At 40.7% G+C, this 121,645-nt stretch overlaps 3 protein-coding genes and 3 long non-coding RNA genes across 7 annotated transcripts; 4 read left to right on the top strand and 2 right to left on the bottom strand.

Moving 5' to 3' along the window:
• The first annotated feature begins 25,634 nt into the window (after positions 1–25,634).
• On the top strand, positions 25,635–37,095 carry nelfb (negative elongation factor complex member B). The gene is made up of 13 exons (XM_044026782.1): positions 25,635–25,894; positions 26,182–26,342; positions 26,421–26,520; positions 27,104–27,334; positions 27,421–27,606; positions 28,293–28,405; positions 28,492–28,594; positions 28,756–28,851; positions 30,600–30,742; positions 32,590–32,696; positions 32,943–33,084; positions 34,712–34,820; positions 36,660–37,095. Exons 1-13 carry the CDS (start codon positions 25,793–25,795, stop codon positions 36,822–36,824), a joined length of 1,758 nt encoding a protein of 585 aa, XP_043882717.1. The 5' UTR covers positions 25,635–25,792; the 3' UTR covers positions 36,825–37,095.
• Positions 37,096–39,164: 2,069 nt separating this feature from the next.
• On the bottom strand, positions 39,165–40,653 carry LOC122769892. Its single transcript, XR_006360473.1, has 3 exons — positions 40,598–40,653; positions 39,643–40,032; positions 39,165–39,514 (listed from the first exon to the last, which is right to left on the bottom strand). It is a non-coding gene; the product is annotated as an uncharacterized LOC122769892 (long non-coding RNA).
• A 1,191-nt stretch (positions 40,654–41,844) lies between these two features.
• Positions 41,845–54,958, top strand: arrdc1a (arrestin domain containing 1a). Its single transcript, XM_044027048.1, has 8 exons — positions 41,845–42,036; positions 46,016–46,126; positions 46,460–46,510; positions 48,225–48,379; positions 49,489–49,671; positions 49,893–50,069; positions 51,950–52,466; positions 53,824–54,958. The coding sequence occupies exons 1-8, from the start codon at positions 41,919–41,921 to the stop codon at positions 53,859–53,861; spliced, it is 1,350 nt and encodes a 449-aa protein (XP_043882983.1). The 5' UTR covers positions 41,845–41,918; the 3' UTR covers positions 53,862–54,958.
• Positions 54,959–56,114: 1,156 nt separating this feature from the next.
• LOC122769342 (protein Niban 2-like) lies at positions 56,115–96,877 on the bottom strand. Of its 2 annotated transcripts, none has more exons than XM_044025807.1 (14): positions 96,628–96,877; positions 87,503–87,633; positions 86,106–86,234; positions 85,904–86,009; positions 84,254–84,421; positions 82,334–82,449; positions 77,584–77,688; positions 77,081–77,243; positions 70,841–71,028; positions 67,352–67,507; positions 66,846–66,959; positions 63,257–63,364; positions 61,864–61,975; positions 56,115–57,584 (listed from the first exon to the last, which is right to left on the bottom strand). In XM_044025807.1, exons 1-14 carry the CDS (start codon positions 96,680–96,682, stop codon positions 56,794–56,796), a joined length of 2,442 nt encoding a protein of 813 aa, XP_043881742.1. In that variant the 5' UTR covers positions 96,683–96,877; the 3' UTR covers positions 56,115–56,793. The 2 variants fall into 2 exon arrangements, with proteins under 2 accessions (XP_043881742.1, XP_043881743.1); XM_044025808.1 differs by lacking the exon at positions 96,628–96,877 and adding an exon at positions 94,532–94,556.
• A 5,242-nt stretch (positions 96,878–102,119) lies between these two features.
• Positions 102,120–102,583, top strand: LOC122769002. Its single transcript, XR_006360400.1, has 3 exons — positions 102,120–102,245; positions 102,390–102,419; positions 102,562–102,583. It is a non-coding gene; the product is annotated as an uncharacterized LOC122769002 (long non-coding RNA).
• Positions 102,584–103,702: 1,119 nt separating this feature from the next.
• On the top strand, positions 103,703–104,469 carry LOC122769003. Its single transcript, XR_006360401.1, has 3 exons — positions 103,703–103,767; positions 103,850–103,933; positions 104,274–104,469. It is a non-coding gene; the product is annotated as an uncharacterized LOC122769003 (long non-coding RNA).
• Positions 104,470–121,645: the final 17,176 nt, after the last annotated feature.

Raw genomic sequence — 121,645 nt, 5'->3', positions numbered from 1 at the left:
GATTAGGCCTAATGTTAAGTCAACGCAACGGTGATATGCAGATGTTATTGATTAAGTCAATGATCCCATTTATTCAACTTCACTGATAAAGCAGTGCTGTTGTTAAATACACCAGACTCCTCTGTTAAAATATTGCGTTTTTAGACATTTACCTGGTAATTGTTTGAGATTAACCCATATTTTTAGGCTTATTAATTATTTTTAACTGAGCTTCTGTTCGGCTTGATTTCTGTGTCGGTAGTCTCTTCCTGTGACAGACAGTCTTGACTTGTAGGCAACTGACTGCCTAACCCGAGCTCAAGACCATACCAAGACAAGAGGGTATCGAGACCAAGACCGGTCTCGAGATATACAACTCTACCTGCAACCCATCTGTGGGTCCTGACCCAGACTTTGGTAATTAATAAACATTGTAAAATGATGACTTTCCTACAGCAGACCACAAAGCTGGGGCAGCCTGTGGCCAAGTGGAAAGGGAACTTGGCTTGTAACTGGAAAGTCGCCAGTTCAAGTCCCCACCAGTTTGAAAAGGCTGGGGTACCCCTGAGCAAGGTACCCAGCCCCCATTGCTCCCCGGGCGCTACTCAATGTGGCAGCCCACTGTTCCTAATTCTAGGATGGGTCAAAATGCAGAGAATAATTTCCCTAAGAGGATTAATAAAGTATCTAAAATTACAAAAAAAAAAAGCTGTGATATGAGAGGCTTCACTTGTGCCTATTGAACCTGTAATTCCTGTTGTCATTAGTTCTCGATCCCTGAATTAATCCTCAGCTTCTCATTTTGGCTCTCAAATGGTCAATCTCTCAATCTTACTTTTCAAATAAAATTGTAAAATTTCAATAAGATCAACTGAACAGTTGACTGGGAGGGAACAGAAGAACAATATGCTAAATATTAACCACCGTAACATTGTCACTCAGTACGGCCATAGTCGGATTAAGACAGGCAACCGGACAACTTGCTAAGTCCAAGTATACATGCGGAGGAGTAAATCGATTTTGGATGTGTACATCTGACTCCGCCTCTGTAGGTGGTGCTGTATCTCCCTATAACTTAGTGTGTATTGAGTCAGTTTCCTGTTGACCTTTACATCACAGAACAAAAACAAACAGAGAACCGTGAAACGGACAGTGAGATGGATTGGGCTGTGGTTCTGTCTGTTCATACCTGCTGTACATGTTAATTGTGATAGGTCGAGCATGGCTCTCGCAGTTGCTGTGTTGTCCGACAAAAGACGCCGCCGCATTATCCAGGTATGTTAGTCCGACCAAGACTAGCTCAATTATAATTGGACTTACATGTTTACATGATATTAAGATAATTATTTACTTTTAAGACGCATGTAGACACACTGACTGAACTTGATGGCGGTGGTGTTTTTTTTAGATTGATGGACCATGGGGGTTCCCTCAGAAGTCTAGGTTTGGTTTCACCTGAGCCAGCCCTAACTATTAGCTTTAAATTCTCTCTCATTTTCGGGGCTGAAGTGTTCCTGCTGGCATTTGCTAAAATGTCCAATGTAAAATAAATGTGTATCATACAGTGGCCCTGAAGGTCAACACACAACAACATTTCACAAAAACACAACAACATTACAGAAAACACGACATTTCACAAAACACAACAACATTTCACGAAACACAACATTTCAGAAATTACGACATTACAGAAAACATAACTACATTTCAGAAAACATAACGACATTACAGAAAACATAACTACATTACAGAAAACATAACGACATTTCAGAGTCAGTTCATAGTTTATTCAATGGATGCAGCCAGAGAAACGTGCTAAAATATAAGCTGATGTGGCAAATTTCTGCATGTCTTGGCATTATTTAAAGAGGCCATGGGGACGCACAAAGTCAACATTATTTTGCGGGAGAACCCATCTATACAGCCAGATACCCCAAAACCAATGGAATACCCATCTCAGTGCCGCACATAGTTTGGACCCATGGAATAATATGTGCATCTAACAAACCTATGACACTTCCTGCACATAGTTGGGTTGAGATGAGGGAGCATCCTCATGACTGTCTCCCTTTTAACTATGTGTTTCTTTACATTACATTACATTACATGTCATTTAGCAGACGCTTTTATCCAAAGCGACTTACAAAAGTGCATTTAAACATTTGGGTACAAATAAGAGCTAGAAGTAAGTAAGAGCTTCAAGTAGAACAAACTATGAAGTGCTAGTCATAAGTGCGAAGTTTTTTTTTGTTTTGTTTTTTTTTTTGTCGTCTTAGTCGAGGTAGAGTCGGAAGAGATGTGTTTTTAGTCGGCGTCGGAAGATGTGGAGGCTTTCAGCTGTCCGGCTATCGATGGGGAGATAGTTCCACCATTTGGGAGCGAGGACAGTGAACAGTCTCGAGTTCTGCAAGTGCCTCTGCGATCCTCTCAGTGAGGGGGCAGCAAGCCGGTTTGTCGATGCAGAGCGGAGTGGGCGGGCTGGGGTGTAGGTTTTGATCATGTCCTGGATGTAGGCTGGACCGGATCCGTTTGTAGCATGGAACGCAAGCACTAGAGTCTTGAAGCGGATGCGAGCAGCTACAGGAAGCCAGTGAAGGGAGCGGAGGAGGGGTGTAGTGTGGGAGAATTTTGGTAATGTGGTTTAATGTCAGCCATATAGTTGTGTATCCTGTGTCCAGGTCCACGCAGCTCTGATATTATAGCCCTTCTAACTTAATTTGTTGAGGAGAAGTTGCCACATCTTCTCAGTCCTAACTCCTTCAACCGTGCTTTCAGGGTTCCGAGGGACATGTTAATGTCATGATGTTGAGAGCATATCAAGAATGACATATGTATGTCATGATTAAAACTAGTAGAAACAGGGAATGACGTTACACTGTTGGGTTCTGTCCAGAAATGTTTTCTGAAATGTTGTTGTGTTGTGTGTGTGTGTGCATGGCCCAGGAGGCCAAAAGAAAAGGTACAAGGACAACAACAAAGCAAACCTCAAGAAGTGCCACATTGGCCTTAAGACCTGGGAGGCCACAGCAACAAACAGGGCTGATGATGGTGATGGTGTGTGTGTGAGAATTACCTTTATAGCCTTTGTTTTCAAATAATGCTATGAGTAGACTTGGTGTCCAACTTACAGTGCAGTGTTATTTTAGCTTGCCATAAAGTTATAGTTTGCAGGTGTTCCAGCTGACAGTTATGATTATCATGTAATATTGAAACATTGCTTTGCCAAAAAGGATTATTAATCATTGGTATGTAACCAGTAGGGCTGCAACGATTATTCACTAAATCTATTTTGATGGTCAATTAATCGGTTTTAGAGGTTGTTGTTTTTTTTATATTATTATTATTATTATTATTATTCTTATTAATTAATATAAGCTTTATTATTTTTTCCGCTACTTAAATGTGAATATTTTCTGGTTTCTTTCTGGTTTCTTTACTCCACTGGACAAAAAATCATTATAACTGAATAGACATTTGAGAACATCATGATTTCCATGTTTGTTAAACACTGATCAACATGTTAACAGCATTTTATGGGCAAAAGAATACTCTCTAATCGAGAAAATAACAGATTAATAGATTCTAAAAATAAACAGTATATTTCGTTAAACACTGAAAATACATTATAAATACATTTGAAGATGGGGATTGTGGCTCTGTGGACATCTCTCCCAAGATGAAAGTCTCTGTGAGTACTGAAAGAGCGTATCAATTTTTGAACATGGTTACTCTCTTCCATGTAGGCTACTGTGCTTTATTTTAATTTTTGAAACAACACAATGTGCACATACATCCTCTGGTATGTCATGTGCCTCCACATATCGTATAAATAATCATGGACCAGGGCCATTTTCTGGTCCCAGTCCATCCCTGCTACCAATCCACAGCCACGCTTTACCAGACTACATCATTCCACTCTCTGAAAGTGAAGTCTTGATGATGGCAGAAAACAGCAAACATTGCTTTGTCTGGCATCTGATGGGAGGAAAAGTGGATGAATATCCAGCACTTATATTCTGTGCCTGAGTGAGAGAAAGTCACTTTCTCCTTACCAGTGGATGGCAGAATACTATATTCTGTGTTTTGTTATATAGTCAGTATTCCTTCTGTATTCTGTATTGGCTGGAGTAAAAAAACAGCCTATAACCGTGAGCTCACTCTCAGTGACGGATGGTGTCACTGATTCAACATACTTCACAAGGCATTGCCCTGACCAGGGATAGTCATCGATGATCGAGTTGCCTTACATTTCCACATCCACTGGTAAACTGAGGTATTAACGTAACTGCATTTTTTCTGCAAGGTGAATATAAAGGTAAGTATAAATTACTTACATACAAAGAGAAGATGGTGTAGCACTGGCCAACCCGATACTTTAATTCAAAACAGAATATCTGCTAGCCAGTACTGGACAGAAGAGAGTGAAACATTGTGAAGGCACATACAATAGGTCCCATTGCATGAACTCTGTCACTGCTGTCTGACAGTAAGCAGCTGTCTACACAAAATGGAGTCGAAATCTGAATTATTTATTTAATATTTTATAATTATCTTATGTATGTGTGTATACATATGTATATATATATATATATATATATATAAACATATATATATATATATATATACACATATAACTTATATTGGCATTTTATCCACAGAGAAACAGCATTTTGGGAGCCCCTGATATTGTTTTAAGAACAGGTCCCAGAGTGGGAAAACAACTAATAAGCTACTTTGAGGAAAGTAATGTCATAATCCCACTTTTCTCTTTCATTGGTGTCTTCTTCCTCTTGTGACTGAAGATTGTTTGGTCTGTTCAGTTTATTTTCTTAACTTAGTCAGTTTTGTATTATATGGAATTTAATTCACAGACTGTCAGAATATTTAGCACTAAGAATCCTATCAGTACATTATAAAGCCCCTTTTCTAGAAGCTGTCTAAAGCCTAGCTCACACTGCACACACAATTTTCTGCCTTGTATGTGGTCAACAAGTTGTGCACGTTACAACAACATTTAAATGGCCTGTCAGCAGTAGTGATTAATTGTGTAATATTCAAAGACACTTCACACAGAAACCATCTGTCATCTCTCCAACGAGTCACAGAGGGGCTGCATCAACTCCAGCCAATCACACAGGACATCAGGACAAGGTGACAGCAGCTGAAATCAGAACAGCAGTTCGTCTGAGAGCAGAAGAGGAAGAAGAAAAAAAGGGTCAAAATATGACAGATTACATAAAACTGAGCTAAATTAAGCCTGTTGTCATGCATCATTCCCTGGTGCTGGATTTAACCTGTCAGAGTGCATTATGCACTCCACAGAGATGACTGAATATATCTGGTCCTTGTAATGCCCCTGACATGCTTTTTACGAGTTTGGAAACATGTGGAGAAGACTGCCGTATACTTCTTCAACTTCCAATAACTTCAACTTAAAGATCCTGGTGTTGCGTTGTGTAATATGGATGAGAACCAAAAGAGGGTGCTGCCGAACTGTGTTTCATGAGTTATGGGTTGGAATATGTGCCCAGCCATGGAAAAACTAGGAACAAGTAGGCTGAGGGGCATTTTGAGTTATTTGCAGATTCCGAAAGTGTGATTTTTAAGCTTTCCATCAATGTCTAACACATGGAAATCTGAAAATATTTTAAGAAGATGATGGCCATTTCAATGTATGTACTCCTCAAACATTTAGGGAGAATTTTAGCCTCAAAGACCTTCTGGGAGCCAAGAGACAGTATCATTCATTTACATAGTCCAACCCCCTCCTGGTCTAACCTGTCAGTGACATCTGATATCTGTTTGCCCACAAGACAGAAAGTATTGTAGTAGTTGGAACAATGGTTATCAATTACAGGTCTAGGGATCCCAAGGGTTCTATGAAGAGGTCCCGGGGGGTTCCCAGAAAAAAATAAAATGAAATATGAATATAAAAACAAGAAAGGTTATATACTTAAGGATTAGAAGGATAAAATATAGATACATATTTCTAATTAAATGGCTCTGTGTTAATGTAGTGTAGTGTTAATGGATCAGTCTGTTCCTGAATGAGCTGAATGACCTCATGGCTGATATGCTAACAGTTATTTGCTAGATCATTAGCATCACAGTCAGTACTTTATACTACAGCTGTTCAGATCAGAGCTGCCTATGATGTGCTCCCATCTCCAAAAAACCTTCACAAGTGGTATGGAGAGGACCCAACCTGTCGCTTCTGCCCATCTCCAGCAACTCTCAAACACATCCTGACTGGCTGTAAGACCATTACATTACATTATATTACATTAATTGACCAGCCTCACACAGGGCTGTTACACCTGGAGGCACAACCAGGTCCTCAAGAGTCTGACTGCGGCTCTTGAGAGCAAGAGGACTGCTACCAACTCCTTGCCCCTGAGAGCAACCAACTCCACCACAGCACCGACATTCATCCGTGAGGGACAAACAAAGCCCAATCATCCCCCAACCAAGCCAGAAGCCGGAAAACTAGCCATGGCCCGGGACTGGAAGATGCTAGTTGATATTGGCCAGCAAATAGTCTTTCCATCCGAGATAGCAGTTACCACCCTGAGATCAGACTTAGTACTCTGGTCCCCCTCAATCAAATCGGTCAACATCATAGAGCTCACAGTCCCATGGGAGAGTTCAACTGAAGAGGCCAATGAACGTAAGAAACTCCGCTACACTGAACTGGCTGCAGACGCACAACAGCGAGGATGGAATGCCAAAGTCTATCCAGTTGAAGTGGGGTGCACAGGTTTTATGGCTTTTTCCACCATCAGGCTGTTAAAAGACCACGGTATCCAAGGACAGGCTCTGCAACAGACAATTAAATCAGTCTCTGAAGCAACCGAAAGAAGCAGCCAGTGGATGTGGATAAAGCGGAAGGACCCTTGTTGGGCGCAAAGAACATCAGGAGCCGCCCAGAAAGAAAAGAAATGTCAACACAACCACTGAAAACACTCAAATAATTAAAATGTAAACAAGTCTAAAATCACAATGAACACTTTTCACTTAATAGTAAGGTGCAAAAATAAAAAAATGAGTAACACATGCTTAATAAAGTGTAATAAAATAGTGCTATGTGTTAGTGCAGGGTTAGTACTAGGAATTCACAGTGTTTTGTAAACATAGGAGAAACTAAAATAAAACTGAGGTAGACTTTATATATTTAACATAAAAACAAACCTGATACTGATTCAATGAATGAATGAATGGTGGCGCGCGTAGACGCAACGGCTTTGTGCTCTCTGACTCAGAATTTGTCTTTCCCATCCTACCTGGTCAAAAACACTTATAACCGGCTGGATATTTTATCTATTGGACAACGGGCCGAGGGAAGTTTATCATACGAGTTTCTCCGCGTCCACAATAGTCCGGATGACATCGCATGGACACCATGGATTACAATCCCAGCATCAAGGAGCTGACGGCGGCGCAAACAAAAACAAAAGAGGGGATGCCAGGGTGGGTACGGAAGCAGCCACACAAGCCACAAGCCACCGCTCCCAAGCTCCCAAGCATTTTCCTCTCTAATGTACGGTCTCTTGCAAATAAACTGAACAAGTGGAAGCTGCGGATTGCAACCGATAAGTCTATCTGGAACTGCTGCATTCTGCTGCTCACTGAGACGTGGTTAAACCCACGTATACCGGACACGGCCATCAAGCTAGCAGGCTATACAGCATACCGGCAAGACAGGTCGGAAACCCCCGGAAAGAAAAGAGGAGGGGGGCTGTGCATTTATGTTAACAACAGCTGGTGCACGAATTCCACAGTAGTCGCTAGATACTGCTCTCCGGACGTGGAGTTCTTGACGATTAAATGTAGACCCTTTTACCTCCCCCCCGCATATTCAATGCTATTCTGCTTACTGCCATGTACAGTATATAGCACCAGATGCTAATGCTAACTCGGCTCTGGGGCTTTTGCACAACAACATTAGCTACAAACAAAGCAGAAATCCCGAGACTGCTCACATAATTTCCGGGGATTTTAATCTCAATTTAGCTCTCAAAGCAGCTCTCCCCAAATTCCACCAGCACATCAAGTGTACAACCAGAGGAGAAAAAACACTGGATAAACTGTATTCAAACATTAGACAGTCTGCATACACCCCCCTACGGAAACGAGCTCGGATCAAGACTCGGATTATTACCACTTCGCTCGAGGATGCTTCCCACCAGCTGCAGGACTGCTTCCAGAGAACCGACTGGGAGGTTTTTGATCACCAGGACCTGGAGAATCACACTACAGCAGTTCTGGATAACATCAGGTTCTGGACGGACAATGTCACCAGGGACAGATGTATAAGGATTTATCCCAACAGAAAGTCATGGATGACAAAGGAGGTGCAGAGCCTGTTGACAGCTAGGAACACTGCTTTCAGGTCTGGGGACAAGGCACTCTATAGTGCTGCCAGAGCCAACCTGAAAAGAGGCATCCACGAGGCCAAGGTAGCATATAGAAGGAAGATAGAGGACCACATCAGGAGTAACGACACCAGACAGGTGTGGCAGGGTCAATGAAATGAATGGTCAAGTTCATGTATGGCTCAGAAGTACGGCTTGACCAGGCCAGAGGTTGTTGCAAAATACTTGGCTGGCAATATTTCTTGGAGCACAGATTCTTTGCACATCAGATACAGCTCGGGAATGGCAGTCTAAAGTGTTTTCGGCCTGGAAGAACATAGCATGGGTCAAGCATCTGTATGAGCTTTTTATAACTAGGCTTCTCAACAGTGCTTAGCAGAAGAATGTCTTTAGCTATATGATATGACACTGCGTCTGTTATTTCTTTGTACCGTTTAGATGCTTTGTCATAAGGCACAAACTTCTAAAATCCAAAAAACTGTCTTACTGGTGAGCTGACTTTTCCTGTTTTATCAACAATTTCCTCGCTTGCTGCAGCACTCATTTTCTACTTCTCAGTCTCTTATTGAAACACAAGACAACAAGATAGAGCTTGTAGAAGATAGATTGACTCTTAGCGTGTCACTCCCTGCGTTGCTATCGATCGTTATCATTTTATCCCCCAGCCTTAAAACAACACTAAGTGCATACATTTTTAACGCATTAAATTGTTTAAATTAATTGCCAAAGTTAACATGTTAACGCTGACAGCATCACTTTATACCCAAAGCACATCAGGTTGGTTTGTTATTCATATTAATAGCAGATGCTCACAGGCTCCTGTTACATCTTATAATATGATCATCTAATCAAACAGAAGTTTCGATGAGCATATCATTTGTATTTTAAAACGACAACACTGAGCTAGCTAATAACAATCTAGCCACATAACGTTCTGAAATACACAGTGGATTATTAAAAGACAGCTGTATGTGACTTCAAATGAACACTAACGTACCGTAGATTAACAGCGTTAATGAAAACTCATTAAGATAGATAGCAGGAAGCATCTGTCTTCGTTGTACTGCCAAAGATTTGTGCTGTAAAAGCCACGATTTAGTTTTTCTGCAATGCGTTTTTCCTTTTCCATCTTCATTCAACAGTGAAAACACACGCAGCTTCTCGAAGCAGCAGTAACAGTGAGGAGCCTCCGCAGCTCTGAGGTACCACACATGGTTGCTGCTATCTTTCAGGAGACTTTGTATGCTGTGTCTTTACCAGAATTCACTGCAGCCTGTGACACATGCCCTGAACTGACACAGCTGAAATATCAGATTCAGACAGGCTGGCCAAAATGCAGAAAAAAATTTGACATCTGAACTTGCATCATCTGTACTTCTATTACTCGGGATCTATAAAACAGCTGACCTCCGACATTCTGTGAGGTAGGATACTGTCTGTCAGGAAAACACACCCACCATGCAACTGAACCATTAAAAAAAGTTGAAAATGAAGTCTGCTTTGGGATATTAAAAAGCTTGTGGCTTAGCTCCTCAGTGGAATGATGTCCTCCCCAAACTGACATGCAAGGAGGCAGGGGAGCTACCTTGAATGGGGAAGAACAATGTCCTGTACAAAGACCTGCTGTTAACAGTTTGTCCTGAGCACTAGGGATTTTGGGTGACCATCTAATTGCTGCTTCAGAATTGAGAGCATGAGGTGGGTGTGTGTCATGCTCTGCTGTCAATGTAATTTTGTGATATCGTGAAAAGTCCCACTCTTACTATGAAATGTTCTCGTCCTTTGCCTGCGTGCGCTGTATCTCCCCTCCTTGATTATCCCAACCTGTTTCACATGTGTCTAGTTTGTCGCAGGTGTTCGTCCTTACCCTCATCCCCTCTGTGTATTTAACCACACCCCCTTCCTTTGTCTTGTCGTGAGTTCGTCTTCGTCTGTCACCTCGTAAACACGCCTTTTTTGAGCTCTCCTCTCCATTGTGAGTGCTTCGGAGCCCCTGTTAAACTCTTCTTACCTGTTCCAGTCAGTGTCCACTTCCACGTGTTTCACGCTCATTTGAGGATCCTCGTTCATGTCTACGTGCTTTATCTGTTCTAAATAAAGACTGTTACTTACCAATAATCCTGCGTCTGGGTCCAGTTCTGTGCGTTACAGTGTGAGGGCCATCAGGGAGAGCCACTGTCACACAACAGCTGCACATTCAGCTTCCACAAAGTGGGTGTGCTTAAAAGGTTTAATCCCACATTCAGACCTGAAAAGTAATTCACATTGAAAAGGTGGGTACAACACTGTTTCAAGTATCTCCTGTCTGCCTCCCAAAGAGAAAGAAGAACAAACACTTCTCTGGTGTATTGTGATATTGTTTCCCCTCTACATATGAACAAGGTGAGAGGGAACCAGGATCACCTTTGAATCCTTCATTGGCGCTTTCTTTTTCTCAAACGCCCGATTGACCAGGATACCATTCCTGACCTAACAGAGGGAACGCCTGGTCCTAAAGAGGCAGAACCTCATTTCTGAGGAACTGGTGAAGTTCTTCTGGGATAATGCTTTGTTTAGGTGGTCCTAAAGTATGGAAGTCAATGCAATGTCCTTAGACTAGTAGCAAGGTAAACCTTTGTGTGTGTGTGTGTGTGTGTGTGTGTGTGAGAGAGAGAGAGATAAGTAACTGACACAAAAATAGCAGGCCATGCATGTAAAAGGATGACAGTGGTACAGGTCACAGCAGCCTCATACCTTTACCTCCTGACGAATCCTCCTAAGGAATCCACCAGCACCCCACCCCTGACTCCCCCACCTCTGTCTGCTTCAACAAGTCCATTTTCACATACTTTACTCTCTTGCTCCTATAGGTCACTTGCTTTCTGCTCCTTGAATCTTCTCATTCCTTCACGCAGATTACAGCACACTGCAGTGCACAGGTCAAAGCAAGGTGAAGCAATTTTTGCGAGCACTAACTGCAACCATGTTCCATGAACACGACAGACTTTTATGCTGTGATGACTAAGACGTATTTGAAGACTCAGTTCATTAGGAATGGAAAAGTAACCAACTCACTGATTCCTATCACTAATCGCATGACCCAATGTGTGTACTGAATTTATCATACATTTTATATATACATTCATTCTGTAGTATCTGGGCTGGTAACAATAATTCCCTTAGTTACACAAAGAGTTTTTGGAAACAGAAAAAGGGCTGAAAATAACTACCCAAAGGGTATTACTGCTGATGATCTGATACACTCTTGTGTACACAAATTAGATCTGAATATCAGTTCAAATGAAAATGTAGTGTGGGTGTAGCCAACCCAAAACCAATTCTAATGTAAAACTAATATGGCTATGTCAGTGAAGATTATAGAAAGTACATTATTTTTTTCTTGATTATGATGTCAAATTATAGTTGCATTCCTGAACAATATTTATACTAGTGGATGAACGTTATGCTTGATTAATTCTCAGACCAGCCCAGTAAACTGGCTTAAATTTGGATGTAAAAAGGTGAATTCAGATTGTTATTTGCAAAATAAATAACACTAACATTTTTTGTTTTAAACAGGTTTTTGAAAGGTTTCTAAAATATTTATGTTTTCTCGTTTTTATGACAGCTGGTGTAATACATTTATAAAACACTGTACATAATGGTTATAAGGCCAATTGTGATGAGTGGGTCATTGCCTGAGCTCATAATCAGTGTCTCAACATCAGAAACAGCATTTCTCACTTCATAATGACATCAAGCCCAGATACAGGTAAAAATTTTCTGCCCCTAATATTTAACATTTTATTATCAAAGGAAGCATACAACACGCATAATGTTAACTCCTTAGAGTAATGAACCTATCACTTCTTATTTTAGACTACTGTTAAGAGTTGTGATTGAGATTTGATAAAATTATTTCTTAAACCAATTTAATTTGCAGCATTGGCTGTAATTGCATTATGTCACATTGACCCTTAATTGTCTTTAATGATAATCTCATCCCTGTTTATACTCAGGCCATATGCATCCCATGCAATGTGTGCTGCATTCACATTCGTTAGAGACAACCCTAAATTTCTCTCTCACCTTAGTCACAGGAGCTGCTCACTTCAAAGCAGGGAAGGGGTAATAGACGCCTGAGACCGACAAATGCACAAGTTGTAAAACTTAACAAGGTGTGAATGCCCTCTGTGTGCCCTGGCTCTCCAATATGCAGGGGCAGCCTGTGGAAGTTTTTAGAGTCTGTAGTACACTGCAAAAAATGTAGATTCTGACAACATGTTGACTGGTGGTTAGTACTACCACTGACAATAATGCAGGGAGGGTGTGTTCATCCAGCTCGGACAAACAAGCCAGAGAGAGAGAGGGAGAGCCCAATTCACGATTCACACAATTTACACATGAATGCAAATGTTTGATCTATATGATGGGTGCTCTGATTGAGGTCTTGTTTAGTGAAAGCTTAGCTGAAGGAATGTTAAGTGGAAGGACGCTAAACATAACACAGCACTGAAAAGGGGAGCTGCAATCAATTCCATCCTTATCAATGGTCAAGAGTCAATCACATTTCTTTGTGTAGTTCAATCTGCAAAGTGCAATGTGAATGAGTTGAATGGAGTTGGCCACCACATATGCTCTCAGTTAGATAATAATCAATGATATTAATATTACATTAAATATTTTTACATATTGTCCAGTAAAAACTATTGATGATGTCATAATCCCACCTCTTTCTTGTGCTTGCATTCACTGTCCCTTATTTCCATCATCTTCCTCTTCTCGTCCTTTGGAATTTTTCTTAGTTGTCCTGGCTCCTTCATTCTCTCTCTGTTTCTGTGCTTATATAGACTGTAATGTATGCTTGTTTTGAAAAGTTAAAAGTATAATAGTCATGTTGGAGTTTTTGTGTGGATGACAGAAAACTTTTTCAAAACGACAAAGAAAGAGATGGTTTACATTTTGTTCCATTTCTGTGTGGATAGGGCCAAAATTTAGGATAAGCCAATACGTCCATCAGCACTATGAAATACAAAGTTAAGACAATATTTTTGTTGTAATCAACCAAATAACTGAACGACAGTGTTATCCATGGAGTTGTAATGCTAACATAGCTAATCCACAGTGTGTTACACATATAATGAAAGATTATATTTGTCCATAGTAACTTTGTAACATCAGACAGCATGTTACACTAATGCTAAAACAAATTTTAAATAGGTGGTGCAAATTTTTAATCAAGTCAATGTAAAGTTGCAGCCACTATGGTTATCAATGCAAATCTGCTAAATAATAGTTTGTGATGAAATCTCATTTAACTTTTCAAATAAGATAATTGATTTAGATTAGATTAGATTGTACTTTATTAATCCCACAATGGGGAAATTCACTTGTGCAGTTGCATACATGTTACAAAGAACAGAACAGAACAGAGTGGCATAGATTACCTAAAGAAACAAATATTAGAATAAGATTTAAAAAAAAAAATGAAATGACGTATGCAATTTACATCAACACTATGTATTTAGATGTGTAGAGAAACTGAATACTGTACAGAAAATATTTACAAAAGTGGCTTATGCTGCTAATTATTGCACAGGGTTAAATTGCACTTTAGGTATAGGATTTACTGTGAAAATAAGTTTGCTATAACATTAGCAACTATTAACCAAATGTGGGTTAATAGTTTCTAAATAATGTGTTGGCAGCTATTCAATGTAATATCAAGCAGGCCATGTATTCATACATGATCACACATTCTATTTATATACGTATTCTTACCTGGAACATTTGCAGACAAGTAAGGTCACAAACCTTTGGGCTGCACATAAACATTCACACAGACCTCAGTGGACTCTGACATTTTATTTTTTTACTTTGTTGATCATTGAAAATGTGCAAAGACGTCCTCTAGACATGGACATTAGAGTGGTTTTGAGCTGGACTTTTTCTTTTTACAGTGTAGCAGCTTTTGGGGGTAGGAGTGAGTGTTTGGAGAGGAAACATCAGGTGGGTGTTTGAACCACTGGGCATGGACACTTCTAATTTATCTGTGCATTTAAGAATTATGTTGCCGACCTCTTCACCCCACTGCCATTTGTGTCACCCCCAAGGTTCTGTTCAGGCAATCACCCCATCCCCCCCACTCCACTCCACACTACCCCCAGACAATACCCCCCACTTCAAGCAGCAGTATCATCTGCCATTCAGTACACACATACACACACACTTGGTCAAACATAAATACAAGTTGCACAGATAGGCGTGGGAATCATTGGGTGCCTTACGATTTGATTACGATTCGATTACAAAATGATTGTCGATGCATCGCGATGCATCTTGATGCACTTTCAGTCTTTTGAAAGTCTTTGTCTCACTGTGTAATCACTTACCACTTACCCAATGCTATTTCTGACAACAGTGCATTTGTATTGAGAAATAAGATTTTAACTCATTTCCATTATCATTATAGTCGCCTTTCGTCAACCAAAAAATATGTTCAAAGTGAATCTTAATAAACTTTATTTCAAATCAAACAACTACAATCACACCCTGGACAGGAGAGAAAGAAAGAGTCAGGCTACGTTGTTAAACTTCTGCTTCTAGAAGCAAACAGAGCTTCGTCACAGGCCTCTCCAGAATGCTGGTCTTTGTTTGGATGCACAGAGTGCACAGTCTTTCCCCATTGACCAAGATCCTTGTGGAGCTGAAGCATCTGCCACAAGAACAACATCTCCAGGAATGAGGCTTCTTCTTGGCGTCGCCCATTTTTTCTCTCTTGCGTCAATGGCAGGTACTCAGAAATCCACCACTTCCTGAAGATTTCAGCCATGTACTGTATCTGTTTCCATCTTTTCCTGAGGATGTTTCTATCAAACAGTCCTGGTGGCATGACTGGTTCACCATTGTAATCGGCCTGTTGTTTAACATTGACTTAAACTCACAGAAAATCGTTTGGAGTCCTTCATCATCAAGAAACTGCTGTCTAACAAATGAGGTTCTTCACTAAACGAATAAGGCTCTCCCAAACACCACCTTAATGAGAAGCTGACGGTGTGTTGAATCTCAATTCTATGCCATCCTGTGCAATATCTGCCTTCTCAAAAATTCAATGGGTCCTTCATGGGCTTTATCAGGCAACACTCTCTCCACAGGTAAGTCGGCTATCTTTTGTTGGCTCTAAAGCAACACAATCAGATATGACCTTTCTGGCTGCTGATTGATAATCCAGTATTTCCTCCGTAAATTGGACAACATATGATTTATTCCTGCATGTCCCAGCTGATGATGAATAAGCCACAGAATTAATGTGGACACATGCAAGTCTTTGCACGAAATGGTTGGACGTTTGGATTCTACCGGGAGTGAAGACTTGCTCAACCAACCTCCCACTCTAAGGATCTCACCATCCATGACTGGGTCCAACCTGTACAGCAGACTCTCTCTAGATATGGACTCATTGTAGTGTAGCTATAAAGCTCTTAATTTTTTGATGAGTTTTACTTTCTGTTGTTGACTTTTTGGATTGTCCTAACTGAGGTCAGCAAAAGTGTGAAGCTCATTTGTCTTTCGTCCCAATAACATAAAATCACCTTGACCTTCAGAAACCAAGCCACTGATATTCTTAGTCTCATCTAAGATGAAAAATAATGGATCAGATGTCTCGTAGCATTTACCATGTCCCTTGACAATGACATTCACACTCACATCCTTTTTGACCTCAGGGTCACTGGCAGGGATCACATGAAGATCTAACCTAAGCCACTCCTCTTTTGACTTGTATAGGAAATCTCTTGATGTGTCATCTGCTGGATTCACCCCAACTATCTCCATTGGTGAACCTCTGTTGCCTCTCTGATGACTGAGATTCTGTTATCCATTTTTACTGACAGTGCAGTCAGTGAGTGCTGTTAAATCCCTCACCATGTTCACAGCTTTCTCTTCTGAGGACATGGACTTTAGGCAATCATCCACATAAAAAAACATTGGTGAGTACAACTGGTGGGAAGTGATCTATGTTATCCTCTGCAGGTTTCATGAGTTTATTTTTTAAAATAATTCTGTCGAAGCATGGTTGAAAAGCAATGTCTGACTCTCATTGGTTAAATTTCATTTTTTATTTATTATTTTATTTATTATTACTTTTGTCAGATTCAAGTTATTTCTGTGACCATTGTGAGTTTTTCTTTTATTAACCGAAGGGTACCAACAATTTTGTCCACGTGTGTACATCTTCTCTGGACATTACAATTTGCTCTTTTAATGATTTCTCGTTAAAATCAAGATTATACTGTTTGACAAGCATTTCATGGAGGTGTTCGACAGAAATGCGGTTAGTGGTTCCAGCAGAATAGCCCGAACAACTCTTAATCCTGCTGTTCCTGTCATGAAGTGGGCCATTAATTACCTAGTCGATTCTCGTTCTGACGGCATAAGGTCCTTTATCCTAGCTGTTTATCAGTTCCCATGGCTCTAAGAGTTTGTGGGCATCAGTTCCAATAAGCAGGTCAATGCCTGCATGAATGTTGTGTAGTTTAACATTCTTCAAATATGACGATTGGTTAATATCTGCTTGTTGTTGGATATTTACTGTGGAAACAGGCATGGTCCTTTGAGTCAGAACATCAGGTAGTTAGATGAAAATCATCAACATACACACAAAGCAATCCAAGCGACCCCTACAGTCTTTACTTGTGTTGCCTATTTTCAGGCAACCAAAACAAATTCCCTTCTTATAATATGTGTCTTGTCCCAATGTAGGCAACAGCGAATAGAGTGATTCTTTTTATCTGCTGTATGCTGTGTTGTGGCTTCTTCTCTCACTAAAGTGGCATGTGTGACTTCCTTTTCTTCTTTGCTGTAAGTGGTTATCACTGGAGGCCTGGGATTTGGTTTGTTGTGTGTCTTGAATGTTTCCAAAGACTGGATCTGAAGCAATTTTTTTTTTTTTTTAAATGTGGCTCTCTGACCCCTTCGTTCTTGCAGATCACATGCAATGTTCCTCCATTTTTCCCTTAATTTATAAGGAGGTTTCAAGCCGATGCTCCTCATGTTAGATGTAAATCCAGTTCCCTCATATGCATCACTGTTAAATTTGACCATCCTCATAGAAACAGGGAGAATGACTGGAATCCTTTAATATCTTCACTCTTAACAGGTGTCCAGTTGAGTATCCCTTCCATACAAGCAGGTGCAATTTTGTGTTCTTCTCCAAAATGTTGTGCTAGAAGACCTTTGGCTCTATTGTACCCTTGTTCTGAAGGGAGAGGATGGCAACTGTGTGCCAGGTCCTGTGGCTGCCCTCTAGTGTATTGATTGAGGAAGTACAAGCAGTAAATCCAGTTATTTGTTTTCTCCTCCACTCCATTTTCAAAAGCTCTGATGAAATATTTATATTGAAGGGGATTTGCATCAAAAACAGTTATATTTCTTATGGGAAGGACATAAAATAAATTTGCTGAAACAGCAGTGTAGTGATATTATTGTGTTTTTGCATTATTTTCTCAATGTCATTGTGAGTGTTTGGGGGTGCAGCGTTTGTCCTGCTCAATGTTCTCTGAAAACTGGTGTATGATCAGGGACATTTTTTGTGGGGCAAAAACCTTTTCATGTGGATTTAAGTTGATTTAAGAGCTTTGTTCTCCTTCTAAATAAGATTTCATTCAATCTGATCATTTTGAGCCACACTGTGATGAGTTTTCCAACACCTGAAGCCTTTTTTTTTTTATCTAGGCCAGGCCTCATGCCGGCAAGCAATCCAGGAATGACGAATAAAGCGATCCATTCCAATTATCCATCGGCTATCCAAATAATATCCAATAAATCCAGTGGCGAGTAGAGTTCTTTTTAATCCATATTTAATCAATTTACTTTTCCCCTCTATGATTACCCCAATTTGTTTCACGTGTGTCTTATTCGTCACAGCTGTTCGTCGTCTCCCTGATTCCTCTGTATTTAAGCACAGCCCTTTCCTTTGTCTTCGTCTGTCACCAATTCTACACATACTTTTTGAGCTCTCTAGTATTTTGACAAGTTCTTCAGTGGATTTGTTTATGTGCTTCTGTGCCGCTTATCTGTTCCAGTCAAGTGACTCTCACGCGCCAGCATTGAATACATTATTTGAGGATCTTCGTTCTTGTTTTTTCTTGTTTAAATAAAGACTGTTACTCACCACCGTCCTGCATCTGGGTCCAGTCCTGTTTGTTACACAAATATCATACATCATCATACATCAATACATTCAAAATGATTAAAAAAAATCCAGATATATAACTAATGCAATACAAAATCTTACTACACTATCTATCTACACTACACAGGACAAAGGATGTTCAGAATGGGGTCCTCACAATCAAACACCTGCTCAAACTGCAACGAAAACACAGCAGATAGCTACACGCATGCTGCCTATGCACACCTGTGTATACATTGTGGTGTAGGGTATGTGAGGCCCTCACAGCATGTTTTTCGGATGCACCATACCACCTTCCCCCGCACTATGCATACTGGGAGATTAAAATCAAATACATATACACATGAAAAAATCACACATACCAATCATTAGCCTAAGCATCGCCAAGAAAACTATCCTCCTGAATTGTGGGTCTGCCACTCTCCCCCTAATTTTATCACATTTGATGAGACACTGTGCTGGGGGCACCGCGGGGTCAGGCGTGGTGATTACCTATTCTTGGGGAACCTGCCCTGGACTGGCTTGGGGGTCTGCCCATCTCCCGTCTCCAGGGGCCCCTCTGGCTTGGGGTCCTGCATGGGTCTCTGCCTGTCCCTCCTTGGTGGGGATGGCTGTTGCTGTGGCGGGCTCTGGCCTGCCTCCTCAGTTGGCGGTCTGGGGGGACTCCGCTTCTGCCGGTGATGGGCTGGCCCCGCCATGGGGCACTAGCGGGCTGAATCTGGATGACTTTGTAGCTCAGCTGGGCATTGATACGTTCCTTTGTTGCACTAAAGAACATTGGATTATTTCCGATTATGACACTGTTGTGCCTAAAACTTCACATAAGAAAGTGATTAAATCCGAGTTGGGGTCTGCATTTTTGTAACTCATGAGATGGTTCTTGTTTTGAGAGTCTCTTGGTTTCAGTCTAGCAGAGTTGGTAGTACACTGCACACAAAATGGCTGGGTGATAATAACCAACAAAAAGAAGAGGAAGACCAACAAAAATGTTGCTGTATAAATAATTCGAGTCAAGGCATTCAGGATGGTTTGAAAAAGTTAATAGGCCCTGCCCCTTTGTAACGTCATGCAACTTGCCTGATTGTCAAAAACAATGTCTTGTTGTCTCAGGATAAATTGTATAGTTAAGAAAAATGAAAGGCCATGGGTGCATGGGTGCGGGTGGCGCTGTAGCCCTCTTGTGGACGTTGTAATAAAGGCCATGGTTCGCAAACACTTAACACTGAAGGCAACATGGTTTGCTTGACCTGACAAAGTACAATAAATAAAATGCCACAAGCAATTCAAACTATATGAAAACCTAGGAAAGCAAATACACACCACAATAAAGTGACTTGTGTCCTGTATCCTCCCTGCCATTGTTGTTTAACAGCATGACGGTGACTAGGTAGCTGTCACATGACAAATGAACGAGGACCTGAGGACAGTTGAGTGAGTCGTGAACTAATCATTTCTGTTTCCTGTCCTGCTGACTGAGCTTATGCAGCTGCCTGCCATGTGGCGAAGGAAGGTACTGCATGAAAATGAACGAATCACTCACTCAGACGACTCATTACTCCCAAGTATACAAAAGATTAGTTCACAAACGACACATCACTAAATCAAGGAAGCTAACAAAACAAAGGTTTAAGTATTGACAGGAAAGTAAAAGTGCTTTAAACATCATACCAAAGAGGCTTATCAATTAATTTGAAAGCCAGATCAAACAACTCTCCTGGAGGGAGATCCTTTCCACAGATTGGAATTATGGTGCTTCTAAGAGCTTAATGACCATGATAGATTAAAAGTTAAAAGTGAATTCAGTAAAAATATCACTCACTCCAGAAAAAAAGCTAAACTTGCCCTGGCTTAATGAACAAGTATGGGCCTTAATTAAGCAGAGGGATTTTGCATTAAAAATTGCAGTTAAATATGGTTCAGCCCATCATAGGAGAACAATTTCGTAATAAAGTTGAATTGAGAAAGTCTAAAGCAATATCGTCAATGATTCCAAAGGTCACAGCAGACAAATTTGGAAAAACATTAACAGGGTCTTAAAAAAGGATAATAATAATAGAGGTAAAGGGTTTGAAATACACATGAAGGGGACCTTAACTCAGGATATAGTTAAGATCTCTTCTGTGTTTAATACTTATTTTACTGATCGTGTTCAAGACTTGGCAAAAGCTTTGGTCCTCGAGAGAAGAGCATTACAGACACCAAATGATAATCTTCCACTTTTTAACATCTCTGAGGTGACAAAACCATCTAGTTAAAACCATAAGCCAGTTTAAGAACACTAAGGCTAAAGATACATTTGACTATGACAGGGCCTTTGTGAGGAAGTATAAAAACATCATCTCTACTCCAATTACACATGTGGTTAATCTGTCGATTAAACATAGTTTTTTCGCTATTGCCTGGAAGTCAGCAGTGATAACTCCAGTTTTTAAAGCTGCTGATGTAACTGACATTACTAACTACAGACCCATCAGTATACTTCCTATATTCTCCAAAGTAACTGAAAGGATTGTGTGTGACATTTCCCACTGCAATTCTATGCAATTTGGATTCAAGAAAAGTAATTCAACAGAGACAGCAAACTGCTATTTTACTGAACAAATTAAATCCACACTTGATAATTTAGGTTGGTGCTGTTTTCCTTGATTTTAAAAAAGCTTTTGACACTGTAAATCATAATGTTCTGTTGTCTAAGTTGTCCAAGTTTAACTTTTCATCTAAAGCTCTAACATGGATGGAATCTTATTATAATTCAAGAAAGCAGCAGAATTAATGATACATGCTGTTCTTTTGCTAATAGCACCATTGGAGTCCCACAGGAATCAATTTTAGGACCAATTTTATTTAGCTTGACCTGCCTCTGATTTGCCCAGAAGTGCAGATACAAATGTATGCTGACGACACAGGTATCTACACACATGCTAAGGATAGAGATCAGGCTGCATCAAAACTCACTGCAGTATACTACATAAAGTCTCAGACTGGCTAATTAGCAGCTGTCTGACTCTCAATGTCAGGAAAAACAGTTGGCATGTATTTCTCCAACAAAAGAAATGCACAGCAACAACCTGATATTTTTGTCAAAGGAGAGGGGATTAAAATTGTTGACAACTTCAAATACCTGGGCACAATCACTGACTATAATTCAACTTTTAAAAAGCATATTAAAATGATAACCAGAAATTTTAGAGCTAGTTTAATTAATTTTAGACATATTATTCATCAATTACCTATGCATGCTGCTAAATTGTTTATGCATTCAATGATCTTCTCACATCTGTTATATTGCGCTACAAGCTGGTCCCAGGCAGGTGTTACTACACTGAAACCCTTGTACACCATTTACAGGCTGTGAAAGTTCTTGATCAAAAACCAAGACACTACCATCACTGAACCATTATAAAAAAGCATAACCTGTTGACCTTAAACAGTTTTCTGTTCTTTGCTGGCATGTGCTTGATTCATGACCTTGCACCACCACCACTCAAGCAAGTGTGTCACTCTGCAGGGACAATGTAAGGGTATCCAGGGCCTCAATGTGAGGTGATTGTTGCACCAAATTTAGGAAGACCTCTTTTGGGCAATCAGGTTTTTTTTCTGTAATGTTGTTGTTGCTGTTTTCTTGTTACTGATGTTGTCTGTTTAGTATGTCTTTTACTGTCCTTTAACTCCCTGCCACAGATGCAAAATTAGCAATTCAATTAACTCTGGTATATGCCTGGTTCTGTACATGGTCCCTGTCAAATATACTAATAAACTAAACTAAACAACCCTGTTTTAGCTGATTTATAATTATATAAATCAGCAATTATAACTTAGATCCATTGCGCCTTCAATAACCAAACATCAAACAGTATTCCTGGTTCAAACCAAATAATACAGCAAAATCCTGAAATGATTTCTGGTTGATATCTTTTTCTATGTTGCAGTTTGTCTCAGATTGCTGTATGTCAGCAGCCCCTCTCACTGGGTTTTTAAGTTGTGTTGTTTAAAACACAACTTACCCGCAAAAACAAAGGATACTGGAAATTTAATTCAAGCTTTCTAAGGTGTCTAAATGTTTGATGAATCTATAACATCATATGTTTCTAAATGGGAATTCTTAAAGTTTAATAGAAAGAACACATTGTTTATATGTAATATAATTAAAAAAATAAACACTTAATAATTATACAATAAGACCACCCTACCCACAATGATAAGCGGACATTACAGTTTCTGCAAACTAAACTTGATGAACTCTATATGAAGGGGTATATATAAGACCTAGGGATAAATGGATATGCAGCATGTTTCTGTCCATTAGAAAAGACAAGGCAGGAGAGAAATTCAATCAAAGTCTTATGGATCCATGACCAATCTTAGTACGAATCCAGACTTCACCAGGCTGTTACATTCAACTTATACAGACATTTTTGGGACTTACAAAAATTGTTGAAAGCAGAAGCGACTGACAATTTGACATTTCCTACTACCACGAAAAGGGTATAATTACTTTAATTCCAAAACCTGGTAAAGACCCAAAAATTATAGATAATCTAGGACCAATCACTTTACTAAACAATTATTACAAATTATTACCATTATTTACCCTAGATTAAAGACTAATTTACACAAAATTAGTACTCCCAATCTGGCTTTAGGAGATTCATTCATAACAGTGTACGGCTAGTGATGAATCTTTCAGATTATAGTCATTTGATTGATGATGTTTTTATCCTATTCCTTGACTTTTATAAAGCTTTAGACCCTATTGAAGACACTTTTATTTTCCAGTGTTTAAAACGATTCAGCAGTGGACCTATGTTTTGTGACACTATTAAATCCCTTTATACTAATGCAAATAGCTTAGTTTAATTATTAATGGGTACAACACAGTATTTCGCTATTAAACGTGGTGTTAAACAGGGCCGCCCCATTTACCTATTTCTTATGAGTATTGCCACAGAATGCTTTCTGTCATTATTAAAAATTCCTATATTGCTCCTCTCAACGTGCTTGGCATTCCAGTGACCATTAGCAAGCTTGCTGACTACATGACCATCTTTATGAAACAGCTGACAGAGGTCCAAAGCCTCTGGTCTGAATTGGATTAAGTGCAAGTTAATGCCAATTCATCAATGTGATTTTACTGTGGTGTATAATATTCCCATTTAATCTACTGTCAAATACTTGGGCATAATATCTCTAAGGGCTCTTTTGAAATAGATAATAAAAATGTGTGGAAGACTATAGGCCAGACCTAGGCATGATACTGACTTTTCTGACTGGAAAGCACATGGAATGTAGTGCTGAGCGCAGTGTTTTTTGTGATTGACAGGTAAGTGGCAGGTTCGACTCAGAACTCCATGGGAGACGTGCTTGATTCCTCCCAGTTCCATATCGAATTTTTGTGAAATGAAAATCCCTCACAAAACAATCAGGAGAATGTATAATGACATCTCATACCCCATAGAAATTCAATTACCCAAGTTTTTTCCAAGGATACTATCCATTCATTACAATCTAAATATTTGAAATTTCTCTTAAATCCCAAAGCCAAAGAAGTTCGCTTTAAAATTTCAAATGGGATATATCTATCCAGTGATTTGTTACAATTGCGATTTGGTTTTAAAACCATTAAATGTGCAATTTGTGAGGATATTCTCTGATGCTCTATGGATTGATGTACTTGACTGGCTCCACACAAAGATTCAACTTAAACTGTTCTCTCATCAAGACATGGTCTTGTTACGAACAATAACTAAGTATACTTTTTAACTAACAACATTCTCATCCTTGGAAAATTCTATATACACAAATGCAAATTTATGAAAATAAGTCCCAGGTTGTTGTGTGTTTCACAATGAGTTCATTTCATTCAAAAAGCCCTTACCTCATGAAAAACAAAAATGCACTGAAACTATTTAGTGTAATTTGTTAATTAATGAATTAATAAAATTAATTTGTCTTGCTTGTTGTTCTATGCCGTGAATGCACCTGATCCCTTCTGGATCCTTTGTTAAGATGCCATGAATGTCTGTACATGACAATGTATTCCAATAATTATAATAATAATAATAAAATTATACTATCATTATTATGATTATTATTATTCATAATAATCATAACAATAATTTGCATCCCAAAGGAACAGGAAATATGTCACTTCACCGTTCACTTGCTGTAAACGAGTGAAACTACAGTTAAGGTCCCAAGAGTCAAAACTGAACTGGGCAAAAAGGCTTTTAAATTTTCGTCTACCTGGAACGATGTGCAGGACTTGATATTGACAAATCTCTTAGCTCTGGGGGAATTCAAGACAATTTAAAAAATAAGCTCAATTGGTTCTTGTGATTGCACATGTAATCCCACTCTTGTTGTCCTGTAGTGTGTGATTGTATTTTACTTGTGTACCATTGTACCATTCTGTGTACTGCTGTCTTGGCCAGGTCACTCTTGGAAAATCTCAACGAGATTTTTACCTGGATAAATAAAGGAAAAATAATAAATGCAGATTACACACTGAACTCATTTCATTACGTCATGTGATTTCTAGAAAGAGAAAATATTGGTCTAGAAATACTTTTTAAAAAAATCTCTAAGCGGACTCCAGTGAAAATCCATTCCTTCCTGATTTTTTAGTTGTGTTCAAGAAAAGGTTAGAATATTCTACCGAATATGATGAGCTGTACACATTTTGAAAGAATACACTTACTTCATTTACAGTCATTAATTTCATAAGTCATTCGGAGTTTCCATAAGGTTACATTAAGACATATTGTTGTTACCAGGAGTGTGAGAGATGTAATGCTGCCTTTCACAGTTTGAAGATCTGTTTGAAGATAAATCCTCTTTGGATAAATTCTTCAGCACAGTAGCTCAAAGCCCTCTACCGCAGACCAACATCATTCTAAAAGCGTTTCTGTCGCTTCAAATAGACCAGTTGAATAGAGAAATGTCAATAATGGCTGCTGATTAAATATTGGAGGAATGTTTCTTCACTTAACCCGTCTTTTTGAAGAATGTTGCCTAGACTGGACAACCATTTTTGGCCTGCAGAGGGGAGCATTAGTCTTCCGACGAGGAAATACGGCACTCTTTTCGTGGCTGCTATTGTTTCCGACGGACTGTTTACAAAGTAGCAACACCGGAAGTTTGTTTTGACAGTGAAAAGTGTAATGTGTTGCTATGTGTTGTAGCTAGCTGCTGTTTATTACCAACACATCCATACATTAGAAATACCTATTCATTCTTAAGCGCTCACATTGATGATTAAACCGACACGACAATGTTCGCGGGGCTACCTGAGCTCGGAATATCTAACGGAGAAGATCTTAAAGAAACTCTCACCAACTGCACTGAGCCTCTGAAAGCCATTGACCAGTTTCAGGTAACGCTACAGAGAACATTACACGATAGCTGCTAGTTAGAAATGTTTGTATTTTTAAGCACACTCGTCAAGGCGACAGTTGGTGCCTTTAGCCGCCCGCCTCTGCTGTGTGTTCTGTGTCATTTTAGCGTTGTTGTATCAAAAACAAAGTGAATGGTTTGTGTTCTCTTGATGTTACACATTTACCGCAGTCTGTTAATAATAGTGGTGCTATTGTGGAGGTTATGAAGTTATGCTTGGTGGACTTTAAACCAAATGTGTGTTAAATGATCTTAATCTGACTGCAGATGGAAAATGGCATCCTGCTGCCTACGCTTCAGTCGGCGCTTCCATTCCTAGACCTCCACGGAACACCCCGTCTTGAGTTCCATCAGTCTGTCTTTGACGAGCTTCGAGATAAGCTGATGGAGCGAGTTGCCCTCATTGCAGAGGGCAAAGAGGAGGACAGGTGTGACATTATTTGTTTTTGGCCTTGAGTTATGTCCCTTGTAACAACTAAGTTGAATATTATTGTGTCTAATTTCAGATATGGGAAGCTTGAAGAGCTGCTGGAGAAGAGTTTTCCTCTTGTCAAAATGCCATCCATCCAGCCAGTGGTAATGCAGGTGTTGAAGCATCTTCCTAAGGCAAGTGTTTTTAGGGCTGTTTTTTTGGGTCCTTTTATACCCACAGTAGCTTGCTGTTCTGAAACCAGGGTTGTTTCTCCCCTGGAATGGCTTGCAGATGTTGGAAGCAGTTGTTTCAGAAAATACTACTTATAAATAAAATATTTCTCAGACGTGTAACGAAAATGTAGTAGTGTGGATGTTTTAGGGGCCATTCACTTCTTATACATGTGCTAATACATTATTTAAAATGGAGAAACATCTGTTCTCTGTCCACTCTAAAATATGCTTTAAACCTCCATTATGTTTCTGCATGTCATAAACTCCAGGGCAGAGGCATCTGAAACATACATGTATAGATTTGTGATATTTCAATAAAGTATAGTAAAGTATTTATATACAATTATTCTTTTCCTGAGATGGGTGTGATACGAACATTTTATGACTCACACATGAATGTTGTCATACAATGATGTCTGTGTCCAGATCGGCTCTATTACATTTTTATAAATGAGAGCAAATGCTGATCATATTATTTAATCAGTCATTTCCAAAGACTTTTGAAGAACTTTTCATAATATTTAGCACATTCTCCCTCATCCAGGTGCCAGAGAAGAAACTGAAAATGGTCATGGCTGACAAGGAGCTGTACAAAGTGTGTGCTGTAGAGGTGAAAAGGCAGATCTGGCAGGACAACCAAGCTCTCTTTGGAGATGAAGTCTCCCCCCTCCTAAAGCAGTACATTGTGGAAAAGGAAGCAGCTCTGTTCAGCAGTGACCTCTCAATCCTTCACAATTTCTTCAGCCCTTCACCCAAAACACGGCGCCAAGGCGAGGTATGTGGCCCCCATCTTTTTTCTTTTAGCAGCCAAAGTGATTGATTCCCATTGTGCTGTAGTCAACTGTTCTGTGTGCACTGTAGGTGGTCCTCAAGCTGACCCAGATGATCGGAAAGAATGTGAAATTGTATGACATGGTGCTGCAGTTTTTGCGAACATTATTCCTGCGAACACGCAACGTCCATTACTGCACACTGAGAGCAGAGCTGCTGATGTCTCTGCATGAACTGGACATCAGTGAGATCTGTTCTGTGGACCCCTGCCATAAGGTATGAACAGCCCCAAACTCGTAAAGGCCCCATGTTTATAAATGGTGTTTACATGAATAGTACTTACAAAAAGTTTCATAATTGGTCCAGTAGATCACCTTGGATGGCAGCTGTGACAGATAGCAATAGCTTCAGTGTAATCTTATGGGGCAATAGCACCATTCTGAGTTATATGAATAAAAGGTGCTTATTTTGGCCAATAAATGGCTCAGATTGTTATTGTAAGAGTCTGGCAACATTACCACGTCGAAAGATACCGGAATTCCCCTTAAAGCTCTGTGTTACATCACAAGTCTCAAACTCTCAGCCCTCCAACCGATTTCATGCGGCCTGCCACTTAAAGTCAAGTTATAATGACTTATTTCTGTATGTTTTTATTTTTTTATTTACAGATTAATTTTCCTTATAAACACTTGTTTATTGTGAACTACATATCATTCCATAGTAAACTGTATCCTGAAATTCTATAAAATATCACAAATATTGTAACTGTGATATCATGATGGAATATCTTGATATACTATAATTCTGAGCACATAAAACCTCCAGTGAATTTTATGTTGCTTTTTCTTCAAACAGTTGGACTTTTTTTATTGACACTCAGTGGCCCCCAGGTCATTTTTTCATTTTGTAATCCCTGTGTTACAGGATTATCTAATTTGTGTTTCTGTTGTGTGCTGCCACAGTTCACTTGGTGTTTGGATGCCTGCATCCGTGAGAAGTTTGTGGATGGCAAACGAGCTAGAGAGCTGCAAGGTTTCCTGGACGGAGTGAAGAAGGGACAAGAGCAAGTCCTCGGGTAACAGGAATGGGAGGGCTTGCATTTTTTGAAATGGAGCAGCTGTGTCTATGTTGATTGGTTGATTTAATCTGTATGTGTTTTAGTGACCTGTCCATGATCCTATGTGACCCATTTGCCTGTAACACCCTGGTTCTGAGTATCATGAGGAACCTGCAGGAGCTGCTGAGCCAGGAAGGTTTACCCAGGGTGAGTGCAGTATACTGAGCTCTAGGACACAGACAGGGGTTTTGTAGTGCTAATTGACAACTAGGAGGTAGTGATGTGTGAGAAATGCTGCCAGCAAAGAGGAGGAGGAAGACTACTAGCAAGCAAGATAAAATATTTGTGTGCGTGTGTGTGTTGAACAGGAAAGTTCGGACCTGATGTTGCTGTTGAGGATGCTGTCACTGGGTCAGGGAGCATGGGACATGATTGACAGCCAGGTCTTTAAGGAGCCTCGTTTGGTATGTACCACCACCTCACATACATCTGTACATGACCTCATTAAATCAATACATTTGTGTTTGTCGCAAAGAGGGAGACAGGAATGAAAGTGAGCTGTGCCACATGATTTTGTGCATGTTGTCTTATATGTATTGATTTTCCTCTAGTGTTGGTTAAGGTTACTCCTGCACTTGCTTATTATTTATTCATTTATTTATTTAGATTAGGTAGATTTTTATTCTTGCCGCATTTATTTTTATTCTAGTATTGGTCAGGTGGTTCTGTTATTATTCATCATACAGTATATTTTAAGTTTTGTTGAGTGGAGTCTGGAGCCATTTAATCTTACCTATTTGTGCTATGTTTTAGAATTTTTGTAATGTCTGTAAGGTATTTGTCAAAGGATGACAAATGTCTTAAAACCTCAAAACAAATCTACTTATGGGTGCATGAAAAGGAACTTTATTGATTTTCAGATTTAGGACTGAACCACAAATTGATCCACATTCATAGTAATTCATAGAATCTATGAAATATAAATAATACGGGGTGAGTTACTCCCAGATATGTTGACTGTGTCTGCAACCATTAATTTAAATTAGGCTAGTAAAGCAAAACTGGAATTTAAGGGCAAACTGGAGCATTATTTGACAACAACCACAGACACTAAACAAGCAAACCTTATAGGTTGTGGATGGACCCTTTTCACCACTAAATTGTTCACTGTTGTGTGATGCAACCCCATTTATAATACCACCCAGGACTTTCAAGTTTGGAACTTATCATTGAGTGAGATGGGGATAATATAATAAAGGACAAATTCCACGAAACAAAATAAATATTTTTATTTTTGCCTCTCACAACAAAAAAGACAATTTTTGCAGTGGACAAACCTAAATACTCTGGTTTTGGAACTGTTGCGTTGCGTCTCCAATCGAAGCGATACACACCCATTCTCGTCAATGTGTCAAAGTTCACTGGTTGCGAATGTCTGCTTAAAGGCTGCGTGTCGGGTCCACTCAGTTGCACAAGGTGAGAGTGGATACGCAGCACTTCTATTTCTGGTGGATGCCGCATAAAAACGGAATTCAGCTCAAACAGGAGAGGAATTAGGAAAATAAAATATCCAGTTTTCTTTTCATTATAAAAGATCTCGTGTCATCGTATTTGACTTAACTACATCACAGAAAGAATCATTGCAAGCCTAGCATGCTCCTGTTTGTTTGGTCTGTAGAAATACTTCTCCGTTTTGTTGTGTTTACAACATTTACAGTGTATTTCCGTACACTGTCTCTCTCCGCGATTGTGGTGAGATTCCATGCAGAACGATGAGTGAGTAACGTTAAGCAAGTGAGAGCAAATTACGTGATGCAAATTCCAAGATCTCTGGCTCAAAGAAGAAAATTACAAAGACTGGCTTGCCCAAGATCCAAAGGACAATCACTTGGCAAGATGCAGGGCATGTTGCAAATCAATAAAAGTGGACACCATGGGCTTACAGGTTGCCCTACCAAGCTCTATCAGCTCTTTCAGTTTTTTTTAGGGAAATTTAGGGAAATGGTCCTGCAAAGTCCTTGAAAAGACCTTGAATTTGATGACAACCTGGTGTGGGATCCCTGCATTTACCATAAATAGTTAAAAACTGAGTCTGTTTTTTCACTCCGTACAAGTACAAGCCAGATGATGATCATTGCATGAAATCATAATTTAAGAAAACAGAGATGGTAATTTGGTAAAATTCTTTTGGTTTATGTACACCTGCCTTTAGGATTCAGAGGTGGTCACTCGCTTTCTGCCTGCCATGATGTCAGTGGTTGTTGATGATCACATATTTGCCATCGACCAGAAGCTTCCCAGTGAGGAGAAGACCGCATTGTCATACCCTGCTACCCTGCCAGACAACTTCAACAGGTAAAACATGGCAGGAGACAAGGTGATTCACCATGAGCTCTGTTTCCCTCCCCAAACTCATCACCAGCAACATCTGAGAGTCAGTGCCAGCACCAGTAAATATGAAAGTCAGTGCCAGCACCAGTAAATATGAAGAGTGGTTAACCAGAGGCATTGGGGCAGGCTTCTTATTTTATATATATATATATATATATATATATATATATATATATATATATATATATATATATATATATATATATATATATATATATATTTTGCAAGAACAAATAAGTTAAATTATACAATTTTCTTCATTTGTTTGAATTTGAAAAACAAAATCAATAATACAATGTTGCAGATGTGGAATATTCAGGTGTGTAAAACCATTCATAATGAAGAAGAAAAAGTCTGTTAGGTCAGCTTCCAGATTTAAAGATACAGTATATTTGTAGCTGGGAAAATTACCACTCCATCCTATGGCCTCTTTTATGGGTAGTTATCATGATGATGCCCTCCGATAGTATTGGAACAGTGAGGCCAATTCCTTTATTTTTGCCACAGACTGAAAACATTTGGGTTTGACATCAAAAGATGAATACGAGACAAAAGATAAACATTTCAGCTTTTACCTCCAGGTATTTACATCTGGATCTGATACAAAACTTAGAACGATAGAACCTTTTGTTTGAAGCCACCCATTTTTTATGTGAGCAAAAATATTGGAACATGTCACTGATAGGTGTGTTGTGTTGCCCAGGTATGTCCTATTACATTGTTATTCAAACAATAAATAGCACTGAATGTCTACACTCAGTTTCAGATTGGGTAGGATAGGTTTTGCATGTGTAGACTTCAGAAGTGGAACCATGAAAACCAGAGAGCTGTCTATGAGTGAAAAACAAAATCATCAGCAACAACCTCCAGAGGGCAGGAGTTAAGGTATCACAATCTACTGTTCACAAAAGACTTCATGAACAAACATGAGGCTACACCAGAAGATGCAAACCACTCATTAGCAAGAAGAATAGGGAGGCCAATCTGGAATTTACCAGAGTACAGAGACAAGTCTCAAAAATTCTGGCACAAAGTTTAATGGACAAGTGAGACAAAGATGAAGTTTTACCAAAGTGATGGAAAGGCTGAAGTTTGAACAAAGAAACGATCTGCTCATGATCCCAAACATACAAGCTCATCTGTGAAACGCAGTGGAGGTCATGTCATGGCTTGGTCTTGCGTGGCTTCTTCTGGGATGGGCTCATTCATCTTCACTGATGATGTAACACATGATTGCAGCAGCAAAATGAACTCAGAAGTCTACAGAAACATTTTGTCTGCCAATTTAAAGAAACATGCAACCAAACTGATTGGGAGATCCTTCATCATGCAGCAAGATAACAAGCCCGAACACACAAAGGAGTTCATCAGAGGCAAGAAGTGGAAGCTTTTAGACTGGCCAAGTCAATCTCCTCACTTAAACCCTATAGAGCATGTACTGTATTTTACCTGCTAAAGAGGAGACTGAAGGAATCTAAAAAGTGCTGTGTACAGAAGATGTATTGGCAACCTCACAGTTTTGTAATGTTTGTGCAAAGAAGAGTGGTCAAATATTGCCAAGGCAAAATGTGCCATGCTGATTGACCCCCACCTAAAAAGATTGAGTGCTGAAATAAAATCAAAAGATGCCTTGACAAAGTATTGGTTTATGGGTGTGCACCATCAACGAGTTATACAGGGTATCGGTCACATTTAAGGTGGAAAGGGTCTGAAATTATTTATCTTGGTCTCTTTTCAACATCATAAAAACCTGGGTTTTTAACAGGGGTGTGTAAACTTTTTATATCCACTGTTTGTGTATTTCTCCTCAGGTACCTTCAGGAGAACAGAGTAGCCTGTGAGATGGGTCTGTATTATGTTCTCCACATTGCCAAACTGAGGAACAAGAATGCCTTACAGAGGTTACTGCCTGCCCTGGGTGAGTGTTGCTTTCTCTCTCTGACTTACTGTGTGTGTTAAATAAAACAAATATTTTAGTTAAGTTTGACTTTGACTTTGACTTTATTTGTTTGTGCTGCAATGTATTTTTATGTATGAAACTAACTTTACATCCACATGAGTGTGGATGTTATTTATTTTATTTAAGTTTTGCTTCTATGGGTTAAAGTATTTAGTGTGACCTCCTTACTCCATAATATCTCATATCTGTGCTGTTAACCCACAGTGGATACCTACAATGACATGGCCTTCAGTGACATCTTCCTCCACTTGCTAACAGCACACCTCACCCTGCTCTCTGATGAGTTTGGTTCAGAGGAGTTCTGTTCAGTCATCTTCGATGGCTTCCTCCTCACTTCTTTCTCCAGGTGGGTAGATGGTTGCAGATGCTGTTGTATCATTGCTAAAAGCATTGCTAGTTTCACTCGTTTTCAGTACAGCCTGATGGCCTCTCCCTCAGGGTGCGGTGTACACGGTCTAGCACAGGTGTCCTCTCCAGTCCCAGTGACTCCTTCAGTAGCTGCGCCACATATTCCGTGATACTTTTTCCCTCCTCCCGTCTCTCATTAACACCAATTATCGGCAGATTGCATGTTTGGGATCCAAATTTCTGCTCTGAGATAGCAACCTCCCGTTTCAGCTGGGCCATTTCTTGCTGTAGGGTGTAGTGGTGACATCAGCTTGGCTGCTCTCCGCCTCCTCCAGGGAGCCCACCCGGGCCTCCAAAGCCTTGACCGTGGTGCCTGCTTGCTCCATTGCTTTTTTAAATTCTTCCCTCAGCTGTTCCCCTTGCTTTCTGATTTCACTGGCATGGGTCTCCGCTTTCTCATCAATTTTCAGCAGCCCCTTCGCCTCTGCTAACTAAGCCCCGCGGCCATGCTACCTGTTGCTCTTACGTGTATCAGGCATATTAGAGTTACTGCGTGGCAGGCTTGTTCCTGAAAGTGTTGCTGATGTCCAAACTTGGACGAGGTTGTGAGATAAGTGACTGTACACGTCTTCACATGGTGTTGTCTCATCCGGAAGAGTTTATTAAAAACTCTTAATAAAGCTGACTCTGTGCTTTGGACATCATCAGGACATCATGCTCATCGAGAAATGACCTAAACTGAGCATGAACAACTTTTTCCAGGATTTTTGTGATAAAAGGCTAGCACACCATGATCAAGTCCAGGTTTCTTAAGCAGGGGTTGCACCACAGCATGGTTTTAAAAACTTTGGGGGACAACACCAGAAGACAGATTGCTGTTAATAATGGCCATAACTGACTGCCCTATACTAGGAAAAACCTCTTTAAGATAGTGAGGCGGAACAGCGTCACAACGAGAACTTGCTTAATCTGGTCAACCACATCTTCTAAAGCCATCAGAGACACAGGCTCGAACAAATAAAACACAGCTGAGCAAGGAATAGGGTCAGAGGGGTCAGATGCAGAGTAGAGATGAGCCCTTGCAGTAGCAACCTTATCAATGAAAAAGTGCAGGAACCTATTGCCCATTACAGGGGATTCCTCTTTGCAGACAGGCTGAGGGGTATTAAGAACAGATTCAGTCATTTTCAGTAACACAATTTGCCTTAATAAGGTTTGACAGGTGTTCTATTTTGGCCTCTTTAACAGTACTCTGGTGGCAGTGCCAACAGTCCTTTAGGATTTGGTAAGAGACCTGCAGCTTGTCTTACTCCCACCTCCCACCACTCAAAGTTGCTTTATTCTTCAATTCACTTACTGCCAGCACAGCCATCAGGAGCAACTTGAGGATAACTGTTTTGCCCAAGGACATGCTGGGAATCGAACCCTCAACCACTTCCACTTCTTGCTCTCAACTGGGTCTACTACTGATCCCACCATTGCTCAGAGAAACAGCTCATGTTCAACCTTACATAGAGGCATATCTGGTATATTGGTATTCGGGACATAGCCTAAAAATGATTTATTAGCCAAATGACCAAGCTCTAACTCATGCCATCCAAACATTTGTTTGCTTCTGTTTCCAGTAAAGAGAACGTCCACAGACATACTCTTCGAATGTTGCTGCACCTGCACCCCAAAGTTCTGCCATCGTTCATGGAAATCTTGATGAAAACCCTAAAAACTCCCAAACAGGTTGGTTTCTTGTTTACATTTAGCTTGTGCTTTGAAAACCACAGGTGATGTAGTGATAAAAAGTATGAAGTACTGTCTGATATAGAACATCCCCTATGCGGAATACCTTATCCAGTCACATTACAAAACCCAGGGGTCTTTCATATATATCACACGTACAGAATGAGGAAACACAGGAGGTCTATGATTCCAAATTCCTAGGATTGATTTTAGATTTTAGATAATCAACTGGTCTGTAGATATAAGACAAGATATATTTGGCTTTTATCAAATTCTCTTTTCTTAAGTTAGTGTTAGTGTCTTGCCCCAGAATGCCTCCTGATTTATTTAAAGATGAGACAATAAGAGAGTAACTAGGAGCACAGTGAATGGTAACAGTAAAACACTGCATTGTCGCATGTTTAGACAGTTAGCTTTTTCTCTAAAAGGCTGTTACTCTAAAGGTTAAATGTTGGCGGAAATCAAATCAGAGCTGTTCTAATTGTTGAATGTGTGTGTGCTGTCTGTCCTGCTGTGATGCATTTCATTGTGTTGAATTGTGTGTTGAAAAGTATTTGTATTTTTTCTAATGTATTATACAAAAATCATGGCAGTGATTGGACTGGAGTTGTAAATTGGCATTTGCTATAAACTGTGCATCACATCAGATGCATGCTCTGTCTTCAATCTATATAAATAAATAAATAAATGAATAAATACATTCATTCATTCATTCATTTATTTATTTAATTGGGACTGGATCTGTGTTGTCTGTGTCACCTTCAGACAGGACATATGCCTGCTGCCGGGCTACTGCTTTAATCTGCAGGTTTTGCTAACAACAATAATAATAATAATAATAATAATAATAATGATAATGATAATGGATTCAGAAAGTGTTGTGTTTGTGACATATTCTTGAACTGACATCCTGAACCAGTGGCTTTCAGAAAATGCATCCAATCCAACTTTATTTGTAAGGCACTTTAAAACAACCACAGTGGGGGCGCGCTAGCGAGCCACAATGGAGTAAGACACACTTTTGTGAGCTCCTGCAGAATCTTGACTATTAACATATATTATACATCTACGCTCAAAATCATACACTAAATGTAGTAACTGTGTAATTAACACCACACGGCGAGGTCAGTTGGCTTCAGAACCAACGTTGATGGCAGAAAATCTCCGAAAATACAAATACGAAGTTCTGTCCAATACAAGGTCTTAAACTTCCATGGCTAAAAGTCCATTCAAAGCCGACCTGACCCCATCAGTACCTGGAGTAAGTACAAGCATGGACACCGCAACAATCAAAGCTGACATTCTCTCTTCAATGAGAAAAGATATATCGTCAATTATCAGAGAACTGAAGATTGTAAAGCGTGGTCAGATGAAGTTGTATTGGTACAAACTACAGTTACGGACCTCAAAAAGCAAGTCAAAGATTTAAAAGAAAAGTGTATACATGTATATTGGTGACATAAAGAGAGCAATGGGCCAACTGCCTGTGTCAGTCAGTGTGTGTGGCACAGCTCCGTCAGAGCTGAAGCAGAGCTCATCGCTGCCTCACTATTCACCCGTGTATTTGAACAGGAAATGTGTAAATTCAGCTATTTTTACCATAGAAATGTTGAAATCATACAGAAAACTTATTTAGCAGAAAAGTCAAGTGGGCAAATTGATTTTCTTTTATCATTGTTAGTATTTTACTTGTCATTGATAATAGGGGAGGCTCTGCCCCCCATGACTGCATATCACTAGTATAATAGTGTACGTGAGATTATTATTTGCCACAAACATTGTGATCTGTGAATCATTCCTGTAACTGACACACTATGTTGCTGTATCTGCCAACCACAGTGCAGTGAGCCGCTGAAGGAGCTCTACACTCAGCTGACGGATAAGCTGGAGGCCCAGAAGAAGAGCCCTCCACCACCAGAAGAAGCACCATCCCTGGACCTAGGACTCCACCCAGTGACTGTCCCCACCACCGCCGCCGCCGCCACACCTACCACTCCTCTCTGAGATTGAGATGCAGCACAGATCTTTACCAGACAGCTGGACATGAAAAGACTGTACGTTTCACATTATTCTTCATTGTTTTTTTAATTTGTCATTAATTAGTTTCTTAAGATGTTTGTGGATGTGAGGGGTCATTACATTTGTAAACTTAGTGCTGTTACCTCGTGGTTCAAATATACAGTATTTTCATATGTACCTGGTCTATCAGTATGTTCCATTTTAACTGTCAATAATGCCAGAAAATGTGTAAATAAATGATTATTAGAAATTCAAAGCAGTGTTTACTGTGACTAGGCCACATCTTATGCAACACTGAAACATCTCTGCAGACACTTGGGAAACCCACAGCTGAAAGAAAAAATGTGTGGTGTTTGTAGATTGTACTGGGGAACTTTCTCACAGAAAAAAGATCCTCCATATAAACAACATCATGTGACATATTAGTAGTGCACATGACAGGAAGTGTCAGTTGTGACTGGCATGTCTAATTGCTCCTACACATGTAGATTTAATGACTTTTCTGCGAAGAGGAAGCAACATGATCTCAGTGTAGATAGATTAAAGTGATCTAAAGTGGTCTTTAGATCTTTAGCACTTTTCTAATCTTGATGACCACTCAAAGGTGCTTTACAGTTTTGCCATTCACCCATTCAGGAGTGACTTGGATTTTAGTGTCTTGCCCAAGGTCACATCCCATCTTCCAGCTGAAAGACGACCTGCTCTACCATTGATCCATCACCCTATAAAGTCTGGTTGAATGAGGCACAAGTCAAGTCAATTTTATTTATTTATCCCAACATCACAAAAACAATTAGCTTGAAGGGCTTTACAGTCTGTACAGTGACTCCCTCTGTCCTTAGACCATCCCATCGAGCGAGGAAAGACTCCACAGGGGAAAATGGGTGTCACATGTACAGAAACAAGTTCAGCAGATTACAAACAAAACATCAGATAGAGAGAAGATTCGAGACCAGGAGCATTTAAAAAAATAAAGAATTAACATTAATGGCAATTATCATCATCACTATTATCATCTCATCATCTCAATCTCGGGTGTGACATGTCACTTGTCCTAACCATCTGAGGTTGGTTCAGATGATATCTTAAGATTTCTTTTAACTATTTTCTATCAAGAAAGTTTGTCACTTTGTGAAGCTCTCACTACACGTTACTCCCATCATGCCTCTGGCTGTTCATAATACGCGCCAAATAAGTCAGCATTATGGGAGTAACACTACTGGTCAAAGAAGAGATTGCGTCTGAAGTGTGATGTTTACGTTGACAAAGAAGAAAGAAGAAGAGAGAGCAGTCGCAATATCAAACAACAGTTTGATATTGAACACTGTATGAATAGTCATTTGTATACATTAAATCAGTTAGGTTTGGTTTGCATGCTGTAATGATAGCTATTGTAATAGCAAGCAAGACGGGGGTTTTTTTTTTAGCCTTTATTTATGCAGGTTATCCCATTGAGACAGGGGGTCTCATTTTCAACCAATTTCAATCTTTAAATGACTGAGAAGTTGCATACAGCTTTGCTAATTTGAAAACATGTTAAGATAAAAGATTTGATGATGAATAAAATATTTCATGTTTAGAAATAAAAGGTTCTGTTGAATCACAGTCAACAGTTTTTTTCCCGTCACTTTAAAACCTGCTGCAAGACAGCAACCACATATATTACTGCAACTTTGGCAGTCATTCAAACTTTTTTTGAATGTCTTATTAGTCTGTGGTTTGACATGTTATTAAACTGGACAGAATAAGGATTAGAACTATACAAGTCTACTTGTTCTGTTTTTTCACCACCATGAGGTTCAATTACTGAGCAAAATCACCCAACAAAGTTTTCTACAAAATAAACAATAAACTAAACTGTCCCAACAAGTTGGTAAAATGAGACAAAGCTCAGTGAAATATGAAGGATGACTGAAATGTACTGTTAGCAGTTAATTGTATTGTCATAATACAAATAACATTGCTGTCAGCTGTGAACTATTTAGCACTACAATTAGCAAAATACTTTCAACTGCAGAAAATACAGCATCTATTTGTGGGAATATCTGATAAATCAACACAGCAACAAGAAGAAACCCCAGAGACGTCTACTGCCACTGCCAGCGATGATGCTCTCCAACCAAACTGGATTTCTGAAGGAGATGTTACATATTTCCAGGAAGATGCGTAAAACATTGGTATCTGTTGGACATCAGTGGGTATTTTGATGAAAGTAAAACAAAAGCACTGAAACCCTTTCTGCACAGGAAGTTGTACAACTTTCAAATCCGTGTAATGAATACAAGTAATGAATAATATTATTTTTATTTGTATGCATAGCAGACCATTAACTATTTACATTTTTCAAAACGTTGTCCGGGATTACAGGCACCTGACAAAGTCCTCACTCTCTAAGGCTTTCCTGTTTGAGCCTCGCTTCCTTGGACATGTGGCTCTGAAGCTGTTCTCCAAGCTGTGTTATCTCGCTGATAAGACAACATGATACAACAAAATAATTCATTATAAATAAAATAATAATTTTAATTAAATAAATAAGTCATTAATGACACTCACATACATAAACTGTTGTGAAAATTGGATTAACAGTTTCCTAAACTATCCGGTTAACCTGGAGTCAATCTCAGTTCCACATGTGTACATGTCTTTGTCTTTGTCCAGGGAGATGGAGAGTACAGCTGCAGGGACATCAATCATTGATTAAGATTTAAGGTTGTGTTGGACAGTGACCGTGTGTTAAAAGGAGACATATGCAGTCATATAAAGCACGTAGTCTACAAATCAGTGTCAGTGTCTGATATCTCACCTCTGTATGATTGAAACCACAGGATCTGAAGACTTCTTATCTATCTGTGGACTTTCAAAGACTCCAGACAAGAAGCGCATCACCTGGTCCACTTGGTCATCATCTTCAAAAAGAATGAAGACCCTGTCGTCCTTCTTTGCCCAGGGATACACAATGTTGCCTCTGATGATTTTCTATCAATATATTCTAGGTGTTTTGTTTGGGTATTCATTCATTCATGACGCTGGAGTCACCATGGATGCCAAAGTTGCAGTAATATTTGTGGTTGCTGTCTTGCAGCAGGTTTTAAACTGACGGACACAACATTTTTCACAAAGACTTTTGTGCAAAAGCCACAGTGATAATAGCTGCTTTGCACTCAGTCAAGGTGGCATTTGTAGACACTGTATCCTAAAAGACAGATAGGAAAAGTGATTCAGAAACAAAACAATACATTTTTGAAACCCTGTCTGGGGAAATGAAGGCCTTTCAGCATTGAAATGAAAAAATGCTAGATAATATAGATGGACTTAACACCATACTCTACACTTGACCGTTGGTGTCCCTGCAGATGAGCCACAAGCATAGCCCCCCTTTGCATCTCCTCAGATCAGGGCCAGCTCCATCGATAAAAGTAATGTTGCTCTATAAGAGAATTTTAAATGATGATGATAATTCATCATCAATTTTTTTATCTTAACAATTGTAGAACTCAGGTCACAAGTTTTCAAATGATCAAAGATTAAAAAACTTATACGTTTCTTGGTTGAAAATGAGACCCCCTGTCTCAATGTTACAACCTGTATATGAATAAATACATAAATGAATAAATATATAAGTAAGTAAATAAATAAAAACCAAACAAACCGCTGCGTCTTGCTGTTACAATCTCTATCTCTATTACAGCATGCAGACATCACTGGTTAGTAAACCAAATTTAATTGATTAAATGTATACAAATAATGAGTATTCGTACCATTCGTATCTTTTCCTCCGTCATTGTGTAAGTATAACACGTTGTTTAGTGTTATTTCGTGATGTTGTAAAACTCTCGGGTTCTCTCTTCACCCTTCTTCTTCGCCAGCGTAAACGTCATCACGTTTCAGACGCAGTCTCTTCTGTGACCCAATCAGAGTTGAGTGGGCGTGTCGTGCAGTGTGAGGGGTGTGTCGTGTAGTGGGGGTGTGTGTCGTCATGAGTCTGAGGATCTGCAGCCGAACCTACTTGGCAGCCGAGACCCTTCTTACAGTTTCAGCCGGCCACACGTTTTCTTAACAGCGCCACCTAACGACTTGGATGACCAGAGACTGCAGTTTCTAATTTTTTTTTTGTCATTTCTAGTACAATACAACATATGAAAGTAAGACAATTTTAACACACAGCTATAACTAAACAAAAACAAAAAAATACAAAAATAAAAAATACAAATAAATATATAAGCTTTATTTAACTTTTCCAGTACAGATATACAAAATTACCTCAAAGGGTCACTCTATTATCAAAATTAAAATAAAATCTACAAGGCTTTGTTGGGAATAAATAAATATGTGAAAACAAATCAAATACAACAAGACAATAAAGGCAAGGTTACAAATCAAGGCATCCTCTCTAAATGAGACTCCTCTACATCCAACTCTGCAGCGCACAGCAGCTTCAATCAGCCCAAAAATTCCTTCATATTCATCTGCCAATAAACCTAAGGCTTCGAAATACTTGTTCAACTAATTTTTATGCACGTGGGCAATCAGTATAATAAGAACAATTAGCTTAGTATCAGCTAAAATGTAGATGGAATCATAGGCTATTAAATGTGCAATTACTAGATCTCAACTAGACATTTAAACAGTTGCAGAGAGGAAAGGCGCATGTGTTTCTATTATATAATAATGTCTTTAGCAATCCAACAGTTGGAGTGATGGTGCTGCAGCACTGAGCCTTGGCATTCTATCGATTCTTGTGATTGTAAATTCACAACTGTGGATTCGTACTCATAACTGGATTAGGGTTTTTTTGTTTGTTTAAGTTGTAACTTTTTCCTACGTGAGGATTTTTATTTATTTATGGATAAACTGATTTATTTATTTAAGTCGTAACGTTTTGAATCGTATTCTCGCGGTTGTCAATTCGTATTCACGTAGAATAAATCACAACCGAGTATGTGCGCATCTTTTTAACATTTATCTTACCCCATATTTTTCCCCTTTGAGATAGCAGTGACGTCAGACGAAGGGGCGGGATCGTGGTTAGTGTTTGTTAGCACAGGTGATGTGATCTTCGGTCCGTGGCTCCAAGGAAACATGGGGAAACTTCAGGAGTTTGAGATTACATTCGACAAAAATAAAGTGGTGTACAGTCCAGGAGAGTCAATAACCGGAGCAGTGACCATCAAAGTGGCTCAGTCACTGCCGTGCAAAGGTAAAATGCTTCATTATTCAGCACTTAAGCCTCAATGTTTGCACCAGGTGAGAGGAAAGTCGCCGTCGCCAAACAAGGAAGTGATGAATTTAGTCCAGTCTCTGAGATGTTCAAGGTAAATTCCATTTTTGTGTGTTGCTGTAACAAGAAAAAGAAGAAATTCTATGGCTGTGACAGTGAGACAGTCATTTCCTCCAGTGCTATTCGAAGACAATGTTGCTGTAAGTCTTTAGCACTGAGAAAAGGACGTAACTTGGAGGTTATGAGTCCAAGTCCCAGGAATCATGTTTATCCATCAAGTCACGTAGTTTGTCACTTTTTACAAACAAACACGAACCTTTTCTTGAGTTATGATAAGGCCCTGTCTTCTTTTGAACATATCCTAACTGATCCCATCTCTGGAGTCAGTTCAGGTGTGAACACAGACAAAACAGAAGTGTCCTCCCTTTTGTTTTTTAAGCAAATGTGTCCTGGGCTCCAACTTACAAGCAATTTCATATTCAACTCATCTGTTATCTCATCTGGTAGTTTGAACTATTAAATGTGGGGAATATTTCCCAAAACGTTTTGTCAAACTGGTTTACAGTCATGAAGGAGGAAATAAACTCAAACCAATTAATTCAATATCAAAATAGTTGATGATCAATATAGTTATTGCCATACACACCTGTTTTTAACGATGTTAACACAAGTGTGACCTTGGTGACTTTCTCTGACTTGCTATTGTTTCATAAGAAGAGAAGGAAGAAAAAAAATTGTTTTCACTATTTCACTTGCACCGATTCATTTACACAATATTAACAATGATCACTACTAGAGTAGAGAATCTTTCAGAAAGTCAAGATTTGATTGAAAATCAATTTTCATTTTTAAATAATCTTTTATTCAGAACTGATTTGGGAAATATAGCTGCTAATTTGAGGATCTGCTCTGCTGTTGTGTGCTGTCGTCATTATTATGCAACATAAACACAAAAAAATTGTCTTGGGTATAACCTGATCAATAATCAACATAGAATATTTGAGGATTTACATTAATAGATTTTTTTTCATCACAAATAAAAATAACAAAACAGGCATACACATCTGCATGGTCATAAAACATATTCATTTTTGTGTTTATTTAGTGAAGTAGTTCCTCAGTTCCTCTCTTTCTAAACTTGTTATAGGTTTACTCAATAGGTTAGGTAGATTTAGGTGTCTGAACTTCACTACATACTTTAAACAACTTGATTTTAGACTTAATGGACTAAAGGAACTGTGACCACAATACCTATAGATTACATGTAGCATAATTTTATAATGGAAATCAAAAAGGTTTCCACATTTCAACATGTGTCTACTGAAGGCTCTGTGATACTGATGTCAAAGACAGTGTTGCGTAAATGTATTTGCCCCATTTAAGTCAAACTGTTATTTATCTCTCTGTGTGTGTGTGTGTGTGTGTGTGTGTGTGTGCGCGCGCGCATGCTCCTGTTAACTACCGGTTAAGTGTCTTTTTGTCATAAACAATGACCTTGTCAGGACCAGTGGAGCATTGAGACCAAAACCTGGTGCCCGTTTCAGAAGGCTGGTTCAACAAACTCTGAGTTAAAACCTTAACTCTAGGTTGACCAACTCTGAGCTGTCTGGGTTTCAGAACAGCCAATTAGCTCTGACGTTAAGCGTGTGCGTTGGGAATGAAAAAAGCCATCGTCAATGGAGCTCTGATACTACGATTCATCTTGGCAACGGGTAAACAAAGAGCACAGCCTCCATTTTAATCCAGTTGAGCAGAAATATTAACACATGCCAACGACCATGACCTTTATGTTCAAAAACAGGAGTGGAGTCAATAAATGAACACTGTTACATTTTATACAGTGTAAACAGACTTTAAAAGAAAATACATTTCATTATTAGATGTTGAAATGCTGCAGTCCTACCATTAATACACCACAAGTCCTCGCTTTGAGGCACACGCAAGCGTCCGTCCCGCAACCCCCCACCCAATATATGTGACTCACGGTATAGTTTGCACACTGGAAGTAACATCTGATGGGATTTCAATGTTTTGAAAGACGTAAATTTCATTGATTTGGCAGGTGAATGCGCTCTGATACGTATTTTGATATGGACTGTATGAATGAGGAAACGATACTTCAGACAGCTACTTCAGGCTCAGCACGAGGAGACAGAGAGAAACTCAGGGTTTGTTGAAGAAAAGCGAGCAGTTTAGGTTCATGGAGTATGTTGCCAGGGTAACTGACAGAACTGGCTTTGTGAAACCGAAAAACCAGAGTTTCCCTCATCTCAGGGTTAACTAACTCTGAGTTTTCACTAAATCTGCTTTCTGAAACGGGCCCCTGGTGTGTGTGTGTGTGTGTGTGTGTCGTGTGTGCTGATAAAGGCTTCAGTGTATGTTGGTTTCAGTTTAAATGCTTGTGGATCCTCCAGCTTGTTTACATTCCTAATCAGGTAGAGCCGGTCAGACTGTGCCACCAGCAAACCACCTTTCTTTCCATGCAATTTGAATCACTGATGGATTAGAAGTGGCTTAGGCATTGAGATAAGAGACATAGCTAATAGACAAATATTGACCCTGCATTGAAAATCACATGCGTTTTGGTTCGACACTGACTGTGGACTAAAAATACACATTTTCTCTATGGGCTGTGGTGAGGGAGAGTAAGCGGTTTACAAACTTCACTTCATACAGTAGCTAGTTCCACTAGTTTGTGGAACATGGTTGAGCTTTATTCTCCAAGCTTTCTTTCACGTTACATTTCACAAGAAAAACACACTTGTTACTTCAAAATTTGGAACTGTGCTGAAGCTGTCTCGATGTGTAACCACTAGGGATGGAAGCATTATGCTTTGGCGGTGTTTCTCTGGTAAGGGAAAGATAGATGGGGCCTTGCGCCGTGAAATCCTGGGTGACAAACTCCTTCTCTCAGCCTGGAAACATAAAATGGGTCGTGGATGGGTCTTCCAGCAAAATATACAGCCACGGCATAACAAAGGGGTGGCTTAAGATGAAGCACATTAAGGTCATGGAGAGGTCTAGCCAGTATCCGGACCTAAATTCTATAGAAAATCTGTGGAGGGAGCTGAAGCTTCGAGTTGCCAAGCAACAGCCTCAAAACCTTAAGAATTTGGAGAGGATCTGCAAAGAGGAGTGGTCCAAAATTCCTCCTGCGTTTCTCCACCAAGAACTTAGTAATGTTTTGATGGGGCGTTAAATACTTATTTCACTCAATTAATTGCAAAATAATTTAAATCTTTGTGTTATTTTCTGGATTTTCTTTTTGAAATTCTGTCTCTCCCTGTTAAAATAAACCAACAATTAAAGGTATAGACTGTTAATTTGTTTGTCAGTGGGTGAACTTACAAAAACAGTGAGGGATCAAATACTTATTTCCCCTACTGTATATGTTGGCCCTACAATGGAATGGGGACCTGTCCAGGGTGTACCCCGTTTCTCTCCCTATGTCAGCTGGGATTAACTCCAGCTCCCCCATGACATACATGTGGCGGATAAAGCAGTACACAATGAGGAAGTAAATTAAACCTGATCAAAATCATCTAGATACACAAAAGACAAATGAATTAATGAAATGAATGAAAATAAAATGAATTGAATAGTCCTAGACACTGCTCTGACACCAGCCATGATGGCTCCATGTATAAACATTCACCCTGTTATCTTTATTAAAACTGATGATAGGAAGTCTCCATGCTTCCGAAACATTTATTTTCTTTTCACCGTAGCGTGTTCAGCATGAATTGCTGTGAATTACTTGACAAAATAGTTGCTGATTAGTGTTGAGATTGATTAATGGATTAATCCTTGCAGCCCAATGAGATACAGGTGATCGAGATGTATTGTGTATCTCTCTCTCTCTCTCTCTCTCTGTGTGTCTCTCTCTCTGCCTCAGTGTACAACATTTGTTTTCTCTTCTGTGGCTAAAATGACATTATGTGCTTGTTCCTATCTGCAGCCATCAAAGTGAACTGTCATGGCTTTTGTGGCATTACTAACAAGGTGAATGACACGGCCTGGATGATGGAGGAACAGTATTTCAACAGCACTGTCTCTGTTGCAGACAAAGGTGAGTAGCTGACGCATGATAATGAGCTGATAACTTCCCTGTACTCAATACCAAGATACTTTACCTCCTTAGGAAGTATCGCAGATTACGCACCTGAACTGGCTTTAAATACAGTCCAGTGTCACAGGAAATACACAGTGATGACAGTGACCACACCCCCAATGTAGTCAGAACAAACATCATGGATAAAAACTGTACTGGTAGAAAAAGAGAGGTGAATGGTGTTGACATGATGTGCAACTCTGAGGCATATCAGTATCCTGAGGAACAGCAGAGTGATTGTCACATTTCTCTCTCTCTCTCACACACTCTTGTTCTCTCCATCCCCTGCAGGAACCCTGAAACAGGGAGAACACACATTTCCCTTCAAGTTTCTCATACCAGGTAGGCCTCAGGAGTGATGGGATGATGAACACTTGTCATCGTGTGAGTGACTGAGTGAATGACTGACTGACAGGCCCTGATATGATGATGGTGTTTACTTTAATCCTGTTATGGTTCTGCAGTGCTGAGAAGTATGACACTGTTATCCCATCATTCACTTGGGCTTATGTGTTCTGTGTCAAACACTACACTGATTTCCAGTCTTTGTTGGAAGCAGCTAAGACTGGTACTAAGACCGGGGCCACAATTGATGTGTGCGCGGCACATATTCTGCAAAATGGCCTGTTTTTCATATAGTCGCTCATGTTTAGGGCTGTAATTTATGATAATTTTCATAACTGATCAATCTCTAGATAAGTTGACTTGATTAATCATCTGGTCCTTAAAAAATGTTGAAAAATGGCACTAGAATTAATGATTTCTTTTTTTAAATGGAGCAAAGAAACCAAACGATATTCACATTTATAGCCAAAAATATAATAAATAAAAACTATATAATAATAAATGTATTTTATGGAAATTATTGCAGTATTTTGGTTATTTTTTCGTTAAAAACAGTGGTGTAAACGTACTGGCCTTAGAGATAGCAATATTATTATTATTATTTGATATGTATATTTCAGGCTGAAGTAGTTTTAAAAGATTGACTAAAGTCGAAAAAATATTTTTCACAGGAGTTTAGCATATTAACTCTTAAGGGTTAATAATCAATTACTTGATGAATCATTACAGCCCTACCCATGATCCCATGATTTTTCTCCTTTCTTTTCTTCAAGGTAACAGGGCTTTTACTTTGAAATCAACAGATGCATGGTTTTAATATTGGAGAGTCACAGCACTGATTAAGTACAGTGGTGTTGTAAAATAATAATATTTATGCCAAAAAAGACAGGAAGCAGAGCTGTAGGTAGCAGAGATGAAGATGTTGAGGTTCTCTTTGGAGATATGGTCAGAGAGGCCAGAATGAGATGGTTTGGTCATGTACAGAGGAGGGATAGTGAGTATATTGGTAGAAGGATGCTGGGGTTTAAACTGCCAGGAAGTAGGTCTAGAGGACGACCAAAGAGAAGGTTTATGGATGTAGTGAAAGAGGACATGAAGTTAGTTGGTGTGAGAGAGGGGGATACAGAGAACAGGGTGAGATAGAGGAGGTTGATTCGCTGTGGCGACCCCTGAAGGAAGCAACCGAAAGGAAAAACACCAAGTATATGATAATCTAAGAACAGGGTGTACTGAGATGAATTGTTGCTTTCAAACTTAAGTCTTACTTTTTGTCCACACAATGTTACCATGGATTATTCTGATGGTCTCTCACACATTGCATTACGGGCTTTGTCAGCCAATTACCTGCTGTGACGTATACTTCACAGAAACTCAAAACCTGCCCAACCAGTCTTTTTGCTGTTGTTGATCTAAATGTGTCATTGGAAACGCCTGTGTGCTTTCACCTCTGAAGTGCCTGCAGATTCTTCACGACACTGTAGAGCACACTTGTTTTCATATATGAATTAAAACTCATGAGATTGTTGATTTTAAAGTTTTTTTGTGACTTTAGTGTGTTTTTGTCTTACACACTGTAAATTAATGTTATAAACAACAACAACTTAATTTCTCTTACACAATTACACAACATCCAGTCACAGAAATAAAGAGGAAAATATCATTCTGTATGTGATGAAACTAATATATAATATCTGTGGCTTATCTCCTACAGCCACTGCTCCAACGTCTTTTGAAGGCAACTATGGCAAAATAATTTACAGAGTGAGGTCTTTTATTGACACACCACGATTCGCCAAGAATTACAGCACAGAGAAGGCTTTCTACCTGCTGAGCCTCCTAAACCTGAATAAAGTGGCAGATATTTGGGTGAGACAAAATGAGACGTGTGTACACTTTTTGTTTCTTCTTTGGATTTTCTGAACTGTGATGTGGTCTGTAGGAATGAACAGCAGTGTATATACCTCAGTTTAATGTTTTTAGTAGGAAAAGAAAGTGATGATGCTGTTTTGGAAATCCTTTATCATCTGTTCTTACCTTTTTCGTGATTACTTAGTATCATCATTTTAACATCAGGGACAAAAACCATCTGAATTACTGTATATGGTTATTTTTCAAGTTGTCTGTGATCTATAAATGGTCCTCTGCAAGGCTAAGACTATATTGAACAACTCTGTCTGGTCCATTCACTCATTTAAACTCTTCCCTGAGGACAGAGACTCTGAATACCTCAGTTGTAGCAAAGAGAGACAAAAACATCCTGCTTAAATTGTACAAGAACTCTCTAGCGTTTGAGATTTTTATTTGTCTTTTTTCCCCCCACTAGAAATAAAAATAACAGTTGTCGGCCATTTCCCATGAGTTGTAGCATCCAGGTGCTGCAGGTCCTGGTTCAGGAGCAGGATATTGCACAATTTACCAAGTTTGTTTTATATAACCTCCACCAAGGAGGTGATGTTTAGTCACATTTGATCAAAGTCTGACCAGCATAACTCAAGAAGTAAAGGACAGAATATGATAATTTATCCCTAGGATAAGTCATTTGGATCAAGGAAGAAATTATTAGATTTGGATTCATGATTTCTTTAAAAAACATTAACTTGACCAATGCAAGCTCTGTGGGAAACTGAGCAGCCTTGGATTGTTTATATTTGTGTGAATGTGATTTGTTGATGGTTTCAGAATCAGAATCAGAATACTTTTATTATTCCAAAAATAATAATAATAATAAAAAAAAATTAAAAAAAGAAGAAATTAAGATTAAATTTAAATAAAAATAGCACAAAGCCCTTGTTTAAAACCAAAATGACAAAATGTACAATGTTACATGATCAATATGATAATTAGTAAATGAACCGGATACATCTACAGATGTACAAGTGTGTGTGTGTGTGTGTGTGTATATATATAAGTTTTATATAAATCAGTGTCAATCTTAAGCCATACAGTGTTTTTTGACACAGCCCCTCTCCACACAGGGAACTTCTTCATCTGCAGTGACACAGCAGTTCACCTACATGCTGGTGAAAACAGGCACAGTGGTCCTGAAAGCCCAGACTGACATGAAGGGTTACACACCAGGCCAGATCATCCAAGTGACCACCAACATCCACAACCAGTCTGGCAAGAGCACAGGCACTATGGTGGCCAGTCTGATGCAGGTAAACAAACCCAGAGCTTGGGTTATGTTTTCTTATCATGGGAATTGTTGTCAATTAAGCTGAAGATATTTTGGAAAAAAAAAACCCACATAACAAAGTATTTCCTTTGTCAAGAGAAAAGACACAGCGTTTTATATCTACTGCCTTTATTTTGAGAGGCGTGATGAACTGTGTTCTTCTGTCACCATATTTATGAACCTCCATGTGTTTTTTTTTTTTAGAGGGTGACCTATGAGATGAAGCGACCCACCCATGATGTGAAGGCCGTAGTGGAGGTGGAGGGTGGTGTGGTAAAGTCTGGCAAGGAGGTGGAGTGGAAGGAGCAGATCATCGTTCCTCCTCTTCCTCAGTCCTCGTTGGTCGGCTGTGAACTCATCAAGATTGAATACTATGTTAAAGTAAGATATGGTCATTATCATCACAATCAGTGTTACTGTTGCCTTCCTATCCTTTTCAACCAGTCGTTTCCTCTGACATGATTACTGACGTCTCATTTCCTGATTCCACTAATGTTGTATTTACTCCTGCTCTCTACAACTGGACTAAGTCTGATATTGTTTAGCTACTATTGCAAACAATCCACTGGACAGACACATTTTGTTTAATTGGTTACTTGTTAGTGACACTTTCACTAACTCACTATCTTTACATATTAGGTATGTATATATATATATATATATATATATATATATATATATATATATATATATATATATATACATGCATATATATACACACATGCATATACATATATATATATATATATATACATACATATATATACATACATACATATATATATATATATACATACATATATATACACATGCATATATATACATATATACATACATATATATATATATATATATATATACACATATATACATACATATGAAGATATATATGTATATATGTATGTATGTATTTATATATATATATATATATATGTATATGTATATATATGTATGTATATATATATGTATATATGTATGTATATATATGTATATACATGTATGTATATATATATATATGTATATATATATATGTGTATATACATATATATATATATATATATATATATATATATATATATATATATATATATATATATATATATATATATATATATATATATATATATATATACACATATGTATATATTGACGGAACCTGTCAATCAAAAATGAGAGAAAAGCAGTGCTCACTTTAGCAGATACTCCACCCTGTGGCCAAAAAGAGAAACCACACCTCTCTGTATGTGCTACTTCTCATCACTGAAGCACTGATACTATTTTGAGAGCTATACTGCTATACATACAAAACTGGACATTATAACCTCTTGACATTTGAAATGAAATAACTTATAGGAAAAAATATATAGGAAGGGGGTGTGGCTTATTCCGTTATCATTTCTTGTCCTTACACTTCTGCCAATCTGCCAAACAAACAAACTTATACCTTTAGATTTATATATATGTATACAATTTTGCTTAGAAATGCTATACTGTATGTCTCAGACCCTTTTGTCATTGTTGTTACCTCTAACAAAGAGGTGGTGTATTTGACTATGTTTGTGTAAATAACCAGTGGATGTACCTATAAGGGGAGCTCCCTTACCAGCTCCCAAACAGCAGGGACACCAGCAGGGTTGTTGTTAGCAATAAGAGGCACAGCTTTAATCAGAAAACAGAAAACAACCTCTGTTTCACATCTCCAGCAAGTTTCCCCCATAGAAACCAGTTCTGATAGGTAGAGGAAATATCTTTATCAAATTTGATAAAGCACTTAAATAAGCTCCCATGACATGGCAGTCATGTTGCCATGGTGTGGGTGCATGATCTTACCTCAGTGGCCTAAAAGGAAAAAAAACCTCTTATTTTTATTTAGTGATCAAAATAAAGAAAAAATAAACCAAATGTTGTTGTTGTTTTTTAAATTGTCTCTCTTGCAAAAATTAAATAATTAATTACAAATAAATAAATAAAAGAAAATGAAAGAAACATTTCAAAGTAAGCAGAGTAATAATGACAGCATTGCCTATGTTTTGTGTAGTGTTTGTGTTCTGATTCCACCATATTACTATTAAGGTGCATTCTTAATGAGTTATATGTAGATAAATACAACACAAAATACAAGTTTTCTTTATCTTGTAATACATTAGTTAAGCTAATTAAATGGCAGGGGCATTTATTTAAATCCCAGGATAATGTTTTTGTTGTAATGTGTTTTCCTTCTGGAAACATAACATGCTTCTTTTTCCCCTCTGATTAAACAGGTCAGTCTAAAATCTCCAGATGTCATGTTGACATTACCCATCCACATTGGAAATGTCTCACTTGACAAAACACTACACCCATCCAGAAACGCTGATGCAGCTTCCCCCGCTGTAGCTGAGGAAACGCCAGCGTCTGCCTTTGACACCACTCCCACACCAACCCCTCGCCCGGCCCCAAAGCCAGCTCCTCGTCCCACACCACGCTCCAGAGTGTCGTCCCATCATTCTCCCAGTGCTCCTCCAGCAGAGTTTCGTCAGGGAGTGGAAGGTGGAGCTCCAGTGAATGACAGCTTCTCCAGCAAGCGTCAGTCTCAGCTGGTGTCACCCAATGCTTTCAGCTATGCTCCTGGCCTTTTCTTCCCTCAGAACCAGCAGCCCACGGCTCCAGGTGCTGTGTCTGGTGGTGTCAGTGGGTCCACAGGGGCCTCGGCACCATACCCTCCTGAGAGTGCTCCTGGATTAGTAGCAACGCCACTTATTCTCCCTCCGGACTATGGCACCTCATCTTATCCACAAGGTATGTTGGTGTATACTCATGTACATGTATTTTCAAGGCTAATAGAAGCCATTATAACAAGCAGCTAGCTACTCATAAGAAATATGTATATAAAAAAACACACAAAACACCTGCTTATGGACTGAAGCATCTCAACAAAGAGGTTTAGACCCTGATATGAGCTGCAGTTCACAGATGAGCATCCTTTCAGAATGTCCCATATGTTAAACGATTACAACATGATTGTTTGTGCACATATTTTATTAATATTTATTTTCCTCTGACATTCTCTTAACTCACTTCTTACCCAAACAGTATTTCATAAACGTAATTGCTAACCTTTACCCCTAAAACCAAAGGAAAACCTCACTTGGCTTCACACACACCTCCAGCTCTTGGCCTGGGCCACACATTATCGGATCAGAACAGCCACACTTCTTTAGAATAGAGCTATCCCATTTTTTTTCCTGCAATATAATTTCCGTCTGTATCAATATGACATGTTTCATTATACTGTATTTAATATTGATATTACATTTATGAACTATGTAAATACTTATAATTCTTAAGTCTGACATTTTATCACAATGAAAGATTATGCTTTTGATTAGGAAGCTCATACATCATATGTATGTAATGCTCAACCATGTCATGGTGTAATAGACCATTTTCACAGCAGATATTTGATGACATTAAATAGTAGAACAAACACAGTAATACAAGATCATTAAGTAAGGTTCCACTGCATGTGTAAGTGAGTCGGTGATTAAGAAATAATTACACTATATGCATGGTCAGTATAGCATTGCTAAAACAACAAATAGACTTTAGCACAGCACTGTAGATAACCTTTAATGTTAGACTCCTGGCTCCTCCAGTAATTTAATATTTCGTTTTTTAACTTAACCACTTAAAATCTGTTTCTGTTAGTTTCCCTGAAGCACAAATAGTCCTAATTCTTGCATGAGTAGAGCTGGGCAGTTATTCACCAGCAATAATTATTGTTATACAATTTTCTTCAGTGAGAATATAGCAAAGAATCTGATGAAAATAATCAATATAAACTGGTAATTACGAAAAAGATTTGTTCTTTTGAATGAGTCGTTCACAAACGAACTAAAACTACTGAATAGTCCTTCTATTTCAAGTGTGTTGGAGAACCTGTGTGTGTTTCAGTTAGTGACATAACTCACCATGTTTAGTGTGACCTTTGTGGGCTATTGTAAAAACATGGTCCAAAATGGCAGCATTGGTGGAGCTGTCCCGGCGTCTGATATAAAAACAAAAGGCTCATTCTGAGGAAATGAAAAACAAAACTCATACAATCAACCTGCAGCAATCCCATTATGTGAAAGTTTACTGGTTTATACCGTTACAGAGGCCCCGCCTTCTTATGATGAGAGCTGCAACACATGAAGTGGAAGGAGACCCAGGAATCTCGCACCAGGAGGACGATGACATCACTGTTATGTGAAACTTAAACTGCAAATCATGACACTGAATTTCCAAAACAAGAGCCACGTGGTTTTAAACAGTACAAACTATCATGGACCAAATGATTGTTAGACACAGAACAAACCTACATATTTTAGGCCTCAACCCTCCATTTGAGATTCAGGATGAATGTAAATTGGCCTCGGACTCTGCTGAACCTCTACTGTAAACCAGCCATGTAAACAGTCTTTTTTAAAATCAATGTTTTTTTTTGTATTATTATTTGTTTTAAGCACTTTAAATGAAAGAGGAATTTTATTTTCCATTCTCTATACCGTAACAGGAGTCGTGTTTTTAGTGGTAGATCCAGATGTAGACGTTTCAGAGGTACGCTAATGGAAAAGAAATCATCTAGGATTCAGTCTAATATTGTTTTTCAAGAGCCAAATAAGAAAAAAACAAAGGATAGGATAGGTAGGATATTTTAATTGGTTGAATTTTAAAAGGTCTAGTGTGGAGGAATTAGTTGCATCTAAAGGGGAGACAGAGGACAGAAGACTCCACCACTTTTCACGTTTCCCGAGTGTACTACTCTACAGTAGTACACCTTCAAATACCAGGATGTTGTTTTTCCCTCGTAGTAACCCTCTGCTTAAAAACACAAAATGCTTGCTCATGGTTAAAATAGGGCCCTTTTTTAAATTACATTTTAAAAGACTTTTTCTCAGGCTAAAATCACCCCGTCATACATTATTTGTTAATAAACTATTAACATACATTGGACCTTTATGTTTCCTGTTGTTTAATTGTGTTGCATTCACTGGCTGATTTGTGTGTATATAAATATATATGTTCCTGTTGGATATGTGCTGGTTTAGTTTTTTCAGATTTTTTAAAAATAATGCGGTGATTGAAGCTTTCCTTTTACCGTTCTTGATATAATTCACACCAAATATTTCAATCATACATTTTTGTGAAGTGTATTTGAATATTACATCAAGTTAAAACCATCAAACATACAAGGCAAGTTTGTTTATTGTTTAATATGTATATGGATTCTAATAAATCTGTTCAAACGATTGGTGTTGGTTTCTCTGGATGTTTCTCTTATTTTATGAAACCAACAGTTTGGTGTTTTTTTTAAAACACTCTTCCCTATAAAAAAATTAACTGAACACAGCTTTTTCAGACAATGTGTAAAATTCAATTTGTCAAAGATGTTTTTATAGGTTGATTGATTGATTTGTTTAAGTGTCATCCACGTAATAGTGCCCAGCCCATTGGAACTTACAAGACACTAACAAAAAAGATACAAAGATGACTACCTAACATCTAACAAAATAAACATTCACAATTTCCTAATGATAGTTCTCCACGACGAAACACAAACAAGAAAATAAGTAATTCATTTGGATGCAATATTCTCTTATTCTGCATTTTCTATAAATTTGGCTGGGGCAGAATTCTCATTATTAAACAACCAAAGTAACATATCAGATAGCCATAGAAGAAAGTGTTTGACAGAGGATGCGTTTTCTACAGATGATGTCTGGACCTCATGACCAGTGATCTTTCTGTAACAACAATATCTCCAAAGTTTGACACCGATCTCCAACATTGTTTTTAAAGAGAAACACTAAACTACACATTTTTCTGCACCGAAAACACATACACATAAATAGCCTGTGATATCACTGGTGGGCATCATACAAATACCACTGATAAATATGTATATATACAACTAGAAAAGACAACAAATGAGGTAAAAGGTGTGTAGGCAAGAGAAACTTAAACTATATTGTATTTACAACATATATAAACAAGCTGAAATAGACTGAAATGAACCTACATTGTATTTCACATAGAATTTAAAGCGTCGGAGAAATTGTTTTTTAAGTTAATCATTTTTGCGCACATACCAATTAGTGACAATGAATTCGACCTCTGCATTAAAACCATCCTTATTACACACAAACCTGGAGCCTGGCAACTCTCCAGTTACAAGACTCTTGGCCATGCTGTCAAAATATGAGTGCTATGGAGATATTGATATAATTCAATTTCATGATGTTGTTTCTATGATCAAAAATGTTAAGCTGTAGACTGTGTCGGTGCTGTTAGTTAACTTACACCACGGTCAGCTGAATGGAAGTCAGTGCAGTGTTCTAACAAGCAAACCTGTGTGTATGTAAATGTGAGATATACCTACTCAGATACAACAAAAGAGACCATGAATACAAAAAGATAATATTTATTCGAGAATGATTTATTATCAATAACAGTCATTTGTAAACAATAAAATAAATCTAAAAGAAAACAGGTCCAAAAAGACAGGGAGGTGCAAAATAATAAATTAAAACGGGGTCAGTGAAGGCACTGCTGAAATTATATAAAATTATGTAAAAAGACATATTGCTCATTTATGTAAGCTATCTTTGTTAGGACAAACACATCTTGGTCCCAGATGCCCATCACCTCAGTGAAATTTCTTTAGTACAGACAACACTCACACAAAACACATGTCAATAAATGTTAGTAAAGGCCACACAAGACAGTCACCAACAGCACTTCTATCAGAACCATTGGAGACTTGTCGTCCACCACAGTCCACACAGTCGAACCAGGTGAGAAGAAAAAAATAGAACTTATGATGAATGAAAGTTCAGGATTAACTGTCACATCCAAATAGTGTTAAGATTTCAAACAGTAACAAAAACACAGTAAGAAAAAAATTAAAATAAGATGACGACAGCACCTGAGCCCTGCTCAGTGAAATTAATTGGCTGAGAGAAGTCATAACTAGAAAATGAAAAGTGATGTGGTTCAAACAATATGAAGCATTTTTGAATGTTTGTTGATTTTGAGCTGAACTAAATCCTGCCGTGTTCTTCAACCTTAATTTAACAAAGTTTTATCACTCAGAGTCCACTATTTTGGTGTTAGCTTCTGCTGCAGAATCAGTACTAATCTCCTCCACATGCTCCACTGCAAGGGGCAGGGCAACTTCCTCCTCCACCCCTTTACTGGTGAGAGACTGGAACCCACTGTCATTATGTGGAGGTGGAAGGAAGTCAACTGTTGCCTCTGAAGCTGGAATTTCCTCAGGAGGAGTCTCCTCTGATGCCTCGTGGTTGGAGGGTGGTTGTTTCTCAAGTGCTGGCTGACTGTCTCCATCTTCATCTTTCTTCTCTAATGCTGAAGAATTGTCTGTAGCAGATTCAGTGGAGAGTGGCATTTCTTTAACCCACTCCTCTGGTTTTGGTTCCTCCTCCTTCGAGACAGAACAATTTAACAACACTGGAACATATTCTGGAGCTTTGGGACTTACAGATCCTCTTTGGTCAGGGGAAGCTTGAGCATCTGACTTCTCTTCTCCATCTCCATCCTTCTCTGCTGCTTCCCCCTCATTCCTCTCTGGGATCTTGATGTCACCTGGCACCTCCATGCACGACTCCAACACAAGCAGGGGTTCTTCCACCTGAATCATGGACACCACTTGCTTCATCCTCCTTGTCTTCTGCGACTCCCTACCTTCCCCTTCAGTTTCCTCCCGTGCTCTGTCCTCCTCCTGGGCTCCTCCGTGCTCTCTGGCCCAATCGATAGAGTGGTTCTCTCCCAGGAGTTGAAGACTTGGGTCACTGCAGCTGAGGACAATGCTGTCCCTGTACAGGTTGTGTCTCCTCTGGACTGCTGCCTCCTTCACAGCTACAGGCAGAGAGAAGACATAATATATGCTTTGGGGCATGTGCACAAACAAGAGCTACAGTGTCATACTTATATTTACTTAATAATTAGTTTAGAGAGTCATTAGTCAATTTCATTAAATCTCACCAGATCCCAGGGGCTTATTAACAGGAGTGACCCTCAAGTGCCTTGGTTGAAGAGGGCTGGTACCGTAATTGTAATTTTTACAAGATGATGGTACTTTATTTATTTGATCTGTCCAATTAATTATTATAGCCCAGAATAATCATTTCCCAGGGTGCATTGTGTGGTTTTTACCCATTCTTACAGGAGTCTCGTGTTTGTTTTTAGTGAGAGAGTGAGAAAGAGTTTTTATTTTTTTATTGTTAAATAAGAACAATATCTAGTGGAAATTTCACTTGTGTTTACTTTCAAAATGAACTAAATATATTTAGAATAATTAGATGTTGTGAGCATCCAATCCATTCATCTTTATTTGTAAAGCACTTTTAAACAACCACAGTGAACCAAAGTGCTGTACATAAGAATAAATAAAACACACAATAAATATATACATACACATATATATATATACACATATATATATATATATATATATATATATATATATATGTATATATACATATATATATATATATATATATACATATATATATATATACATATATATATATATATACATATATGTATATATACATATATATATACATATATATATATATATATATATACATATATATACATACAACTGGAGGAAGGCAACGCTGGCAGAGAAAGACAGGCTGAAAGCCTTGTGGGAGGAGGTCCGGCAAAGACTGTCCAGGCTTCGCAGAGCTGAACATATCCAAAAGCGCAGCAAACGGAAGCAAAAAGAACGAGCCAGCTTCTTCAAAGACCCCTTCAAGCATGCTAGACAGCTGCTGGAGGAGAAGAAGAGTGGGAAGCTCGAAACCACCAGGGAGCAATTCCAACACGTTAGAGAACAGCACAGCGACCCTGCAAGGAATGTCCCATTAGGAACACCAGGGTACGTGCCTAAGCCTGCACCTCCAACTGCTTTTTTCAACATTATGCCACCCAAGCTTCAGGCCCAAATGTAATCCCCTACAAACTCTACAAGAAGTGCCCCAAGGCACTTAAGCTGCTAGCGGTCTTCATCCCCAAGGAAGCGAACTCCAAGGATATCAATCAGTTCAGAAACATCGCCCTGCTGAACGCAACCCATTAAAGTGGACATATTATACCCTATTTCCCCCATTAAAATAGTTCCCTGGTGTCCTAATGAACATGTCAGTGACATGCTTTGGTCAAAATACCATAAGGATGAAGAATCATAGTAGTTCAATAACCCTGCTAAACTCGCCCCTTTCAGAACGCTCGGTTTTCGTGCATGGTCCCTTTATATGCAAATGAGACACAGGCAAACACACACCCACTTCTTCCAGGGGGTTTCTGATTTGTCCTCTTTACAGCGCTTTACAGCTCTATTCGTCTCCCCCTCCCTCCACTAGCTCTCTGACAATATCAACATGTCAGTGTGAGCAGAAAACAGCGAGAGTGCCGTCACAGGAAGAGACGTCCTACATAAGGATCGAGCCAAACACTGTCCAACTGTAAATCAGTTAAAAACACTTAGGAACAGAAGATCAGCGGTGACACAGAGAGTGCAGCACCGCTGATCGCCACCGCGGATCGCCAGCGGCGCGCTGAATAAACTGTATGTTGCTGTATCAGACCGGAGACTGTGCTCCGGAGACCTCACCACCGCTGACCAGCTCCGGTGCTCCGGCGAGCTGGCGATCACTGTGTAACGCGCCACCGCTGATCGCCAGCGGCGCACTGAATAAACTGTATGTTGCTGTATCAGACCGGAGACTGTGCTCCGGAGACCTCACCACCGCTGACCAGCTCCGGTGCTCCGGCGAGCTGACGATCAGCGGTGGCGATCACAGTGTAAGCTGAATAAACTGTATGTTGCTGTATCAGATCGTGTGTTCGTGTGTTCGCACGTGTCAGAATGGTCAGTTATGAGCTCTATGTGATCTTTTCTAAACAATTTGTATGTTTGTACGTCGGTGAAATACGTCCCCTGACTAAATACGGCGACCGCTGGTTGCAGTCTGATGTGAAGTGGTGCGAACACACGAACACACGATTGCTGACTTTATCCGGCACATTAGCTTCATATATAAAATCCTCTGTAAAACACTGTGCTCCACTGTGCAGCCACCAACAGCACACTTGTCCCACCGCATTGACAAAATACCGCTCTTACTCCCTCGCCTGCACTCTCGCAGGGACAAGGTGGAGCTAAGGTGGAGCTTGCGAAGTAAACGTACTGGTGGGGTGGTAACATTCGCGGTGAAATGCGCATGCTGACGTCATAAGCGCAGGGAATTCAACATCGAGCGTTTTATCGCCTATACTTACACTAAGCGGAACCACGAAAACATGACTGAGTATTGTTTTTCCACACTTTGGCGACTGGTAGGGCCCCCAGAGTCCCAAATATCAGTATTAAAATGGTTAAAAAGTTGATTTTGCATAATATGTCCCCTTTAAAAGTCTGGGGAGGCAGTACACAGCAGAGCTCACGGACAAAGCCAACTCCCAGGGAAGTACAAGGTCTGGTGCTACCAATTTACACTCTACAGGAGGGTAATGTGGCCGCTGAAAATGAGTGAGATCCCCTCATCCACCGCAGGTAAGATGGAAAAGCCAGCACATTCATCCGAAAGTGGTTGGGGCTGCCACGGTGTCTCTCCGAAACGGGCCTCTTTGGAAGGCTGCCGCTTCAATACCAGATGTTGTTCTCGAGTTGAGAGAGTCCGCTGACCCGGCTGTAAGGAACGCAAACCCCAAGGTTCGACCAAGCTTTCATCTGCAACACCAAGAGATTGTCAGGGAGAAGCGCCACGGTTCTGGTCCAAGGCCAACCGCAAAGGAAGGAAGGAGATGGTGGGTGCGGAGGTGACAAGAATAGAGGAAGAGCGTTACAAGATCAAGGCCGTGTTGCAGGGCCGACAGGGAAGCTGGACAACCTGGGAGGGAGTTGTCAACCTAAACATCACCTGGTCAGACCTGTGGAAGATTCCGCAGCCAAGGCTCAGCTTCCTCATCTACTCAACCTACGACACGCTACCCTGCCCTCGGAACCTTCATTAGTGGTTCAGGAGTGAGGAATGCTGCACGCTGTGTAATACTAATAATAGTACTAATAATAGGCTGTAAGATCGCGCTCTCCCATGGATGCTACAGATGGTGCCACAACCAAGTCCATCAGCAGAGAACCACAGCCATGCCAGCTTCGTCACAGAATAAGGAATATCAGGCCAAGAGAAACACCTAGGCCGTTTTTGCCCTTACCAGGAGTGGAACACAATTCCAGTTCCCGGTCAAGATCACCCAGTGGAGGTTGGATGCCGAGGCTACATGGGGCTGTCAACCATACGCCTTCTGAGGGACGCAGGAGTGACCGGACGGAACCTGAAGAAGGCGACTAAAGAGCTAGAAGAGGAGGCCAAGAAGGGGAGCTTTTGGCTCTGGCTGAGGAGGACAGACACGAGCTGGGGAAAAAACAACTAACCCCAGCAACAGCTGCAGAGAGAAACACGCATCAGCTGCAGGGAGTGACAGGGAGACATCCCTGTCACTGCTCTGCCACCAGGAGACGTTCCAGGATTAAAGGACCGAAACATTGGTGAATGGTGGTTCCTGGCTGATGACCCTGCAGCTGACCCGTGGGGACCAGAGGAGGTGCGACTGGCAGCAATGCCTAGCAGGTGTTCCACCTACCTGTACATTTCACTATATAAGGTTCAAGGTTCAAGGTTCAAGGTTTTTATTTGCCATTTGTGCTTAAACAGAAAGTCCAGGCACATTGGAAATCTTGTGCGGGTTCTACGAGTCAGTAGTACGAAACATAAACACACTTAAGGATAAATATAAATATAAGTATAAAAGTAATAATAAAAAAAATGTTGAAGATGTGGGGAAATAAAAATAAAGAAATATACAGTTATACAGCAGATTATGGGGTGTATTGCACATTTCTGACATTGCACATTTATCAGGGAGGGAATATTGCACATAATGTTACACATGGTTAGGTGAGGTAGTGTCTGGTAATTTACAGAGAGTTCAGTGGTTTTGATTTGCCATCAGTCTGACTGTGGCCGGGAAAAAACTGTTAAAAAAGCGAGTTCTGTGTGTTTTGATGCTGAACAAAGAATAAAATGAAACTTCAGAGATATGTCAATATAGAAGAAGAATGACTGACCCATCATTATATCCTTCATCGCTGAGTGCAGCACCACTTCTTCAAAGATGTTCTCTACCAGTATGAAGTGGGAAAAATCCTCGAAGATCAACTCCTGGAAGTGTTTCAGCTCCTAATTGTTACAATAAAAAAAACAATATTTAGAATAGTTTAAAATATTTGTTTTTATAGCTACATATCTTTGTTGTTATTATTATTATTATTACTACTACTAATAATAATAATAATATTAATACTACTACTAATAATAATAATGTTAATAACCTGGAAATGATGTTCTCAAATGTTCAGTTTAGTCCACCAACCAAAATGATTACATTTTTACAGATGTCGTTATATGGAGCAAATAAACCAGATTTAAGAATCTGAAAAATCTGAAAACTTAATTAACTTTTAAATTAAGTAAAAAAAAAACTTTTAATTATTGAAAAAACAACAGCACAAACCTATAAATCAATTATCAAAATAGTTGACAATGAATTCAGTAATCAATTATTATTTAAGTCATGCATTCATTCATTTCTACTGCATATTAAGTTAATAAACATTTGTAAATACACATGAGTCAGGCATGTCTAACATAACCACTCACAGTATCACTGTGTTATCTGTTGCTAAATTGGGGTGCCACAAAGATGGCAGACATTTACTGAGCCTCTAACATGCAGTGTCACACTTCAGATTTAATAATGTAATGATAATAGAATGGTGATGAGCAGAGCAGACTGCATTTCTGTTCATTTTCTATTTTACTAAGGTGAAATTCAGTACTCTGATACTACACTGATAAAACTCTCTCTCAACAACATAAATGTGTCCTTGTTACAGGTGTATTACTGTTCACTGGTCACAGTTGTAAATTCAATTAAAGAAGAGAAATTGCTAATATATTTATTATTATTATTACCATATTACTATTATTATAATAATATTAATATTATTATGTGAGTGACTTGAACTATATAGTTCAACATACAGTTATTTTCAAGTGCCACAAGGGGGAGACTGCATCCTTTCAGTCACCCCAACTCCTGTCAAAACTGCTGAAGGCTTGACTTGTTTATTTACTAGATCCTCCAGACAGAGTATATGTAGTTAGATGTGTGGAAATACTTTGGGTTCCATTGGGTTTTTCTTTCTTCTCTTTAATACTGTAAGGCAAGGACTTCCAGATAATGCAGATTGTGATTTGGTGCTATACAAATAAAAAGTATAGGTGAAGGTATAGGTAAGCAGAAACACTATGCCCCTAAAGCCTGAGGCTTTATTTGATTGTCCAAATGTGCATAAGACATAAACATCATTGCCTTCACTGATACAGTTTAATCCTCATTTAGTCAAGCAAGGGACATGTTTCTTCAGATGTTAGAGGGTTTTGGTGACAGACACTCACTGTGCCACAGGAAGGGCTGAGCTGCCTCAGCATGTAAGGGATGAAGATCTGAAGCAGAGCCTCACGAAAGAAACGCTTCCTTACTGAGCTGCTGTCGTAGTCAAATTTCTGTAGAGTTAAGAGAAGATTTCATTAACATGCACCAATAACTGCAACTATGCAACTAGAAAATGCAGAGCTGTCAATCACACACAGTGTCCATGCTCTGTATCCTGGTATCCTCTGTAACCATCACTGTCATTACAGGACAATTATTAACTAGTGCTTGAAGTGGTCTGGTACTGTCCAGTACACAGTACCGGCACCTTTTAATTTGATTAAATATTATTATTTTAAGCACTTTTATTTGCATACTGGCACTTCTCACAAGATGCCGGTACTCAGAGAAACCCAGAGACCAGAGCCTCTGTGTCGGACACGGTAACAAGCAACAAGCCGCTGGTGTGTTTTAAGTCCACTTGGAGCCGAATTCTGCGGCTAACAGCGGGTGCCGCTAATAACAACTAATGACAACAAACAGGCATTATGTCATTGTTATTTTTTTTAATTAATCGCATTGCGATTAACGCGTTAACTATGACAGCCCTAGTTGACACCATACCAGAGGTTGCGCTAGACTTTTTCGTTGTCTGTCATTTTGACTGACAGGGTCATGAAAAGTTAGTAATGATCTTCTCTTGGCGTCAGATAATGGTTTAGTTTCTTTACTTGTCCTGTTAGATCTTAGTGCTGCATTTGACACCATTGATCATGATATTCTACTGCAGAGATTGGAGCAGACTCTTGGTATCACAGGTGCTGCCCTCTGCTGGTTTAAATCATACTTATCTGATAGATTCCAGTTTGTTCATGTTAATGATAAAGCCTCACTACAAACAGAAGTTAATTGTGGAGTTCCACAAGGCTCAGTGCTTGGGCCTATACTTTTTACCTTATATATGCTTCCTCTAGGGAACATTATTAGAAAGCATAACATACACTTTCATTGTTATGCAGATGACACACAGCTATATTTATCGATGAGGCCGGATGAAATAAATCAGGTTGTTCAACTCTAGGAATGTCTCAGAGACATTAAGTCCTGGATGACCTGTAACTTTCTACTTTTAAACTCAGATAAAACTGAGGTCATTATACTCGGCCCTAAACACCTCAGAGAAAAACTTTCTGATCACATTGTCACTTTAGATGACATCACCCTGGCTTCCAGTTCCACTGTGAGGAACCTTGGAGTTACTTTTGACCAAGAAATGTCTTTTGATTCACACATAAAACTAATTTCCAGAACAGCCTTCTTCCACCTGCGGAACATTATGAAAATTAGAAACATTCTGTCTTTACAGGATGCTGAAAAACTAGTTCATGCTTTTGTTACATCTAGATTAGATTACTGTAACTTCTTATTAGCAGGATGTTCTTACAAGTCTGTTAGAATCCTCCAGTTAATTCAAAATGCTGCAGCACGAGTTCTGACAGGAACTAGAAAGAGAGACCATATAACTCCAGTGTTAGCTTCTCTACACTGGCTCCCCATACAGTTTAGAATTCAATTTAAAATCCTCCTCCTCACGTACAAAGCACTTAATGGTCAGGCCCCTTCATACCTGAAAGACCTAGTCTTACCCTATCATCCTAATAGACCACTTAGGTCACAAAATACAGGTTTACTTGTGGTTCCCAGAGTCTGTAAGAGTAGAATGGGAGGCAGAGCCTTTAGCTACCAGGCTCCTCTCCTGTGGAACCAGCTTCCAATGATAGTTCGGGAGGCGGACACTCTCTCTGTATTTAAAGTTAAACTTAAAACTTTCCTTTTTGATAAAGCTTATAGTTAGAGCTGGTTCAGGGAAACCTAAACCATCTCTTAGTTATGCTGCTATAGAACTAAACTGCTGGGGGATTTTTCTGTGGTACACGCACATTCACTCTCTCACACTCAGCATTTGATTATGACTTTTTATATGTCATTAACCTTGTCTCTTTCTCGCCCTAGTTTGTGTCTTTCCTTCCTTCCCTCTCTCTCTCTCTGTATTCTCATCATGCAGGTTGCAGGATCAAGATCCAGTTTCCGAGGCTACGCTCATCATCACCATTATTATTATTTTGTAATTAAAAAGTCGATATCAGTAACTGTATAAACTTGTAACCTGATACAGTTGTTGTGTATCTGCTGCTGGTCTCCCTCTCTCTCTTCTGTCTCTCCCTCATCTCCCTCTTGTCCTTTCTCTCCCCCCATTTTCTGTCCCCCACCTCTCCACTGTCCCCCATTTTTCCTTTCACCCCAACCGGTCGAGGCAGATGAACGCACATCTCTGAGCCTGGTTCTGTCAGAGATTTCTTCCTGTTAAGAGGGAGTTTTTTCTCTCCACTGATGCCTAGTACTTGCTCATTGTGTGAACTGTTGGGGTTCTCTGCTCTCTTTGATGTTATCTATGTACAGTGCCTTGAGATAATGTATGTTATGATTTGGCGCTATACAAATAAAAAAAATTGAATGAAAATCCCGTCATAATCAATTTTTACCGGTCACTTTAAATGATAATAATGACATATTCAATTGCATTGTTCATATTGCAGTGGAATATGAACAGTTCACCTGTGGCCTAAACGCACAGACTCACACCTTCCTCCTGGTCCACATGGACTTAAATCGCGTGCCTGCTTGCACGTAGTTGGTAGGAAATCCCGCAGCATGCGCTCCTTCTGCACCAGTGGATCAGCTGCACCGGTCACAGATGCGCTCCAAAGCCTCCTGTCCATAGCTCTTTAACACGCTGTCAGCACTACAAGGATAGCGAGATGCATTGAGTACGGTGTCCAGGTCAGAAATTATACTCAGATTCTCCGATGGGAATCTTTATTTTGTCACACAACATTTTTCTATCCTCCCTCCTCAGCCAGGAGAACTCCCGCTCCCACTGAACTCTGTACTCCCACCTAACTTCCTTATTGCCGCTTCCTCGCTCCACTGAGGCCAAGGGCTGAGTTTGTCCTTCATCTTCATACGCATCTATCCCTCTTTTTTCACCTCTTTTATTAACATAGTTTTTGGGCTTTTTAAAGTAACTTCTGACACTCAACTGCCGTGACATTTTTCTTTTCTACTTTCTACTTACTGTAATATGCTTTTCACCACCAAGTGGTCAGGGGTGTGAATCGCAATCTGTCAAAATGACGGATGGCCCTCAGATTTTTCCGTCACCGGTTCAAAAAAACGGTCAATAACGGAAAATATTCGGTTAACTTTAACTTAACGACATCAACTCTCTTGCGAATCCAGCATTCTCTTCTTGTTCTTCAGTCGGTCAGTAAAACATCCGGTTCTTGTAGTTTTTGAATTATTGTGTGAAATCCTTGTCGCGGCTCCAGCTTTCCGGCGAAAATGTTTTAGTATGGAGCCTGTAACAGTAGCTCAGTGGTCTTTTGTGGGTTCCTGACTACACAATTGTAGGCTTGCCAGCAGTGTGTGAATGGGTATGACAGATGAGTGATAGAAAAATGTGCTGCACTGACCAAAAGTTTCACTCCCAGGGCTGGAATATGCCAGATGTAATATTATTAGATATTAATGTGGATGTTCTTTGTGTATTACCTTAATGACTCTTTCCTGGCAGCGCTGTATGATCTTACACAGCTCCTCTGTACCCTGAGACTCAAGACTCTGATGAAGGATCTGCTCAAATGTATACACAGCATTGTCCATTTGCTGTGGGCACACAGACACATGCACACAAAAGTGTCTTAATTATGCCAAAATGTTGCAAAAATGAACAATTCTAGTAAAAGTAAATTTTGTAGATTTGTAACTAACTTTGTAACATACATGCATGTAACACCAGACAAACTAGACAATCAGGACCTCATCATCCAACTATTTGACAAACTCTGGTCAAACAGAAGCTACAGTGTAGAAAAATGATCAAGAAATTAAATGAGAGTCAATAAAATGATTGACTCTCATAAAATAGAAACTTCCCATTGTGTTTTAACATAGACTAACCAGCACATTAAGCCATTTCAATCAGAATTAAATGATTCCCTGAAGTATAATTCAATGAAACATCAAGAGACCAGTGAGGTCAGTAGTTGAGGTTTCACCTCTCTCATGAGGATCTGGGCCCTTTGGACAAACACTGATGGGCTGGACACGTCAAACCGCTGCTGCAGACCCTCAAGGCTCAGGTTCTCCACCTTCTCATAGCAGCTGTGCATCTTGACTGGATGGAAAGCCAGCATGGAGATCTTCTCCATGTGCTGAGGAGGAGGACAAGAAGGGAGAAGAAGAGAGGGATGAGGCATGGACAGATTAGGGAAGATTTTCAACCTTCACATAATGTCTCTAAGCAGGGATGGGAAGTAGGGATGCACGATATATCGGCATTAATATTGTTATCGGCCGTCATTTTTTTAACATATCGGCATCGGTCCAATGAGTAAAACTGCGCCGATTTTAACAACCGATGTTTATACCCGTCTAATTGCTGTTTGTGTATGTGTGTCGGGAAGGGGAGGCCATGCGGCATTTGTTTGGGCATATGACAGCGTCAGTGACGCAAGTGCAGCACAAGATGTGTGTGTGTGTGTGTGTGTGTGTGTTGAGGAGAGAGAATGTCAGAGGTGTGGGCAATTTTTCAGGGTGTCAATAGAAGATACGCGAAAAGCATTATGCAACACTTGCAAAGTCAAGGTAATGCGAGGAGGGTTCCGCGTCAAGTCATTCAATACCACAAATTTGATCATGTCATTTGAAAAAACGCCACCCAGAAGTACACAAACAACGGCAGGAAGCTAACGCTAGTAACATTAGGCAGCAGACAAAAAAGAAAGCAGCGCAGCTGGGACTCGATCAAAGGAAGACTTTGGCCAGGGCAATAACGATCAAGGTAATGGAAATGATTGCTCTTGACAACCAGCCGAGGGTTCCGACGGTTGATAGCGCATATTGAACCCCGCAACAACCTGCCAAGTCGGCGCTACTTTTCCGATGTTTTGCAATTGAATAAATATCTGGTTGCCATGAATACTGGCAAGTTTGATAAAGTATTTTAACATGTTTTTTTTATTATGGCAGCTCTTAGTAGAGCTTGTCAGGTATTGTTTCTCATATCTGTTGTGTAGTTTTATTGTTAAGGGAAGTGGCGCGGTTGTTGTTGCCGGGAGGAAGGGTTGTTGACTTTATTTACGTACCCAGTATAGACACCCTTACCTCGGTTACAGTAACTTTGGCAGGGTATTATTTTTATTTATGTTCATGTTTGTAATTTATGATCCAAACTTTCTCACAGGAGTTTAGTGAGTTGAGGGAGTTAAACTGTACTTTAATTTAGTTACACACTTGCTACAAGTGGTTGTAGTTGGTTACTTGTGTCTTATGTGACCTTGTTATTTGGAGGTAAAACTTGTTTTGAAAATAAAGGAAGACATTAAAAAATTCAGCTTGCATGATTTTCATTCTGTACAAACTTTGATCATCTCAGAAACTTTTTTTTAAAACATATATCGATATCGGTAGATATCGGTTATCGGCCATAACAGCAATATTAATATCCGATATCGATATCGATATCGGTATCGGCGGAAATAGTCATATCGGTGCATCCCTAATGGGAAGTATTTCTGAAACATGTATTTAAAATACATATTTCAAATACAAAATATCATGTTCTTTTGTTGAGATGATGAAAATACCTTCATATTTTGTATTAATATATTTCGATTATGTGTACTTTTTGAAATACTGTAACATACCTTCTTTGAAAAAAGACAAGTGAAAGACTGTAAAATTGGTGTGGCTAACATCTCATATCATAGTGTGGTCCACTTAATGTGCTTTTGAATGAAAGGTGGAAAAATACTACCTGGAGACTGAATGTAAGCATACTGAATAGCAAGACAAATTAAACATGAAATAAAGAAAAGCAATGACAAATAAGAAATCAAACCAACTATCTTGTGGGACACATTGAAGGCGGTGATAAGAGGGAAATTAATAGCCATCATATCAAAACAAAAAAAGCATAAGCAGGTAAAGTATCTCAACTTATTGAGGTAAATCTTGAGGTAAAAAGGCAAACTACTTGTACAGACAACTCCAACAAGAAATAAAGTTAATTCAAGGGGAAATAGATAGTATATTAGGGAGCAAAATAGAGATTTATGAAACATTATTATGAAGCAGGTTAGCTTCATAATAACCTGAAGCTAACACGTTGGCGAGCAGGTTGGAGGGAAGCGCTTCTGTTTCCTCCCGATCGCCGCTTCCCTCCATCCTGCTCGCCAATGTACGCTCCCTGGACAGCCAACTGGACTACCTGAAGCTGCACTTAACCACCAAAAGGGAAACAAGAAACTGCGGCATCCTCATTTTCACCGAGACGTGGCTAAACTTATCTGTCCCTGAAGCAGCCACTAGCCTGGACAGGCTAACAACATTCAGAGCCGACAGGAGTCACGTTCTCACAGGTAAAACCCGAGGGGGTGGCATTTACATCTACAATAATAATAGCTGGTGTAACAACGCTACCTTGGTCTCAGTCATTGCTCTGTGGACATTGAGTTTGTGATCGTGAGATGCAGACCCTTGTACCTGCCCAGGGACATTCCACCCAGCGCTAACACCAAGGAAGCGCTAAGTACCCTCTACAGTGCCATCAATGACATGCTAACCACACACCCGGAAGGCGTTTTCATTGTTTCTGGGGACTTTAACCAGGCCAACATGAAGACTGTTCTTCCAAAATTCCATCAGCATGTGGATTTTGCTACCAGAGGGAAAAACACACTGGACTTAGTCTACACCAACATCAAGAAGGCCTTCAGAGCAGCCCCCTACCACCTCGGCTCCTCAGACCATCTCTCTGTTATGCTAATTCCAGCATGTCAGCCCCTGCTCACCAGAGAAAAGCCTGCTGTGAAGAAGGTGAGAGTGTGGCCTGACGGAGCTATGTCTGCTCTGCAGGACTGTTTTGAGTGCACTGAGTGGGACATGTTCAGAGAGGCTGCAACAGACAATCAACATACAGATGTGGAGGAGTATGCTGCATCTGTGACCGGAAACATTCAGTGGTGCATGGAGGAGGTCACAGTAGAAAAGACAATAGTCACACGGGCCAACCAGAAACCTTGGATGACTAAGGAGGTGCGCACAAGACTGAGGGAGCGTAATGCTGCCTTCAACTCCGGTGAAGCAGTGGCACTCAGAACAGCGAGGGCCAATCTGAACCGGGCCATCAAGGCAGCAAAATGTGCCCACAGTCAGAAGATCCAAGGTTTCTTCCATGACCCCAGCAACACCAGACAACTGTGGCAGGGCATCAAGACCGTCACAGACTACAAAGCCACACCCTCACCCTGCCAAGACGAAATCAGCTTCCTCAATGAGCCCATCAACTTCTTGGGGATATTTGAAGCTCTGAATAACACCCCCGCGAGGAAAGCCACCTCCCACCCCGATGAACAGGCTTGATACCACTGCTGTAGGGAGAGCCCTGAGAAAAGTTAACACACGGAAAGCATTCAACACTCAATGATGTCACAGAGAACACTCAGCCCACACTAGAAGCTTCTTCCTAATTTCCTTCTCCTCACCTGTGCCATGGTTTCCTTGCTGCCCTCATTGAAGGTGTTCTTGCTCATGTCCACTAGCTCTCTAAAGAAGACATCACGGACCTCAGAGAAGCCTCGGCTGGTTGGCTCCATCAAGGCATCCAGTATGGAGCTGATGTAAGGCTGAATGCTTACCTTCAACAGCTTCTCGGCTTTTGGTAGCACCACCACTGTGGAGAAGAGAGGCGAAAGGGAGATTTATTGATCGGGTCATGGTCTCCATCCCCAGACTCTGACAATATCATAGTGGTGAATAGTGTGCACATGTATTGAACAAATAAAATGTATAATTCATGATAAAGTCATCTGCCTGCACAGATATTTAAATTAAAAGAGAAGACTGTTCAATGTTGAATCTCAATAATTAACAGAGGAGTGTGGTGTATTTAACAACAGCACTGCTGATCACGACCGGCATCACAAACCCTGCCACTGTATTTCAGTCCATTGAGTGTCATTGAGCGGAGTCTGTGCTTTCATAATAACCCTGACACAAACATGTAAATGCAACCCTTAAAGTTAAGGGGAAACCAAAATTGACTGAACAGGAACACTGAAAAACGCGTCAACAAATAAAAATACAGATAAGTTTTGAGGAATTTGTGACAAAATTGTGTGTATCCCATGACAAAAATACACACACTCACACCACTTTGTATATGCTGTACATAGTTTCTGTGATATTAGTTTTAGTGAGTGACATTTATTAATTAAAATTACTTGCTTGATTTATTGATTTACATCACTTCATTGACTGCTATTTAGCTTCATCAATTTCAGTTGCTCAATTTATATTGTGTCATTTGAATAAATAAATTGTTAGTCTTTATTCACTTAACAGAATGGAACTCCTTTTGTGTATTCTGTGACAAATGGGGGTTGAGAGTATCTTCGAAACTGTTCATCTTACTTTATCTTATCTTTTGATAATAATTCAATTACAATGACAGTGTATACTGATTTTAAAGGCATAGATTGATTGTGTTTTCCGTTTCCAGGGTGGGGCCTCGATTTAATCAAATGTATATTTAATAAGTAATTATTAATCATAATTATTTAATAATTTTTAACAATCAAATTATTGACATTAACTGTTGTCCCCTGACATGAATGGTACCCCATGTAAGGCGCTCAAATATACCAACTTTGTCACAAAACGCCAGATAGCTTCTTAAGTTTAACTTGAATTCTTCTTTTGCCCGCTTAATTGTTTGAAGTGGACTTATTGACTAAACAGATTAATGATTTTTTGTTGCTTCCTAAGCATATGTTAGCTGATTGGTGTTTCGTGTTCCAACAGCGAATTGAACCATTAAAACAGCATAACTAACACAATAACTGTAGTCTTAAGGCATCATTGGTAAGTCATGTGTTTGATTTGTCCCAGCTGACCCAGATAGATGTGACTATTTATAGGCCACAGGTCAATTTTCACTGCACCTAGCCCAGTTTACAGTAACTACAGTCACGGGTGGATTTTCCTGTTGCTCTGCATCGGCCTAGGACACAGGATAACTTGGTCTGTGTGAAAAACCTAGCTTACCATGTCAGCAGCTCTGCCTAGCTGAACGACGATGAACCCACTGAAGATTCCTATGAGGAAATGCATTCCCTCATCCAAAAGAAAAATCACCTGAGGGGATACAATGTGGACCGTTGTGAAGCAATCGTGAAAGACCTCCTCAAGACCCTCATTGACCGAGTAGGTAAACTGAAAAACACTATACCGAATCTACTCAGACAACTGCTTCTGGTGCAGCAGCACAAGGCTTGGCAGAGGAGCACCAGAACCTGCTTGTGGTGATGCAAGACAGCATCAACGCTATAGAGCAAAACCACTGGCCAGAGAAACTGATCGTCTCCAGGCTGAGAGAGATCGAGCCCCGGAAAAAGAGTGCCAGAGTTCAGGAGGTCAACCACCTCCTGGTGATCCAGCTCTGGGGAGCTCCACCTACCCCCAGGGGGAAACCCTTGAAATGCCTGTGGACCAAGTGGATGACTCCACCAGCAACAGTAACACTGAAGCACCACCATCAATCCCTCGAGTGGGAAAGTACCAGCAGGTCCCTGTTTTGCAGGTGGAAACTGTGAACTCCCGTTCAGAACTTGCTGTCAGGGAACCTGAGGAGCTTGGGACAATTCAGCAAGATACTGTAGGCTCTGTTCCGCTACCAAGGTGTCTGAGCCCCATAAGCCATTTTCCCCGTCCGAAAGGGAGGAGCATATTCCGGCAACCTGTGTCGAATGGGAAGAAGCATCACATTGACCCACATGGTTTCATGCCTCCACCCTGGTTTCTTGAGAGCAGCCACTTTGCAATTCATGACTAACAAAGTGCAGGCTGGATCTAGGGGCTAAGGCATGGCTTTCTGAGCTAAGATGTGACTTAGTCAGCAGTCCACAAGCAGAGACAGTCGTTGAGGAGGTCCTGACAGAGCAAACGCTCTGTGTCAAAAACATATAAATGGGTGCACCAAGGTCAACCACAGAAGATTTGACCTACGTGCTTGGAGTTAGGAATCTTGTGCATGACTTGATCAGAGAAGTCAGCTCTTCTGTCAGTGACTTAAGTAATGGTAAATCCCTAAATATTTAGTCCCACTTGACCTAATCGAATAGATCCTCACCTCTGCCACCACTTTGGTTGTTCAGTCCTCTCAGATACACCTCACATACAGTCTCAGCAGTGCAATTCCTATCTATATCAACCCTACAGGTTTAGAGGTGGGATCTTTACTGAACCTTCCAATCATTTCAATCATTTTGCATGTTTATAGTAGCTGTTTGTGGTGCTGAGCGCACCGCTGTTGTATTTTTCTGCTTTGCTTTGTCCAGTGAGCCCACAGATCACGTGGAGATGGTGGCTGTGTAAACTTTAGATTCACAGGCTGAAACCGAGTGAGTGCCATTGGCTCACGCTTAATTGTCGTAATTTTCAGGCCCGTTGAGGACTCTAAGCTATGTACATACACACCTTAATCTAAAGAATGATTGATCTACTACTGCCGCCTCCAGTTAGTTCAAATATGTAACTTTTATGTTACGTTTAAAATTCAAGATTTAGATTTACCTGAGTGAGACAAACAGCAGTCGTAAACTTGTAGCTCTTGTGTCGCATGAGCCAACATTTTCTCTACAGACTTTGGGGTTCAGGAAGTGGGGAGTTTACAAACTTAAGAAGATAGACTTAAACAGGCATATATTGTATTAAGTGAGCATTTCATCCATTGCTTAAAGTGCAGGGCCGCTGCTAAGCTTTTAGGGGGCCCTAAGCATAATTGGTCATAATTGGAGTTTTGGAGGTTTACTGACAAATATTAGCTTGTTTTATGGTCAAAAACCTCAAAGTTCCTGCAGAAAGAGAATGTCAACTTCTCCATGCAGTTTTCTGTCTTGATTAGTCAGCTACTGAGAGCATTTCTATGGGCCAAAATGGAGGCATGTCAGGAATGACCCTCCCCCCGAGCGCTCAGTTCATGCTGAACAAGGTGCTAGTAGTTAGCTGCAACTAGCAGTTAGTAGCTTTGTCACAGTCCCTCGTCGTTGCTCCTTACATTTTGATCCAGAGTCACAAGAAACAGCAACTGAACTGAAAACCTCCTCCACCATCAAGACTGCTAGTAAATTACTGTAAAATGTAAAATGTAGTTTCTGCACTACTTTGTCTATTTGTTGTTCTTTTTACACATCTTCATAGCTAGCTGGTGGGACTGTAAAGTAAAAGTGAAGTTTCATTTCATTTCATTTGCCTTTATGAGGAAATGACAAGTAAAAATCTTGAATCTATGAAATGTTTAACAGAACTCTCTCTGTGAGAACTCTTCTGATGTCACTGCATGTCATTGCACACAGGTGAGAAACATATGCTGCACAGAAGTACTGAAAAAGAATCTAACATTTTGCCCACTAGTAGTAACTAAAGTGTGTTGAGAAAAAAAAATCCTACATTTCTGTTGCAAAGATTGATAATTTCATACATAATGGACAGTATCTTGAAGTCTGTAAGTGGTCATTATGAATCAAATCAGTCTACTCAAATATAGCTTAATTTTGTCAACTCCTGTTGTAACTAGAGTTAAATATGTACAGACTATGGGCCTTTGAGAGGCAGAATGTTTTACACAAGTCAATTCTTAATCACATCTAATGAAGTACATTAGTGTAATGTAAAAATTAGAGTCCTATTAAAAATCTTAAATTTTAATTTAAAAAATATTTACAAAAACATACACAGCAACAGCAGCATTAACTGTTATACAATTTTACAATATTGTCTGATTCTCTTCTCAGGTGTTATCACAGCTTTGTGTGCTGCTGTTGGGATCCAACTGTCTAATACATTGACTTTCGTCCACTCTGTGACTGAAGCAGGACACATCAGGCGACCACTTCCTCCTGTGATGACAGGCTCTCTGGGATGGATCTCTTCTGCAACTCTGCAGCAAAATATTCTGGGTCTTTCATGATGTGAAACACCAGCCTCATCAGATCAGCCACGTAGTCTAAAAAATATTAGATATTATTACTATTTTACCAAGTTTTCTTTGTAAATAAATCATTCTCAGTATTTTTAAAAAGTTTTCTTTTTTGTTATAACAATGACTTTTATTTGACATTGGGTATGAAACCATGAAACAGGTTGGTTTGCAGCTGTTGTCTGCTTGCAGCTTGTACTTTTAATTTTGACGCATGGTCACAAGCTACAACCTATGTAAACATGATACAGGTCAATAAGGCAGTACTTTGTTTGGTTCTAAAGATTATGATGCAACATAAGTTACAGTTACAGTATCAAACATTATTAAGTTATGATAAATGTAGCAGACACATGAAGCAGATTATATATATTTTTTCTTGATTTAAATTAATAAATAATAGTTCATTTTATATTCAATAGCTTTACATGAAAAAGCATAAGGGCACTGATAATTACTTCAGAAACTAAATATACTAGACTCACATTTCATGATGTCTCTTAAATCTGCTCCAATGTTATTGTCAGCTAATGAACATACTTCACACACAATGAGCTGTTAGCCTGTAAATTTGGGCCGACAGGGAGTACACACACACACACACACACACACACGCACACACACGTTTGAAATACTTATCTCTGTCATCAAGAAATCCATCATGGATGACACTGCTCCTTCCTTTAGATTGAGTTTGGTGCCGAGTCCTTAAGAAGATGTTTAGCAGCAGCTGACACAGCTCCAGGGCAGGAGGAGCTGCTATTCAGAGGAGCGGTCTGACCTTCTGGTTACGTCACTAGCAAACACTTTTCAGATCCGCTTGGGAGAGCTCAGGAAAACAATAAAACCCTGCGTTCTCAGCAGTGGCTGAACCACTGTTGCCAACTCCTCCGTAAGGACAGTCGCTATTGGCTGTCCTAAAAGTCGCTAGAAGTCGCTAAATGACGTCATCGCCTAATTTGCATAATGGACCGAATGTGCGCCGTGACACAGTACAGATATCACATATCAGACATAACACATATGTTATGTCTGATATGTGTCAGATGCAGTGATTTATTTTTGTGTGAGACTGAGTGAAGAAACATTTATATTTAAACGGAGGTGGCCATGCACATGTGCGATTCATTAGCAGCCTGGACGCAGAGTGGTGAGGGTCTCCTCTCTGCTCTAACCGCAGGATGGGACTGCTGCGGACGCTACTGTGAGACTGACCACCTGCGAGTGCTTTAGGAGGGGATCCTGGCAGCACCCACAGCTTGTTGAGCACAGTAACTGCACGAGAGTCTGCAAACACCACAAAAGTCTCCAATAACACCAGAAAAAGTCGCTAGATTTGTCACTAGTTGCTTTTGATAAAAAAAGTCGCTAGGAGGCGTTGGAAAGTCGCCAGATTTAGCGACAAAGTCGCCAAGTTGGCAATACTGGGCTGAACTCTTTCCGGCCTATGGCTGCTTTATGTGGTTAAATTCCATTGGCAGATGTGTTTTCACACAGAGTGCGTGTCCATATTCATAAATATGTGTCCATATTTTTGGTGTTAGACACACGGGGCATGCAGAGCAGTCACCAAAATCAAAGAACCTGAACTATCACTAAAAGCAGAACAAAACCCTGAGCAGCAACATAAGCTCTGACTGACTTTAGCACACAACAGCAACACATTTCATTAAGCAGTAAAGAATAACTTGTTTGAGTACAAAAAGTCTGTATCAAATGTGTCAAAGATATCAGCTCTGTCATTAACCTTTGATCTTGCTGGTCACATGCTCCTTGGACGCGATGATCTGGTCCATGTCTGTTCGTATGGAAGCCTCCAGAGAAGAGTGGGCTGCCTCACACCTCTGCAGCATGGCCTCATACTGGCTCCGACACTGGCCCTGCACCAGGCTGTATACTGCATCACTGATCTGCACACAGCAACACACACTTTAAGCTATCGTACATGTATTGGGTATTATGGCAAAATTACTTAATGTGAAACTAGTATTTAAATTTCTTGATGAGCAAAAAACAAAACTTATTAAACTGAAAAACATTTGAACATATTTGTGTTAAAAGAGGTGGAGTGGCTCAGTGGTTAAGACCAGTACCCTAAGTGCGAAAGACATCATGGTTGCAATGGTTGCAAGTTCGACTCCACCGACTCACACCATTGTTATCCATGAATTTTATTATTATTATTATTTATTATTATGTATTCACATGTATTGCCCTAAACCTGTGCCGTGCATGGTGTCAGTTTCTCACCAGCATCCAGTTCCTCTGCCTGTCATGCAGTTTGCCTTTGAGGCGGGGGGATATAAGCTCCCTCAGATCAGGAAGCAGGCCCTCCATTACCAGGTTAGACAGAATCTGCACATAAAACATGACAATGCTTAATTTTAAAGATACAATTCACAAAATCACAAAAATGAAAATCAACTAATTCTATTTCTTTTTTTACCTTGTAGTCACAGTTTCTCTTCACAAATGAATGCATTTCAACTATTACCATAGATGTACTTTACCCCACAATGATGATATAGAACTATACTGTGAACAGACTCTGATGTGGAGAAATTGGACCATGGGCCTTTAAGTATATGATACCTTTTACCATGAGATCAAGCATCACACATATTACGCATGTTGTTTAAATCGCATTTGCTTTTCATTACTGTCTACTTACCAAACTTAACTGAGCTTTCTTCCAAAAAGATCAACACTCACACGTAGAATGTTATTATTATTACAAGACTTACAAGACTTTTGTCAGGGACTGTATATATATATATATATATATATATATACACATATACATACATATGTATATTTAATATATTATATATATTATTATATATATAATAATAAAAAAATCTAATTTATAAAGCACTTTTCTGGACACTCAAAGATGCTAAACAAAAAACAATACATTGATTTAAAAGTCTGTAATGAGTTCCTGATGTATTATGGGAGGGAATTCCAAAGGGTATGGGGCAGCGGCGACGAAGGCACAGGGATCCAGTGGAGCTGTTGGAGGATGAGGGTAATGTGGTCTCTGGAACAAGTGGTGAGTAACTGGGCAGCTGAATCATGTATGTATTGTAGTTCTGGGAGGTCAGTAGAGGGAAGGCCATGAAGGCAGAGATAAGTATTTCTGTAATGGAGTGAGAGAAGGAGGTGCGGCGTCAATGTTTCGTGGAAGAATGATGTCCTGTTGGGATTTGAAGGTGAGGGTAGAGTCCATTATTGGCGCATTTCCATCGGCTCTACTCACCTTGCCACGGCACGGTTTAAATAGCGTTCCCACTAGCATAGTACCTGGTAGCAGGTTATATTTTTAGTACCTGCTCTGGCAAAGTTCCAAAAGCGTGCTAAGTAGGTACAATGGGATGATTGGTCAGACTGCCGGCCACTGACTGGCCAGAGTGCCGTCGCAGAAAGAGACGTCCCACACATAAATCAAGCCAAACAGTGTCGAACTGTAGATCAGTTAAAACTACTTAACAATCCTAAAAATGTGCGGTAATCTCCAACAACTACCAGGAGTCTGCTGTAAAGTCACTAGTTACTCGTTTGTGTGTGTGTGTCGCGTATAAAACAAGGTCATCGCAGTTTCACGCAGCCGTGCAGTGATGACTCCGCCCACGTTAAGTAGGTGCTTTTTTTGTAGTGGAGATGCAATCTAAACTGTGCTGCGCCGAGGCGAGTAGAGCCAGTGGAAATACGCCATATGATACCAAGATTACGCAGAGAGGGGGAAGGGAGTGACATTATGACCATCAATGGGAAGGGGAGAATTCCTGTGCAGAGGGTAGGAGAGCTTTGAGTCTAATGATGAGTTCTGTTTTATTGCCATGGAGTTTCATGCAGATTTTTATGTCAGTCAGGCAGTTTGTGATGGTTGAGAGAATGACAGGGGTGATGGATTTGGTGGAGATGTAGAGTTGTGTGAGTAAAAGTTATTTTTTCTTAGAGCAGGGGTAGAATGGAAACTTGAACTTATATTGCTTTTGGGTGTTTCTTTTTTCTTTCCCTGTACTTTATTAATTATTAGGGAAATTATTCTGCGCATTTAACCCATCCTAGAATTAGGAGCAGTGGGCAGCCACACTGGGCAGCGCCCGGGGAGCAATGGGGGTTGGGTAACTTGCTTCACAACAAACACTCCAGCCAGTGTTGGGAACGTAGGGTTTTATTGTTTCCCAAAATCTCAAAAGTGCCTAGTTAGTTTTTATACATTGAATGCATCTATCATTGTATAATACAGAAGCAATGAAATTCAAATGTGACCACACCTCTTACTGTGCAAAACAATAACAATATGGTATAAAATATAAGATCTAAGAAAAAAGTATACAGTGAAATTTCCTGTTCCTGCATGTGGCATCATAACCTTTAGAACCATAAGCAGTATTGGCTCATTCATCTGTATCTTCATGTATACATAGGGCGTACCTTGTGACCATGCATCACAATGAAAATACAAGCTGCAAGCAGGCAACAACAGCTGCTGGCCAACCTGCTTCATGGTGTCAGATCATAGTCTCACCAAAAAAAACGTTTTGCTAAGAAATATTACAAACATTACAAAGAATGTGTTTTAAAATCTTGGTAAACAAATAAATAAATATATTGACTGAATTCATTTGTGACTGAATATTTGTTTTGAATGTAATATTTTATAGACTATGTGGTCGCCTGCCAAACTCCTGGGTGGACAAAAGCCGACTGTGGCAGTGGGGTGTGGTTAGAGCAGCGGCTGCTGGAAGAGAGGGAGGAGTGCATCAGCCGGTGGTCAGACAGCTGGACGGAATCAGGTAATCAGTCAGTCATATAAGCACACTCGTAACCTGGTTCTGGTCTCTTGCAGTAGGCTGGGTCCAGTGAGAGAGAAGCAGAGCGGAGACGGCTGCCGATCCGGTCCCCAAGTCGGGACTAGTCTCCGCCCGTTGCCCTACAACGAATGACCGCGGAGGATGATCCAGAGGCGTACCTTGACATTTTCAAGGGCGAGGCGTGTGGCTGGCGGGAGGAGGAGTTGGTGGTCCGGCTTCTTCCCCTGCTCACCGGCGTGGCACAGCTGGCCGTGCACAGCCTACCGGCAGGCGGCCTCGTGCCAAAACTTCGCCCAGCTGAGGAGAGTCATCTTGGATCGGATCGGCAGTACGCCGGAGCAATGCTGGCGGTGGTTCAGGGGGCTCTCTTTTTAAGAAGCCGGCCGCCCCTTTGCCTACGCATAGCAGCTCCTGGACGCAGCGAGGTGCTGGCTCCAGCCGGGGACCTACTCCACTGAGGACATCATTGGGCAGGTGGAGCAGTTAATCGCAGGGTTAACCTCGTCCACAGCCAATTGGGTCCAGTGCCACCGCCCCCCCAAACATCGAAACAGCAATCATCCTCGCAGAGGAGCATGAGGGAGGAGGCCAGGCCAGCGGCGATTCCTGCAGCCCATCCCACTCCAGCCCCGAGGAAGAGATTCCCAGCGAAAGCTGCCCAGGCCCCTGCACCACACACACACTCACACTGTGAGCATGCACTGCTCCGGCCCTTTAATAACCCTCTGCCTTCTGTTCCACAGGGCCCAGCCTAGGTGTCTGATCACCGAGCACCCCGGGGGGCTCCTCAGACGCCAGGGCAGGTGTGCTGGTGGTGTGGGCAGCCAGGTTCACCCTAACACAGCACTCACTCAGCCCTACTTTGCTGTCATTAGGGACAGGTTATACAGAGCGAGTCGTGACCCTCGGCCAGGAGAAAAGCTCACCCAATTGTTGGTACCAAAAAGCCATTGGGAAACAATTTTCCAGGCGGCTCATCACAACTCCATGGCGGGTCACCTGGGATATGATAAAACACTGAACCGGATCATGGCCACGATTTTACTGGCCGGGCATTTGGGCGGATGTAAGTCAGTGGTGTGCATCCTGCTGCGAATGTCAGTTAGTTGTTTCCTCCTGCCACCCCAAAAGCACCGTTACCACTAAAAGCAAACTAAGCAAAACAGTTTTTGACTCTAATAGAGGATAAAGGTGAGGCAGATGGAAGCTTCAGAGGTTTTCAGAGTGTTTTTTCAAACACTTTAGTGAGCCGGTTCAGACTTCCACGCACTGTGTGGCTTATACATATGGCGATTACTGAATGCACAACAACACTAACAATGTCTAACCCCTTGAACCGGATACCTATAACAACGGTGGATAGCCTACTAGCTATTTTCCCCTGAAGTGTGCAGAGGAGGAGCAAGACTGACATTCTGTCACTCTAAAACATCTTTTATGACATTATTGATGACAACACTGTACAAAATATTTTTTATGCTTTGATTTCTGATTGTATGAACTTCCTCTGCTCTCTGTGTTTGCTATGATTTTCCAGTCACTTCCCATCAATGAATATTAATCTGGGTAATTTTTCTGACTATTTATGGTCAGTTATGGGTGTTACCTAAAGCCCGCAAAAGCTGCACCACATTCAGAGTTCATTGTAATTTATAAACTGGCATGGGATGTGCGTGCAAGGTTTTATAAATCTGAATATTTATTTTTGTAAGCATTTTCTCTATTTCGTACATATCCCAACTTTTCAAATATACCTATGCACAGTTTTATAAATAAGGCCCCTGATCCAAACAGCAAACTGCAATTAATTGACCTCTGATATATATATCAGTGTTATGGCATCTAGAAAATCGTGTCCAGTGACAGGAGATACAGAGGTATAGACGTATCAAGACCTGAGCAGACTATGTCTATAGTACTTACTATAAAGCACACGCAGCCTGAAACCTTCAGCATGTTTACATGCACACCAGACACATCTGTACTGAGAGATTTGGCAATGTAACCCAATTCATATGACCCACACTTTCAATGAAGCAAGCTGTGAGCCTGATTATGCTTCAGGCATTTAATGTGGAACTAAGGCTTGTGTGATTTATAGTGGTAATGTACTGTGCTGCCTAACATCTTAAAGGGTAGATCCCAGGAGACTGATGACACCTCGCTCTTTCCTTGCTCACCTGTGATGGTACACCACACATCATTTCCCAGGTGCCATAATGGCCTTGAGCTTGGCGGTAGAGTCGTACAGCATCAGTGAAGGCTGGTGTTTGGACTTTATTCTCCTCTGCCAAACCTGAAATGAATACATTAGAAGGGGTCAGCAGTTAGCATCTCAATACAAAAATAAACTACATATACGTATACATATATACACACACATACAGGTGCTGGTCATATAATTAGAATATCATCAAAAAGTTGATTTATGTCAGTAATTCCATTCAAAAAGTGAAACTTGTATATTGTATTCATTCATTACACACAGACATGTATGTATGCAAGTATTAATTAATTTAAGTATGTATGCATCCTTTATGCTCAGGAACAGACATTTAAAAAAAATCTTAGCTTTACTCAATAACATGTGCTGTGTGTAAAACCATTAAACATATACAAAGCAGAAATTCCAGAAAAGGTGGGAGACGCTATCAATAACTGCATTTTTTTTTCAAACCAATTTTGTGTGTCAAAAAGTCTTTCTCACACAGATGGTTCAGTCAGAGTATAATGATTATCCCCCCTCTGAAAATGTCATTGTTTTAAAAGTATTTCCCAAGTGGTGTTAGCCTTTTCAAACATCCTAGTTTTATTTTGGATGCTTCCATTATTTGACTTTGCACAAATAAATTAAATTATTCCACAAAAAACAAAAGCTACCAGGGTCAAAATTATTGCCCCCCCTGATGCGAATAGGCAATTGTGTCTCTTGTTAGCTGGATAACAGCCTGTAGACATTTGTCATAGTTTAACAAGTCTCTGACACGTCTCCTGATGAATTCTCCTTTGGCAAATCTCTCAGTTAAGCTCCTCCAGATTTGATGGCCTTCTGGCATGGACCTTCGTCTTCAGTTCACCCCAAAGACTTAAATGGGATTTAAGGCCAGTCAATAACGTTCACTTTGGTCTTCTGGTGGTAGTTCTTCACCAGAAGCGACATATGTTTCGCCCCGCTGTCATGTTGGAAGACAAAGAGACGACCCAAATCCAGTTTTGTTGCAGAATTCTGGAGGTTTTCTTTCAAGGTTTTTTTGTATGCACCCCTGCCGTCCATTTCTGTGCAGAGCTCTAGTAATTGTCTTCTTAGACTACAATTCCTGACTTGGCTAAGTCATTCACTAGTGTCTTGGCAATTGTTCTGGGCTCTTTAGACACATCTCTCACCAGTTTTCTTTCCAGTCCTCTGCCAGGCTTGTTCTGTATTGTATGGCTCTCTTTGAATTTGTGAGCATCAACAATCCTCTTTTGAGCATTACAAAGTTAAGCACATCATTGCATGACAGTGGTTTGTGCTATGGCTCAATAAGAAGGTCAGTTCTTAAAGGGGCTAATAATTTTGACCCTGGTGGTTTTGTTTTTTTGTGGAATAATGTCATTTCTGTGTGCAAAGTCAAGTAATGGAAGCATCCAAAATAAAACTAGGATGTTTGAGAAAGCTGTGTTAAAAATGATTTGCTCAGTTTAACAGCACAATACTTTTAAAACATTGAAATTGTCATGGGGGGCTAATAACTTCGTCCTCAAGTGTAATGCAAGACCAAATTGGGGGGCATCATGAAAATGTAAACCCTCATACAGTTTTATATTTGAAATCGTTAAATAAAGGAGGAGGCCATACCAATTCTGTGTACAGACAACAAAAGTATCAAAAGTGTATCAACAAAAAGGTGGAAAATCTTGTTTGTCACACAAGACACACTTTTTGCATTATAAATTATTTATGATGTTATATTACTTGTAATATTTTTTAATTACTATTTTGCAGAGCATTGTGAGCAAGTCATGAATGTTTTGTTTTTTTGCAATTTCTTTCAGAATGAGGATCAGTTCATCTATTATTCAGGAGTACATTTTTATGGTCGGTAAGTGGGAGGACTCACCATCATTAGCATGCCTGACACAGTCCTGAAGAACAGCATGCCACTTCTCGTGCTCCTTCTCTGTGGCTACACAGAAGTAGTAGTGACGGGCATAAGGATGCCACAGGATCAGTGGGAAGTGACTGGCTAACTTCAGGAAAGGAGAACTTCCTTCCTTAGCTTTTACATCTGGGAAAAAAGATACATGCAGGATATTTAGAATGTCTTTGTGCATTTGAATAGGGCTACAATGATTAATTGATTAATAATTAATTGATTGTAATAAATTGTCAACAAATCTATTAATTGGTATGATTTTTTATAATTAAAACAAGTTCTCAGACATTTTTAGCTTCTTAAAAGTGAATATTTATTTTCCTTCACTTTCTTTCCTTCATAAGACTGAATAAGCTTGGTTTGTGAACAAAAACAATGCATTTGAAAACCTAATTTCAAGGTTAAAATGTGAACACTTCAATACTATCTGACATTTTAAGGACTAAATGATTACTTGAATAATTGAAATAATGATCAACAGATAAATAAATTATTAGCAGAGAAGGCCCTGCTGGCCCTGACAATATCAAAAAAGTTTTTTATTATTATATATTTTTATTGTTATTATTATTATTATTATTATTATTTTAATAATCAAATTAATATGTGTCTGAACGTGTCTGAATTCAATTACTTTTTCAGTATGTTATGATTATATTTCCAGAAAGAATATGGTTATTTTTTGGGAAGCTGAGCTGGATTTTCCTGGATGTCATTAAACGCATCATAGCTCTGTGGACCTGCTCTAGTAGTATTGCTGGCCTTTCGTTGAAGCTGCCATTTCCTATTTGGTTATAACTTTGACTGACGTGTGTCGTCAGCCAATCAAAATGTGATATCATAGTGACAGAATGCCCCAGGCCCAGCGATGTGTCTGGTACTAGCCCGCGCTGTTGTCATCAACGACGTTTGAACCTTTGAAGTAAGTTATGATCACTGCATTAACACCACCAATCCATCACGTTTCTGATCGACTTCGTGTGCACTTTTCACAGCTATCGTTTGGAGAAAAGAAGCAAAGTATTTCAAGAGGAAGACCTACACCGAAGAGGTACATAATTTACGGTAGTTCGAGTGTTAATTATAAATTTATAACATTTTTTAGAGGTGGTGAGGACAAAACTGTTGATCATAAATAGTGCCGGGCACGTGTTCTGCTGCGTAGCTGACGCCTATGCTTATGTGGAAGCTTGTTTTTGTGTCAAATAGTGGTTTGTGAAATTGTGTTTGCTGAGTGACTTAACGGAAGATGTGGTGGTAATGGTAAAGTAGCCTATAGATGCGCAGTGGTGTGCACTATGGCGTGTTCTTTTTGTTTTTTTTACTGAAGGCCCTGACCCCACGGTCCGCTACTGGATCAACCAGACTCATGTATGACATTGTTGTGTTCATTGTGTTGGAAAAGAAGCTCTGTTTTTTGGTTTTGTTTTTGTTTGTTTTTTAAAAAGAGGCAGTTTTTATTTATTTTATTCATTGAGAATTATTAATTTGGTCCCATTTTCTTTTACTTAAATTTTAGTTGAATACTCCTGCTTTTGGCCATGAAAAAAGTAAAATAAATAAATGGTATGTATTTAACAGCATGACTCTGCACCCTCTCTCCCCCCTCCTCACCAGGCAGGCTGTTGTTACTCAGATCCAGGTACTGCTCCATGGATGTCAACACTTTGTAGCCAGCACAGTTGATGGTTCCTTTGGGACTGATGCCTTTGTCGTGGGACTGGTTTTTAAGACAGAGGTAAAATGTGCAGCAGCAAATCAATTTAACTTCATATTTAAAAATAAAAAAGAAAGCAAGAACAGCATTTCCTCTCACCAATTTGTTGTCATAAAATTTGATGATGTAGGAGTCTGGGATAAAAAGAAAACGGTTCCTCCATTTCTTGTTTTCCTCGAGGTAATGAAAGAGTGAGCCAGAGAAGATGGATTTATTTTCCAGAGGGATCTGTGGAACACAAAACATTTCGGATTTAGTGACAATTTTCTAAGCAAAGCCAGAGCTTTGCTTACCTTGAAATAGATATTTCATGAAAGACTAGAGAGTTAAATGTTTTTCCTTTTTACATTTAATAACACACAAACCATTTCAGAACTACCTACCTATCATTGTGTTTACTTAGACACTAGAGATACTACTGAACACCTTTCGAGATATTAAGTATTATATATTTTTTTAATTTCAAGGCCAAGTGCTTTAGCCAAATTAGTTAAAAGGTTGAGAAGTAAGATAACACTAATATTAAACAGCAAGTCACACAAGCATAGAGTCTGTATCAAACTGATTCCTAATATTACAAGATTGTCCACTGATCACTTCATAGTGCATTTAGATTAATACAGTGGTTCTTGTGTCAATAAAGGGCTTGAGAATGCGACCAAAACACTTTTGAGTGCGACTACATTACCTTGGACTTTGATCTTCACTAATGTCTGTCTACAAAGCCTGTGCTCTCTATCCGCACTTGCTTGAACCAACACTCAAGGAAGAATGACATTGTGGTCATAACCAATCAAAGAAAGAAGGGGCAGGTCTACGCCTCTGGCTCTAATCCAGATTTTCCTGTACACAGCAGCAGTATAGCAGTGGTGTAGTCTAGGTGACTACAAAAGACTACTAGGTGACTACAAAGGCCCATATATATACATATATATATACATATGTGTGTATATATACACACATATATACACATATGTATATGTGTATATATATGTATATATATATATATATACATATACATATATACACATATGTATATGTGTATATATGTATATATATATATATGTATGTATATATATACTGTATATATACATATACATATATACACATACATACATATATACATACATAACAGACTGAAACAGTTTTGTAAAGAGCAATGGTTCAAAATTCCTCCTGACTGTTGTGAAGGTCTGATCTGCAACTACAGGAAACGTTTGGTTGAGGTTATTGCTGCCAGGAGGGTCACGGAGGGTCAATCAGTTATGAATGTACATGGGAAATGACACTGAAGGCGACACATTGAAATATTTGGGTGAGGTCTTTGAAATTCTGCCACGTTTTCACTGAACATGATTCTGCCTCAACTGTCAACTCAACTTGTCCAATATCTTAAAGTCAGCATGTTTTACTCTTCTCCCAGCCTTTTGTACTTGACAATTTACTTCTTTGTGGCAGAACTGGGTTACCGATGTATCCTGTTGGTAATGCTTTACCTTGCGATGTAGTAGCTGGGGCTGCGGGCCTCCTCCTCCTTCTATGTCAAAGCGAATTTTGTTGAAGAGAGCCACTGAATACTGCTGCGCATGCAGACACTCAAACTCTCTTATAACTGCCCCAGTACGAGCTGTAACACAAACAATCACAGAGACACAGAGGAAGTTGAGAATGTAGTTACAAAAACAATCCAGAAATGGTTTACAAAGTTATGTTAAGCACTTTTCATATTCACTCATTGTATCCAATGAGTGGACAGTGTTTGTAAATCTTAAAGTCTAAAAGTCTAAATCTGAAATCCCTGTAAAGCAAGAGCAAAGTTTCACCTCTTCACACATTATTCTTTATTTTAGACAACTATGAATGATTTTTAATATTAATTATGAATGGTTAAATCCAGAACCTGTTGTGTCTAAAGTGCTATTCTCTGTGCCGTTTGTGCTTGGGGTCGCTATTTACAAAGCGAATAGCAACAAATCTATCGACTTTCTGTCATAAACCCAAATACTAATAAGAATAATAATAATAACAACAATAATAAGAAGCATAATAATAACAATAATAATTTGAGACTGATCTGAAAGGTTGTGGTGTAATGGTTCATTCAGAACTGATTGGGAGGAGTGGTGCCCCACTTTAATTTTGATTAAAAAAATAGAAATACTTATTCCAAAATTAATTATCAATATTAAAATTTCATAACCAATTACATTGTTTCCCCTAACACCATGAATAAGATTACATGTCTGATGCTCCAATGTTTTGCTCCAAATGAGGACAGAAGAGTTACCATTATACAGTAAAATAGCATAAATGGATATACATTAGAAACAAATGATTCCCTTCTCAAAAGGTTGAAAGAACATACAGTAGATGAGTGTGAGCTGCTGTTGCTGCTGTTAGTCTAGCTGACTTTGTTGTGCTTCAGCTGGCAACCAGACTAATTACCCAGATTCTGCAGTGCTGAGGCAAGCTATCAGTCCTAATAACTGTGTTGTCTTACACTGCTGTGCTACTGATGCAGTTATTTGTTTATATGGCAGCTTGCATCGATGTCACTTTACCAGTTTCAGCACATCTTGATCATGGAGGGCACAAACCAAGAACAGACTGCCATTTAATAGACCAGCTACAGACAGCCCCCCATCCCCCACTACAGACACACACACACGAATGTATACACCCACTGTGCCTTAACAAAAACATTCCACTGAGATGGACCCATTAGGTGACTCACAAATTTACACGGTGTTCCCATCACAGCTGAGGGGCAGCCATCAGCCTTTGAGTAAAGGACCTGGCGTAACACTCAGAGAACAAATTTAGATGTAAACTTAGCTAAATTAGAGACAGGGCAGGATTTTGAGTTCAAACATTGGTCAAACAACATTGTGTGTGCAAATAAGAACACAGGGAAGTTCAGTTCTCTGCCTCAGGCTTTTCAAATGGACCACCAGTGCTGTGCAGTGCAGTGTGTGAACAATCACCACAATTCTGCCAAATTTGCACATCTGTTTCAATACACTAATTACATTTTTAATTCAGTGTTGGGGGCCCAGCTATTATGGACTGGAGGACAAAGGAAATACCTATCCCACCAGGGGGTATTAGGACTCCTCTCCCAAAAGCCACTGCAATACATGACATCAACAGAAGGCGACACCCACAGGCTGAGACAATATAAACCTTGGAAACACATCAGAACGTACCTGAGAATCTGAGTTTTCAGCATTAGTTCAATCAACTTACTCAGAGTAAGTTCTGCTTCCTTTTCCCCCCTTCCTTCTTCGTGTTTACATTCCCAACTTCCTGTTTCCCACACTGTCACTAGCTGACACACACACACACACACACGTGCATGCATGCCTGTTTGTGTAGATAAATTCGTTTAGAGGGTCAGTGTTGTTAATGATTTGTCTTTTGTGTCGAAAGTGATATTTTCTGTGTCTTGTTTGATTTCAAAAAGCCAGTGTATGAGTTTACACCTTCAAACCCAAATTTACAAAATTTATATTTTACAAAGCAAAAGGCGACAAACCTACCAACTTTCTGTCACAAACCTTAATACTTTCTGAGAAGGAAATGCACAATTCTGCCTTACGTGTGAGATCCACACAGAAGAGCGAGAGAGAGAGGGAGAGAGAGGGAGAGAGCAGTGCAGCCGACTGTGGTGTGGAACAATCATTGATCTGTTTTGTTTATTCAAGTAAAAACAGGTTTGTATTCTCATCTTTATTTTTACATTTTTTTCCAGCAATCTTGTTTGTTCACAGATGAGCCCTTTTATTTAACAGTATGACATGTTAGATCATTGACCTTGGTGACTCAAACCTAATTCTTTCCAAATGGAGCTATTCAAGTCATCTGGTGAGAACTCTATTTTTTTTGCAATGTCAGTTTTTTTCAAAATATCGTGCAGCCCTTTCAACATCACTGAAACTTTACTACCGGCTCAACAACGATCCAACAAACAAACACTCAGCAACGAGCTCTCAATGTAGTGGAGCAACAACTAGAGCAAAGAGTTAGTTAAAATCAGGACTAAAGCTGAATTACTGGGCATAAAATGAACAGTAACAAAATCCCAAATGAAATCCAAAACTACTTGACATATTAGCAACTGACAGCAATAGTGATATCAACTTTACCAATAACACATGTAGAACTGACACAACATACTGTATACTGATCAGCCACAATATTAAAGGTGCACTACGCAAAACAGTAATGATTGTGTGTGCTTGCTTACAGCAAATGAAAAAGATATGTAACTTAATGTACAGTATATATTAAAATTCTGAGTAGAGGACAAGGGATTTTTTTCTAAAACCGGAGGGCTGCCTTTAGCTGGACAATATTAATGTCAGACAATATTTGCACGGACTGGCCTTTAATGTCTGGTGGATAAATACAACAAAATAAAATGATACCGGTATTTTCTAAATATAATAAACATGAATCCACTGTGTATGCAAATTCATTAGCAGCGTCCTCATAAAATCGCGCCAACGATACTGCACAGGGTGCAGCCGTGCGTCAACGACATCGTTCAGAATCAGATAATAAATATAACCGATATAATGTAAGTTATGTCATCTTTCTGTGCGGCCCAGTACCAATTGACCAGGGAGTTGGCCCGGGGGTTGGGGACCACTGCTTTACAGCACAGCATCACTTTCTATCACAAGATGGGCATTTTCTATATAGCACTGAATATCATTTCCTCTGAGGACACCCTTTGGGACATAGTCCTGTAGTGTAGGGAACTTTATAATTGCACCCATTTTGATTGGAAGGGCACCCATAGGAAACGAAGTTGCAAGAACATCTTACAGGTTACAGGTCTTTCTAGTGTTACTCGTCAAGAAATGCAAATAAACTGTTTTGTTGCCCCTAAACATGTGTCGGACCCTGCAGTCAATATTTCTGCCATTTGAACCAAGAAGTGTGAGTCAGTGCTCATAAACCTCACAACACTTTTTGTTCCTTATTTTACTTGGGAGGAAGGTTTTCCTTGTTAACAATAGATATTAGTCATAATGACTAATAGGTGTATTACTCGGTAAAAAAGACAATAAGCTCTGTTCTGCAACTTCTCTGCTTTTGTCAAGCTGAATACTGGTTAACACAACACATTTTTCCAACTGTCCCAGAAGCTTACCATATGTAATAGCTCAGTTTCTCTTTAAATAAGGATAAAAAGAAACAGCGGTGCTGATAAAGTCATGTTTAGTCTTGCGTTCATATGTCAGACTTTAACCTTTTATCTTGTATTTAATGAAACAAAACATGAATATTGAAAAGAAAAATCTTGATTAATGTGACTGCAAGAAAATTATAAATAATTTAAATATTTGCTTCCTTTTGTGGTTGTTTAAATCTTTTTCTGGGTGGTTCTTTTGAAGTATTTTATTTCTGTAAAGCAGATATTCAAATGTGCTTTCTTCAAAGTGGCCTGCTGTGTATAAAAGCTAGCTAAATCTTTTTGGTGACCATACATATTTTGCAGCTTTTTGTACTACTATATTTAGGTGTTGAACTGCATGACTGCATGCTGAAAGTTGTGAGGAAAGTCATACATGTGTAACAGGGTCAGTTACTATAGTATATTTGTAATGTACTGCAATTTATTTAACACCTGATGTTTATTTTTTTGTGTTTTTGTGTTATAATTACACAAAATGTATGTATGTATTTTTATATTTTACCCGGACACAGGAGGTCAAGTTGTCATGTGGAACATTTGTGATTTTCTGTCCCCCATGTTGGGGCAGAAAAGGGGTGGGCACCCCTTTTGGCATGTTTATTTTATGGAGGGCATATTTCCATGTGTTTCACATGCTGATGGGAGTTTTCTTTTACTTGCCTTGTGTCAGAAATAAACAAAGACTACCTCAAAAAGATATTCATCTGTATGTATTATGTATATATACATACATATATACACACATATATACACATACATATATACACATATATACACACATATATATGTTCTATATATATATATTTTTTTTAATCTATGTCGTTTAATTTAATACAATACATTTAATACATTTTCAGTTATCTGTGAATCAGTGGGGAATCATCAGGGCCTTCAACATTAATTCTGGACTAAAAAATATGAGTATTAAATAATATATATATATATATACATATATACATACATACATACATATATATGCTCTATACATATATATTTTTTTTTTATCTATGTCATTTAATTTAATACAATACATTTAATACATTTTCTCTCATCTGTGTTCTAAAGTTAAGTTTACTGTCAAGTTCCCATCAGCAATGAAAGGGTTACTGTCCTGAAACATGTTATCCAATCAGAATCGTCCGTCTCTATTAGGCCCGGTTAGCTGGCTCATTCATTGGTTAGGACTTCTGGAATCCCGGAGAAGTCCTAGCTATATGTTTGATATATATGGTTATATGGTTTGATTTTAAGTGGGTGGGCCAAAAACAAAAGATCCTATGCCTTCGTGAAGGTAGGGCAGTTCTAACTGCAGACCACTGACACACGACACGCCCCCCAGAGTGCTGAGAAAGCAATCGATAGATGAATCGATTCTGAAAATATCCGTTAGTTGCAGCTCTAGTTTTAATTTAATTTGAAGCAGGATACATGGCTTTCCCAAGTACGCTCAAGTCACCACCGTAAAACGGGCGGAGTGAGAACACTTCCGGGTATGTGAACCGTGCTCACGTATCTGAGAATTGCAACAAAACTTGGACTGAGGCTGATGACATTTGGATGACAAGTATGGATATTGAAAATCGGCCAGAGAGAAAAGAATTCATTAAATTAACGATGACAAGTATGTAAACAAATAGACCATAACATCATTCCCTGCAACAAGATACATTCTCAACATTAATTTCATAAAACTGGAGACCATTATGGCTACATAGTTGAAATTAAATAAACATACTCAGTGCAAACATAGCCAAAATCTGGAAATATAAAATGAGGTCACTGCTGACACCGAGGCTTATTTCATCACCACGGACAGCGCTATGAAATCACGGCGCACAACAAACCACACATTGACAAATAAATTCATGAACAGCCTCAAACTACTATACAATTTCAAATGCACAAGCTGGTAATACAAAGACTAGTTTTTAACGTACAATGAACCTTTCCGGGATCCCACCTCGGCCAGGAAGAGGACCCGCGAGGGGATCCTTCTGCACATTCTCAGTTTTGTGGAGTGCAGCCCGTAGCTTTCACTGTGCAGCTTCCGGTACACTGTGCACATGTCTCGATCTTGAAATGTCTTTCCACTTTCATAACCTTTTCTCTCAATTCCAGTTCTGGAGTTGGACTTCCATTTTTTTATTACTTGAAGTTTTTCTGTGAAAGGCCATCTTGACAAAGGTGATACTATCAAGCTAGCCACAACATCTCTCTCAACCATATTTTACATTAATGTTCAATGAGAAAATAGAATTTTAGTTAAACATCTACCAGGTCATGTGACATAGGCTAATGACTCACATCCAGGGTTGAATCATACTGACACGTGTCTTTTTTACAACCTTCTTACATTTTATTTTGAAAACCGAAGGTTGGTCCACATTCTATTCTAACCCTCTCTGTGTATTCACTGCTCATGCATGATGGTGGCATGGAGCAGTAGACGTGATAAAAGAAAATGAAGTAAAATAAATAAAGTAAGATTAACTGGTTATTTAGTTTTTGTTTCCTTGCATATTTGATTTTTCCTTTCAAACTGATGGTGGAAAAACAAACAGCCTTTTCTGATATTCGGTTGAAAGAGAAAAACAAATAAACAACATTTCTACTTGTTTTTTTGTTCTTTAGTTTGCAGGGCTGGAATAAATAATTGAATGAACTGATGATACACGTGCCGGGAGTGCACAAAGATAAAAAGATGATGTTTTAAAATCTACATATCTGAAACTTCAGACTGATAGTTCAGTCAGATTTTCATCTTTTCTCTTACAATAATTAGGATTCACATTAATAATGAAATGGGACAATGGTGGATGGACAGAATGCACACTACTATTCTTAATATAATAACCATTGTATGATTCCTACTGTATATTTACTTCCACTCAAAACCTGACACTGAATTGATATTATCACCACTTTGTCCACACCCTATAGTCAACCAGGCATGTCCAAAGTCCAGCCCACGGACCAATCACAGCCGCAGATTTTGTACAACCCACAACTTCGGTTTCATGATGTATGGCCCGTGAGTCAAATAGAGCTCGCCAGACCATGTGACCAAAACGCCATGCATTCTGGGGGGTAAAGGCAAAATGTCGGTAATCCCAAGTAGTCTGGCTGTTTACTTCTTCTCTTTCTTCTATTGACGCACTCAAACACAAACACGAAATACGACAACAAATGGAACGGGCGAATGCAGCGTGTCCATATCGAGAGAAATTAAACGCGAAGGAAAAGGCGTGGTATTTCCAGAAGATAGGAGTCTGTTACATCAGGCATAAAGTAAATGTAAAATGAGTGCAGATTTTTCTCTTACTGAACGTCATTCCCAGTCAAACACTGTTGTTGCTGCTGCTGCTGCTGCTGCTGCTGCTGCTGCTGGTGTGTTAAGCACACTGCCGAGTGTGCAGTGGTGACTTGCTGTAACATTGATGAATGAGTGTTAATGTACTTTCTTATCCAGTTGTTGTTAATAGTCACTAATGAATGTTACTGGAGCAGTTGTAAAAAAACATTTTAACCAGTCCATCACGTGTGTATTATTAACTACATTATTTACTGTTGAATATACTATTGTATCTTCTGCAATGGAGGTACATGTTCTGTACTTTTACAAACAGTTTGTCATGTGAACAGGCCCTAGAGGTAAAGTATGTTCTTCTTGTGGAATCGATGCGCCTTACTCATCCCCTACCGTGAGGTAATTTTACTCCTATATTGTACATTTAATAACTGTGTGAATTCAGTTTTGCAGTGTGTACACTGTCTGTTCTTTCAGTGCTATATTGTGCAATTTTTCTTTGCAATTCATTTTTACAAATACATTTTTTTCACAAAAAGCCAGAAAATAATTTATTTGCATATAATGGGTAAAAATCATTACATGTATGAAGGTGAAAACCATGACATAAAAGGATAATATGGTGATTAAGATACATATTTAAGTCAGTCAAGGTTTATATTGTAAAATGATGGCTCCAGAACAACATTTGGGCACATATTGGTCACAGCATATAACAACAATCTTATCAAGTAAAGTCTTCCTCGCCTTCATATTTGACCATGACACCAGGTGCATGGTCCCATTTAATGTTAAACTTGGTGCACATACAACCAATAACTCGCTCCACGTTGATCCTGGCGTGAGCTCGTTTCCTGGTCTGTTCCACATCTTTTGCATCCAGTTGTTCCCTGTTGAATGCAGGGATTTTCAGTGTGTCACCCTGCTGTCCAACCTGTGTTGTCCATTGGAGCAGCATCCTCCTGACATGTCTGACGACCCGGTTTCCATCACAGCTACAGATGAAGTGTTGTCTGAGAATAAGAAATATTCTTGTTATACAATATCATTTGAAATCCAAAAGAATTACAAGGCACTGTAATATTTATCATACAGATGGATTGATCAGTGAATTATCATATCAATTAATTCAGAGATAAAAAAAAAAGTACCAAAACATTTACCTGAAGGGGCTTCATTGTCCTCATCATTCGCTTGTCCTGCTGATGCTGTTTCCACCCAGGTGAGAGATTGTTGTTGTGATCTTTTCGAACGGGTCAAATGTATGCTATATTGAAAATGCCGTTTTGTTATTATTATCATCATCATCATTAGTGTTAACGATAGAAGCCTATTCCTTTGTTCTTTTCGTTCGTGGCGGTCGTGAACATGACTATGACAATTTACTACGCAGCAGCTCCTCGCCATCCCTTAGTATACTGCAGACAAAGATATATGTCCGGGCGAATAAGCCTTCCGTACCCAGAATGCATTGCGTCATAACATCACGTTGGCGAGCTCTATAGTAAACTGGCTACAGTCACATGTCATCTAAATTTGCTCATTCGGTAAGTAGTCACACTTTTGAAACCAAAATCAGGGCTTTGCAACCCAGCTGTGACAGACAGATATTTGTTATTATATTATTATGATATCTGACTCCAGATGTGATAGCAGAATTTTTTAAAAAAAGAAGAAAAAATGTAACTGTGACAATGAAAATAAAAGTATAAAACAGAGCATTTGTGTGGACCCCGGAAATCTTAACATGAAAACTGGCTCTCAAAAAGTTTGGACACCTCTGACGTAACGGAAAAAAAAACCAGGAACACCACAGAGCATCTAGTCCATCTTTAAAAAGTTATCACTACGTATGGGTTGGATGTAGTTGGAATCTTGTTTTTTCTTAAGTTCTAATGAAGTCATCTTTCTTGATCTCGAGAAGTTTTTCAGCAAAGACGGTATCGGAAAGAGGAAAATAACATGGGATAGGGCGGGCAATCAGACCGCACCCTCGCTCTTGTTTCTTTCCAAATACGTTGATAGTTACAGCTGCGTAAAAATGCACGTGTGCCAACAATCGGCACTCGGCAGCAACACACAGAGTTCAGCAGAGTAGAGCAGCTGCTCACCTGAGACGATCTCCCGCTTGGTTTCATCCAGGTGATTGGAAATCACGTCTCCCATGGTGATTAAACGTCAGAGTGACTCCGCGTGGCTCCGCTGCACGTCAAGAAGCAGCGTGTCTCAGAAGGAGGGCGCTGGTATTCACAGAGAGGAGCGAAGACGCGAAGATACGGAGTGTTGAGAAACTCCACCAACCCGAACACCACAGTTCCACAAGTCGAAGAGAGGACGGGCGGTGGCAAAATGCGCTTCTCTTCTTTCTTTCTTTTTTGAGGTTTTATGGCGTATTAACAACGATTTGGTGCATTACCGCCACCATCTGGTATGGAGTGTGGATCAAAAAAAAAAAATGTATGTATGTATGTAAATAAATGATATAAATTAATAATAATATACATATGCATACACTACCATTCAAAAGTTTGGACACACCTTCTCATTTAATAGTTTTTCTTTATTTTCATAACTATTTAAATTGTAGATTCTCACTGAAGGCATCAACAAAAAAGTGTGAAATAACGCAAAACATGTTTTATATTTTAGATTCTTCAAAATACCCACCCTTTGCTTTGAATACTGCTTTGCACACTCTTGGCATTCTCTTGATGAGCTTCATAATGTAGGCAGCTGTTTGACCATAAAGGCCTGATTCTGAACAGTTGATTAGAGATGTGTCTGACTCTGTGAAAATAATAACTATATATATGCATTTATTAAAAGTATTTCATATGTTCATTTATCAACACTGTAGGTGAGGCTTAAGCACTTGGCGCCACCCGCAATTCAAACAGTAGAACAAGAAGTACGCTGCTGTTCCAATTGAAGAATTATACTTGTGTACTCCCGTACTTGGCAAGTATGTACTCGAGGCGCACTTCTCAAGTTTTCCGGACTGTAATGATGGACTATCGTTTCTCTTTACTGAGCTGATCGGTTCTTGCCAATAGTTGTCAAATAGGGCTGTCAGCTGTGTACCAACCTGACTTCTGCACAACACAACTGATGTTCCCAACCTCATTAAGAAGGCAAGAAATTCCTCAAATGAACCCTGACAAGGCCGTGAAGTGAAAACCAATTCAGGTGACTACACCATGAATCTCAATGAGAGAAGGCCAAGGGTTTGCAGTGCTGTTAACACAGCAAAGGGTGGCTACTCTGAGGAATCTAAAATATAAAACATGTTATTTTCATACTTTTTTGTTTACTACATAATTCCATATGTGTTTATTCATAGTTTTATTTTCATAGTCATGAAAATAAAGAAAAAACATTAAATGAGAAGGTGTGTCTAAACGTTTGACTGGTAGTATACATACACACACATTCACTATATCCTCCAAATCAACTTTGTGGTTTTAAGAAAATTGAATATTATTTTGTAACAGTCACTCAGGTTCTTTTGTAATATGTTTACCAAATCTAATTCCTCATCAATGCCTCTGAACTTTTTAGTCATAATTTCTCTTACACAGTGCCCACAGTGGTCACATCTGCCTGTATTGTATTGTTTGTTTCTGAATAGTGTGTTGTTTAATCCTGTATGACCAAATCTGATCCTTGATATGATACTTTCCTCTTTCCTGCTTCTTTCCGTGCACCTAACCTCTCCCACTTTTCTTTTGGATTTTGAAAAACCATCTTCCCTTTCTCCCCTCCTCCCATTGCTTTTGCCACCTCACCTTAGTTTTTGTTTAATGATGCTCTTTCAATTTTCCATTTTGCTTAATTATATTGCTAAGTCTATGTTATTATATCTTAATGCTTCTTTTGCCACCTTATCTACTATTATGTTTCCTCCATCAATGTGTGCTGGTATCCACAAAAATGTAACTGTAAGTCCCATCATTTGAATTCTGTACAGTGTTTGCTGTATTTCTATGATGATGTCTTGTCTGCTTTCTGAGTGACTAAACTGTAGGCTTGTGAGTGATGAACTTGAGTCTGAGCAGATAATTGTTCGTAGTGGTTGTATTTCCTCCACCCACTGGACTGCTATATACAATTGCATTAAGTTCTTCTGTGTATACTGATACTTTATTACTTAACCGTTTCTGTTTTATAATTTGAAATTCTACCTATTTTCTGGGAAAGGTTTTTTGATGCATCTGTGTATACTTGAATATAACTATGATATCTGTCTATAGCAGGGGTGTCAAACATACGGCCCGGGGGCCAGAACCGGCCTGCCAGAGGGTCCAATCCGGCCCACAGGATGAATTTGTTAAAATTTCACACTAATCTAAACGTAATGTCAAATGCTCCAGATACCCGTGACTAAATGTTTATGTCTTTATAGATCCAGTGTGCTGTGTAAATAGTAAATTTAGGCATGATATTGTTGAAATTGCACTTATATTTCTCAAGAAAGTTCATGTTTTGTAAAATTATCCTTCAGTAAATGTAAAACAAAGGAGAAAAAACAAAGGAGTTCTTGTTATTCATAGGTTATTATTCTATTATTTTGCTATTTTTACTGGTCCTGCCCCCTTGAGATCAAATTGTGCTGTATGTGGCCCATGAACAAAAATGAGTTTGACACCCCTGGTCTATAGGCTTTTATTGAATGGGGATTATGGCTCAACACTACTTGTTTTTGTACTTTCTCCCCTCTCTCAGTTTGTCTTCATCTCTGAACTTTTTTCTCTCCTCTCTCTGTTTGTCTTCATCTCCCCTAAAACTTAAGTTTGTGAGTTTCCTTGGCGCCAGCGAATTTCATGTCTAACAATGTTCTAATTTCCTGATTGGTGGCTCTGGTTCCTAGATGGTCTTCCTCCACCAATTCACCTGCCTGCCTCAGCCTGCCTGCTCTCCTGCACTGTGATTGGGTCACCCTGCTCCAGCTTCACCTACCCAATCCTGCCTCAGCTGGTTTACAGTCACACCTGTCAAGAATCAGCAGCAGGGAGTCACCTGGGGGCACTGTGCTTTGATGTGAGCAGTTGGCCCCTTTGTCACTCTGTTTTGTAGCAGCTTTTGAGTATTCACTTTGAGATTTGTGAGTTTTGACTGTTGTGAGTACTAGGTTGTTTGTTAGCCACTTTGGCTCGGCCAGTGCGCCAGACTTTGAATTAAGGTATTCCTTTTGGTTTTAAGTCTATGCTCTACGTTGACGGCCCTGAGCTTGTATTTTGTTTGGTTGCCAAACTCTGTCCTTGTTACATCGGACTTAGTTGACTGTGTTGGCTCTCTCCAGTCAAAATCTGGTAATCAATATTTGTTTGGTATTGAGATGTCTGTGGGGAAGGACAGAACTGCCCCCTCTACCTCCAGCCTCAGGTCCTGTTCTGCAATCTTCTGTGGCCTGTTCCAATTTATGGCAGCCTTCCCCTAGCCTTCTTGCCTCCTTTGTGCTTTTCATCAGGTCCTTGGAGTACAGAAATCCATAAAGCTGGAATAATGTTTCCATATGGGAAAACCTTTCTTCAGAAGCTTGCTGACTTTGTTCATACAATGGTGCTCACCAGAAAAGGCCATGTCTGCAACTCCTTGAAGATCCCTCTAGCTAACGAGGCAACTTCTGCATCCCGCTTTTCCATGGTCCTCTAGTGCAGTCAACGCCTTTAGGATGTCAGGCAACTCAACTGATACCGAACAGCTCCCCACCTTGTTGTAGACAGTGCCTTTATGGTGAAGGTCTTCACATGGTCCTTGAGGATGGTCCAGCGGTGTACTGAGAGAGAGAGAGAGATTTTTTTTAGTTAACAAAATGTTTGTTAACTACAATGCCTTCTCTTATCTATCTCCATCGAGGCCTCGTAGATGGAATCTGTCAGATGCCACCCGACAGTTTCTCCTTCGGCTTCATGTCCACACCGGGGGCCTCTGCTGCGGAGTTAAGGACTGAGGTCAGAAGTGTTGTTCTGCCTCGGAACCCTGACATCGTCTGCGTTTTGGCCCCCGGCAACAACCTGACAGCCAGCCGCACCGTCAAGCAATCGGGGAGAGACTTCGACCAGCTTCTGACGAGTGTCCGGAGTTGCTGGCCTCAGGTGAATTTCTTGTATTTTTATTAATTTTTAAAAGTGCCATTTCTTTCATTTCAGTTGCTTTGATATGTTGTAGTGACCGACTAATTCTTTTCACAGCTGTTTGTCATGGACTTTGTTCCACGACTGAACGTTGAGGCCAGTCTTCAGGAACTCTTACGCCAGGAGTTTCATTGTGTAGCAGCTTGAATGGGTATGTAAATGTAACTTTCAGGGAGGAACAGAGTACACGGGGGCTTCAATGAAGAGGCCACAGCAGCCAGTATGGGTCAAACCATGCCATTTACCTTATTGTAGCTAAAACTTTAAGAACACAGGCAAGAAACGAGAAGAGGACAGACAGACACACTACTAGGACACTGGGAGTATACTAACCATTCAAAAGAAATATAAACCCAAAGCACTCCTAATAAAACACCACATTATTAACAATTTGCAACCACAAAACCATATCAGTTTCCAATGACAGTTCCTTTTTAAATAAAGCTTATAGTTAGAGCTGGTTCAGGGAAACCTGGACCATCTCTTAGTTAACGATCATCTTAGTTAGAATTTCCTGTGGTGCATGCACACTCACACTCACTCTCTCAGGGTATGAATATGACTTTTCATATGTCATTAACCTTGTTCTTTCTCTCCCTAGCTTGTGTCCTTCCCTCTCTCGCTCTCTGTATCCTGATCTTGCAGGTGACAGTATCCACATCCAGATCCAGTTTTCAAGGCTATTACTGACATACATATGATCACCGTTATTATTGTGCTATAAAGTCGTTATAAGTATAATTTTTAGCAACAATCTGCTGCTCACTTGTATTGCTATACACATGTCATCATTGACTATAATATGCATGAATTGAATTGATTAAAAATTAATATTAGGATTAGTATTTTGTCATTGCTCAAATGCTTAAAGTTGCAGTAATTGATTGTTTAATGGATGAATGTTTGTTTGTTTGTTTGTTTTAAAGGTGTGAAGTACCTGTCCGTGGCTGAGCACTTTCTTCCTGGTCGGACTGAACTGTGGTGCGCAGATGGCGTAAGTAGAATCTTAAGGCACAAAGAGCACATGCAGTCTTAATATAAAGTTTGACCAGTTCTTGGGCATAAATTAACTCTAATTGCATATTCTTGCAGTTGCACCTCAGTGACACGGATGGGATGGACATCTTGGTGCAGCTGTTGTGGGGAGCCACATACAAACAGTTTCTGACACCAGCTCCCGTGCAACAGCTTTCCCCAAAATCGACATCCCTCCGAGACACATCTCCCCAAAACTAGTGGTGAGGGGAGAAGGGGCACCTGTGGCTCATCCAACAAGCCTGTTTGAGTGGTCAGTTGTTGGACGAGGCAGGAAGGTAATGGTTTCACACACTCTAACCTGATCACTCTGAAGCTTTAACTGTAGAATGCCAGAAATGCTGTTGCTGTTACTGCGTATAGTTTGCCATACTGACGAGGCAAATAACCACTCGTTTACATTTGACATTTGTCTTTTACAGGGACAGCCAGCACCAACCATGTTTCAGGCTCATCCCCTTCCCCTGAATCCTGTGGTCTTCTCCCCTGATGTCTTGGAAGCGATGGATCAGTTTGTTCCATCACAGCTTGGCACCCCTGTTAGCCCGGCTACTCCAAAGGTACTGTATAAAGATGTTCTTCCTTCCATGTGCAATCTAAAATTGTCAATTTTGTCATATAGTGTCCAAACTGTTGAAAAAGATCATTTGCCCAGACATGGCTACTTAAAGGTGTTAATGTTGTCTCTGTTGTTGTGTCTGCAGAAAACCCCACCAAAGAGGAGACGAACCAAGGTTGGTCATTTTTACATGAGTTTATTTTACTTTTTAAAATGTGCTTTTAATTATTTGTCTGAAAATAATTTCTTGTACTTTGTGGAAAAACCCCCCAACAAAATTAAGTTTCTTTGGGGGGTATTGTTTTGTTGTGATTTAGAAGGACGCAACAACCACCAGTGCTGTGACTGGAGCTGAACCTGCTTCTCCTAGAGAGGTGAGATGGCCGTCAGAGGTGGATAGTAACAAAGTAGATGTACTTCATGACACTACTTAAGTTATATTTGAGGATCTGTACTGAGGTTTTTTTTTTTTTAAATCAGGACTTTTACCTTTACTCTACTACATTTAAATATTAAAAAATATACTTTTACTCTGTTACTTTGATGTTTGCCACCTAGTTACTTGTTACAAATTAAAATAGAAATCTATAATGTTTCTCGTTATGTGTTTTTGTTCTGTACTGCTGCTTTCTTTCCTCACTATGGATGAACAGGATCATCTATCTTGACGTATGTGTTGATTGTGCACTTTATGAGCTCCCGTTGACATTTTACACCTATACCTTTTTGTGTGTAAAAAAAAAAAGGGATTATCTGGAATGGGCGTGTCCAAGAGGACGAGAAGGACAACGTACGGTACTCCTGAAGATTAGAGGTAAGGGTGGCGGAGATCGACATGGCTACTTCCACACTGATGAGGAAGATACGGAAAACGTTACCACACTGACGGCATCTCCTTTGGTAGAAGACGACCGTCGTCAGTTGTCATACCTGGCAACAATGTTTCGCTACGTTGGGATGGGGGAAAATCCTAAAATATACAGAGTCAAGTGCCAAGAGATAAAGGCGTTTAATAACTCTCCAACCATTTTTGGTTGTTTTGCTGCTTTTTGTGTAGTGTAAAACTTGTACTTCTGATACTTGAGTACATTTAATGTGAGCAACTTTAAGACTTTTACTCAAGTAATTTTCTTGTGGGTGACTTTAACCTTGTCATTTTCATTTATGGTATTTGTACTTTATACACCTCTGCAAGCCATCATCTGTCATTACACCAGATGATCAGTGTATGGAAAAACATGTTGTGGTTTAATTTAATATCAACAGAGTATATTGTGTCCCTGAAAGCCTTTGGTTTCATTGGTTAATTGTGTTTGTAGATGACTCGGCTTGGGCAGCATACTCAACCCATTGTCTTTAAACAAAATGTTATGTGTTAAAACAAAACACTAGGTGGTGAGCTTCATTTTACTTACAGTATATTGAACATCATGTGTCAACAGCCGTCTGATACATCTTCACCAGCCAAACACAGCTGGACCATTAAAGATACCCTCAGCCCCTTACAGTCTCTAGTTAGAAAGGTACAGTATGTTTCTCACCTCAAGCTTAGTGACATCACTGTGTCATTCCACATTTTCTAAATGTGCTGTTGTGTACTATCAGATGATGAAAACTCACACACCACCAGCAAAATCCCCCATCATGCTGGACAACGCACCCTCCTACTCCCACGACCCAGTTGGAATGGTACGTTTCCACCATGCACAGTTGACGTGCACGCAAACACACACACACACACACACACAAACGCTTGCATTGCCTCATCTACATCTAGACAACTCAATCCACTAAAAGGAGCACAAAAAAATGTAAAAAAAAAATATTGAAAGATTGCAAAGAAACGCTGTATAATAAACGCGCTTTTAAAAAATCTGAATGACTTCAATAAAAAATGTGTTTACAATTACTTCAACTTTGACAAAATTGTACAAAAAATAGTTTGAACTGTGGCAGAGGGATAATTTACTTAACATAACCATGTATGTTTATAACTGTAATCACAATAATCCTCCACATTTCTTTTCAGGCTTCAGGCTTCAGCCAGGCTGCAGGAGCGTTCCATCAGGGCAACACATTCTCAGAAGGATACAAGGTACACAACCTTTTCTAGAAACCATCAGTGCACATGTAATGCTTTAACCTTCCTGGCATTCCAAAATGAAGACGCGCACTTCAGCACACCTGACCTCGACAAAGTGCTTGAACAGGTAGATTCACTTTATGTTGCTATTAAGCAACAGCTCCTGATTGAGAAGAGGTTCCAAAGCATCTGAAAGCCCAAGCCAACAGCCCAGGAAGAAAGCAATGGTCGTTGCCCCTGGCTAAACAACTCAAGTGTTTGTCAAGAGATGTCAGCTTTGCTTTACTCCTTGTCTCTCCCGAGTGCTTTGCAGTGTTTCGCACCCGATCAGGACTGTATGAAATCTTTGATTCTCACTCGAGTGCACGAGGTTTGCCTTCCCCACCTGGCAAAGCAATTATGCTGACATTCACTCACCTCCATGATCTGATTAACCATATACACAAGCTTTTCAGAGAGCGCAGTGCCTATGCCAGCTACGAGTTTGTGCCTGTTTCTTTTGAAAGAGCAGTGTCCTCACCACCACCCCCACAAAGCAACGTGACAGTAGATGTCACAGAGAGCAGAGTGGAGGACTCACCTCAACCTGCAGCACCCAAAATGTGTGTGGAGGACCACGACCAAGAGAGCAGCACATGTATAGAACAGCCAGAAAACCCAGATGTTAATGTGTCACATTTGGAAGTCAAAACATCTAAGGCAGCTTGCAAAGAGGAACAAGCACAACCTCAAAAGTCCACAGCTCGGACAAGAAAATGTCAAAGTGAAAAAAACAAATATGCCACCTGCCTAGAATTTCGTGGGAAAAAAAAGCAATTTATGAAAACCAAGTATGTAGAAGACTGTCACTTCCACAAACAGAGATTGTTGTCATACAAGAGGCATTACGCCAAGCCTCATGTGTCACAACCGAACAAGGACTTGAACCCAATAGCACGACTCAGAGACAACTTCCAAAAATACTCAAATTTATTGGACAAAGTAACAAATAAAAATCACTCTCAAAGGGAGGAAAAGTATCAACAGAAAATCACTCTATCGAGGAATCACTAGATAAGCAAAAGGCCAAAGTAACAAATTATAATCACTCACTGGGAGGAGACAAAAGGTCTAGGCAAGGTGCCAAATCAAAATCACTCTTCACGAGGAAAAAACTCTGATGGCTCAAAAAAGGGACAAAACAAAGTAGCAACTAAGAAAAGCAAAAACCTTACAAACAATTGACGTGGCATGGATTGGCGTGGGTTCTCTGGCATGACAGACAAGACGAACTGACGCAGGGCAGAGGGAAGCACAGGCTATATGTAACTCAAAGTAAATGGGGAACAGGTGGAAACAATCAGGGCGGGGAAGATAATCAGACTGGCGGGAAAACTACAGGGGAAGGGCAAGTTATCTGAAACGAGAGGAAAGAGAGATGTCAAAATAAAACAGGAAGTCACAAAACAAATAGAAGGCAAAACTAAACATAACTTAACACAACTTTCTGGATATGACAGTACCCCCCCCTCTAGGGACGGCACCTGACGGCCCAGATAACTGAGGGTGGCGTCTGTAAAAGTCTGTGATGAGGTCAGGATCCACAATAAAGCTAGCAGGAACCCATGATCGTTCCTCTGGACCGTAGCCCTCCCAATCCACCAGGAACTGCCTGCCCCGGCCCCTGTTGCGCACAGCCAGCAGAGCCTTGACTGAGTAGACAGGGCCGCCGTCGACCATCTGGGGAGGTGGAGGGGGTGCGGCTGCGGGCACCATGAGGCTTTCCTTAACCGGTTTCACCCGGCTGACGTGGAAGGTGGGGTGGACTCTCATGGACCGGGGCAAACGCAGACGGACAGCGGAAGGGCCGATGACCTTGGACACTGGGAAAGGCCCCACGAACCGTGGAGCCAACTTCCTGGAGGCGACTTGGAGAGGCAAATCCCGCGTAGAGAGCCAGACCTTCTGGCCAGGCTTGTATACAGGCGCAGGTAGGCGCCTCCGATCAGCAGCCCTCTTCATGCGGTCCACACTGCGTAGGAGTGCCTTACGGGCGGCTGCCCAGATGCGGTGGCATCGCCGGACCATGGCATGGGCCGACGGGACGATGATCTCCTTTTCTGTCTCGGAGAAGACAGGGGGCTGGTAGCCGAAGACGCACTGGAATGGAGACATGCCAGTTGCCGAGGTGAGAAGAGAGTTGTGGGCATATTCCACCCACACCAGCTTCTTGCTCCAGGAAGCCGGATTCTGCGACACCAGGCATCGAAGACAGGTCTCTAACTCCTGGTTGAGACGTTCCGTCTGGCCGTTGGCTTCTGGGTGATAACCAGAGGTGAGGCTGACGGTGGCCCCGATGAGCTTGCAGAACTCTTTCCAGAACCTGGATATGAACTGGGGCCCCCGGTCTGAAACAATGTCTTTGGGAAAACCATGAATACGAAATACTTGAGTCATCATAATCTCTGCCGTTCTTTTGGCAGATGGAAGCTTGGGTAATGCTATGAAATGAGTCATTTTAGAAAACCTGTCTACCACTGTGAGCACAGTGGTGTTTCCTTCAGAGACCGGGAGCCCCGTGACGAAGTCGAGTGAGATCTCAGCCCATGGACGAGTGGGAACAGGGAGTGGCTGCAGCAACCCCATCTGCGCTCTGGAGGAGGTCTTGTTGCGGGCACAGATGGAACACGCCTCCACATACTCCCGAACCTCCCTCTCCATGGAGGGCCACCAAAACCTCTGGGAAATGACGTACATGGTCCTCTTAACTCCTGGATGGCAGGTGAGCAGTCCGGTGTGAGCCCAATGGATCACCTGTGGACGCATAACAACAGGGACAAACAAGCGATTCTCCGGACAACCACTAGGTGTCGGATTCTCACCATTAGCCTGCTTCACCTGAGATTCTATCTGCCAACTCACCGCTCCTACCACACGGTTCAGTGGTAGGATGGGCTCCGGTTCCTTGGCAGTAGGCTCGGGGTCAAACAGACGGGACAAGGCATCGGGCTTGGTGTTCTGGGACCCCGGCCTATAAGACAAAACAAAGTTAAATCTGTTAAAAAAAAATGTCCATCTGGCTTGGCGAGAGTTCAGTCTCTTTGCTTTGCGAATATATTCCAGATTCTTATGATCTGTCCATACAATGAATGGGTGCTGTGCGCCCTCTAACCAATGTCTCCACTCTTCCAAAGCTTTTTTCACTGCTAATAACTCACGGTTCCCAACATCGTAGTTTCTCTCTGCCGGCGAGAGTTTATGAGACAGGAAGGCGCAGGGATGAAGCTTGTTGTCCTTCTCAGAGTGCTGGGAGAGTACTGCCCCCACTCCATTATTGGAGGCATCCACCTCCACCACAAACTGCCGGCTGGGATCAGGAACTGTGAGAATGGGGGCAGTAGTGAATCGCACTTTGAGCTGCTGGAAGGCCTCCTCAGCTTGAGGGGACCACAAAAAGGGAGACTGAGGAGAGGTAAGTGCATGTAGAGGTGCAGCTGTGGCACTGAAGTTTCGGATAAACCTCCTGTAAAAGTTAGCAAATCCTAAGAATTGTTGAACCTTTTTGCGGCTATCAGGTGTTGGCCACTGAGCCACAGCGCTAACTTTAGCCGGATCCATTTGCACCTTTCCAGGGGCTATGATAAAGCCAAGGAAAGATACAGTGTCGGCATGGAATTCGCTCTTTTCTGTCTTGACATATAATTGGTTCTCCAGCAGTCGCTGGAGAACCTGCCGTACATGATGCACATGAGAGTCTAAATCTGGGGAGAAGATCAATATGTCATCTAAATACACGAACACAAAGTGGTTCAGGAAGTCTCTCAGTACATCGTTGATCATTGCTTGGAAGACAGCAGGAGCATTGGTCAACCCAAACGGCATGACTAGGTACTCGTAATGACCACTAGGAGTGTTAAAGCCTGTTTTCCATTCATCCCCCTCTCTGATCCTAACCAGATGATATGCGTTTCTGAGGTCTAATTTAGTGAAAACCTTAGCTTGCTGAAGCTGATCAAAAGCTGATGACATTAGTGGCAGAGGGTACCGATTCTTAACAGTTATGTCATTAAGTGGTGCATAGTCTATACATGGTCGGAGTGTCCCATCTTTCTTTCCCACAAAAAAGAACCCTGCCCCCGCTGGAGATGAAGAGGGGCGGATAAGACCAGCCTTTAACGAGGACTCAATATACTCGGTCATAGCCTTCTTTTCGGGGCCAGAGATGGAATATAGTCTACCCTTAGGAATAGGGGACCCCGGGATCAAATCAATGGGGCAATCATAAGGCCTGTGGGGAGGAAGGGAGGTTGCCTTCTTTTTACTAAATACCTCACTCAACTCGTGGTAACATCTTGGGACTGAAGTCAGGTCAGGAGTTTCAGAGTCTGTGACATGAACAGAGGCAATGTTATCACTAGTTTTCACATTATGACAAGACTTTAAACACTTGGTTTTACATTCTTCTGCCCAGTTCAAGACCCTCCCAGTACTCCAGTCAATGTGCGGGTTATGTTTCTTCAGCCAGGGAAAACCCAAAATGAGAGGATACTGGGCAGAGTTATATAAATGAAATTGCATAAGTTCATAGTGGTTATCAATGATAACTGTGAGCAGTTCAGTCTTGTGCGTCACTCGAAAAATCCGACTGCCATCGAGAGCGCTGGCCTCTATAGGCTGAGATAATTGTTCTGTTTTTAGCTTGAGTCTCATGGCAAAATCCCAGTCCATGAGACTTTCATCAGCCCCCGAGTCAATGAGAGTCTCCAAACTAAGTGTGGTGTTGTGATGCCTCACCTTAGTCTGGGTTAAAGCTCGAGGAGGGAATTCCGTGGAGGAGAAACGTCTCCCCAGTACCCCCCTGTCGACTGGTGAGCCTGTGCCTTTTGCCGGACACGCTGCTAGCAGATGCCCTTGCTGTCCGCAATAGAAGCACCTGCCTTCCTGCAGGCGACGACGGCGCTCCTCTGTGGACAGTTTGGTTCGCCCCAACTGCATGGGCTCCTCCACCTCCTCGGATGGCCTCTCCCTCCGGGTAATGGGTGATGGAGCACGTGAGGAGCTCCGCCAACTGGGTGTAGTGACAGCAGCGCGACCCTGATGACGACCAGCTGCAGAGGCCATTCGGCTTCGTTGTAGCTCCTGTAAGCGGTTGTCTTTTCTTATGGCCAGAGTCATTACTGAGTCTAGATCAGAAGGCAAATCTAGGGGAACTAACAAGTCTTGAATTTGATCTGAAAGTCCCTTGAGAAAAACATCATACAGGACCGTGGTATTCCATCCGCTATCCGTGGCTAGGGTGCGAAAGCGGATAGCATAGTCACAAACAGAGTCTCTATTTTGTTTGATGTTGCTCAACTCACGTGCTTTCTCTCGGTCGGATGAGAGGGGATCGAAAGCCTTCCGCAGAGCCTGTTTAAACTCCTTGAGGGATCCGCAGATCATTGAATCCCGAGACCATTCAGCCGTAGCCCATGCCCTCGCCCTCCCGGTGAGGTGGGAGATCATGAATGCCACCTTCGATCGTTCCGTAGGAAAGGCTGAGGGCAAGTGTTCATAATGCATATCACAGTCCACAATAAACGCCCGACATCCTCCTGACTCACCAGAAAACTTTTCTGGGGGGGAAAGGCGAAGAGTCGTGGCATGGGGAGCTGAGATCAATGAAGCTCTGGTATCCGCCGGAGATGGTGTGGTCATGGTGTCTGAGGGAGAGGGATCCCTTGTGAGATGAGCAAGGACTTGATGTACTTGGTTTGCCAGGAGGTTAACTTGGGCTGTCATAGAGGCTTTGAACTCCTCCTGACTTTTAGCCATCCCCTTCACGCCACTGTGCAGAGAGGCCATGTGCTCCTCCTGCTGAGTCAGGCGGGTGTTCTGGGAGCGAACGGCCGCTGTCAGTTGTTCTGAGTCGGCTGGGTTCATGCTGGTCAGTTCGTAATGTCACAACCGAACAAGGACTTGAACCCAATAGCACGACTCAGAGACAACTTCCAAAAATACTCAAATTTATTGGACAAAGTAACAAATAAAAATCACTCTCAAAGGGAGGAAAAGTATCAACAGAAAATCACTCTATCGAGGAATCACTAGATAAGCAAAAGGCCAAAGTAACAAATTATAATCACTCACTGGGAGGAGACAAAAGGTCTAGGCAAGGTGCCAAATCAAAATCACTCTTCACGAGGAAAAAACTCTGATGGCTCAAAAAGGGACAAAACAAAGTAGCAACTAAGAAAAGCAAAAACCTTACAAACAATTGACGTGGCATGGATTGGCGTGGGTTCTCTGGCATGACAGACAAGACGAACTGACGCAGGGCAGAGGGAAGCACAGGCTATATGTAACTCAAAGTAAATGGGGAACAGGTGGAAACAATCAGGGCGGGGAAGATAATCAGACTGGCGGGAAAACTACAGGGGAAGGGCAAGTTATCTGAAACGAGAGGAAAGAGAGATGTCAAAATAAAACAGGAAGTCACAAAACAAATAGAAGGCAAAACTAAACATAACTTAACACAACTTTCTGGATATGACATCATGTTCAATACAAAAAGAAGGAAAACATGGTCCGAAGATACAAAACAAATCCAGATCTTCAGAAACTAAAGAAAAAATAAAGATACAAAACCAATCCTGATGTCAGCGAGAGCAAGAAAGTGAAAGACGGATCAGAGAGGACTCAGATGCAGAGGCCTTTTAATTGTCTTTATTGACACTCGTAAACAAAACACAAGACAGATCCTCTTTACTGAGGGAAAACAAAAGCGTGGCTATGAAAAACTATAACAAATGGAGAGCGCAGCGCTCTTCAAAAGAAACGTTGCAGAACTATAAACGCGGAACAAGAAATCACTCCGAAGAGGAAACAAACTCAGACTATGGTTATCATGTAAAACTTAAACAGAAAACTCTCCAAACTGAGGAAAACAAAGCTCTAAACACTTCAAAACGAAAACTAACTCAAAAGCACAATCCTATTGATTGATCTTTAACTAACAAAGAACGAGGTCAAAAACAAAGTGCAATCTAAATGATTGGAGCTAATCAATCTAACTAATAAAAGGTAAGTCACAATCCTAGTGATTGGAGTTCCTAAAATTGAAAATTATCAAACAGAAATCTCTCCCAAGGAGGAAAACAAAAGGGCTATAAATCTTAACTAAGGTATCAGCTGAAAGGCTATGATAAGAAAACTTACAAAAGAAAGTGTCTTTCACTAAGAGGATCAAAAACTTGTGGAATGTATCTGTTTGTTTGCATATGTGTTCTGCAAAAAACCCAAAAGCTTTGTCCTTTTATATAACTGTCTTTATGTAACTTGTCCTTAATAAAAAGATCTATAAAAAAAAAACAAAAAAAAAAAACTTGTGGAATCTGTGGCTGTGACGAGGAGCTCTGGTGATCAGGCATGTGCGAAAACACACTGGCACTGAAACAGGGAAACAGAGAGTTTTTAAAGTCCACATAGCTTAATTGTCAGCAGGTGTGTGTAATCAGGGCCGGCAGGCTGGCAGAGGAGGGGGCGGGGCAAACTACTTCTGGTCCAGAAGTACAGGCTCAAAAAGATGACAACTCTTCACACCAGATATCACAGTGACCCTGACTTCAGACTGCACCATATATGGAGCTGTGCCCAACACAGAAGAAACAAGTTGGCTTCAACCTTTCAAATGCGCTACAGGTTGCAGCGTGCACAGAGAATAAAAGCGAAATACAGACGCTTCATGAATCGGCAGCAGAAAATGCCAAAGCCTGTTGTCGATCCTGTGATGGAAGCGGCTATATTAGCATTCCATGAAACGATTCACCAGGGACCCACACGTGTCTGCACAGTCTGCCACCGACTTCTCTTTCCTAATCAAGTGAAGCAGTGCAACAGATCCAAATATGCCAAAAACACCCATGTGGCATCTGCTTGCTGAGCTAAATGTGCTTGAAAGGCAGTTGACTGCCAAAATTCTGCCTTTTGCAAAGATCGTTGCTTTGCCCAAAGGACAGCAAAGAGCAGTACGCGGTGTTGTTGTTTGTGTGCCATCAGAGGTGGAGTCAACTGTAAACTGTCTCCCACGACCCAACACTGAAGCCCAGCTTCTGCAAGTAAAGCTGAAGAGACATCAAGTACAAAGGTCATCAATTCTTCTACACAGTCAACATGAAGAATGTGCTAGCTGGACTAGCAACACTGAAAGAGACACACTCTGAATATCGCAACATCAAAATAGATGAGAGTGCAACTTTTGAAAGTCTCCAAGATGACCATGAAGAAGAGGACACAGAAAAGGTGGATCAGTCTGAAAATGCTGCACAGCCCCAGCAGAGCAACTCTGCAGAGGGAGACATGGAAGCACTTCCACAACAGGTGAACAGGACCAGCTCAGACCCGGCTTAGCCCTGGACACTTGCATGCAGCCCCCTGATATAGCACAGGAAATATTGTCCTATGGTAGTGGAATATTCAGCATTGCACCCGCCCAAGGCAACAGACCTGTGGGCTTTTTTTCCATACCAAAACTTGAATCCATGGCATTTCCTGTGCAGTTCAAGACAAAACACGCTAGAAGAAGTCAGACTGATCAAACTGTCACCAAGTATGTACTTTAACGCCAGACTCTTCTCTGCAGACGCCCGATTTGCAAGTGACCAAAGTTACCTTTTCTTTGCCCAGTTTGTCATAGAAACGCATTTGGCCACCAGCAGCATGTCAATCCAAATGCGTAAAGGTAAAATGAAGTCAAAAGATGGTCGCCAAATTTCCAACCAAATGCTTCAGGACAAAAATAAGGTGGAAAAACTCATCCAAAATCAGGACGTTACACGCGTCATGCAGCCCCTGAGAGGAACTCCAGCTTATTGGAACAAAACGCTGAAGGATCTTCACGCTATGGCCAGACAGTTGGGAAAGCCTACATTTACCTAACATTTTCCGCTGCCGAAATGAGATGGCCTGAAGTCATAGAGGGAATTAAAGCTCAACAAGGTGAGGAAGTCAATTTTTCAGAGCTCAACTGGAATGCCAAGTGTGACATTCTATGGAGTAATCCTGTCACTGTCATGCGCATGTTTGAGAAGAGAGTTGATGCGCTCATGGCGAGTCTCATCATGTCTCCTGCTCAACCCATTGGTGAAGTGAAGGATTATTTCTATCGTGTGGAGTTTCAAGTCAGAGGAAGCCCACACATTCATTTGCTGGTCTGGATCAAAGATGCACCTCTGTTGGGAGAATGTTTGGAAGAGGAGGTGTACAGATTTGTTGATCGGTACATATCGTGTGAGAAGCCCAACCCAGAGCTGCACAAAATAGTTTCTGAGGTTCAAGTTCACAGCAGAAGCCATTCAAAATCATGCAGGAAAGGCAATGTAGAGTGCAGATTTGGGTTCCCTAAATTGCCCATGGACCAAACCCCCAATGTCGACGAAAACAAGGACAATGAGGTTAAGGATGAAGAGGATGGTAACGATGAGCAAAGTAAGAGTGGAAACGAAGCCAAAAGTGCAGGCAAAAAGTCAAAGAAGGCCACACTTGTAAAGAAACAAAGAGAGGCCCGGGACAAACTGAGGCCACTGAGAAATCTGCTCTGTGATCCAAATGCTTCGTTCAACAACTGGTCAGAGCTGCGTGAGAAATGCAATCTTAAAAACATGGACATTCAGTATGTTATCGACGACTACAGCTGCATGGCATACATGATGTCCTACCTGTCCACACCAGAACACGAAATGACTGAGCACCTCAAATCGGTCATAGGTGACGTCAAGAAAAAAAACGTCAACGAACGCGATGAGATGAAGCTGATCATGCAGGCGTACGCTAAACACAGAGAGGTCAGCGCTCAAGAGGCTGTGGCACGGACATGCAGCTTGCCTCTAAAGAAATGCACCCGTAGTGTTGCAAATGCTCTGAAAATGAGTCACCCAATGAGCAGATTAAAGAACATGTCACCAGATGCAGAGGAAGTGTGGATGTCGGGATTGCCAGAGAAATACGAGGACAGACCGGCAACACCCGAGTTTGAAGTCATGTGTTTGGGTGAATTTGCCGCAGAGTATAGAATTCTCTATGGCCAACAGACTAAAGGCAAAAAAAGCAGTTCCTCTGCACATTTCCCTTTAGTCCGTTTCTGAATGAAGCCTTTGTCATTTTGCAGTCATCAGATACCCTTGCTTCTCAGAGAAGAAACAATCCGAGAAGTATTACAGACGCCTGCTCAAACTGTATTTTCCACACAGATCAGACAAAGATCTGACCAACGAGACATGTCCAACATACTAGCACTTTTACAAAAGTGGCCGCAAATGGGATCTCGAAGTCAAGCGTATCATGGACAACAACAAGAAGCGATATGAAGGCTATGGCAGGCAAGTGAACAGTGCCCTGGAGAAGATGCAACAGATGGGCCCAACTCTCAACGCGTGGAACACCTTTGCACCAGAGGCTGAAGTGGATCGCATGGAATGAAGGCTGCTTACTGTGATGTTTCCACAGAAGATGGTATCACAGTTTTTTTTCAGCTGGTGTAGATGTGGAACTTATAGCGGGATCAGTTGGCCACTGAGCTGGAGGCTGAAAAAGGAAACTTGGGCCACATGTCCAGCGGTTGGGCTTCACTAGATCCACCAGAGATTTTCCACGATATCATCAGCAGAATTGTCTTCTGAAGGTACATATCTCCAGTTGTCTGCTTCAACTAGCTCTTGGATCTCTGCTATCCGTGTCCCCACAAATACCTTGTACTGCTGAGATTCGGATTGGATCCAGTGCAAAACAGTCGTGGAATCTGTCCACAGCGTTTTTCTCTTTACTGGCAGAGTCAGCTCTGAGTGTAAGACCTTAGCCAATTGTGCACCTCACAGGGTCGCCCAAAGCTCCAGGCGAGGTATTGACAGTTGTTTCTTCGGTGCTACGCGGGACCTTGCCATCACAAATGCCACCTGTACCTTTCTGTCACTATCTTCGACCGTCATGTATGCTACAGCACCATAGGCTTCCTCTGAGGCAGAAGACGTGTAGTTCAACAGGGGTGTCAGCAGGAACATTGGCGGTGTAGCAACGTGGCAGTGTGATGTGGTGAAGGTGTGAGAGTTCACTTTCCCATGCTTGCCATACAGGGAGGAGCCCGTCCAAAATGGGCTCATCCCATCCTCCACGGGGCTTGAACTATGACCTTGGCACATGTTGTATATGGAATGATGTAGCCAAGGGAATCATATTGACTGGCTAGAACCCGATATACATATCGCAGGGTTGGTTCAGTCACTTGGATAGTTCGGTGTTTGTATCCAAGAGTGTCAAGTCTGCAGTGCCACAGGAGACTGATTGTTGACTCCTGTGGGTCGGTCTTATTCGCAGTCAGCCATAACTTGCATGCTGCTGATTTGGCTTCAGTAGGTAGATGGGCGATAACATCAGGCATGTTGCTGGACCACTGTCTCATATCAAAGCCTCCACTGGCAAGAAGAGCTCTCATCTTGTCGATGAGCTGTCTGGCTTGATCCTGAGACTGTACAGACTGGAGACAGTTGTCTACATAGAATGCCTGCAGCACAGATTGGACCATATCTTCATTGCCCTCACCGTGTTCTTCTACATTCGACGCTGTAAAGTATAGGTTGCACAGCATGGGCAGCAGGTAGTCCCAAATGGCAAAACACGCCACTGGGATGTGCTCTCTCTCACCATCACGCCACAGAAGGCGGAGGAGTGGCTGGTCTTCAGGGAGGAGGCGCACCTGATGAAACATGCCGCAAATATCTCCACTGATGGCCACAGCATGTTCTCTGAATCTCAGTAGCACACCAAGCAGTGGTGCACTCAGGGTAGGACCAGGAAGTAGGTTGTTATTAAGGCAGGCTTGGTGATAGTTGAATGAGCAGTTGAATACTACTCTGGCTTTACCATTATGCTAAACAAGATGGTGAGGGAGAAACCATGACTCCTTTGTACTGTTCACCTCTTCAGCGTTGATCTTGACAACATATCCAGCTTTCTCCAATTTGTGTATCTCCTCATTATACACTGCAGATTGTTCCGGGTCAGTAGCAAGGTGGAGCTCTGTTGCTCGGAAGAAAGCCAACGTGGGCGTAGGTTGAGCATGGAGCGTAGGTGAGTTTGGTTTACGCAACAATGGAGTAGCATATCGGGACACACCGTTGACTGTGACTCTGATGGTCTTCTGCTCCAGTTGTTCCATAGCTGCTTTATCCTCACCAGAGCATGTCACCTTCTTACTGTTCCTGAATGGCAATGTGTCCAACTTCCAGAGTCTTTCAACATTTTGACGTAGCTCTTCCGAAGAGGAGAGGAATAAAGAATGAAGACAGCTGTTCTCAACTGATGAATGCTGCAGGAAGGTAGCAGGTCCCAGAGCCGTGCACACAGCTACAGGTCCACCTATGGGGCCAGGTCAGATTGGGAGTACTGGTGTTATCAGGTGAGGGTTGTCAGAACTGATGAGAAACATAGGCTTGGCCTTGTTGTAAGAGTGCAATGGAATGTCTCTCAGGTGTTGGTAGCTTCGTTTCAGGTTGTCAGCTACATATGAGTGGTCAGCCAGATTCAGCTCTGCTGCTGTGAAGGCATGATGAATTACGTATGTCGTCCCTTTCTTCGTCAAGGATGACGCTTTGAGCGAGACTGTAGCTCCCTTTAACTGTACCTTGTCCTGTCTGATTGTTCTCAGGGATAGGATTTCTTCTTTCCCCTTTAAACCAAGGTGATGTACAGCAGCCAGTAGGATGATTGTTCTTTCCGAGCCGTCGTCTAGGACAGTGTACGTATCAAATGTTTTTTTCCCATTGTGCAGGCGTACTGGGACAACTTTCAGCATTACTCGACCTGAATGGCTGATTTGGTCCATGTAAATCATGCTGGGGGATGTACTCACAGTTAGGACAGTCTCTGTTTGAGCCACATCATGGAGCACAATGCGGTGTTGTTCCACACCTCCAGCATCTTTTCTTCTCTTTTATCCAGTCAGCCTTTGCATGGTTTGTGAGTTTAACAAAATCACAGCAGACGTTGAGGCAGTGGTCTTGATTGTTACAGTAAGGGCAATAACTGCTGCTGCTGCAAAGTTTTCAATACCTTGATAGTCTCCAGCCTTCACCAGTGGAGCGTTCTATATGGCATTAAGTTCTCCCTGTACAAGCTGTCTCGGCTGACCATATCTCTGCATGAGGGCTTGCATGGCAGTAGTGTATGGCGTTGCACTGTTGATGAACCGCTTGGATATTTGAAGTGCAGCAGGGAAACGGAGATGGTCGAGAAGGACCTGGTACTTGTAGTCTTCGCTTAAGTGTCTGTGGGGCCCGAGGACACTGTCCAGGCCCTTTTTGAGCAGCAAGAAGTCACTCTCCCTCCCTGAGCTATGGTCAGTCTGGGCTTGGGAATGCCATATGATGAAGCAATAACCATCTCTAGAACATCTGGTGCATTATCTGGAGGCCGCACCGGTGCAGTGGGATGCTGAGGATAACAGTGCTGGACAGGGGGAGCAGGATATTGTACAGGAGGATAGGGATATTCTTAAAGAGGTGGCTGCCAATATCTTGCTGTATGCTGACTGTGATGGGGCAGGTGCAGTCTGGAATGGCAGGGTAGGAACTGCGGAGACTGCAGGTGGCACCAGTGAGGTAGCGGGTGTTGGTCGTATCATGTTGCCTGGGGCACAGCTTGTGCAGGCAGGATGTTGGGTGTTGGGTTGGGTGGTGCTACAAATGTGGATGTCACCGGCGACACTGTCCCTGTCATAGTGGGATGAAGAGGTTGAAGCGGGTTGAGCCGAGGGGCGGTAACGTATTGTGTCACTTCCTGTGCTTCCACTGGTGTTCCGCTGTGTGTCTCCTGTGCTCTCTGCAGTTTTATATCTACTGGAACTATCGTTTCACTGAACAAAAACTATTTTTATTACTAATACTAGTACTAAGACTAATACTTTCACCCGCTACTTTTGCTTAAACTCTATCGTTTACGTAGATCACGTACGGTGTTTCTTTCTTTGCTAGCGTAAAGTTAGCTTAGCAGCGATGGCTTCTCTCTCTCCCTCTCCTTCTCCTGCTCTCTCCTGTGTTGTGTGCCACATGTTTAGTTACTCCTCTGCCTCCTTTAGCGATAAAAGTACTTGTAAAAAATGTAGCTTGCTGGCTAGGGTGGAGGCGAGGCTTAGTCAAGTAGAAACTCGGCTCCGCACTATAGAAGCTAAATCAGTTAGCCAGTCCCCAGTAGTCGGTGCGGACCACATAGCATTAGCTCCCTCAGCAGCTCCCGTGCAGCCGGGAGACAAACAGGGCAGCTGGGTGACTGTCCGCAGTAAGAGGCGTAGTGTTAATGTAACAGTCTATCTTTCTTTCCTTTACTTTTGCGCTATTAAGTGTTAAGGTAGACGGAACAATTATGTACATATTTTTTGGTTCCGCCCGACCCTTAATTGGCTGCGCACTGTTGAGGTCAAACAGCCGTTTGCCTTTTGTCCGAGTCCGTTGATGCGGTGAAAGGAGGACCAGGAGAAGACGGAGTAAGAATTATACAGATTTATTGCGCAGTTTGCAAAGTGCGGAGAATAGTTCAAGTACAGTACATGTATCAATGTCGTGTACAAGAAGAGTCTGCTCATGTCTAGGGGTGTTATCCTATATAGTCTTCAGGTGAGTCGCCGCCTTATTTGTGTGTGCGTCAATGTAGCATGAAAAACAGGAGGCAGAAGTTAGGGAGAGTGGTGCATGGTACCCAAGGCCGTTTGTGAGGATGTGTGTGGGTGCGTGACCTACCCAAGGTCATTTGTGAGGGTGTGTGTGTGTGTGTGACTGCTTCAACAAGTATATGTGAACAAGTTCAGTTAAAGTCATGTTCGTGCGACTAGGGTGTTTTGAGAAAGTGTAACTATGTGTATTATATGTTCTGTGCTCACAATTCCCCCTTTCGAGCTCTACAAAAGAGCTCGATAAAACAAGAAAAAACAAGAAAACATCACACAACCATACTCACATAACAGCCAGCCCAAAAACATCATCATCATCACCCTCTCCCTCCTCGTGATCCGCAGCCAACAAAAGAGGCATAGCAGCCGGGGAGGGAGGCTTGCCTTCAATTGTCGTGGTAATGAGCCTAACGACCAAGGAGCGAATACACGGAATGCAACAGCATCCACAAGTCACTCGTATAGCAATGAAAACAGCAATAGAAATGAATAATGACAAAATCAAAACATTTTACAATCGGGTGTGCCCTGTAAGAGCAAGCTTAAGTAGAGCACCAGCAAAAGTTATTATGAGTATGATAATCAGTACAATAAAGAAATTGAGTTGGCACGACGTCATCAGGATGAGCTGGTAGTTTGGCACACTACTTGTCGGAGGGAGGCGCTGATTTCACCCTACCCCCTTTTCAGGTGCGCGGACCGGATGCCGTGTGATGTTGGAAAGAATTTATAGAGCTCGGGTGTACTACCCTGTCCTCTAGTGCCACCAGGGGATTATTCTGCCCCTTGTTGGTCGGTGGTCTTTTCACCTGTATCCGCCGATACAGTACACGATTCTTTCAGCGCTTGATGCATTTCAGCCAATGAGCGATGGGGTTCTTCTGCTGCGGCGCACTGGCTCCAATGAAACCAAGTGTCGCCTTTGCCTTTCAGGCGGACTGCATGTGATGTCCTCTCAGTCACCTGGAACGGCCCCGTCCAACGTGGTTCGGCCCACTTCCTTTTGATGACCCTTAGCAGCACCCACTCAGCTTCAGGAGGTGATGTGGTCTGGGTCTCTCCTCTGCTGTCCGTCACCTGTTTTGCAAATGCTGTAACGAGACTTTGAAGTTCATGGAAATACTCTCGGTTGGTTAGATTTTGGTCATCCGTTTTTGTGACTGGCAGCTTTGATTGGGGACCTGGAAATGCCCTTCCTGTTTGGAGTTCGTGTGGAGTAAACCTGGTAGATTGGTTGACTGAGCTCCGGATCGGCAAGTGGTAATGCATCTACCCAATTCAGTTTGGTCTATGCACAGATTTTAGCCAATTTGGTCTTAACCGTCTGATTCATTCGTTCCACTTTTCCTTGTGATTGAGGGTGATACACAGTGCCAAACCTATGTGTCAACCCCAACATTGCTTCAACTTGTTGCAGATCTTGATTTTTAAAATGAGTGCTGTTATCTGATCTGATTCTCTCCGGAAACCCATGCCTAGGAATGTAATGATTAATCAGGAACTTTATCACCGACTTACCATCTTCTTTCTTTGTTGGCCATGCCTCTGGCCACCCTGTGTACGCATCCACACACATCAAAACATACCTGTACCCTCGCACCACTGTGATCATGTCTGTATAGTCTATAATGATCTCTTTCCCTGCTTTTACCTCCAATGGGTAACGTCCAGGGTGTGGTTTCACTGTTGGTCTGACATTGTACTGTATACAGCTGTTACATGAGCTGACCCAATGTTTAGCCATGTCTTTTAGAAAGGGATGCCACCAGTGCTCCAGATTTTTCATCATTTGAGCAACCCCCGCATGTCCCACTCCATGTGCTTCCGCCAAAGCTGTTTGCCTAGCGCCCGGGGGCAATATTGGTCGGCCATCCGGGCCTCTCCAAAGTCCCTGTACTTCTGTTGCCCCCCTTGCTTTCCATAATGTTTTCACCTGTGGTGATGCAGCTGCCTGTCCTGCTATTAATATGCTCATGTCTGGAGTCTCTTCTCCCTCTGAACACATCAAAATAGCTCTCACCTCATATCCTGCTGCTTCTTTAGCTGCTTTGTCTGCTGCGTCATTGCCTCGTCTGATATGGGTGTTAGCTTTGTCGTGGCCCTTACACTTAATAACTGCCACCCTGCTGGGGAGCAATAATGCTTCTGCTAGGTCTCTCATCTCAGTCTCATGTTTGATTGGTTTGTTGGTTGCGGTTAGGAACCCTGCTCTTAACCACTGTTTCAGTTCCACATGTACCGCTCCTGCCGCATAAGCTGAGTCTGTATAGATGTTGACTTCCTGTCCCTGACCTATTTTTAGTGCTGCTATTACAGCTAACACCTCTGCTCTTTGTGCAGATTGCTGTCCCTGTACTGCCTCTGCTTGTCTTGTGATCAGCTTCCCTTGTACGTCTTCCACCACCGCATAGGCGGCTTTCAGTCCCTTCTGGTCATGTCTGAAACAACATCCGTCAGTGTACAGGTCTCTAGCCCCCGCTATCTGTTCAGCTTGTAAGTCAGGTCTGATTTTTACGTCCTTATGTATTCTGTCCGTACATTCATGCGGCTCTCCTGACCCAATCTGGTCTGCCATATTTATGACTTCATGGGTGAAGGTCAAATTTGGAGCTTCGAGGATTCTGCTCAGTCGTCTCTGTCTCAGTGC

This window comes from Solea senegalensis, linkage group LG5 (assembly GCF_019176455.1).
Source record: "Solea senegalensis isolate Sse05_10M linkage group LG5, IFAPA_SoseM_1, whole genome shotgun sequence".
In the NCBI taxonomy this organism is placed as follows: domain Eukaryota; kingdom Metazoa; phylum Chordata; class Actinopteri; order Pleuronectiformes; family Soleidae; genus Solea; species Solea senegalensis.
Note: the sequence above shows the minus strand (reverse complement) of the source record. Positions and strands in the feature narration are given on the sequence as shown.

Excerpts from the sequence above, each read along its gene's own strand:
- nelfb (XM_044026782.1), top strand. The coding sequence starts at position 25,793 with ATGTTCGCGGGGCTACCTGAGCTCGGAATATCTAACGGAGAAGATCTT. Across the intron at positions 26,343-26,420 it reads GAGGGCAAAGAGGAGGACAG|ATATGGGAAGCTTGAAGAGC; the intron begins GTGTGACATTAT and ends GTCTAATTTCAG. Across the intron at positions 33,085-34,711 it reads CTCCTCACTTCTTTCTCCAG|TAAAGAGAACGTCCACAGAC; the intron begins GTGGGTAGATGG and ends TTCTGTTTCCAG.
- arrdc1a (XM_044027048.1), top strand. The coding sequence starts at position 41,919 with ATGGGGAAACTTCAGGAGTTTGAGATTACATTCGACAAAAATAAAGTG. Across the intron at positions 48,380-49,488 it reads ATAAAGTGGCAGATATTTGG|GGAACTTCTTCATCTGCAGT; the intron begins GTGAGACAAAAT and ends CTCTCCACACAG. Across the intron at positions 50,070-51,949 it reads AGATTGAATACTATGTTAAA|GTCAGTCTAAAATCTCCAGA; the intron begins GTAAGATATGGT and ends CTGATTAAACAG.
- LOC122769342 (XM_044025807.1), bottom strand. The coding sequence starts at position 96,682 with ATGGGAGACGTGATTTCCAATCACCTGGATGAAACCAAGCGGGAGATC. Across the intron at positions 86,235-87,502 it reads CCCAGCTACTACATCGCAAG|ATCCCTCTGGAAAATAAATC; the intron begins GTAAAGCATTAC and ends TGTGTTCCACAG. Across the intron at positions 82,450-84,253 it reads TGTCAGGCATGCTAATGATG|GTTTGGCAGAGGAGAATAAA; the intron begins GTGAGTCCTCCC and ends TATTCATTTCAG.